At 35.1% G+C, this 144,179-nt stretch overlaps 5 protein-coding genes across 5 annotated transcripts in view; 2 read left to right on the top strand and 3 right to left on the bottom strand.

Annotated features, from left to right (window-relative positions):
* The window catches only part of LOC144447161 (von Willebrand factor A domain-containing protein 7-like), a 30,080-nt gene extending 17,295 nt beyond the window's left edge, over nt 1-12,785 (bottom strand). The window contains 4 exon segments of the mRNA XM_078137066.1: nt 521-590; nt 1,440-1,613; nt 11,553-11,678; nt 12,506-12,785. Coding sequence (XP_077993192.1) covers nt 521-590; nt 1,440-1,613; nt 11,553-11,678; nt 12,506-12,785 — 650 coding nt within the window.
* Nucleotides 12,786-17,267: 4,482 nt separating this feature from the next.
* LOC144447418 (FYVE and coiled-coil domain-containing protein 1-like) lies at nt 17,268-39,414 on the top strand. Its single transcript, XM_078137438.1, has 18 exons — nt 17,268-17,362; nt 18,922-19,102; nt 22,046-22,165; nt 22,930-23,042; nt 23,968-24,074; nt 24,260-24,403; nt 26,735-26,822; nt 27,601-30,450; nt 30,810-30,950; nt 31,647-31,718; nt 32,309-32,356; nt 33,233-33,351; nt 33,531-33,618; nt 34,292-34,416; nt 36,355-36,942; nt 37,801-37,957; nt 38,435-38,604; nt 39,284-39,414. The coding sequence occupies exons 2-18, from the start codon at nt 19,060-19,062 to the stop codon at nt 39,342-39,344; spliced, it is 5,034 nt and encodes a 1,677-aa protein (XP_077993564.1). The 5' UTR covers nt 17,268-17,362; nt 18,922-19,059; the 3' UTR covers nt 39,345-39,414.
* A 6,009-nt stretch (nt 39,415-45,423) lies between these two features.
* Nucleotides 45,424-60,606, bottom strand: LOC144447503 (translin-associated factor X-interacting protein 1-like). Its single transcript, XM_078137547.1, has 16 exons — nt 60,523-60,606; nt 59,431-59,557; nt 58,300-58,542; nt 57,646-57,780; nt 56,658-56,822; nt 55,941-56,122; nt 55,333-55,444; nt 54,904-54,965; nt 53,786-53,875; nt 53,216-53,369; nt 52,298-52,426; nt 51,619-51,789; nt 50,799-50,888; nt 50,062-50,217; nt 49,250-49,356; nt 45,424-45,828 (listed from the first exon to the last, which is right to left on the bottom strand). Exons 1-16 carry the CDS (start codon nt 60,561-60,563, stop codon nt 45,615-45,617), a joined length of 2,178 nt encoding a protein of 725 aa, XP_077993673.1. The 5' UTR covers nt 60,564-60,606; the 3' UTR covers nt 45,424-45,614.
* A 1,106-nt stretch (nt 60,607-61,712) lies between these two features.
* On the top strand, nt 61,713-75,242 carry LOC144447315 (leucine zipper transcription factor-like protein 1). Its single transcript, XM_078137271.1, has 8 exons — nt 61,713-61,792; nt 63,137-63,261; nt 65,878-66,072; nt 71,045-71,099; nt 72,135-72,272; nt 72,590-72,748; nt 74,098-74,202; nt 74,993-75,242. Exons 1-8 carry the CDS (start codon nt 61,790-61,792, stop codon nt 75,113-75,115), a joined length of 903 nt encoding a protein of 300 aa, XP_077993397.1. The 5' UTR covers nt 61,713-61,789; the 3' UTR covers nt 75,116-75,242.
* An 18,307-nt stretch (nt 75,243-93,549) lies between these two features.
* On the bottom strand, nt 93,550-120,042 carry LOC144447550 (protein-glutamine gamma-glutamyltransferase K-like). The gene is made up of 13 exons (XM_078137600.1): nt 119,912-120,042; nt 114,993-115,175; nt 103,943-104,206; nt 102,587-102,705; nt 101,689-101,793; nt 101,141-101,315; nt 100,481-100,619; nt 99,926-100,029; nt 99,097-99,351; nt 98,272-98,562; nt 96,689-96,849; nt 95,267-95,403; nt 93,550-93,736 (listed from the first exon to the last, which is right to left on the bottom strand). Exons 1-13 carry the CDS (start codon nt 119,970-119,972, stop codon nt 93,595-93,597), a joined length of 2,136 nt encoding a protein of 711 aa, XP_077993726.1. The 5' UTR covers nt 119,973-120,042; the 3' UTR covers nt 93,550-93,594.
* Nucleotides 120,043-144,179: the final 24,137 nt, after the last annotated feature.

The following is a 144,179-nucleotide window of genomic DNA, read 5'->3' on the forward strand; positions in this document are numbered from 1 at the left end:
TATATATATATATATATATATATATATATATATATATATAATTGTGTTCGGTAATTAGGCTATATCTTAATAAGAATGCATGCCAACAGTGTGTTACGAACAGAAACCTGTGCAGTTTAAATCTGGTCTTGGTTGTTTTCTGTCTCTCAAAAACTAGTCTCGTTGCGTCCCAAATCTTTTTATGTATGCCGAGCGGCTTAACCGCAAGAAGAGAGGGACTGGTCCCTCAATTTTCGCGGTTTCGCCGTTTCGCCTTACAAAACTAAGGGACGGTAGTCATGAGTCTGGCAGCGAGACTACTCAAAAACTGCCTTGAATATAAAATCGACAAACATTATTACACAAAATTGTACATGTCATGTAGTTACCGAGCAGTAAATCTGACTGACAACTACTACAAGTTGTAATGAATTGCACTGAAGATTGTGTCAACCAGGTAATGACGTTACAATTTCTGTCACAACAAACATGTCTATTTCTACTGCATACAGACGTGTAAATGTATGAAGGAATAGTTTACCTGTCATCACAATCTTTGCATGTGTCTTGGTCTGCCCTAGCAGTGGGTAAGATACCGACATCTGCCAACCCTGTGAATGATCATGACAAGCTTATACGTGAGACAGACCTGGGCATTCTATGACTCATAGAACATATGTACAACAAATCTTACATAAAATATACATAGTATGAGGGCGGATAAGGAATGTTTTTTCGACTTTACACTTTATAATCTACACACTGTGTACTGTACAACCCCCACCTACAACCATCCCCTTATCTATACCAATCAAGTATATACACAGTACATTGTAACAGCTACGAACAGTAACGTAAAAGGTTTCGTCCCACATAAATCGCTAATAAAATTTCTTAAATTTCTGCTTAGCCTAATAGACATTCAGTCTGAAATTAGTCTATTCAACACAAAGATATTGCCGATACCGTAAAGGGCCCCGACATTTTAACTGGAGGGGCAATGTTTTTCGGGGGGGGGGTCATTTTGAAAAAAAGCTACTTGAAGTGTGAAGGTCATTTTGGGAAACACTTTAGAAAACACTTTAGAAAACAACAAGATAAGTGTATTGGTCGTTTTGATTCCGTGAAATTACTCCTGAAAAACTGTAACTTTCCCATATTTATCAATCACATGTGGGAGGGATATAACCCTGCCCGTATCATATCCATATCTAATTACACACACGTCACTCTCTCTCCTAAATATTGGGTTTGAGTGGAACAAGGAAATGCTCTTCTAAAAGGATAAGACAGATAGCGAACAGAGGAAAACTTGTCTCTGAAAAATAATATGCATTTGATTACATATACTGGTATTAGAAAATCATGATTATTTCAGTAGTGCTACTACTGGAAAAGTCCCATCCCTGGGACCTCCTATTACTATTGCATTTTAATTATGAAACATGTATGAAACTCACCCAGGTCTTCATAGGCCACATCACCTTTCATTTCAACCCAGTTGGTGTTGCTGTAGAAATCCTGTAGAATATGTAAATATTGACCCACAAAAGTGCGTGCCATTTTGTAGTCGGGTTCAGTTTCTTGTAATAGCTGTATTGTGACTTGGCGTGTGTCTTGAAGGCGTTTATTCGCTGTTAACATGTGAAAAGAGGTGCAGTTAGACTAACATCATATTCCTTGTGGGGTACTAAACATTAAGAGATTACGCGTTATAACTCACGTGGTACCTATGCACACTTAGGGGTGGACCATTTGATATCGGGGGGGGGGGTGGAAGGTTGGTGAAGAGTCATTATTTTTTCCCACCTGCTTGCCTGTGAATTATTTTTTTTCTCCTTCGCCTATGCTGGCAACTTTTTTTCTTTCCTTCTTTGAGATATCTGGAATTTTTTATGCCTATGTTGAACACCTACTTTTGTTGCCACAATTTTCCGTTTGGTTTTCGCACAGGGTAATATAGAGAGTAAAAAGATGCTGTTCTATCACACACAGATTTTATTTAGTAAACTACATGCATGTATTTCAATAAATGTTTGATTTTCAATTAAATAAACATCATTGACAGTTTTTAAATAAACATCATTGACAGTTTTTATGCCATGACACACTGAAAATGCAAATCGGAAACTTAATTGGTGAGCTCAAACATTCAGACAGACCGGTCAGTTTCTCCAACCTGGGGTGGGATAGGAGGTGGTCAGTGGTTTTTTCCATTGGGCCGACAAAAAGTCACTGACCCCCTTGAATATTGAGTTTCATAGCATCTTAACAGTAAACTATAGAGGGGAGAGCTTTGAGACTGGGATATGTCCACCTCTTGTGTGAGTGTGTGGTGGTGGGGGTGGTCTCCCCTAGAAGCCCTGGAGGATTTTTACTCTTAAAGCCAATTTTTAGGCTATACACAGACACTTTCAGACAATAATTTCCAAGCTTTACAAGACAGCTCTAACATGTAAAACCCAACATTTTAAAAATAAAGTTTTTATAGTATCTTGACAGTAAGAGGTAGGGGGTAAGAGCTACTGGTATATGTTCACCTCTTATGGGGGTCCTAGGGGGTGTCCCCTAGAAGCTTTTGAAGTTTCTTACCAATTTTGGTGAATCTTATTGTTGGTTTAACGTATGAGTGGCCTAAGGGGTTTCCCCTGGCAGAACTGGAGTTTTTTTGTTTCTATTTACTAAGCAAATTTTAGGTTATTCATAGCCTCTGTGGTAATATTTCCAAGCTTTGAAAAGCTAAAGTAAATATAACTTTTTAAATATTAAGTTTTCCATGTTATAAAAGTGGACCTGTAACATTGGTATAGGGGCATTGATATTGCATGTATAGTAAAGTCACTGGTATGTTAGAGCACTTTAGGAGGTCATACCTAGTGTACAATAGAAACTTGAATTAGTGTCAATGCATGTTGTGTCCGAAATAGAAAGTATATTCATCCCTTCTGACAAATTCATACTGAAGAGACTAGAACAATTTAGATTAAGTTCTTTTTATAAACTATCTAATAGTATGAAAATTACATTACAATCGACGATTAGAAAAGTGGTTTACACCGGATCGTGAACAAGCTGGGGCACAGAGTGGTCGCGGGTGTATGGAACATATAATGACATTGAGACTATTGATAGACTATGCAAAATCTAAACGAACTAAAATCTTTATCACATTCGTGGATTTTTCTAAGGCCTATGATAAAGTCCCCCGGGCATCACTAATTCAACTTTTACGTGTCATGGGATGTGGCAGTCTTATGGTCACGGCTATTGCCACTCTGTATTATTATTATTATTATTTAAACTTTATTACAGACCCATGGTCCAGAGAAGGACAGAAAATATACCACACGACAGCAAAATTTTTACATAACAGACAAATACAAACAGAAAATATTACAAAAGATATTATTTAAAAAAAAAAAAGAAAAAAAAAAAAAAAAAAAAAAAAAGATCAATGTAAAATCCTCAACCAGTGGGCCTGAAGCCCACAGAACCGTACATCACAAGTAATAACACGAGTAATCAGAACATTTTGGCTGTCAAAAAGACGTAGCATAAACCTAAATGCCGCCTTTCTTCTCAAAACAGAGAGAGAATTAACTGAATTGAAGACAAACATGCTAGATGCACTGGCAGAACTTAGAAGTCCTATCAGTCTCCGGAACGCATTGTTGTGACAGACAATTATATTTTGCATACTACTTACATTGAAATCACACCATAAATGGTTTCCGTAAATGTTATTGCAAAACGCTGTGAGGAGACGCAGTTTCACCGATATAGTACATGCAGAAAACTTTCTCAATAAAAAGTTGGCTCTACCACAAAGTGCTCTACGCTGTTTCAAAATATCCCGATTGTCTTTCAGGTCATCAGTAAAAACATGTCCCAAGTAATTAAAACTTGATACGAATTCGAGAAGATTCCCACAAAGGTTGATTGGGGGAATGACAGACAGTTTTGTGGATGCCTTAAAGTGTACACATTTAGATTTTCTAGCATTATAGATGATATCATGATCATCAGCACATTGTTCACAGATATTAATAAGTTTTCTGAGGCCTTTGATAGATGGAGAGATGAGACACATATCGTCCGCATATGACAAGTTATTAATTGCAATTCCACCCACTTCACAACCAACCCTGGCACGAGACAGTGACCTGTTAAGTGAATCAACATAAACATTGAAAAGAAATGGGGATAAAATTCCCCCTTGTCGAACTCCATTAGTTACGTTGAAACACATGGAAAGAGAATTTGACCAACGAGTACAAAACTTTTGTATTACAAACCAATTTGAAAGTAGCCGAACAATATAGGTCGGCACTGATCTGTCAATCATTTTCTTTAAGAGAGTCCAGTGATTCACTCTATCGAACGCCTTTTCAGCGTCAAGGAAACATACGAAAACTGGGCTGCCATTCGACTTATAATACCTGATTGTCTCTTTAAGTAGAAATATACACATATCAGTGCCATGAGCTTTCTTAAAACCAAATTGATTGTCAGATGTATACAAGTTATGTTCGCATCTACAAAGTAAAACATATTCAAGAACCTTTGAAAACATGCTAGTTAGAGCAATGGGTCGGTAGTTGTTCTTGTTCGAGAGATCTGAAGTTTTATCTTTAACTATGGGAACAAGAATAACATTTGCAATTCTATCTGATACTTCACCGTGGACAAGCATGGCAGAAAAGCAAAGGGAAACATGAACTGCCAGTCTACTACTTGCATATTTGAGATGTTCGGCACTCAGGCCATCAGAGCCTGGAGACTTACCAGATGGAAGGTCATTGAAAAACTTACGAATTTCATCAGTATTTACATTTAACTCTTGTGAAAAAACACAATTTTCAAACGCATTCTCTACCTCAGACTTATGCTTCAAATTACTGACAGAATTCAACAGATATTTAAAATGACTGCCCCACATGTCCGCTATTTGTTGTTCACCAGTTGCATCGTTTATACTCGTTGCTAGGGGAACTCTTTTATTATTGATGTCAGCAACTGCGGCCCAAAATTGTCTATGATCATTTTGCAGCAGCGCACGAGCCATTCCGTCTGCACGATGTTGCGTTTCATCTTTCCGACATTGTCTCAGAGCATATTTAAATCGAGATTTACATTGACGCATATAATCAGCTACTGGTCCAAAACGAGGCTTTGAGTCGGCTTTCCATGCTACATATGCTTGTCTGGCATTCCTATGTGCTTCCTTGACAAAGTCGTTCCATCCGGGTATTGGATGGAAATGAGTGGCTTTCTTATTACCAAACGAGTTGTTACTAGCCCTTGATAAGGCATCACAAATTGAATCATAATACAAAGTAATTTGGTCTGTATGATTACTATTCTTACACTTACACTGCAGATCGAACACTCCCTATTTTGTTTCTTTTACGCGTATAGACCTTCACTGGACAATCACGTCTCAGACGCGCACACGGCTCAGTAAATTAAATTTAGCATAGTCAAAGAGTACAGTCATATTTACTACACTGCACACCGGAATACAAATATCAAACTTAGTGTATCATGTACATGATGTTCAGTACTATAACATATGGTATTATCAAAGCCATAGTTACATAATTTCAATATTTCATAGAGTCGTAAACATTCATATGCCTGGCGTACTAAAATACGCGGCCACCGAGTGAAAGACGGAAAACTTAACATTTTTCCTGAATGGGATAGAAATTCGAAAAAAGTAAAACGATAGAGTTTTAGGGCGACATAGTGAGACATGTCATCTCAAATATTGGTTGAAGTAACAGAAAAATAAAAAAGTTAAACCAAGGGGTTTTATGAGGTGACGAGTATCCACGGCGATGCCATGATTTTGCGTGATTTCCCATAGACCACAATGGCGTTTACTGAATTCAACAGGGTGCGAACTTCTCGTCGGTTCAATTTTTTCAAATTTCGACTTATGATTTTCAAATTTTGCATCCATTTTCGGAGTATAATAGGCTAAATTCGTATCGTTTTAGAATTTTGAATTAATACTCTATATTATTGTAATCTGCATTTGAGTATGATTTTATCGTCAAGTATTCTTAGCCGTTGACAAAACTAACGATATTTACGCCAACACGCATCTTTAAAGTAGGCTTGAAATTACGAAAATAGGTCAGTAAATGTTATAAAAAGTACGAATTACAAGGGCACTTCATCCTAAAATCAAAACTACCAAATGTTGGCTGATATATGTAAGATATAAGGTCCTAACACGACAAAATATCAAGGAGTGTAAATAATATGCAAACGAACTTTCCACTGTAACTCAACAGTGGACGTATCGATCGATATTCTTTTCACTGGAAATTGATACAATGTTACGACATGTTGGCTGGTCGTCTCTAAAAATGACGGCGCCAAAAATCCAAAATGCAGTGCAGATATAAATAAAGGACTACTGCGAGAAAGTTATCCAGTTTAGGCATCTCCTTGATTCATAAACATTAATACACTGGCACAATAATATACGGCCTGTCGACATACATGTATATCTCATGCGGCAAGTACGAACAAAATCGTTGTAAACCAGACGGTAATATACCGCCTTATGAATATTCATTAGATGCTTGTCAAATTTGACCCCGTTGTTGACCTTTCAGGCACAGTCGGCGCTTCGCGGAATATGAAACAAATGGGTACCGGCAGTGTTACATTCTTTACATGATATTGCATCTGTTGGTACAACAATGTTATTAAGGAGACGATCTGTTTCTATTGAATAAATGTTAATAAGATTGTGGTCTATTGATGACCAGTTGATCCCAGCACAGGTGGATTTACTATCATTATTTGTGTCTTTGAATTTCGTTAGTTGAAAATTGCATTCAAATGTTAGAGGCAGATGGTCTGAGGAGAAACAGTCGTCAATAATAGTCATAGAGTTAATTATTTTGTAAGCTGCTTCAGTGCTGAGGCAATGGTCCAGCCATGATGTATATCCATGAACATCACTGATAAAGGTGAAAGTTTGTGAACGTGAACCAAAGTAACGAACATCTGCGATGATGTAATTATTTTCATCACAGAAGGAGTCTAGCTCTTTACCAAAACGTTTACTTGGATCTGCATTCAGATCACCTGCTACAAATACAAAGGGAGTTTTTGCATCTCGAATAATGGAGTCAATTTTCCCCAGATATTCACAGAAGTTGTCGAAATGATCACCACAGTCGGTCGGTAGATAAACACAAAGTAGTAGGCATTTTCCTAGGTTTGTATCCAGCTCTATACCAATGACTCTCGGGTCATCGTATGTTTTAACCTTAACAGATGGAGACATTGTCTTTCGCCATAAAATAGCAGTTCCACCGTAAGGCCTACCGGAGATAAGATTCTCTTTACAGTCCATAGCCGAGACTCCAAAAGCTTGGAAATCTTCATGAATTGCAGAGAGTTTAGTCAATTCATCGTTATACAACCAGTGTTCTTGAAGTAGACATATATCGTTGGATTGGCATAGCTTTCTTACCTCAGACGCAGATGATTTAATAGAACGACAATTATATGTTATTATTCTTACCATTATGACTTAAAGATATGAACGACGACCTTGAAAATATTTACGAATCAACACTCCGCAAGGCCATTTTTCTGGACGAACGATTTCCTTATACGCAATACCTCTAGCTGTTACGCGAAATGATGCATAAGAGTTATATTTAGTATTAAGTGCTTCACAGTTGACATCGATATTGAACGTGGATTTCATGTAAGTGATGATTTGCTTTGAAGTAGTGTTTGGAGCTAATCTACTTATAAATATATCTACTTATAAATGTATGCAGATACAAGATTCATTTTAGGTCTAGCAACCATCGTTGCATGTATTGGGGTACGACAAGGCTCGCCTACGAGTTGCTTTCTATTTACATTATATGTAAATGACATAATTCGTGATTTGAAGGCCAAGTGCGGAAATGATGGGTACCTACAATGGCTTCACTCTCTCCTCCTTATGGATGATACTATACTTCTTTCCACTACTAGAGATATGTGCATCAGGAAGGCGACTATATTAGCTGAATTCTGCAATCGTTCAGGAATGGTTATAAATCAAGGAAAGACAATGTTTATGGTGATAAATGGATCGGATGCAGATAAGGTTGCCATGACAATCGGTGACCTGAAAATCCAAAATTGCGACTCGTATGTTTACCTGGGTGCCACTTTCACACAAGACGGAAAAGTTGCTACTGCTGTTGATGAACAATGTGAATCTAAGCAATGTCACCTGTGGAAATACATCGCCTTTGTGTTAAAGAACATTGATTTTCCATTGTGGATAAAGAAAAAGGTTCTTGAGGCCGCGTTGTTGTCAGCGATATTATACAGCTGTGAGACGTGGCTTTATAATGGATACCTCCTGGCAGAAAATATGTACATTACCGCGATCAAAGCTATGCTAGGTGTGCGTAAATCATCACCGAATTATATATGCTTACTTGAGATAGGACTACCTACATTGAAACAGCGTATTCGGTCAACGCAGAAAAAATTCATCAGTAAACTTGTACAGGAGCGTGCAACCGTTCCCGGTGACCCTTTTTATCACGTGTGGATGCTATGTAAATCAGCCAAAACTAAATCTTTCCTGTATCTAGATAAAGTCTGTAAAGAAAGTGATGGAGACCATATGATAGACATTAAATCACGTGTACAGTTAGAAGCTGGCTCAAAGTTTGTATCATACAGAACAGAGATTAATCCGGACTTGCTGATTCATAATGTATATACGGACCGTTTATCTACATTATCAGAACATCAACGAATTGACTTTACGCGACTTCGTACCTCTTCGCATAATCTTGCCATTGAGACCGGCCGATGGACTCGACCAATTACACCACGTGAAGCACGTAGTTGCAGTTGTGGCGAGGTACAAAGTGAGGCTCATGTAATACTAAATTGTCCACAATCAGATCATATAAGACAAGCCAACCCAGGTGTCAGCTTTGTTTCATTAAAAGACTTTTTCTGTAAAACAGATATTGTTACCATGGTCAAAATCTCATCAGACATTCTTAAAATCTACGACCATAGATAACCTCAAACTGCTTATTATAGCTTGTCCCCATCCATATATGAAAATGTCCATATACACTGTCGTAAATCCGAAGTGTTAAAATTTTCAGTGTTTTTTTGACTCCAGGTCTGAACTGTTACATGTAATATAATTATGTGCCATCTGCCTTTGGTTGACCCTCTGTACTTATCGACTTTTACTTTAGTGTGTTAAACTTATGTTATCGGTACCATTGCCTTGGGTTTTGTGTATCTACTGCTAAAAAGTACAGTGAATAAAATAACTAACTAACTATGTATGTATGTATGTATGTATGTATGTCTGTGTGTGTGTGTGTGTGTGTGTGTGTGTGTGTGTATGTATGTATGTATGTATGTATGATTTGATTGATTTGATTTGATTTATTACTCTAGGTCAATGCATCCATAAATGGATTTTCATGCATTGAATATAAAAATACAAAACATACGTTAAAATACAAAGACACATAATTTAAAAATATGGGAGAGTAACAAAATTTACAGGGCAGAGTACAAAGATAAAATAAAAGTTATAAAAAGTAAAACACGAGAGATGCTAGAATTATGAAGTTAAAAACGGTTTAAGACATTAAAAACTAAGTGTTTACTAAGTAGTCGTATTTGCGGAAATAAATGAGCGGTATTTGAAAGAACGACTGTGTGCCTTTGGAATGTGGTATTTGGTCCGAGTATTGTATTGGTGTATTGTTGAGTTTTTGGTGACAAGATCATATAAATAGAGTGGTACTTTTTTGCTTATACATTTACTGACAATATTTTTGAAGTGTTGATCGTGTCTTTCCTGAATAGTTGGCCAATTTAGAGAATTTCTGGCAAGTGTTACATGGTCTGATTTTTTAAGGCCACATTGAATTCGTACAGCAAAATTTATGATACCTTGAAGACTACTTTTCAAAGTGAGATTACAATTAGAAAAGACTGTGTCACAGTAGTCTAAAAGGGAGAAGACAGTAGCAGCTATTACATTCTTTCTGACTTTTTCCGGTATACAACGCCTAACACGTGCCAGTCTTGTTAGACGGAAACCACATGCCCTACGGAGATAAGACACATGGTTTGACCAACTGAGTTCAGGGTCCAGTTTCAAGCCTAAGCAGGTAGCAGACTTAGTAGCTTTGATAGTAATATCTTGAAAGGACAGAGAATTAATGTGATTTGGTATTTTCTTTAGTTGTTGACGTGTACCGAAGAACATATACTGATATTTAGAGATATTTGGTTTCAAAGCATTTGCATGGAACCATGTAGTTAAACGATTAATTTCGTATTTTAAGTCATTGTGAAGTACATCAATATCGGCAATGGTACTATTTTTCAGAATATTGATGTCATCTGCAAAACCATAAATTGGAGTGTTTGAGTGAAGCCAAGTAGGAAGGTCATTAATATATAGTGCAAATAATAAAGGTCCACAGACACTGCCTTGAGGTACTCCAGTTTTGACCTGAATACAATTTGAAGATATGTTGCCAACTTTTACACTTTGAGTTCTACCTGATAGGTAACTTCTGAACCACTGAACTGCAGATGGATGAAAGTTGTAACGTTGAAGTTTACTGAGAAAGGATAGTGTGATTGACTGAATCAAACGCCTTTGAAAGGTCTAACATAAGAAGAGATGAAATTTTCCTATTGAACATGTTATCAAGTATATCATCACACATACGCTGTAATAATGTAGCTGTCGAATGTTTTGGACGGAAACCAGAAAAAGTTGGATGGAGGATATTATTTGAATCTAAGTAACTAATAAGTTGATTGCAGACTAAACGTTCAAGAACTTTTGAGAGAGTGGGGAGTAGAGAAATAGGGCGGTAATTGGAAACATCTTGTTTATCACGCTTGCCCTTTTTATAAATTGGAATAATTGTAGCTTTTTTCCAATCAGTTGGTACAATACCCTGAGAAATAGACTTGTTAAATATACATGTCAATGAAGGAACAATAGCTGGAATTGACAGTTTGATTAACTTACAGTTAATATCATTCGGTGATGAAGACTTATTGGATGGCAATGCCGATAAGGCAGAGGTTACTTGTTGTTCTGTGACCTTAGAAAGTTGAAAACTAGTCTGTGGCATTTTGATGTGATCTAGTAAAGGTTCAACAGTGTTTATTTCTTCTTGAATGCGTGTACCTACATTGGTAAAGTACTGGTTGAAGTTATTGGCAAGAGGTAACGGGTCGTCGTGAGCTGGGAGAGTGGTGCAACGAGGATTTAATAGATCATTAATCCTTTTCCAGACTTTGCTAGCATTGTGTAGGTTTTCAGTAATGACGTCTTCATAGAATTGTGTCTTAGCAGTGGTGATGTCATGTTTGATTATATTGCGGAATTTGACAAATTCCATCATTACAAATTCCGTATGTATGTATGTATGTATGTATGTATGTATGTATGTATGTATGGCCTTTTCCGAATAGCTGTGGTTAGACTAGACTTACAAACATCCCAAAAGAAATCCTAAACTTTAATTTACCTTTTTTGAATTTTTCATTGTTAAAGTGGGGTTCTGGAGAATTGCCTTCATTGATGTCTATGTCTCTATTTCCAATTATAATTTCGTTGATGGCTTCCTCAAGACGGATGGCTGAAACTTGTCTTTCTGTGAGATAAAATACCGAGACATCTCTATTTTAGCGAAAACGTCAACATATTATCTGTTTGGAAAGATTATAGCATCATGTCTATTCATTAAATCAATGCATATGGTCTAAGAATCGACAGTAGTTGCCACAAAAGTGCTAAGAAAACTATGCATCGAACTTACACCTGCACTAGCTGCAACTGGGACAAATTTTTATTACCGAAGATATAATCACTAAAATTGTTCACTTGTAAAAAGACATACAGACATCGTATATGTTATTAGTTGTCAATGTTGTCCGACGGTAATGTTGTGGTAAGTTTAAATCTTGAGTGACAGCTCGTTTTTGGCTTTGTCTCCATGTTAAAACTGTACTAGTACCGTTCTTCGATCAGACAACCACGGGGGCACCATATTTCATGATCACTGACAATTACCACAAATTAGACTGTGTATATGTTAATCAATGGTCGACATTATCCACAAGCAGTACAGAAACCCCAAAATCAATATATTTGGTTTGATTTGTCATGTATGCAGCAGTTACAGTTACACAAATATGCTCACCCATAACTGATTTAGTATTGTTTATGGTGTACGCTATTTCGAATAATGTATTGTACCAAACAAAAATTTTGAAGAAAACCGTTGCAGTTGCAGCTAAGTACAGTTTTGTTAGATGGTTAGAAATGTGTTGTTTTTATGTTTTTTTTGCACAACTATTATTTCCTCATGACGATATCATAGGCCTTTTTGCTACAATGACATTGTGCTATAAAATACATCATGGACTGTATCAAGTTATCCGTCCGCCTAATTAGGCCCTAAGAGTTTTTCGTTCTTACCTCCATAATAGGCTTCAAATAGACTGGTGGACGTCAACGGATCGAGATTCTGCAAGTCGCCCGGTGATATCGTTGAGTTTCCTGGTCGGGGTTTATCTTCGAGAAACCTCGCTACCACCCTCAACAATGCTTTGTGAGTCAAGGTGCTGTGTGTAAAGTCATTCTCTGTAGCATTTCCCTCGGGTACGATGGAGTAAAATGCATTTAACTGAGCTGTTAGCAAAGACAGACTTACAAAGATTTCTATGAAAGACGAACGAAATAGGTCGGGCGATGCCATGCTCAGCATTCAACAAGCGTCACTTGAATTTGGAAGTAGGCCTCCCGTTCTGCAGGTCGGTCTTCGTTGGGAGTGTCGCAAATGGTATGGCGAATACCACAAACAAAAACAATTTATATGGTGAGCGTACATCAATCATCTGTTTCCTTGTTTAGTTATTTTCTCCGACGTTTATTCAGTTAATTCATTTATACTCCTTTTATGGTAATGTTTCAATGCCTGATTGCTATTTTTGGCAACATGATATCATACTCAATTTTCAACAAAACAATGTTGTAGGCGTTTGACAACTGAGGCTATATCAGTTGTCAAAGTAAAAAGTCACATAGCATATTATTTATTTGCCAAATAAATAATATGTTTGTTATGTAAATGCATGGATATACTAGTATGCATTTGCAAGCAAAAGCGTAGTTCCAGGGCGCAGTAAGGTAAGAACAAGCATGAAGGCTCTGTCTGAGTTAGCATCTAAGAAAAATAAGGAAAAGTCATCGAGGACTCTGATTTTCAGAGAGAAACATGCTACATACAAAACCATGTACCAACAACAAGCACATAGTAAAAGCATGATTTTGATTCGACAGTTTTGTACAAATAAACATGTCTTCTGTCAAATTAGTTAGCTTTTGGTAGTCGTGTCTTTGCTGACATGACGTACGTGCCACTGTCCACATATGCATGTACGTATCTCGGCATCTCTGTAAATTACTGTTGACATTCATTTCACTCAGAATAAAACGTCTTGAATTGTTCACGATAGTTTAAATAATGTTGATGTCGACAGACGTCATTGACAAACATATTTGTCACTAGACAAAAACTAGACTCGATTGGTATATCGCTACCACGTAGTAGTAGTCAAGTACGCTCGATTTCGGAGCAAGTCGCTGTACCCGAAGCGAAGGCTGGGGAGGAGTAAGCTTACACGTGGAAGCACATGTCGTGTGATTGTATGTTGGCGAGTCTATGCCGATTGTTTTTGGTAAATACAGATGGATTTCGTAAATAGGACAAGTTTAATGTTCATCATCAAAGAGCTTTAGCCGTTCATACTTTCAAGGGGTGTGGATAGAAAATCATTGAACGATCTTGAACACAAGAAATCGCGTACTTGTACAGTGCAAGGTCACCGGAAGTACCGTACTTTCCGTACATGTAGTTTTGACTTGCACTTGTGAATTTAGTTTGTAGTCAATTTACCTAATACTGTCAAAAACTGAGTAATGTGTCCCACATGATGAAATATTTTGCCATCCGTTAAAACAATGTTCGCGTTTTCAAATTTGTTTACGATCAAAGCAACCAAATATGAATCATTGAAATACAATGCGTAAACACATAACCTTTGGACTTAAAACACGATCCCTCAACTCCACAACTTTTAGCACAGTACCACCTCCAACACGATATTGTCAGCTATTAAAGTACATGTCATTAAATAAAAACAACAACACAACTATGCGATATTCACCCGTCATTACAAAGATATGGCCAGTTGCTCACAAGATTAATGATTGTTTATATATGTCGACTCAAGACATATTCAAACACAACAGTACTATGAAGCACTCTGTTACATTTATGCAACGTCCTGTCTCTGTCAAACTCAGTGCTAAAATTGTGATTATGTGTCATCTCTGCATTCCTGTAATGTCAAATGGAACAATTAGATAAACATACATATCGATCATGGTTGCCTTTTTTTATTTATCGTAGAAAATAATCACCCATGTTCGCGAGAAATTAAGTGACGTGTCAACGTGAATTTATAATTAATAGCGATCGTAATTAGGAATAACAAATTACTGTGTTTTAAATCTGGCATTAGCACATGGTGTACAATGATACATCTAAGGTTGTATACGACATTTTTTTCATGAATAGCTGCCAGTAAAGAAAGTGGAATCTTCATGTTCGATACATATACGTCAAGCGGCGTATTTGCAGCAGACCAATATTTCAATAGCAATTTCTTTGGCAATTTCGTTTGTTTGTCTGAAAATACATTAAATTCACTTCTAAAATTGACCACCAGACAAAAAGTTTTAATCATGCCTGTATCGGTTGACTGGAGAGAAATAAAGGCATTGACATACAGTAGTAGTTGAGTGTTAAACTATTCTTACTGCTTGTCACCATGAAGATTAATGAGGGTATAATTCAATTGTACTCCGGTTTTAAAATGGTTTAGAATTCATGAGTTCATAGTGACCATTAAATTCCCCAATTACCACGTCGTGTTTAAAAACTGCAATTTTAATAACAGGGCTTTGATAACACTATTCGTCTCTCTTATGAAACCACTTTTATTAGGGTGCCTTCAGTATTTACAGGGGGAGGGCCGGAAGAATCGGGGGGGGGTGTCACATTTTACAAACCTGTTCTTGGGGGAAGGGTCATCTTTTGCATTATAATATTTGGGGGAGGGTCACATTTTACAATCATTCAGTGCTAGTTGATAGCTGACTGAGTTTGCCTTCTGGACTACAGTCCCTATTTCTTTGTCCAACTTCACATCCTCAGCAAAGATGTTCCCTATAAGTATGTGAACTCTGTGGTTTGCTTGAGCAGCTGTCCGTTGATAGTAATATCCAGCTTTTCAGGAGTACGCCCTACTGACATGACCTCTGTATTCCCAGTGCTGATGTTCATTCCATAGTGTTCACAGTTGCTGTTCAGGCTGTCTGTATGTCTTTGTAGCTGTTCCTGTTTTCATTCAGGATGCTTTGGTCATCAGCAAATATCAGTTCGTTAGGGCCTAGCCTCTGTGTCTAAGTTGGCGTCTTTGGTAATTTTATCCATGTACACAATGAACAGTAGCAGTGACAGCACACAACCCTGTCTCACCCCAGATTTGACTTGGAACCAGTTGGAGAGTCCACTTGGGGTCCACACTGCACTTTGTCTGTTGATTTTGTCGAGGAGTTTCCCCTTCACACCCATACATTTCCAGTACCTCCCTCCCAGTGTTTGTTCCTGTCGACCCTTTCAAATGCTTTCTCTTGATCTACTAAGAAAAGATGAAGCTGTTTTTGGTACTCGCATGTTCTCTCACAGAGTTGTCAGAGGATGAAGACTGCATCTGTGCAACCTCTTCCCTTTCTGAGGCCAAACGTCGCTTCACTCAGCATAGTGGATCAACTATTGCTCTACTTGTGCACTGCTCCAGGATTTTGGCGATGGTCTTGCCAGTGTGACTGAGAAGGATGGGGTGCCGCAATCTTTCTTGCTCCCTTTTTTCATCCAGTTGGGCACCACAACCACTCTCTGCCAGTTGTCCGGGGCACATCTTTTCTCCCATGCTTTCAGGAATATGGTGGTGAGCCACTTGATGCCAGTCTTTCCACTTCTGGTGATGGCCTCTGTTGTGATTCCATCGGCTCCTGCAGCCATGTTCTTCTGGTTGGACTTTACTGCTCTCCTGAGTTCTTCCTCTAAGATATTGGGTTCTGTGTGCTCTGGGTACCTGGGGTTGAACTGGATATGCATGGTTATTGCTCTCACGTGCGGGGTTGAGTAACTCTCTGAAGTAGTCCTCTCAACTCTGCTTGACTTTTTGTCCTTGTAGAGAGGATTGTCGTCTCGGTTGTTTATCGCAGAAGTTGGGTTGAAGGGTTTGTCTCTGAGTCGAATGGCTCTGACACTCCTGTAGAACTCCCACAGTGATCGTTTGCAAAGTTCACTCAACTCCTCTCCATAGGTGAGATGAGCACTCAACATTTATTTTTACCAGTACTTTATATGCCAAAGTAGCAATATTATGTGTACCATCTCACCTTATCGCTCACACTGTCCGTTAATGCTGTTGTTAAAATATCTAGTCAAAATCATTTAATTTGTATGTATACATATATAATGGGAAGATTGATTAACGTTCAGTATATGCAATTGTCATGGGGGGAGAGTCATGTTTTACAAAATGGGTAAAAGGGGAGGGTCACTTTTTACAAATGGAGAATGGGGGAGGGTCATGTTTTACCTCACAGACCGTGTGTAATTTCCTCCCCCCCCCTTGCAAATACTGAAGGCTCCCTTACTAACCTCCCCATCTAGGAATAATACTAATTGTAGCGTTAGTTTCGATTCTGATTTGCTCTTGTTTATTTACTTTTGAGGTTTTTCCGTTCCGTGGTTTAAACGTAAATGTTTACTAGTTTGAGTGCAAACCACGGAGCGACAAGCATGGCGGTATCTCCCCCGAGTATCTCCTAAGGATCATCCCCTTTTACCTCCGTGCAACAAACTAAATCGAAGCTCAATTGCAAAACTTGATGAAAAAAACCAAAAAAAAACCCCGTTATATTTATTGCAGCGACTCCACATCAAACTTATTTGATTGACAATACATGTACTGATAATGAGCATTCGGCTCAACGTCATAAACCACATGCTGCTCTGGCTCGATCGCAAGCAGCTTGTCCCCAGCGCATTTGTGTCACGTGACAAAACATAGCCCTCAGCTGACCTTACATAGTCGCCATATTGAAACTTTGCTGATTATGTTTGTATCGTTGTAGCGGAAATTTGACGTATATTCATGTTTGCTCCCAAGAAAATGACTGTTTTGCAATAGTCAGGTAAGGATTTTGTGGCATATATATATAATATTGTAGTTCACATCTGTAAAACCTACGGTCGTAATCTGTAAATTGATAACTTGTGATGCATGATGCGGACGGAAAAATCATACATCCACATACGTACGTCAAAATGTGGACGTGTACACACAACGTTACGCTGTGTAATCAGCTACTTCGTGCATATCGTTGTCATTGCAGACATATGCAATTCAAAGATTGACCTCATGGTTATTATTGATATTGTCGGTTCAGGTTGTGGCCAAGGCCATGGCGTGTTGTGACAGAAGCTGGTGTGCCTTTCAACCCCCCCCCCCCCCCCGTTGAAACAACGCTTCATATGATGTGTGTAAACTTGTATTTGTAAGAACACGTTAACTGTAAACAAATGTAGAAATAGCAAACAATAATAAAGTATTCAATAACGATTCAATACTGACTCAATGCAACATACGGTAAATGAACTAGCTCTCTCCCCTTATACCTCAATGCCTGGACTCAGAAAATACTCCATATCTCCCCAAAGGTACATGTACTGATGGTGGGAGGTGTGTGTGTGTGTGTGGGGGGGGGGGGGGTGTTCTAGGCATAAACGTTAGAGAGATCTCCATCGTCTATGTGGGCTATATGTGGCGGAAGGTGATATGATCATGAAAATATGTGGTCTGGAGATTTTACAAGTTAGCAAATTGTTGTTCTTCGAGTCCCTCCATACCACGATTGTATTGATATTTTACAATTTTATACATCCGGAGACAATTAAATACAATATGATCTACCGGAAAGTGGTAGCTGCTGGGCATATAATGTTTATTGTGAATCAGGAAACACTCAGCTAAATAAATGTAGCCAAGCATAAAGTTAGTAAATTTATTAATAATATACACAAAAGTTTAGTTATTTAGTTTTAGACTGGCTATATATACAAATGTAGCCTAAATAACCTCCACTCTCTAAATTTAGACTGATTTGCCTGAAAGGTATTGGAAATCCTTGTGTTTTACTTTTAGTAGTTTTAATTAGATATATATTTATTTCATACATGTACAACATCAAAATCTTATTAAAAGGATAGTTGATTGAAGGAGGGAATTTTAGTCAGCTCTGCATTCAGGGTTACACTCTTGAAATGATATATATTTAATTTGTATACAATGTTCTAGACCTAACACACTGACTAACATCTTCAGACGAGGTCATTTGTCGTGACCCTTCTGTACAGAGAGAAGTTCCCCATACTTACACCCCCACCCACCCACTAATCCAATTCCAAGAAGGTTATAATGTACACATCATGTATATCATAATTCTGTGTTAGTTAATTTACAAGCCTTAAATCAGAAATAAAGTTTTGAATCGTGCAGTAATTATTATACATTATGTAGTAGTAATATTTTAGCTCTGGGAAATATGCATTCCGTTCACTCCGACATAGAGTTGATATGAAGAAGCATCGTAGTGAATGCTGTACATATATTCAGATCTAGTAATATTCAGTCAATCGTAATGTTGACTACTTATGATAATTTGTATTTTGTTCTGGTTTTTTTCTCTTCTAGACACAATGTCAAGTTAGTTATACATTGTAACCCAACACATTTATAAGAAGTAGGTTTGTTTGTTTGTTGCCTGTTTGTTCATTGCACACATAATGACTGCTGTAGTCGTTTGATGAAGAGTTACCAGAAAGTACCACCATGGCAAAAGCTCAATCTCCAAAGATTATTCAAGACATCAAAGGTATGTTAAGTTCTGGTTCACAGGCTTTATACAGGCTATCCCACACTCCCAAAGGGCTGAGATTAAATATCTCACACAAGTTTTGGGATTATGTAGTATGGAGAATTCATATTTATTTCGCTATCAAACATTTCCAAACTCTGGCTAATCTTTTGTGATACTGGTAGGGAAGTGGTCAATTCATAAGTATTGGGTGTCTGAAGCAAAGACACCATTGAACCATATGTTGGAACTTGAATTTAATTTCAGGTATAAAATAGAGAAAGAATTGAATGTTAATGAAAGAAGACTAGAGGTTTACGAAAACTTATAAATCTTTTGCAAACATTTTGAGGTATGTGTATTTTATGTAAGACATTGTATTGTTTTGTATAATCATTTTGCTGCTGTATAATCATAATAAAAGACAAAAAAAAAACATTTCCAAACTCTGGAAATAAAGTTAAAAATGAGTAAAACTGACTAAAGATATAAATATCATGTACAAAAATATTGGTTACGAACCTAAGTACAATACATGTACCTTAGAAGTGTTGATAGATTTTATCTTCTTGACACCATTAACAAAAAGTCTGTATTTGAAAGTATCCATAGTTGTTCTGTCCTTGAGAAAAAAAAAAACATTTAGTTTACTGTTGTCATGTTTATTGTAATCTTGCTACCAAAAAGATTTGATGTTAAGAATGTACGTGTAGCTATATATGACTTGTTCAAGATTCAATATATTTCACTTTTATGAACTGCAAATTTTGTACAACTTAGATTTGTTTTAAAAATTTTAAGTTGATCAACAGTTTCCTTCCCCTATATTTTTAGCCAAGAGTCATGTCTTGCAGTTGATTTTGGTTATTTTGTAGGCAATATTAATCCAAATCAAATGTAAGCCTTGACTCCAGGCTAGTACTATTTCTGTAGTTTCGTTTAACCCTAAATCCTGCCAAAACCACTATCTTTTAACATGACCTTCACCAGATATATATGTACGTCAAACTGACAACATAACAAATTCGACCTATATTGTCTCAAGCTACATTGTTAGTAGTCAGATATCAATTCAATTTATCAGTTGTTGTGGTGATAGCGTCAAGAATTTACTTGTTATCTCAACTGATGTGATACAAAGTCCAAGATACTTCCAAATCAGTTTTAGGATTATTGTTTTGCTTCAGACACCATTTCTTGTAAATAATTTATACCAGTATGTGTACATAATATTGTTTTTGCTTAGAGTATGAGAATGAAAGGTAATTAAAACTGCTGGAGTTCTTTAAGTTTTTTTTCATGATGTTCCCCACTATAATTACAGTACTTATAGGTATTGGTATCTATTCAACTCCCCCCACCTTACCCCACCCCTGTCACTTGGATTCACAAACCTCTGTAAATGCTAGTTCATGTAGTGAGCATGTCATATGCATTTCTCCAGCTCAGAGAGACTTGACTTTCTGGCCCAACTTGACTACATTGACACACGTTCTGGCAAACAACATCTTCAAGCCCAGATAGGCAAATCTCTGGGATGGCAGTAACCAAAATGTACCCAAAATGACATACAGAAATGACCTTAATGAGTACTTATTGTTCAGACAGTCCAAAAGGTCAAACAACATTTTGACAACATGTATAATGTTTGATATTTATATTGTAAATATTGTAGCCATTTAGTCTGCAGTGACTAACCTACACTGTACAATGTATATGACATGTAATGTCATCGTCACCTTACTGTCAAAGTTCTTTGACTTTTAGTCGAGTCGCAAACACTATTGAGTCAACGCAAATTTGGTTTTCACTTCCTTACCAGTCAAAGTGGCACAAACTGAGTTTAGAAATTTTTGTACTCTTGCCTTACTTACACAAAATACTAGTCTGTATGCCAGCATGGTCTCTAACTAAACAACGTGAGTGAAGGTAAATCGTAACGATACCATAGAGGAACTAGACTAACAAAACACTCACGTTGAACAATACTCTAAACTAGTCTAATGTAATATCAATGTCAATACATGCCTTCAGCCCCATTAAAATTTTCTGTTGGTATTGTTACAACAGTTGATGGCATAATAGGTTTTTGGCGACATTTTACATTCATGTGTACTATACATTATGTGATCAAGTCATTTCTATAGTATACCAGGACACTACGTTTGAGTTCTGCTAAAATAAAAGTGATAGTTTAGTATACTTTAGTAACTATACTACCAATCTCTGCATTTTAATATGCAATGAAAAGTACCCAAAATATTTGGCTTGTGTCAATTTGATTATTGTTTTTGATGTATATTCATATACATTTGTACAACACTTTTCAAGTTACCGTTCTCCGGCTGTTTGAACTTTGATACAACAACATAGAAAACAGTAAGAAACTGACAGTGTATCTGCTACACTAAAATAGCAAGATTGCAATTTCTTGCTACATTGTATCTATTATGAAATAAACCATTTAAATGTACTGCAACTACACACAGACATGCTGATGCCAATCTGTTGATGTCTGCATTTGATTTCTGCATGGTAATCCTGTTTTTTTCCCAAACAGTATTTACTTGTTTACAAATAAATATCACTTGGGAGAAAGAGGATTCTAATTGGTATGTCAGTTCACTTCATTTTAATAGACAAAATGTTGCAAGAAACTTTATTCATTCAATCTTGCTACATTTTTGTATCTTGAAGTGTAAGATGCAGTTTCTTATTGATTTCTGCTTGGTTGTATCAAACACAGATAGTGAACGGTAAATTGAAAAAGGCTGTAGATAACACCCTATCAATCTGTAGAAACTATGTAGAATGAGGAAATTTGTATTTCTCTTGTTTATTTTTGGCTGAGCTATGTGCACAACCAGGTAGTAGCAATCACTTGGGGCAGTTACTACACCAATACTAGCAGTTTGTGATTATTCATATTAAGTGGTAATTTTTTTTTCTTCCCAACAACAGATTGTATTCGAGATCTGAAACAAGATTTCAAAGATAACCAGATTCCTATTAATGATGACAGCACTACACTGCAAAGATTCTGTGCTAAGCTGGAATATCTACTCAAAACTGAAAGGAAGGGTGAGTAAACATAAAGTCTGTTTGTCCATTTTGTGGTCAGTAAAAGTTGCCAATCTCATCCAAGGAAAGTTGTTAACATTATTGCATACATGCATGCAAATTGAATGCAAATAAGAGTGCAATTTTTCTATGCACACAAAATGGCCTGATTGCACAGTATGAAAATTTGCCATTTCTGATAAACATAATGATAATAACAGAACTCCATGCCATGTGAATGCCAGTGTGGATATTCGGGGGTATTTGCACTCTTGCTTGTAGTGTTTTCTGCTGTCCTTTCACTCGCTATGCGCGTGAAAGTATAACCGAGAGAACACTGCAAATGATCATGCAAATACCCATAGTACACCACACTTGCACTCACTTGACATTGGTCTCTGTCATAATATTATCACTATTTCTTCTATGTGCACCCACACAATATTGCAACAGTCAAGTAATAATGGATAATATTATCTGTATCGTGAAAACATGTGACAGAATGACTTTCCTTCCAAATGATCGACCACTAAATGGTACTGTCTGAGGATGATGTGTGCCCATCACAAGCAGCTAACCTGAAAAATGAATGAGGAACAAGCAATCACATGTAATTAACTATACAGGAAGTGATGTGACATTATGAAATTATTCGTCAGATGCCAAAAATGCTTTATTTCCTGGAGTGGCACTTCCCTCATAAAGTCTCATTTCATATACATGTATTATCATGAGCTTTTCATGCTAAGTATCAAGTGCTGTCTGTATTTTTTTGCCCATTTCAGATAAAACCAGTTTACTTGGTGCCAAGAAAGATTATTGGAATTATTTTTATGAGTGTCTGTATAAAGTCAAAGGATTAAATGATGGCGTACGATTTGTAAAATCATTACCTGAGGTAGGTGTGCCCTGTGTGGTGTTATGGTTATTTTTGTGAAATCACTGCCTGAGGTAAATATACCCAGTGTGGAATTGTGGGAATTGTAAAATCATTACCTGAGGTAGGTTTACCCAATGTTGAATTGTGGGTATTTGTGAAATCACTGCCTGAGGTATGTATATGTTGTGTAATGTGTATTAGTGAAATCATTACCTGCGGTAGGTATATCCAGTATTGAATTATAGTTATTTTGAAGTCATTGCCAAGGGTCGGCATGGAGTTAGAAATTACATGCTGCTACCTGGATGTCACATTGTGACCTAGTTTATTAGTCTTATAGAGAAATGTGAACATTGTGCAAATATCTTTGCATTTCAACTCATAATATGCTAGATGTGAAGCTGATTTTTCTCACAGTTAGTGATCGCTGATAATGAAGCATGGCTGTAATTAATGAGTTTTTATTACCTAGATCACAGTTTATCAGTGTGGATATATTGTTTGCCAGGTTGACTACCCAACCTGTTGCACAGAGGCCAATATTACCAAATTTTCAATGTTTAGTTAGCAGGCTGTGAGGAGAGAATATCGAATATGTGCCAGGTTGACTATCCTACGTACTGTACGGAGGCCAAAGTTACTGAGTTTTCAATACTTCGTTAGCAGGCTGGGAGGAGAGATTATGTTCCAGGTTGACTATCCAACCTACTGTATATGTACAGAGGCTAAAATTACTGAGTTTTCAATACTTAGTTAGCAGGCTGTGAGGAGAGATTGTGTGCCAGGTTGACTATCCAACCTACTATGAATGCTAGTCGCTAATTATATCTTCAACAACAAAAATTGAATCATTATCCTTCAGATATCTGAGATATAAATTGAAAGTGATATATATTCTGTGATTAACATGCGGCATAATTTTTTGATATTTTTGCTTTTCCAGTTTAGAACATCACTTGGTAAAGGCAGAGCTTTGATAAGATACAGTCTTGTTCATCAAAGATTGGCAGATACACTTCAACAATGTGTAACAAATGGTAAAGTTACCAGGTGAGAACATTACTTAAAATTCAAATTAGAAGCTACCAGGTGAGAATAGCAATATATACTGAAATCATTAATATTAAGAATTGTAGATAAACTTCATCAATAATGTGTTAAAAATAGTAAAGTTAAAAATAGTAAAAATTGTCACACAATCTTAGGTCATTGATTTGTTTGTTATTTATCCACAGTGATTGGTACAAACCCATGTCCATACTTCTAAATCACAACCTTTCATCACTACTGATCAATGACCTGTATGACCTCAACGACATCCAGTTTGACCTTGCTCCAACAGGTTACGACCTAGACAATGCATGGCCAACGTTTGCAAGGTAAGACTAACAAATTGATTTTACTGATCACAAGTAATACATAAATATTGTACAGAAGCCAATTTTTACCCATTTTGAATTTTAAAAAGTTTTTTTTTTAAACGTATGCAGTAAATTGAAAGAGTGCTATACAAAAGTCAACTTGTACACATTTGAATAAAAAGAATTTTTTTTAAGTGACTTCTTTGTGTATTAAATTAATGTTTACATTTGGTCATGTCTTATGACACCATCAATTGTAGGAGTCAAAGGATTTAATAACATTTCATATATATATATATATATATATATATATATATATATATATATATATATATATATATATATATATATATATATATATATATATGAAATGTTATTAAATCCTATATATATATATATATATATATATATATATATATATATATATATATATATATATATATATATATATATATATATATGAAATGTTATTAAATCCTATATATATATATATATATATATAACTCGGTGAGTATCAATCTGCTAAGACAGTGCTCTATACCGCAGTGGCAGAGCGTAATAGTTTTGGTAGTACTGGAACTCTTTCTTGGGTGTAACTCGGAGTTTCACGCATATTGCGATCATCAGACACTCTGAGGCCTACTCTCTGGGTGTGCTGTATATATAGAGTGTAGACAATAGAAATACCATCACTATTGTCTGTGTCGGTGGGTAGGTGTTGTATGTGTGGAGGTGTTGGTTGTTATTGTGTGGGTTATTGGGTGCGGACAAGTAAGTGTTGGCGGGTTGATACATGTTGGGCTTTGATGTTCCGTTAGTTAACGGGTTTAGTTTAGGTGATAGATGCTCTATTTAAGTTGGACAAATAAAACTTATTCTCGTGTCGGCATTTGGATATCAACTCAGTTCTTTTGTTTAGTGTGGAGCTTTTGTCTGCTTTAATAATAGTTAGTTTTTCGGTTAAACACAGGTTGCATCGTTTTGTTTTATTGGTGTATGCTTGGGCTTTCTTGCTGATGGACCAGGATAAGGAAAAAGGCTCATTGTTTCTTTTCAGTTTCCAAATGTGTTTTGATAGTTCTGTGCTGTTTTCGTGTTTTTCATGTTTGAATGACTGTTTGTGGTTGGCGTATCTCTGTTTGAAGTTGTTCTCTGTTAGACCGATATATACTTTTGTTTGTTTTCCGTGGACGGTGGCTTGGTATACGATGTTTTCCGTTTGGCATTCGCCGTTCAGAGGGCAGGTGTCTTTCTGTCTGCAATTACAGGGTTTTTGGGTGGGTTTAGTTTCACTGTTGGAGATGGTGGCGTTATGCGCTTTGATTATGGTAGCCATGTTTGGCATGCAGCTATAACTGACTTTGACATTGTTTCTGTTGAATATTTTGTGTAACTATATATATATATATATATGAAATGTTATTAAATCCTATATATATATATATATATATATATATATATATATATATATATATATATATATATATATATATATATATATATATATATATATATATATATATATATATATATATATATATATGAAATGTTATTAAATCCTATATATATATATATATATATATATATATATATATATATATATATATATATATATATATATATATATATATATATATATGAAATGTTATTAAATCCTTTGACTCCTACAATCGTTGGTATGAAGACTTTAAGTTTATCAACATGATACTAACTGGGCACTGGCCTAGCAATACATGACTTTGTTTGAGTTCGATATATTTACAAGGTTGAAAACAAGAAGTGATAGACAACAACAATGAAAACAAACTGGGAGATTTGTGTGTCCTTTCTTTTCAAACTATTAGATACATTTGTATATACTTTGCAAGACCCATGATCACTGTCACATTTTTTACTCATTTATTCATTCATTCATTCATTCATTCGTTCAATCTTTCATTTATTTATTCATTCATTCACTCACTCAATCTTTCATTTATTTCTTTATATATTCATTCATTCAACCTTTCATTCATTCATTCATTCATTTATTCATTCATTCATTCACTCACTCATTTATTCAATCTTTATTTATTCACTCCTTCAATCATTCTTTCATTTATTTATGTATTTACTTATTTATTTATTTATTTATTTACACAGTGGATGAACACCTCTAAACATAGACCTCAAATATTAAATAACCATATAAAGTTTGTTATATAATACTTGCTATTTAATGTGGAGGGACATCATGAGATCTGTAGTCATCTATGGATTCCTTACAAAATGATATTCATCATCTTCAAACTTATTTGAACAAACTTTGGTTATGCCAGCATTTGATATGTAATAATTATTTATCTACAGGAAATCCTTTGGTGGTGCAGGGTATGGTTCATGGAGACCCCCTAGCAGATCATCTAGTATCAGCAGTCTAACTAGTCTTACATCACAGGTAAATATTTGACAATGGGTAGTCTAGAATCCAGTCACATTGCATAGTTTTTGAGTTTTAATATATGGTCTTTTGCTAGCAGTCGTTTACAGTAATATAGCTATGACCAGGAAAAAGTCACAAATTCTTATTGGGCTTTAACAGTTTCCGCTGTGAGACGACATCAGTTGCATCACCACATGAGGGTTGAGCTATACAATATAAACACAAAGGGATGAATTTCATAATTGACATACGTGTATCTAAGTGGGTTTTGACATCTACGGGATACTGTAATCAAATTTTAGGTGTGGATACGGCCATTACAGCAAAAGAGCTAGTGTTGTAGGAGAATGGTGAGAACAAAAGAGAATAAATATCACATATTTGTATGGACTTATGATGAAATAGTAGATATGTTGACATTGTTTAGATATTGACAAAGGTCAAGCCATGGAATAAGAGAAGCAGGAATAATGCAATTCCTGTATGATTTCCTGGAAATGAATCTTCATCTTCCTGACATTGTAAATACATTATTGCATGGAATCCAGCCATGTCTCTTACTTGACATGCCTGAAATTACCTTCACAAAGCAACTGTTTCTCCAATCCAGGTTTTATAAATCTATGATAAAATGACAATAATCATGGTTAAAAGGGGAACGTCGATCCAGGAAATAGACTGATATATTTTCATAACCTTTAGGTTCTAGATACTCATTTCATGATTTCTCTGAAGACTTTTATATCTCAATTGAAACAATTTAGATTTAGTGATATTTTTTCCATCTTTGCAGCCTAATGATTCTTTTGCACCTGGTAGTCCTCATTTTGGATTAAAACCATCCATAGATGAAGAAAAACACAGCGCACTGCAGATAGAACTTGATCAGAGTGAAATCACCATCCAACAACTACAACAAGAAACTGAACAACTTCAAACCGAAAAAGAAGAAATGAAAAAACTTGCCCTGGACACTGAAACAAGATTATCCGATGCAACGTCTCAGCTACAGAGAAAGATCCAAGATTTAGAATATCAGGTTTCCAAGGCAACTAAGGAACTGGAAGAGAAGAAACAACTTTGGGATGAAGAAAGGGGGAGTCTGAAGAATAGAGTGGAAGAATCTGAAGCCATGAATACAGATCTTTATACAAGAATCGATGCTTTACATACGCAGCATGAAAGTAGAGAGAAAGTTTTCGCTGATCTTGAAGAAGAGTTGAAACAGAAACTTCAAAATTCCGAAACAAGCAATGCCGAGTTAAAAATTGAAATTAAGGGGCTGGCAAAAGATTTGGAGTTGAAAGACACAGGTGAAAAGAGGAAAGACGAACAGTTAAAAGAACTTGAAATCAAATTACAGGCTGCTGAGGGAAAGCAAGTAGATTTGCTGTCCAAAATGGAAGGAATGGTCGACGAAAAAGACAACAAAGCGTCTGATCATTTTGACTCTGCGAACAAAGTACACGAACTTCTGAACAAAATGTCGGAAACTGAAAAGTATAATATTAAGCTGAAGGGACAAAATGATGAATTAAACAGACAGGTGCAAAGTTTGCAGAATGAACTAGAAGAGAATCAGAGGACGAGTAGAAATAAATTTGATGATATGCAGCAACAAGTTGAACAGAAAGAAGGTCTTTTGGAACAGACTGAGGAAGCGTGGAAAAATAAATTGACAGCGTCAGAAAAATTGCAGGACGATTTGAGGATCGAGAATCAAAGTCTGATTGAAAAGTTTGAAAACATTCAGGCTACTGTTAGGGTGAAAGACGAGGAGTTGTCAAATTTGGAACAAGTTTCGAGTAAACTTGAAGAAGAAAAGTTATCACAGCAATTGCAATTGCAGCAATCTTTAAACAAGGCTGAAGCAATGCAAGAAGAATTGAGGTCAAAATTAAGTAATATTTCCATAGAACACGAATCAAAAGAATCACAATATGCCTTAAACTGTGACAAATTGAGAACGAAAGTCACAGAACTGGAGGAAAGAAACAACGCATTGTCAAACACCTGTGAGGAGCTGAAACAGGAAGTGAGAGATTCCAAAATTGAAAAATCAGAATTGCAAATGAGGTATGATGACACGGATAGCAGTAATTCACAAATGAAAAGTGTTGTTGATGAACTTCAAGCAGATATCAATTCAAAGTGTAAAGAAAATGATGTCATCAAATCAGAACTTGAAGAAGTAAGGGACTTGGTGAATAGAATCCATGGTGATGATGCCGAGTGCAGTCTTCAGCAATTTTCTGACAAAGTGCATTCTGATAATAAGCCAATTCTTCAGAAACTGCTCAGTATCGTTGAGTCTAGACAGGACTTGCAGGCTAAGGTGCGAGTACTGGATGGTAGAATGATTGAAAAGGAGAATGAAATCACTGGCCTTGAGCAAATATGTGATGAGCATCAGCACGAGGTCCAAGACTCCAAAATCCAGTTGGCCGATTTGAAAACGTACATCAGTAAGTTGGAAAATGAGCAAGTTGCCTCGCAGTCAACCATCGAAAATAAAACAAAGGAGCTTGAGGAATTGCAAAGAAAGTGTCAGTGTCTTGAGAATAAGCACCTCGAGTATGAAAAGTCCTCAAAGGAATTAGAGGAAATTGTGGAAGCTAAAGACAACAAGATTACAGAGATGGCGAAAAATAATGAGGATTTAGAAACGTCTTTGAAAGAGGTCAGTGAGGAAAGAGATGAACTGAAGAAGGAAAATGATCAGCTGAAAGAAAACATGGCAAAACATGAGGAGGAGATGGCGGAAAAATTGATAGCTAAGGATGCCGAGTTAGTGGAACTGATGCTAAGGGAAGAAAAACTACAAAATGACCTCAAGAAAGAGACGGAAATGAAGGAAAAAGAGAAACAGGAATTAATCGATAAAGTGAAGGTCGCTGAACTAAATGCAGCACGGTTTCAAGAAGAAGCCAAGATGTCGTCAGAAGAGAAGTCGTCATTGGACGAAAAAATCAAAACTCTCGAAGAAACACTCGAACAGGAAAAGCTAAATGGTCAACATTTGCAAGGCACACTTGACGACTTCAGGAAAATTCACGAAGAAAACGCGTCACAGGAAGAAGTGTTTGAGGAAAGGAAGCAACAAATTAGCAAAGAATACGAGGACAAGGTCAATTTTTTGAAACAACAGTTTACGTCAATTGAAGACAGTTTACAAACGCAGGTGGTCGCGAAAGCTAACGAACTAGATGACTTGAAGGATCAGTTTGATTTACTGCTTAAAGAGAAGAATGAAGTCAAAGATAAAAATGACGAACTCAATGTCAAAATTTCAGAAATGGATGAACAGTGTGAGCAGATCATAACGGAGAGGACGGATCTGCAAGAGAAACTTGAACAGAGCTCCGCTGAAGCTGCAAATAAAATCACAGAGATCACAGAAGAAACGGACGAGTTAGTGAAAAATCTCAATTCTATCACGCTGGAGAGGGATGATTTGCAAAGACAAATCACTGCACTTCAGAAATCTGTCGGTGAAAATGACGAGATTTTGAAATCAAAGGATGAGAAGTTACAAACATTACAGGAAGAATTCAGGAATGTCAAAGCTACCATGGAAACGGAACTGTCTGCGTTAAGGTTTCAACTTAGTTCTGAAACGATGCAGTATCAACAACAAATAAACGTAAGTAACCCAACAAGGGAATCAACAATCTTTTATTTTTGCCAATAGAGTTAAAAACTGTAAAAGTAATCAGCAGCCATTTTGGATTCTAAAACAGTTCAATTTTAGTATGATTTAGATCTCTATGGTAAACATTTTCATGATAACTCCAATTTTAAATTCTTGAACAAAGTAAAAGCAAGAGTTTAAACAGTAACTGTTGTTTATTCCGAAGTGCTTTCCTACGTACAGTGACAAATCTGAATCTAAAACGGTAGACACTTACACAGATTTTCATACGAGAAAAGACTCCTGTAAATTTAGGAATCTACCCAGATGTTTTACGGTTCACAATATCTGACTTATTTTTCAACTTTCAGACCTATGCTGACCAGGCCATAGAAATGATATCTCTACGAGACAAGAATGCAGAGAATGAGCAACTGTTGGCCAGCCTTGGAGACGAGTTACATCAAACAACTAAAGCCTGGGAGCAAGAACGAAGTAAACTGAAGAGTGAAGTATGTATGAATACTAAAGTTATGTTTTGTCTGTAATGGATAGGGATGACTGTTGAAATATACAGCCTTTGTTAAGTGAAAGAGTGCCGTTCTGTATTTGGTACAACTTACTGAAAATTACAAGCATGGCTGGTTTGATGTAGAAAGATATATTTGGCAGATTTTTGCATGAGTATCCATAGGGATAGAACTAGGAACTTAGGTTGCAGTTAGGATTTACTTGGACAGGGGAGGGGATGGAGAAAATACTTTGAACACAATTGTATTTCCTAGCCCCCACCATCTGTCCAAATTTTAGAGACCCCCTTGTCAGCCAAGTGCCAAAATTTTGACCCCACCCCCCAGTAAATTCTGATGGCAGCTTTATTAAGTAGTGCAAATGATATTTTTGAGGATTTTATTGACTTAAGTGAAATCACAAGATGGGTAAAACTAGAAAGTTACAGTTGCTAATTTAGAAGCTTTAGGAAACAGCTGACTTGAAATCAATAAGTACATGAACTTTACAGGATGTAGAATAAAGGATTTGAAATGTTTGTGTAGGATATTTAGGATACTTAATAAATCTTGCACAGTTCATTTTTTTTTGATCATTATAATTATGTTATTCATCTTTGTATTTTATGATTAGTGATTCTTGTGCTCCAAAGATAATGGGCAAAATAAAACGTAAAAATTAATTTTTTTTTTTTGTAGCTTGAAAAGGTATCTGTCATACTATCAGCAAAGAAAGAGGAGTGCAAGTCCCTGCACGTGACTATTGACCAGGTAGGAAACAGTTTTATGTACCCTATCACACATTCTTCATAGCCCGTGTCTTGATTTGTCAGTGCATAGCTACATGGTATTGACTATTGTACATTGATACACACACATACATCCCCGAGGGATTGTTGGTCATCCTCAGTATAGTTTGTTTCCCAAGGACAGAGATTAATGAATGCAGAATTCTCTTTATCTGCAATTTTGCCTCATGCTAGAGGGTCAAATAGAACAAGAAGGTTGACTTATTCTCACGTGTGCCTATGGTAATTCATGTGAAGCACGTTGACGGACGTTATGGTAAATCAAATGCTAGTTATTTTTATGATACTCCTAGGCAGTAATGTACAGGTACCGAGAATTTGCCAATCTGCAAAATTCCAGTTTGTTATTGTGAAATACAGAATTGAGTCTGTATAGTTCCATTTGTTTGTATGTAATCACTAAGTTGTTTGAAATGTGTAGACTTGGTCTGTGTGTTGGTGAACAACTTCAAATACCATTGACCAAATCCTTTATATGCTAGCATTTTGTTTTTAAAAAACACTGGATTAATATCGAGTGATATTACAGATAAAATTCCTTTTCTGTTACAGTTAAATACAAGACTTGAAGATGAAAAATCAGCTGTTAAAAAAGAAAAAGTAAGTTTTTTAAATTGATATAACATAGAAATTACTATCAAATGTTTGATATTATGATATTATAGAAATGTGCATTTGTTTCTGTGTCTTTTAACATGTTCATGTATATGCATATGTCATTGAGCATGTGTCACTTTCTGTGTAGGTGTGTGTCTGTCTGTGTGTCTTAACACGAATGTACATGTATATGAGCATGTGTTAGGTTGTGTCTGTCTCTCTCTGTCTGTCTGTCTGTCTTGAGATGTGCGTGTATATTGGTACACTCAACTTCTGTGTCTGTCAGCCTCTGTCTCTTGACATGTGCATGTATACATTGATATGAGTATGTGTCAGTTTCTGTGTGTGTAAATGTGTGTGTATGTATGTGATGTATGTGTGTGTGCATGTCTGTCTGTCTGTCTGTCTATGAGTATATCTCAATTTCTGTCTCTGTCTCTGTCTGTTGACATGTACACATGCAAACAAGTATGTGTCAGTTTCTGTGTGTGTGTGTGTGTGTGTGTGTGTGTGTGTGTGTGTGTTTGTGTTTTGTGTGTCTGTAACAGATATGTATAATATTATTGATTTTTTTCTATAAATAAAGTTCATAACAAAATCAATTATCAAATGAGAAAATTTCAAGTGTAAGTCTATCAAGACCACTTAACACTGAGTTTCTATATATAAATAATTTCATGAACCATACAATTCTAACCCAAATATTTCGAAGAGAAAGTGCAACAGAACTTGACTTGTTTGACAGAACTGGAGACCCACCGATGAAGAGGAGCTCAGTCTCTTCGAAATATTTGGGTTAGAATTGTATGGTTCATGAAATTATCTATCAAGACCAAATAAACATTTGTTTAATTAATATGATGCTTTACTTGTCTACAGGTTGAATTATCCAAGATACAAAAACAACTGAATAAATTTGAAAAAGCGAAGGATGTAGAAATGAAACAAATCAACTCTGACAATGAGGAACTAAAAAAACGATTAATTAAACTTATCAGGTATGGACAACTACATTTATCTCACAACTAAATAATGATAGAGTTGTTGTTATTTACATAATGAAATGTCTAGCGACTCGTAGTGACAAAGGCCCTTAGATCACTCGTATTTTCCTTGGCTGAACGAAGAAAAACGTTGGGGAATTTCATCTTATTATCGATATTTTTCTTTTACACAGAGACAAGGATAACCTGTGGCAGAAGACAGACTGGTTGGCACATCAACAGAAGTTACAAGCAGCAGAGAGATGGCTAGATGACAAAGAGGTATGTACAGATTTTTGTCTTTTTTTTTGGGGGGGGGGGTATTTTTTGGAACCCTTAGTATTAGACTTTGTGAAATATCACATGCTGGTAGAATTGGATCCATGAATGTAAATATTGGTTTCAGATTATTTGTTTGCAGTAATCAGTTGATGCAAATGGTATTGTTCACATGTAAACTTAAGAACAATTTTGCTCATGTTTTCATGAAACAAAAAAAAAAAACTGGAAAGTCTCAACAAACCTCAAATCTAAAAGTTTCTTTGTCTAGATGCTAGACCCTCGAGCCTCCAATTCTTCTAACTTTCAAGTAACAACAGGTCACATGTCAACAAGCAGTACAAAAACAGGTTGAAATCGTGATCGCCATTGCATTGATTTTTGCATGGGGACCCAAAAAGTCAATTTGATTTATGTTATCGTGTATACAGCTACAACAATATGTTTTCCCACAGGGTATTCAATAGAGTTCACCGTGTACAATATTACAAGTAAGTTATTGTACCTAACAAAACATTTCAAAAAAAAAAATGTTCCAGTTACAGCTAATGCAGAGGGATGGATGTTTGATAAGTCCACATAGGACACTTTGATAAATAAATAACATAATACAATAAATTTTCAGATCAACCTACCAATGAAATATACAATGTCATATTCATATTTTTGATTCCAGGTGTCACACTGTATGCAATGCAATTCTGAGTTTTCTATAATACTACGCCGTCACCATTGCCGACTTTGTGGTAAAATCTTCTGTCATAGTTGCTCCAATAACTGGATTATGACAAAACATAGCAGGTAAGAGAATCATCCAGGTCATCTCAGGTCACTCCAGGTCATCCCAGGTCACGCCAGGTCATCCCACATCACCAGTGTTCATTGCTGTTCCATCATTCTGTGTTGATATTTCATGCCTCCTTGTTATTAGCATATTTCTATTTCATTCTTGAAACTGTTGTTAATTTCCTCTTGGTTGGTAAGTAGCATCACACAGCTCAGTAGGGAAGACACAACTGCAAAGTATTTTATTTAAAAGATTGAAGTTAAAACTTATTTTGTCAAATGGGAATAAGTCACTTCCCCTGACAGAAAGGCCTTGGGAGGGCCCTGTTTGAAATGTGTCACTTTTAGGAATATTTTCTTTGCTTGGCGTTTCTGAAGTTGTGATCAAATAGTGAACTAGGCATTAATTTGAATTCGTAAGGGTAAATAAATTTAGCAGAGTTCAAAGGCCATGGACTCAGTAATAACTATGCAGGTTTGTAGTTGTGCATATATAGTATTCAAGAAACACTCTTGCCAAAGCTGTCCCAATGTCCCCCCCCCCCCCCCCCCCCATAGTAAACTTGGGATTCCAGTGCAGCGCCCTCACAAGGTAGATGCAACCAGGTTTGGGCATTTTGTTAAAGTCACATGACTAATTGATGACATTTGTTTTTCACTTCCAACTTATTCACATTTGAACTTGACCACTATTCTAAATATAGAGTGGTTCATCCCAGGAAACAAAAGACACGTTCATTGAAGATAGGGCCAAACAGGTTTTCAGTTTTATTTTGTTTATTTTCTCCTATTTTATATACCTGCATGTTGGCTTTGATAAAGTCGATGATTTAAAAAAAGACAGTACAGGTGAAATGAAACTGAAGGGTTTAGAGCTATAAGAGTCAAATAACATTTTTCTTATTTATATTTTTTGATAACATTTGACCTTTTTCTGTTTTGTAAAATAACAAAATAATCATCAAATTGGAGATATGAAATAAGCTTTGGGCACTTTACACAACATGATATTTTTGTTAAATAAACTCTTATGGAACTAACCCTTCATTTATTGTTGGAGGAGATATTATGTGACTGTCCATGAAAAATGGTGTTTACATTAATGCATGTTTTAACATAAAAATGCACATTATGCCAGTTATGTTTCACACACACTAGGAGTTTCATTGACACCCACATACATGTGACATAACATGCATATGCTTGCAGTCCCATTCCAGATTTAAGGAAAAGTGTTACTTAAATGTGACATCAATATGCCCATACTCTGGTTTCTACCCACCCCACCATAGTCGTTTCCAAATCAGTGTCACAAGAGGGCGCCCCACATAAGGAAACATGAGGGCTCTAATCACATGACAGTACCTAAAACCATCAACAAAATTTAGCTAAGACCACGCCATGAAAGTTTACACTGGGTCAGAATGCAATCAACTTTTTGCCTCGAAACACTGGGGAAACTACTGCAGAACAGCACTCCTAGTGGCCAAACTATAAATTCTTTTGTCTTTCTGATAACCAGACTATGGCATGTTACAATATCACTATCCAAGTGTCACTGTCCAGCCTGCATGTTTTAACCCTTCCATTACAACAAGTTCCATCGTATATCCAACTTCATAGTGGGGAGTAATCTTTTATCAGCCGAGAATGAATCCTTTAGATATTTCTTTATTTCCACCTATATAAATTCACAAAGTACTTGGTAATATTGATAATTGCCTTTAGTTCTTGACCTTTGACCTTTGGTTCTTAAGCATTGTCCTCTCCTGAGAAGAATAGATGCATAATTGGATCCAACAGTACAAGCATGCTTCTGAATTGTAATCAGTAATACACTTAAATACACCATGTTTACACCAAAAGGAACACCATATATGGTAATGCTTCTATTATCGAGTCTACTAAGCCGACTGAAATATATTTTTTTTTTACATAAATTTTCAATTTCAGTAAGAAAGCTAGAGCCTGTTTAGTATGCTATGCTAAACATCAACACCAGTTAGAAGAAGGTGGTATGGACACATCAGTGGTCGATAATAGTGATGAAGACATCGATCCTGCACTCATCAAAGGTAGTCTACGGCATCGATTGAGTAGCAGTGAATCATCCACTGTGACCTCACCGGATGAAGAGAACGGTCGCAGCGACAGTAGGATTTCATTCGTGACTGCGTCTAGCGGAGTCTTGTCCCCGATGTCTGACGACCTTAAAGAATTTCCATCAGACCAAGGCATTAGTACAACTGAACGATTGTGTACGTCGGAGTCCAGTAACACCGAAAATGCAGACCAACCCGATTCTTCGTCATTACTGGAAGAGGGCAGGAAAGTGAACCCAGCTGCCAGTGTTGTCATGACAACAGGAGAAGACGGTGTTGGCTTGGAAACCACGGATGAGGCAGATACAAGCAAGGAGGAATTGGATACGACTAAAGATGAAGTGTTTGACATGATCGGTGATGAGGAAATTGCTATATCTAAAGAAGAAAGTGAGAAATGGAATACTCTAGGCAAGAGTATGGTTACCAATGAAGATAGGTAGGTATATATGCTATAAGCAGTTGTGTCTCTCAAAAGTTTTTATGACGATATAGTCAACACATAATTCCATAATTAAAGGTACATGGTCTCAAACTTGTGTATATTTTTTGTCATTTACGTTATAAGATAAAAAGTCGATATAGTTTGACTTACTTAAATATGCTTAAACATCAGTAGGTCACTGGCAGAACTCTTCCATTATATCCACAAATAATACTGTATTGCTGTATGAAATCTCCTCTCATATCATATGCCTTTTCAGTTATAGCACTTGACCTCCACTAAAATGATGCAAGGAACTTAGCAAGTTTTTATTTGAATCAAAAGAGTTATCAGACTATTAACTTATCTACCAACAAAAGCTCTCAATGTTCATTTTATTGTCATGCATCTTTACACATTATAATTAAAATGAGATTTTAGATTATGCCAAAAAAAAGAAAAGAATTGTTTTTGGTCAGCATGCACATCACTTAAATACCCTCGCATCGGTCTCTCTTTTTTTCATGTTTGTCGAGCCCATGCAGTCTGCTGACTTGACAGGAAACACCAAAATAATCCAACCTACTTCAGTGAAGACAACTGCAGAGCCAATCATGAACAAGCACACTTGCTCTAAAGTACTAAATAAAAAGAACAGTTACTGCCATAAATACATGTAGTAGCGGGTTTGTTGAGAATAAAAAAAAATTGCGTCACCACACCACTTTAGACAAAATGTCCTGACCAGAAACAATTCTTTTTTCTTTGGCCTTACAGTATAATAAAAATGAAATCCTGTATTTTTTAAGTCGATTTTGATTCACATTTTCACAATTTTTGAAAAAGAAATCCTGGATTGATTTTTTTTTTCAGTTTGACAAGTAGTCTGACTATGTCAGCAGAACAGTTAGAGAATCCATCTAATGATGACAATGAAGAGTGGATCAAGGCTGGTAAAAGTTATGCTGTACCTGTACTTGTAGAAAAACCTGGTATTGTGTTATGCTGGGAATTCACTACAGAACCTAAGGTTAGTTACTTACTCATTTGAGATCTTGCTGAAACTATTTAGGGTGTGATTTGTGTGAACCCCAGCCCAGCCCACCCCAAAACATACACATTCAACATACACACACAAACACACACTCAGATCCTGCTGCAATTGTACTGAGCTTGTGTGAACCCTGACATGGACACAGACTTCTGAATACATACATACATACATACATACATACATACATACATACATACATACATACATACATACATACATACATACATTCACACACTCACACACACATTTGCACACAGATAACAGATCATAAGATAATACAAATGATTTAGAACTGAACAGAGCAGAGGCAGGGCATAAGTTTCTCTCCATCAAGCAGACTCATTCAAACGTACACTGAAACAATTTCACACAAAAAGCTGCACAGCACACACTATAGTCTATTAATGTAAACATCATATTTTATCCTCTCATCTCTCCTTTTCTCTCATACAGAATATTGGGTTTAGTGTAGCCTACAAAGACAATGAAGAGATGAAACTAGAAGACAGTCAAGTACTGATACCACTCTGTAAATGTAACTCACACAGACAAGCTGTACAGGGAGAATTAATGGCTAAACAACCTGGAGTCTACACGCTTATCTTTGATAACTCATATTCAAGGTAAGTTACTGTAAAACTTAGGGTGTGATGAAGAGGTTGAATCAGGTCAGCTAGCTTAAATTTATAACATGGCATATTTGTTGCATGATAATTATATATCATTTGCTGTCTTTGATCTATTTACAAGTGACAAAATGGTCCTTCTCACTGCAAGGTGTGCTGAGAGGCTCAAGTTAATGACCGTCACATATGGTATATGATATGATTAACTTTCACAGACGTAAACAAATTGAGAAGAGTTTAGCATGAATCTACGTCAGAGTCACTGGCTATTGTTTTTGTATCAATTGCATGTCAGTTTGAGTGTGATAAGGAAAAGATTTTTTTGGCACCTTCAAAGACAGTTTTAATTGTCTACCACTGACAAATTATTGTATCTCTAGACAACTGTTACAAGGGTAGTCTGTAGGGTATGTTATGACAGGGTGCCCTCACACATCGTTCAACTCCTTTCATTAGATAGAGCAAGCTGATGAGGGCAGAGAGACACAGCACCATATCTTACAGTTTACTGCAAGGGTTGTAATATAGAAAAGAGTTCAATTCTGACCCAAGGGTTGTAATATAGAAAAGCGTTCAATTCTGACCCATGTCTCTGGAACAAGATTACACTGAGGAGAAGACTTCACAAACAACTCTGCTAGATTAACTTAGTATAATTCTATCGTATTCTTGACAGGTTTACTTCCAAGAAGGTGAAATACAAGTTACAAGTGAAACAACCAGAGGCTCTTGACTGAACACACTGCTGTCATGGTCAAGGTCAAGAACATTATTACTGAATTACGACATTGAACTCATAAAACAGATGACATTGTGGTTAAGTGATACCAGATTAATATTGTCTCAGAATTGGAATTTACCGGGTTAAACTTGAGATTGAATATTGGGTGTTGGAACTGAAGACTGAAAATACTGCTGTCATGGTCAAGAATTTCAAAGATGTTATTACTAAATTACGGCATTGAACTTGTGAAAAATTGATGACATAGTGGTTCAGCATTACTAGCTTGAGAGTGACTGTTGTATCAGAATTGGAATTTACCTGGTTTACACTTGAGATGGGAAATTGAGAATTAATAGTGCTGAAGACTATAAACACTGTGTGTCAAGGTCAAGATTATTTCATGAATTACAACATTGAACTTATATTTAACTTATGACATTGTGATTCAGAGTTTGATATCAGAATGACTTGCATCAGCGTCAGCATTCACCTTGGTACAATTGAGATTGAATATTGTAAGCGAAGCGGGAATTCTAACTGGTAGCTTGTCAATAATGTTGTGACATATTGCCTGCACAGTCTCTGCCAAAATTTTCCTGTCCTTTACCGTGGTCTTTAGATATTCAATAAATAAGGGTTACGTGAAATAGGGCATGTGTGTGTGTGTGTGTGTGTGTGTGTGTGTTTTCTGTCTGTAAGTGTGTCTGTCTGTCACTGATTTAGTATTAAAATAGTCAATTTGCTTGAATTAGGTTATTATTGATGAGGCATTAAATTCATACTTTAAAGATTGGTGCTAATGAGGCATCTAATATTTTAATTTAATTTGTATAGTTGAGAAAGTATTTTACTCAAAAAAAACAAATTATCACATAATTATGTTTTATTATTGAAAACTTACCAATGCATGTATATAAATACACAATTTATTTTGGTTTAGGTACATGTTATCAAATATTCACAACTTGCCTTAAATTTAGGGACAGTCATTCAACATTGAGATATGAAAGGAAATAGAAAACTCGTTTTACTTTTTTGAAGGACAACTTTACTTGTTATATATTCTATCTTTGAATGTTAATTAATGATTATGCCATAAAGGCCAAATTAAAAAAACTGTCTGGTTCTGAAAATGCCCAATTTCAAAATAGGGTTGGTATGTAGGTAGGATTTTTTTAAAAAAAATTTTTTTCTAACTCTTTTTGTTGGGGGTCTGGTTCATGTTATATTTTCGGTTGTTTTATCTAGAGCCCTTTCATATACTCTTCAAATTCAAAACTAGAATCAGTTATGCAAAAAAGGTAGATTTTGTTTTACTTTGCTACACAATGCTATTGGTTGTATTGTATTTTAATTTTGTTCTTTGTGACCTTTGACATGACCTATGACCTCATTTATGTTTTTATGGGTTATACCTACAGGGACATCTTTGTCGTTTGCTTTACAAATGGCATATTTTACACAAATTTTATTTCAGTTCATTGCATTTTTCATGTTTTCCTCAGACCATATTTGAATATCAATGCCAATGTTATGTGCAATTTTTTTTCTGAGTCATTACAGAATATAGTGCTTTACCTAAATTGGTAACTACAACTCATTTAATTTTTAAAGTTGAAGTTCAATTATTTTTTCTTCACTGTAGCATAGATGTCTTTCTTCAATGTCTATGTTTGTGTATGTTCATTTTCTAATACTGCATGGATGTGTGTAATTTATGTAAATTTGTTTTGTTTTCCTAACTAACTATAGAGCAAGGTTGACATAGCTAAAAGTTCTGTCACAAGAGGGCGCTATACACCATACATTTTGTAAATTAGAGTAGTTGGGTATACTACAAGATTTCAAAGTTTTGCTTCATTATCAATTTGATCATTGTGATGTGGAGAATTTATTTCCAAACTCCAGGCTTTCCGTTCATAGTAGTATTACATTTTGCCAATTTTATTTTAAAAAAGATAGTTGTTCTTGGAAAAGTCTTTGTGAACATATTATGCAATCAGGTGAGATTTTATTGTTGGGGGGATATTTCTATCTTCCTGTCACAAGAAGGTGCTACTCTGCTGCTGTTATTTGTGGAGGTTCATACTAAGTTACAGAACATGCATTAATTAATGTATTATTCTAAGTTATTAGGTTATGTAATTTAAAGATTTTTGTGGGTTGTTGATTTTTCATGAGGCAAGAACACATGAAAATAAAATAAAATTTGTAAAATTTGAAAGTTCAAAAGTTGAAACTTTCAACTGCGTGCAGTGTCACAATAGTTCAAATTTCAATGTTGATGTGAATTTTCCCTGTTATGTCATATTTGGTATCAAATAGGAGTCTTCCTTTCTAACAAAACATGAAAATGCCAAAAGTAACATTCTCCAACAGTTGTGAATTAATAGATTTTGATCATAGTGAATTATGATATAGAAATATTAGCTCTCAGTATATAACGTTTTCTTACAAATATAAGTAATAATAATCCATGGTATGTAAACACTCTTTTGTGTTCAGATTAGAAACTATCAGATATAAACATCCGTGATGATAATCTTGTTTTCAGCTGTGTGGAAAATCACCATGAGAGTCTATTGTACTACCTGTGTAAATTCAAGTGTTGCAATCATCCTGCCCAGATCAATTCTAAATTCAAGTGTTGCCATCATCCTGTCCAGATCAATTCTAAATTCAAGTGTTGCGATCATCCTGCCCAGGTCAATTCTAAATTCAAGTGTTGCAATCATCCTGCCCAGATCAATTCTAAATTCAAGTGTTGCGATTATCCTGCCCAGGTCAATTCTAAATTCAAGTGTTGCAATCATCCTGCCCAGATCAATTCTAAACAGTTTGTTAATTGAAAAGAATATGAGACAAAGTTAAAACTTCATAATGCCTTAACATACCGATAGTACATGTATGTACCTCAACAATACAAATTATCAAAGTGGCGTTATAGATGAGGATTGGGTACATGTTTGGGATTTTTAATTTATAAAACATTTTATCATTGTGCGCTACATGAAAAATCAATGTGAGACAACATATGTCAAGTCTGAGTTTGTAACTCAATACATTGCAAAAAATCTAAAAATAATGTGTAAAAAGTTTGTTAATGTACGTACAATAAAATTGTATAACACATTTATCAGTCTTTTGTAATTTATCGAGTAACAAACAAGGACTTGGTATATGTTGTTTCACTTTGATTTTTCAAGTAGGAAGCCATGATAAAATTGTTTTATAAATTGAAAATCAAAAGTAAATCCTACCCAATCCTCATCCATATGGCGACGTTAACATTTTCTGTAGTTTTGAGGAAAAACCTTGTACTTGTTATAGACAACATGAAATTTCAAGTAAGTCGCATTTGTCGAATTCCAGACATCATTACTCACCCAAAACTGTAAATCGTTTATTTAATATATCAAGTTGTCACTCAAAAGGTCTGACACCCCGATTGTTATGAACATTTTAGAATGTCCCATAGCTCTTGACGGTTGAGACATCAAAACCACTTACAAGGAATTGTAGAAAGCATGCTTGTGTGAGAGGTAATAATTTGAGAATTAGGAAAACAGTAAAATGAATTTGTTGCGTAAATGTAACTTAGAATTAAAATAGAGTCCTCATGTTGTAAATATGAATATATTTTATTGTCAAAGGAATTTTGTGTAATTTGATAGCTGTATGTAAGGTTGAAAGAAACTAATGGTCATGATATGGGATTTTTTTTTTCAACTTCAAATAATGTTTTAGGGTTTTATATTTACAAATATGAGGGCATCAGTTTTGTACTCAACAATAAATACTATATCGAAACTTGGAATTGTTTGTTTGTGCTTTTTATCTTTAAGTCGTGTATGTGAGGTATTATTGAGTTTGGTGTTCTAACATTATGTACCAGTTTTACGATTATTTGCTTGTATCAATGTGTCATTTGCACTGCAGTGCAATATCAGAAACACTAATTGCAAACCTATATTGTTGTCCACAAAATCGCATCAATGCATATTTGCATGTTTGACAGATTGTACTATTTTGGATAAACAGTCCTGTGATAATAACAACCAATGACGTGTTGGTACTCGGGGTATTAGATGGGAAGGCGGTGAACACTTGTAACAAAACAGAATGATGGAAATCGAAATAGAGGTAAATAAAGACATCTAGCCGATTGAGTGAAGTTGTAACTTTTTGCACTGCACTTTCACTCATGAAGTTATTTGTATGGCTGCAGAGAAAATCGTAAGCACTGATGCAAGTACCCGAGTACACCACACTGGTATTCACATGCCATTGGGTCCTGTTTTAGCATAATACCATTACTCTACCGTATCTCAGTTGTGATGTTCTCATTGCACAAATTATTGGCTCACACCTCACGTATTTTACAACTCAAATACTACTTCTAAAGCTTAATCTCTGCTAATACTAAAACCAATATGGACTCTGTAATACCTTAAGTACCAAATATTAAATTTCAACAATTTCAAGGGATAGATCAAACGCTGATGTATTATTTTTTTAATCTTGAATAATCAATAAGGTAAAGCAGCTGCATTCTGTGCACACAGTGACTACAATGATACTTCCTACAAAGGGAAGGATATCATTTATAATGTAGCTGAAAATTTAATATTGGCCATGTTCTAAAGTTTCCCTGATGTACATATTGCTTTTGTCAAGGTCGTCCTCTGTGAACAAACTCAACCTACATGTAATCATACAAAGGGATTTGATTTTTTGGGAAAAGCTTTCCGTGAATGAATATTTTCCCATATTATGTTTCCTAATTTAAATTATGTAAATCATAAATCATTAATATTTTACAAATCTTTCAAATTAACACTCTAATGCAAACCATCTGTCTACACCTGCAGCTTACCTTTACTTCAAAAACTCACATCTGTAATAATTCCAGCATTGTATAAAGTGACAGATACATAATGCATACATATATAAATATACATACATACATACATACATACATACATATATACATATATAAATAGTATACATACATAACTAACACACACATACATACATACATACACACACACACATACATACATGCATGCATACATACATACATACATATACACAACAAATACATTAACTTTTGCAAATAATACAAATCTTAAACGTGGCGCAAAAAGACTCAAAAGTGCAGGAAATACGGAGGATATACATGTTTTATTAATTCACTAATATTTACAAACTATTTATATCTACATTCGTCAATAACTTCCATTGTAATACAGAATTGTTTTAAAATGAACCAAGTCTGCAATTATTCATTAATTTTTATAAAATATACATCAATCAAAATTATACAAATATTAGCATCAACTGTCCTTATCAAAATGAGGAATACATACAATGACAAATTTACAATTTACAACATGAGATGGAATAGATTTTTAACACCTGTTTCAGGCCATTGTTTAAAATATGTAGTTAGGCCGAAAGAAAAAATTGTTTGGTTCCAATTACCCGACCCCACCTAGTTTTTCACTGCTGACCCTGAACTTTTTTTAAATGTATTTAAGAAAAAAAGAATAAAAATCACGAAAATTGTGAAGTCTCGCAAGAAGCAGTGGATGCAGAAACTGACATCAACTTAAAAAGACAATATAAACTGTTCTTCCAATCTGTAATGGCTGTACATCTGATGAGAAGAAACCAATAACACAGAGACCATATGGAAAACAACGGAAAACATAACTACCTGAACTTGACACTCACACATGCAAAATAAATTTTAAAAAAAAATTCTACCTACCCCATCTACTTTTAAAAGTGAGCGTAATTGGAACCACATATTATTTTTTTTTAGGCCTTAGGAGTACATGTAGAAGGGTTTATGTACAAGGGAAAATAACAACTTACGCACCGCTGTTACGCGGTGTTGTGTCTTCTATTAGAATGTTATGAATATAGTCATTAGACAAAGCAGGTGTCATGTATTTGGGGGGAATACACCCCTTCCTGACCATCCCCCCACAGCCATGCAAGCGTGGCCACTGTGTCGACCTTTCCATTTTTTTCCTTATCTTTAAGTTATTCAATCTTCAAAAAACCTAGAGGGAACACTGCACAGTATTGTACATGTATGTTCAAATTAAGTGTAAAGTACAAATTGATAGAAAATAAGAGAGTCAGAGACATTACATTTGGGTATATTAAACTTGAACAATGTTTCATCAAAAGACACCATACTTCATTTGAATGCACATTGATGTTATCAAAGTCAAGTTGATGCACAGTCATCATAATGCAAGTAACTTATGGTTTAATTAACTCCCACCAAGTCAGGTTGTCCAGCTCGTTGTATGGAACTATTTCGTAATCTTTCCAGGATAATATTAACCTCCGTGGGCTCCGCCTGATCAAGTTTGTCTTTGTCAACATTGAATGCACACCCCAATAAACTCAGCAATGGGTTCTTCTCTATCAGAGGATCTATAATACTGACAGCTATACGAAGTTCTTGCATCTTGATTTCCCTGTAACCAAATTTTAAAAAACTTTGTTGGTAAAAATCGTACAAAAAACCTGTATAACTTAAAAGAGAATTAAGCAGGTACTAATATATTTTGCTTTTCATTTTCACACAAATTCTGTTATTACCATCAACCATGCTTATCATATCCATTACAGTGCTTCCAATCAAAGTATGAATGATGAAGTACTGCAACATATTGATACATTACTGAACTTGTCCTGATGCATTGATGTAGATTTAGCTAGAGTTGTCACAACATTGTCTACTCAGCAACAAAGTTGAATAACAGTTTACTTTGATAATGTCGCAAAATGGGAGTGCAATATTCATTGTTGCAAATAAATCCAGTCTATCGGTAGATATTATCATGGCTAGATGTACAGAGTGATATATTATTAGACAACAAACCTTGGTAACTGTAAGAGGCGCCAAATTTGAATTTTTTTATAATTGAAGTTATCAGTAATGACACGCACAATTGCAACACATCTTTGATCTGACCCTACTAAATTCTGTGCAACGACACAGATCCATTTCAGTAATGTATCAAGTTACAGTAGTTTGTCTCTCATACTTTGATTGGAAGCACTGTAACAAGAATCTGGCACTCGTATCCATAGAAGAAAACAAAGCATCAACACAAAACATGTTTTGACAAACATTTGAGAAATAGATGTACTATGTAGATTTCTGAATGGTGTCAATTTCAGATCATTGTGTACATTTCTCTTTGTTTAACTCCATTGAGTTATCAGATGTATTATCGGTATTCAAGATGGTAAACTATTTTGAGACTATTGTTCAAAGATTACAAGCGCCTAGTTTTGTTTCCCAGAATGCCTCATTCCAGTGTACAGTATGCCCTCTTCTAAGCCAGATTTTCAAATTTTTATAAATCTGCTTTAGAGAAGTTGCACAATGCAGAATTCGGTGAAAATAACTTTTCTAGGCCCCTAAGTATACCAAAATAGCTGAGATAAAATTAGTCTCCTTTGTTCACCATCTTGAAAACCAATCTGACAAATAACATACATCAAATTTTTGAGTAAAACAGAAGAGAAAAACCTTGACAATTTGTTCAGTGATAATAAGATTTGTTTGCAGTGTGTGCTGTGCTACCAATCACTCCCCCTCTTGCCATCCGTGCACAGATGAATAATTTGAATTAACACCACATAATTTGCATAAGATTTGTCTTGCATATCTCTTTGGTGATCTTACACAGAAATGTATCGTTTGACGTTTTGTTCATAGTATATCAGCTGAAGCAATTTGACTTTGACAATTGTTAGAATCGATAGAAATCACAGGGTGATTTCAGTCCACTTCAAGATTTACTTCAAGTAGATTTTATATTAGGATACATAATAACTTTTACTGTATTGTTATTCCAGACTTCAACAACAGAAAAAAAAACCAAAAGTTGATTATATGTAAATAACCATCTTTTTGCAAAACACATGTTTTTATGGAATCCATAAATCTATGAATTGTATGCCTTACGATAAACAGACTGATGACGAATTTAGTAAGAGTTTGTCATTGGAAAATGGTGTAAGGTGTCAGAGGCCTGGTAGGAAGAAATGTTACATGAGTCTCCGTATGTAGAACGGAAACCAGTATGTGTTTGTAAGTGTCTTGTGGTAGAAACTATACAAGAAATGCGTTGCCATTTGATGAGTACACATAATCTAAGAGAACCATATTCAAATAACCATAATCAACAAAATCAGTAATAAGTGTCTGTGATCTGCCAGGTGTTGTTCATGTTTGATCTGACTGTATGGGCAAATTTTTCATGCCAGGATTCACTTTCAATTAATTTCATGTTCGCTGTAGTATAAAGTTGGTTATGCCAACCCTTTGGACTTTGTGCTACAAGTATAACAGTGGCAAGCTAAGCATGATATGTACACTGTAGGTGTAGGCGACTGTTATGTGTACATAAACAAAGATACAAAAGTTGCATCAATAATAATTGTTGATAGTAGAAAGCACCTTATCTAATTTGTAACGGAAGCGATTGCAGTTTCTTTGTTTACGCAGACATAAAATTTTGTCTATGTCTACAGAGCAAATGTCACACTTATCTTGGCCAGCACTGTAACTGAACAGATGTTGTTGATCATTCATCTGGCTGATTCTGCTCATTCAAATGTGGCTTTCTTTATAAACTTATCATAAAATAGCAACGAATTTCTTGCAGTCACTGTATAAGCATCAGTGGATAGCAAACAAGTGTAAGTCTATATGACATGCATTACTGATAACAAACAAACAAACAAACAAACAAACACACATGCAAACAGTAAACCACGGTGAGATCTGACATGATGTGATTGATTGATAATTAAGAGCCGTATGCATGCACACCACAATACCAAAGTATTTCACCTGACTACTGCTTTAAACAGCTCTTTTACTGTGAAGTCCTGAAATCCAAACGTCAACAATCATGTACATGTACAGACATTATTGACAACACATAAATACAGTATATTGTATTGTACACAATATTAGTGTACTCTACAACAGTTGACAGAAATAGACTTAATATACAATACAAATATACTTCATACACTCTAGATACTGGTACACTAGTCACAGTAAATAATACACTACAGTATATAATATGATAGATAATTTAAGTATATAATAAAATATATTATACCATGCATAGGCCAAAAATATTGACCATATACTCTGGTCATTCTACGTCATGACTACGTGCACAATGTCATGACCATGCATGTCTACGTCACTGGTTCATGCTGTCTTCAAAATATGAATCTAAAAGTTCAAAATTGTCATTATTTCCTCCTGATTTTTCTTTGATATTACTGGCGCTGGTATAATAATGTTATTCTCCAATATTTTTCCTCATTCAGCTAGAAAATACTTGTGACCTAAGGGTTGTCACTATGAGTCTAGCGACTCATGTGAATAAACATGTTTTACTCCAAAGATGACCTACCATGGCATCACATGCCCCTATTTGATGTCTTGAAGGAAAATCAACCATTCTGTAATTTCAAATTGGTTTGGACAAAAAAAATACAAGAGACATGCAACCAATGGCATAACAATGACATGCAAGTCGCATCATTCATAGGCAACCCATAACACCAAAGTAAAGTATTTTCTGTATGTACCACAATTGTTTATAGCATCCATATCAAGTATACTGTTTCATTTGCTAATTGACCACATTAGAAAGGCCACATGCTAGGCTTGTAAATAAACCAATTGAAACAGTATACTTTAACACTTGATATGAATGCTATAAACGAGACAGTGTAACAGATACAGAAAGTGCTTTACTTCAGTGTTACTCATTGTAAATGGTATTTGTACCATGCCTGTATGGTCACACAACATCAAAGTATAACGCTAACAGATGTAATATTGATAATATTACTCACTCTTTGCCTCCAAGTTCCTTCTCAATATCATCGATATATTGAAGCCTTTCTTCTTTATCCTGTTCCCTTATCTTGTTGATAAACGGTCCACTTCTACCTTCATCGTCCTAATAACACAAATAACACATTGCCATTAACTTTACTCTTAATTTACATATTCTTACTACTGTGTGGCAACATGTGCAATCATAATGTTACAAATAATTTACTAACTTTACTATAAAAACAGGGAGAGTTTGCCAGAAGACTGTACACAACATATATATTTACAAAAATGTAATAATCACCTTCGATCATTTAGCCAGTTGAGATTGTTGTTTTAAATGCTTTGACTTTTATTGCTGACTACAGCAGGATTGTGACTGAAGAGTTTTGTTTACGTTCATTCAGAAAATTGTTAGACTCCCCTCAATAACAATCATACTGTGTTCAGCAATAAAAGTGTTGTTACATGTATCTATCAAGTAAAACAACACCCTTAATTTGCCAAAGGGTCAACTTTGTTCAGTAACCTTGTCCTGACCTGCGTATATCATATGGGCAGCACACTGCAACCAAGGCTGACCTTCTACCCCTGCCCCCCCCCCCCCCCATACTTCAACATCCTTGTCCTGCCCCCCCCCCCCCCCCCCCCCCCCCCCCCCCCCCCCGTCCACCCCATATTTCATTGTCCTTTAAACCTACTACAACTTTAGCTATCATATTACTAGAGTTCAAAGTTCAAAGAGGCAGGTGTAAATTACTTATTCATCATGCTCAATGTACATGTATTTCATTATTGCACAAGATACATATACATATATTGTGATTACCTCAGTAAAGAGATCCTGGTAGTTAATTGTCTCACTACCCTCTTCAAGTTTCAACTCTTCTGTTGCTGTAGTCACCAAACCTGCCACAGTTTCTTCCGATTTCAGGTGGAAAAATTCTGTTAATACTTTTTCAAAATCAGCTTTGCTGAGTGTGCCCTGCAAATAAAATGAATTAAGTTGTTATTGTACAAGGAAGATAATACTAGATCATAGATGTGTGTGAAAACGATAATTTATGTGAAATTAAGTATTTCTACACATAATGTTCATGTTCTAGACATGATAATATAACATAACATAACATGACATAACATACTACACTGACATGACATGACATACCATACCATAAACATAACATAGCATGACATAACACAACATGACACAACATAACAGTATAACATAACACAACACAACATACCATACCATAGCATAACATAACATGACATAACATGACACAACATACATGACATAACACAACACAACACAAGATATGACAGGACAAGACATGACATTCCACAAACATAACAACAAAACATAACATATAATGCACCTTGGCCTAGTGTACCTTGTAATGCTGGATAACATAACATGACATGATACATGACATCATGTACAAAATGTATATGAAATAACATTCAAATTGAAGTACAAAAGAAGTTTGTACTAGTAGGATGAAGTAACAAGAAAATTGATTGGGTAAAGTAACAAAGAAGTTGACTGGCTAGAATAATAGATACCTGATTGCCAGCTTCAGCATCGGCCTTGGTTAAAGCTTGGATCAGTTTAGCCAGGGTTTGCATTTGACTATGATAGATTTCCTCATCAATCTGTCAATACAAAGATATTATCAGTTAGGATGTACATACATATATACACAGACTTTGTCAGTTAGGATGCACATTGTATTACATACAGTAGTCTGGGAAAACAAGGTGGAAATTGAGAAATAGTATTCAATGGTTCTGAGTTCATAGTCACTTTTTACTCACAGAGTCAAAAAATTTCTTGGAATCAAATCCCAAATAGCCCATTGTAGTACACCCCCAACAATGCTGATGAGATGATGGTGAAAATTTGTGATTCACATCCAAGAAATGTTTTGACTGTGAGTAGAAATTTTCATTTGTAGTTGTTAAAGTCATTTCAGTAAACTGGTTCAGAAGGTTGGAACTACACATAATTAGAATAATCTTGCCAATGTTAACCAACGGTTAGATTGCCAAAATTTGAGAGCATCTTGTAAAAATGATCAGTGTATTTAGACTGCACATTTGCAACACTCATAGTATGTATGAGGCATTGTTTTGGTCACAGCGAAAATAGGGTACGCGGGAAACCGCCCAACCCCAACTTTGGGGTTTGGGGGGCTTGAAACTGCCCAGGGCGCTTACCCGAGGAATTACGGTAATTTAGAAAAGGTACTAGATATTCTTGTACATTGCCCATGGGCAAAACAAACATCACCTGCACATCAAGTAACCCAGATATTCCTATCTCAAACAATTGCATGTTTGCATTGTGTATATCAAGCCGTGTAATTCTTGTTGTATTTCTTACCTGTCCTGTTAGAATACCATGGAACAGTCCTATCCTGTCATCACTCTCAAATCGTTGTACAGCATCTAGTAGATTATAACCCCACTCTATCACCATCTCTTCCATTCCAAATCGCCGTAACAGATAATCGTACAGGAAGTCTTGCATCTTGCTTCTCTTGCCTTCATTTTTCTACAAAAGTAAATGAACAATACTGAGTTGAGAAACCAATTAAGGTATTAAACCACCCTAAATTACAATTACAGAATATAGTATTTCACTTTTCAATGAGCATTTTACATTTACTACTCAATAAACCATACATAATGCGACAACACTTGTTCAAGAACAGATCATTTTTTTCATGACGGAAGTTACTCAATTGGAGGGGGGGGGGTGGAATCCAATAAAAAGAAGATAGAGAGGAGGAAAAGGAATGGCAAAGAAACATGAAGCAACATATTTGTTGTATTTTACTCTTTTTTTTTTAAAGCAACCGACCGACCCATAGTTGCTATGAAAAACTAATGAGAAACAAAAAAAAAGTAGGGTCACCCTTACTTGGAAAGAGTTGATTTAATATAAGATTTACAATTTGGCCTTGAACTTCTCACACAGTCAGAAATATTTCCACCAAACAGGCTACAAGCTGTTTGACATTTAGGTAAGGTTTGTTACATTTTCCATAGTTTTTACTTACCTCTGAATCGTATGTAATTTTTTCCCTCCATACATCTTTGATTAATAATGCCACATCTCGTTTACCTAGTTTCCTGTTTTTCACTTTACCTTCGAACCTAAGATACTTGGGAACATCTTCACCCAAGCCCTAGATAACAAACATATAAATGTCCTTAAAATATGTGTTCATCAGGTTGGTAAAACATGGTAATGATACATTCTTGTATCCCTACCAACGGTTCTTATTACTTATGATGAGTAACTTTTCACCTATTCACGTCGACAGGCTTTGTCAATCTGTCCGTTTGTTTGTCTGTCATCACCAATACTTGAACAGGTGAAAGGTTTCATTGTAAGTAATAAGATCCCTTGGTCATGGTACAACAACATATTATTACAAAGGGTTGGATAGAATTTACGAAATAGAGTTCTTCAACTTTTTCCTACAAGTTATGGTCAATAAAAGTAATAACGCTTTCGACTTCCAACACACTGTTCTCAAAACACTTCGCAATCATAGCCCTGATGTAAACCAACAATAATGGCACAACGTTTCTAATAAAAGGGAACTTCACACCAGAAAAAAAGGTATTTTCATAAAGTCTGGCTTCTAGAGAGTCATGACTGCACATCCTAGACTTTAAGATAGCAAGATCAAAATTTATTGCTACATTTAGTCTGAATGAAATAAACCATTTAAACGTACTGCAATTAGATACAGACATATGGGTGCCAATGTTTTGCTGTTTGCATGGTGGCATGTCAGTTTAGTTCATTTAGACAAAATGTAGCAAGAAACTGTATTTTCATTCACTCTTGCTATCTTAAAGTATAGCATGTGCACATTTCTTATTGGTTCCTGCATGACTGTATACTATTAAACAGTGAGTGAACAGTAAACTACAATATGCTGTAAGTAGATTCAAATGGTACTTACACGTCCTTCAAATAAGTCACTTCCACTCAAATCACCCCCTACAATCTCTGCCAGTAATACATCTACCAATTCATCACTTGTTTTACCATTAGAAAGTTCTTTCCATCTATCATCACCACCTTCCAAGTGCTGAGCACATTTCTCCCAGAATGGTCTGTCGATTCAAACAGAACATAAGTAAGTAAAGCTCTTGCAAACAACATTGCACCTTTCAAACAGTTAATAATCAATTTTATCATTTTATACCATAATTTCAAACTCCATGAAATCTTCAATTTTTTTAATTTGATTCAAATTCTGTGCCAAGTATTGAAATTAAAATTAAAATTAAAATTTGTCAAAAACATGTTTTACTCCTCCAAAACCATTTCTAAGATACAAAATTGATAATCAATTGTACCACTGGTAGGTCTTGCTAAGTGTAGGAACAAAAACATTTATCATGATTTTGTGACTTTTACCGAGGTATTGCTTGAAATATATTGACCACACAGTCAGTAAATAGATAACATTTGCTGTGTCTATCACTATTTGAAGAGTGGGTGAAAAACTAGAAAGTGTATTATTTACCTGGGTGTGGCAGATCGTTTCAGTTGTTCCAACTCTTGGTAAAATTCATCTCTTTGCGATAAAACTTGCTTGTGTACCTCTAGTAGTGTGCTGTGAATAAAAGTATGTATAACAATCTGTGTAAGATAATGCACTGTACATTGAGACAAAGTTCAAGAGACAACATGTCAAAATTACATTTTGGTATATGTAAAGATGATACTTCTGAAGTCCAAGAGTACTTGTAATTGAATCAATGAAATGTACACAGTACAGTGTTGACTGGACCCTAGTACTGTAATCACAGTGTGTCAGATATCATGAAATGTACACAGTACAGTGTTGACTGGACCCTAGTACTGTAATCACAGTGTGTCAGATACATGTATCATGAAATGTACACAGTACTGTGTTGACTGGACCCTAGTTCTGTAATCACAGTGTGTCAGATATCATGAAATGTACACAGTAGTGTTGACTGGACCCTAGTAATCACAGTGTGTCAGATATCATGAAATGTACACAGTACAGTGTTGACTGGACCCTAGTTCTGTAATCACAGTGTGTCAGATATCATGAAATGTACACAGTAGTGTTGACTGGACCCTAGTTCTGTAATCACAGTGTGTCAGATATCATGAAATGTACACAGTACAGCGTTGACTGGACCCTAGTACTGTAATCAGTGTGTGTCAGATATCATGAAATGTACACAGTAGTGTTGACTGGACCCTAGTTCTGTAATCAGTGTGTCAGATATCATGAAATGTACACAGTAGTGTTGACCGGACCCTAGTACTGTAATCAGTGTGTGTCAGATATCATGAAATGTACACAGTAGTGTTGACTGGACCCTAGTTCTGTAATCACAGTGTGTCAGATATCATGAAATGTACACAGTAGTGTTGACTGGACCCTAGTACTGTAATCAGTGTGTCAGATATCATGAAATGTACACAGTACTGTGTTCACTGGACCCCAGTAATCACAGTGTGTCTGATATCATGAAATGTACACAATTGAAGTCTCCACTGGACCCCAGTAATCAAAGTGTGCCTGACATCATGAAACGTACACAATTGAGTAATCAAAGTTTGTCTGATATCATGAAACGTACACAATTACAAAAGTTTACTTACTCATGTTCTGTCATCAACTGTCTGTGGTCACCTTGCATTGTCTCCATCTCTTCTTGGAAAGTCTGTTGATGGATAATAATAATATTAGATTATTTTAGGGACTGTTGTTATCAGGGTATTGGGAGGTAGTTTGGTGGTGATTGTGGGGGTGGTGGTAGTGTGTGTTTTTGTATATTTTTCTGCATATATGTTTCTGTCTGTAATATGTATTTGTATTTGTTTAAGTTTATGTATATCATATATATGAGACACTTCTATTTTTTTATGGGATGACTAGTTTTTTTCATTTGTAAAAATAAATATGTATATACAGGTATGTCCATGTCTACATATATTCCTATGTATACATGCCAGTTTTAATTGTCCACTACCGATAAAATACCAATCTACATGTAATCACATACACTTTATAATAATCATATCTCTTACCTGATAATTTTTCTCTAAAGACTCAAAATCTCGTCTAGGTACCACATCACCATAGTTAGCAATCATTTCATTGAGTCTTAGAGTGGCAGCTGACAAATCTTCACGTGCTTTCCTAAATAAATTACAGTACAGAAGTTGGTTAATAATCACACTTTAAGGCTCAGCATATTTTCAAGAGTAAATTGAAGATACATCTGTTCAAACAATCATTCAGTTTGGATTGTTAACTTTCATTGCTACTGAACAGTATAGTATGATTTTTGGTTTCAGAAGCTTTAGGAATTCTTTTTGATTGATTGATTGGTTGATTGATTGATTAATTCATTGGTTGGTTGGTTGACTGATGACTGACTGACTGACTGACTGACTAATTGATTGATTGATTGATTGATTGATTGATTGGATTGACTGACTGACTGACTGACTGACAGACAGACAGACAGAGACAAACAAACAGACTGACTGACTGAATGATTCACCGGCCGACCAACCAACCAACCAACTCATTGAAAGACCGACTGACTGACTGACTGATTGACTAACTGATAAATTGATTGATTGATTGATTAATTGATAGAGAGTGAGACTCTGCTCTAAGTAAGACCTACTTGAGTGCTATCTTAAGGAGTACTGGATCTTCCTTTTCTTCTTCACCTTCTTGCATACCACTTTGTGATTTTTGGTAATCTTCTTGTTGATATCTCAAGTCATTGATGTCAGCTACCAATAGTTTCCTAGCATCACATTCATCACGGTATTTATGGTACTCTGATTCCACCTCACCTTGTAACTACATAAACAACAACAAAAACAATAACAATACTAATACCAATGACGACAGCAATAACAACAAAAGTAAACAAACTTATACATTAAAATGGCCATATGGATGAGGATTGGCTATTTATTTGGGATTTTTAATTTCTTTTCATCATGCCTTCCTACTTGTTAAATCAATGTGAAACAACATTTACCAAGTCTGTATTTGTAACTCAATACAGTACAAAAAGCTAAAAAGTGCGGTTTCACATTGATTTTTCAAAGTAGGAAGCCATGATGATAAAATTGTTTTTTAAATTAAAAATCCAAAATAAATACCCAATCCTCATCCGTATGACCACTTGAAGGAGATCTCAGTATTTTTGTTTCCACAAAAATCAAAATAAAACTTTGCTCATACAAAGAGCATATGACTAAAAATGAAATCATGAAAAGCAAAAGAGGGTCTCCAAATCTCTTTAAATATTAGAAACTGTTGTTTAACGACACATCATGCACCTATATTCAAATTGAGAAAACACATTCTTTTTTTCAAATTTGACTACCTGTTCTATCTGTTCTTTGAGAGATAACTGCTCATCTTTCATTGTGTCGATTCTTTCAAGAAGACGTCTATTTTCTCTTTTCAAGTCGGCCATCTCTCCTCTTTCTTCATTACGTAATGCCATTATTTTCTGATCACACTGTTCAGATACAGTCACTAGCATTGACTAGGAATGGAACAAAAGAATGCCCTGTAAGTTAACTATCTGACAGTTACATGGTTAACATAAAGAATACATAAGCAACCACACAGTCAGTGTGCCCTGTAATGACAGCCAAATTTTGTTGTTGTGAGTCAAAATGAGAAAAACTGGGAATCTCTTGTGAGTCACCACATAGTAAGAGTTAGGGGAATACCAAATCTTGGTGGGCCACTAGAAATTCTGTGCATCAGTGGCGCATCAAATTGGCTTAGAGGGCACACTGCACACAGTAGAATGTGAGTTATCACTAGTTGCAATAGTACTTTACCTCATGCTAGGGGGTCAAATTGAACAAGGCGTTCACTTATGCAAACTACAGTTACTGTAATACATGTGAAGTGCATTATGGGGCAGAAGTCATGTGTCAACCAAACAATTGAATGATTGTTATTTCTGTGATGTGTCTAGGTCACTAAAATTCTACAACCCATAACACTGAAGTAAAGCATTTCCTGTATGTACCACAACCATTTACAAATGTATAGCATCCATATCGAGCGTAAAAGTATAATGTTTCATTTGCTAATTGACCACATTAGAAAGGCTGGGCTTATAAATAAACTAATTGAAATAGTTTTCTTTTACACTTAATATGAATGCTATAAATGAGTGTAGCACATAGAGAAAGTGCTTTACTTGAGTGTTACTCATTGTATTTTACATAACTAGAATTGATATACTTGTAAAATGTCCACACCAATGATTGGTTGTTATGTATTATATTTTTAGATGACAAATGAACTATCTGTGTTACATATCAAGCAAACACAAAAAATGAAATACTTACTCTGAGAGGTTCTAGTTGTCTGATTTGTTCTCTTTGATATGCTAACATCATTTCATATTCTGTCTTGATAGATGAAAGCAGTGGTTTGTATGTTTTGAAGTCTTCAATCAGGTACTCAAATACTTCCCTGTAAGCCTGTCAGTGTCAACAAAACATAGCAAGTTTTAGTTAATTTTATTGAGTGTGCTTCCACAAGTTCCAGTGAGACAGCAATAGAGAGAGGAAGAGTACTCCATCTCTTACATTCACATTGCTTGATTTGTCTAGTGCACTGTTTGTTAACATGTATGTACCAGTGATTAGTTGCATCAGTGCACAAACACATACTACTGCACTCCTGTGCAACATCAAAAAATGACTGCATACGTCTATTCAAGAGAGAAAGAGAGAGAGACAGACACAGAGAGAGAGAGAGAGAGAGAGAGAGAGAGAGAGAGAGAGAGAGAGAGAGAGAGAGAGAGAGAGAGAGAGAGAGAGAGAGAGAGAGAGAGAGAGAGAGAGAGAGAGAGAGAGGGGGGGGGACACATACAGACGCACATAAATACACACATAATGACATATTGATAGACAGAGGCAAACATAACCTCGCATTGACAGAAAGTAAAATGTTTGTACAGGCAGATAATTCCTGCATGACTCAGTAATCATTCTTACCTGTAACCGTAATTCACTTGGTCCAAATTCAATACTATCTAGTGCACGTAACTCTTTTTGAAGGAAGGCTTCTAGTTGTTCTAAGAACTTTGGTTTAGCTTTGCTGACTTGGTGGATATCATCGTTGACTGGTACTAACTGTCTCTCCTGAGATCTAGGTCTTTGTGAATTGTTGCTGACGGCTTGGTTGGAGGCATGTGCTGGCCATGTGTCTAAGGCTCCTGATTTGGTATCAACATATGCCTGTCATTCAAAATAAAGTGATAAATTGACTCTCTCTTTACTCATTTTAAATATCAAATCGGGCTAGCACTCTGGATTTTAAAGTTTGCACAAAATTGGGGATAAACTTTTATTGTGATTAGAGTTCAATCATATTCATTAGGGAATGCACTGTTTATCATACATGTATTTGCGTTGAGCACAAACTGGGCTAGGAAAAGACTCAGATATGATACCATGATGAATGTACTTGAAGCAAAGTTTTGCCACAACAGTTCTAGTCTAGTTACTATACAATGTACATGTACATGTAGTTGTTCTCTATGATCACTTTCCAATATATAGTCAAATAGACAAATTCTATCAAAAATATAGCTAAATCTCATGCTGGGGAAGGGATGAACAGAACTTGTCAGTAGTAGTCCATCACATACTAACACTGACAGGCAGTTGTAATACTTCTGAGTTACATCTAAACTTGAAACACTCACTAGTGTATCCAAATGTTATTACTTTAAATATTCCTAAGTTGACTATTGCTAAAAGGTGCAGTCAGTCAGAGGATTAAGAAGTGTGGTAAAATACATGGCTGGTAGTGCTATAAGTTTGTATACAAGTGATGTGCCAAAAATGACAGCATTATTCTGGACCTCTAAAATCTCTGTGTCTCCATATAGTCACCTTGCTAACATGGAACTGATTTTTTATTTGGCTCGCTTACAGTTGGACTGTAGCAGTTAAAATCAAAATTCTTCTGATCCGGGATCTAGAAAAAGTTATTACCACTCCATCCAGGATCTTTGATTTTATCTCATCATTGTTCTATTTCACTTTTTATGCCAAATATCAGAATTAAATTAACGCATCTCATTTCCATTATCAACATCATATTATATTACTGATAATTACCTTTAGGATATGCGGTTGTGGTAAATTGTATTTTTGTCTTTCTGATGAGATCTGGTAACTGGGTCCATTCAGACCATGGTATTGTTCTACGTTACGTGCTGATATCCCTGCACCCTGGGTAGGATTACTGAAAACAAAGCAAAATTTGAGTAAATCAAAATGTATGATTATAATATGTAGTTATGCCAATTTATGGGCATTATTCATTATCACACAATATTGCTGCATCATTCCATTGATTACATCAATAGATGGCTCATGACTGTGTATTATGCAAAATATGATTATGAAATTATGAGTGCAGGCATCTGGTCATCTTGACCTCTGACCATTTCAATTGTTGGCAATTAATGGGTCCTGTCATCATTACAGGAAGTGTGAGTACTTTGTCAACTATGGTTTGATCATTCCCACAAACTAAAAAAAGTATACCCCGGTATGCAGTTTAAAAGCCACTTTGAAACCAAACTTTCAATTACGCCTGCCTACAACTGAGTGCCAATGTACAGAATACAGTATGTCAAACACTGGTCAAACCAGTCAAGTTTATCTATTAGTGTTATGGCTTTAAATTCATAACATTTAATCAAAAGTTGGAAATACTACATTTTCGTATCTCCCCCTGATCCTGACACTGATGCATACAGCAACACTATCTAACCCTATCCTCTCATCCTTGAAATCAGACTCACACTGTACACTGAAGTGTAAAACAAGAAATCATAATCCAACTGAACTTCCAAGTTGGAGGAATTATTATAAAAATTAAAATACAAAATATACCACTTTTAGTTTTATTCAGATCAGATCACAAGAGGAAGTCTTCCCCAGGAATTATAAATATCAGAAGTTGATTCGAATAGTTGCACTAGTGCTGATCGAGCAAGTAAAACACTTTCTGTGTATTAAAGCATGATTAAAGTGTCGCTACACTGCTATGAGTACCTGAGTGACCAGAGCATAATAATAGTTCACTCGACAGAGATGCTTTTTTTGCCTAGCGCGACACTTTGTTGTTGTTATCGTTTGCTTAGTACATTGAAAGCACGCTATCGCATCATCAGCGTTTTCATACTGAATATCAACACTCACCTTCCAATCGGTGGAAGCTTTGCAACTGCTCTTGCTGACATGTTGAATATCAATAATCCAGATATTGTGGAAAAACCACAACACGATCAACCATGCAGCTAAGAAAATGGCGCAGTGTCGCCTAGCAACTAAAGACAATACGCCCTCATCGGTTGGGCGAAAAACTTAACCGCCCTCTCTGGCAAAGTCGTGAGTAAGTTATAATGTTGATTATTTTAATTTTGGCAGTGCCCCGACTTTTGGATTCAGAGTTTATCTCGGTTTCATGAAATTCTAATGATAACGGATGAAAATCAATTACTATCGGGAATTTGAGAACTTATTAATTTTATAAAAACGGAATTCAAACCTAAAAAAAAAACTTGAATGACTTCATAGACATAGAAAATAAATATGTTAATTTAATGATAATGGATTTGATAAAAAGCATAGTTAACTGTCTATGCTATCAAATCAGTGTGATACTTCCAAAGGCTTTATTTACACGATCCCGCGGAAATGGTTCGTCCTGCCCGTTTCCACAATAAAAAAAAGAAAGTAGATCGAAGCCCGCCCCCTTGCGGTAGGAATACTTTTTGAGACGGTAGTTGTACATTTGTACACAAACAATCCATCCAACACCTAAAATGTATTTTTCCCGTGTATTCAATTTGTCATTTTTATTATACTTTTTACTCATCATCGTTTATGATGTGTGTATTTTGAAAGTTTATAAATTCTGGTCAAAATTATTGATTTATTTGTAACTAAATCGACTGAAACTTGAAAACATTTTGGCAGTAAACTACTGTGTCTGCAGAGCTACAACTTGTGACACTATCACTGTACAGACAATCGGCGTGGTCACTCGGCAACTGTAAGCGCGCATACTTTCAGTACCACAGGCACTTGTTTGCCGAGATATGTATTAATATATGTTTCTATCAGAATACAAATTACAATAAAATATCCAATTTTATATGAAAGGAGTAAAATAACACGGGTTTCTGGGATCGCGTAGTCCATGCACCGCGAAAGCTTGTATAACTCGTGTTATTTGCTAAACACGTTAATGTTATCGATATTTTATTGTATTCTGATAGACACATTCTGATCAATATTAAGTGCCTGTGTTTGCGGCCCGACGAATTCAACCTTTCACCTTTCGCATCCGGGTATTTTCGATATCGGCGCATGCCTACTATGATCAAAATAGCTAGTGAGATCGCGGAAGGAAAGTGATTCTGTTGGGCTTCACTGAGTGAAATAGACTGTATTACGGATAGAAATGGTAAGTCTAACCATACTGGAGTGGGGTGTATAATTAGTAGAAAAGAATCTGAAGTGAATGATCATAATCTTTACATTGCAACGTCTTAGGCCATGTCTATGTTTGAAATGTCAGCTTGCTATGCACAGTGTCATCAGTGACAGAGACGCCACCAGAACATGAAACACATTCAATCTCCAAGGCCTGTGATCGTCTGCACACGGACTTGACAACATTTATTTGTGTATGTGAGCAGAATTTAAAGTCAGACAGAGGTACGAGCGAAGGCTACTCCTTGTCTTAAAGAATTTTTGACACCGGCGCATGCTGTGGTTTATTTTGTCTCTCCCTGTACGTCGTCAATGTAAAATGAATGGTTGTAACTTGTCTATGAAAACATGTGACACATCATGATCAAAGCAATGTCATCATGCATTCATGTTCTTTTCACTTCATGTGATAATTCGTGACATTGGAATTTCTTTTCAGTCCTTCACACATGCATAAAACTATATTTGTTTGCAGTCAGCTTGTCTTGTGACATTAATTGTTTGATTTGGAATGCCCTTGGCAAATCTTCCCCACATAGCATCCCTCAAGCTGTTTCCATGGAAACCGAAACATTGGGGTTAGATAGGAGTCATTGTCATGGAAACACATGGAGATCCCATCTTTACAGTACTGGGAATAAAAGACAGATATAAAATCTATAATATGCTGTAAACTGTCAATAATGGTTATATATTTTAATGATTGATATTTTTCTTTTAAAATATTTTTTCTCATAGTTAAGGTATTTTAATTTTTTAGTGTCTCAAACACACTTGAAATGAATATGAAATATAAACTGTTGAATGGATTGTGAGTAAAATCACATGTATTAAGAATGTTTTCGTCCATTTCCTGACAGATCATATTCCGTACTACGTTATCTTCATACTGTACCATCTACTAGATCTAATCAATCTTGTTACCGTCAAGGCGTTAATTGTGGTTCAACCCAATGGTGGGTGAAATACGAACGGCGCATGTCAGTAGTAATCCATCACAAACTGACAGGCTGTCGACATCGTTCTCATGTTTCTAGGACTGATATGATATCTGCAAATGTCCCACCAGGTCTCCACCTCCAGTCTGTTTAAATTAAAATCGTGAGGGGACGCAACGGCATCGTCATGTTCATATGAACGCTTGCCGGGGGGGGGGGGGGGGGGGGGGGGCACAGAATTCTGTGCGAGAGGAATGGGATAATGCCTAGACGGTATATAGTATGAAGATAATGTAATATGGAATATGGTCCATCAGGAATTAGACTAATATTAATATTTTGTTTTTTGGGGGATTTCTCTTTCCTTCTATTTGTAGGCAAATCTAGGACTGAATGAACACCATCATCAAACAGTGTTAAATTACATGAGATTTTCCCGATACAAACGGGGACAGAACATACGAGTTGTAGATGGATGTTTTGAAGATCTCAAAGATAGCAGGTTAGTAATGTGTTATCACATCAAATATGAAATTAAACATCGATTGGAAAAAAAATCTATATTTGATTAATGAAATGCTATATAGCATACTGTCGAGAAAGAGTTTGAGGCAAAATAATCACAATTTTGTGTTTCTGATAACCCAACTGATGCAAAGTTAAGCCATCGACCCTAAACATATTTTTAAAATCATTTTTAAAAAAAGAATAGAAATTCTTTGTCTTCTTGACCTTCATGCATGTCTGTTTTCTTTCCCCAGTAATACATATTTCATCAAGCTATCACAGAAGGGGTATTCTTACCAATGTTTTATTTCGTTTTGGGTTGAAGCAATATTTTTCAAAAAAAATTAAAAAAATTACAAAGATGAATAAAATAAAAACATGACCTACCTATGGTACCCTATTCTCTGAGGCTATGTTATGGGAAATACACAATTGTTGGGTTTTTTTCACCTCGGCCTTGTAGATCCATAATAAGAAGAGGTTGCACATGCAAGCAAATACATTTGTTGGCTCAAAATCATGAGGGATACAGAGTTGGAAGTTTACTTATTAAGGGGTGCACCACCCGATTTAGATTTTAAATATCCACAAAAGATGCTAAATGTATAGTGGTCCATATGTTAGTAGCTATCAATGTTTGATTCAGTTTTCTCCAGAATTTTGTCTACATGTGTCCATTTTTATCTGTGAAAATTGCCAAAATTTGTCAACAAAAATTTCCTGCAGTTAGTTTTCTCCTCAATGTTCCATACTTATTTCAAACTACAGCTCCTGTCATGCTTTGAAAGTAAAAACTTTAAAGAGTTGTCCTCAAGGACTAGTGAATTTGGTTGGGGCCAAAATTAAAAAATCAGTTGTCATTTGACTGGAAGCCATGAACTGCTAAATTCAAACCCAGGAATATAACTGTGATCGGTACCAAATGATGCTTTCAAACAAATTCCTAGTTGTCCAAGTATGGAAATTTGTAAGGTCTATTGACATAACAAGGCTTGTATTTATTAGCACTGTTTACACATACTTTCCATAACAATACTGCCTATGTCTTGAAAGCACTTGATACACAGTCTACCGATGCCCAACCCACAAACAACATACGTTATAGTCATCATACCATACAGGAGCCATTTAGAACAAAAAAAAATTGCTATATATACTCTGATCGTGATTACAACATATGTCTATGTCACTGATTCTGCTGTGTTCGAAATATGAGTCAAAACGTTCAAAATTGATATTACTGGCACTGGTATAATTATGTTATTCTCCAATGTTTTTCTTCAATCTGCTGGAAAATACTCCTGACCGAAGGGTTATCAACTCTAGTGACAAAAAACCCCTGAGGTCACTCATATTTTTCTTGACTGAATGAAGAAAAATATTGGGAATAACATTAATTATCTTTTTTACCCAGCATGTGGAGCAGATTCAACTGAGCATCACTTTCATTATCCCTTGAAAATTAGCTCAATTTGAAACATTGTCAAGTTCATGGATTCTAAAAGCTTTGTACTGCAATGGGATTCATATTTGTTGTTACATTTACTACACACGTCATTCAATATTCATACAAATTAAACATTGTCAAACAAATTCCTTGCCTGAAAACACATGATACAGAAATTATTAGTAGGAAATGAATACACAACTGGTTAAAGACAGTTGACAGGGTTTCGCATGAAGTACATGCTTCATTGTGGACTTCAAAGAATGAATAAACAGCTGTACTTTTATAACAGTACCACAATACTACAACACCAAATACTACAACAAAGGCCTATAATCTATATAGTCTGCAAGATACAGACATTCATGCCATGCTCAGTCAGCACTCATCGTCTGTACTATTCAAGGGTTAAGAAGCCTTATAGGGCTGAACAACACGACAAAGTATCTTACAGTCTAAAGCCTATACTGTTATGTTCAGTGAGGCTCAGAACGTTGTGTTGTACTATTACAACTGTATAACTTTATTTACATAATGTTGACATATATACATATCATGAAAATGATGTCATTGTCTTAAATTAATGATCAAATGTATTATTCATTAAATGTTAAAGTATAAATCATATCATTAAATATACAACTGTTCAAACGTACATTTATAGCAGATGATGAATACAGATAAGTGCAAATGATACCATTTGGATTCAGAGTAAACTTGTGAAGTATAAGCCTCGAATCCAGTCATGTGACGATTTTCCCCTACAATGCCTGGCATTTTGCTCATGATCTATTGCTTTAACTATACACCCAGAAACAGGCACAAATTCTTACTGCGTATTAACGCCTTCCTGCAGTGAGATATTAGGTCAATAGTGTCACCATGTGGTTAAAAGCAACTTGGTGGGTTGAGCTGTACCTTGTAAACATGATTAACATAATATATTCATTGTCGCTGCAGGAAATCGTAATCTATTTTTAGGTTTGAATATATGATAATTAAATTACAGGAAAATGCCAGGCTTGCGGTAGAGGAAAAGTGAAATTCTCACACGACTGGATTCGGGGCTAGTGAAGTAAAAAACTTCATATCAAACGAGCCTCAGTTTCGGTAAGAAATTTGAAGTACCTGTTGATTATTGATTTTTTGTAATTTTTCGTACAGACTGACAGAAGACACTTTCACTGTAGATGAGGTCAGTGAAATGTTAGACGGTTTGGAAGCTGTTGTCAGAGGTGAGGTCGAGTTGGAACTCATCAACACATCACATACAAATGTACTTCTCCTACGACAGCTATTCCAACAGGCTGAAAAATGGCATCTCAAACTACAAGCTGATATATCAGAATTAGAAAATAGGTAAGTGTAGTACATTTAGTAATGGTACTTGAAGAGGCACAAGCTGAGTTTTTAAGCTTTTTACTCAAGTGGAAAAAGTTGATAAAACCACATTCCAGTATAATTGTCTTCTGGCATTGTTAGTACAGTTGATTGCATATTATGGATTTCCCTGAACATTTTTATTATACATATGATAAACTGCATCATCGGATCATTCACAAGTTATATCAAAATATCAGGTTTGAGTTCAGTCAATTGAAAGTGGTCGCTAAGTGTGCTTCAGTAATTAAAACAGTGCAAGTACCTTCTAGATATGCAGCGAAAATTACTCCCAAATAGGCCTTTTTTTTACGAATTTCAGAACATATTCATTTTGAAACTTGATCTTACCAGTTTCAACATCTAAGTCACCAGGGCTCTAAATTTAGCAAAGCACATAAAGTCAATGGAAAATATAGTGTTCATGTTTCGAAAATATATTAATAGTAAATGTATACAATAATTAATATAGTAAAATATAGTTACTTTGGAATTGTGAATTTGAAATGAATACCTATCATTTCATCATCAAGGTTCATAGTACGAGTAGACAAAATGAAATATTACATTCAATTTTAATTTATTGTGCTAAAGTGAAAATAATGCAATATCTATTATCTATAGTAGATTTTGGTATTGTCATCATAAATAATAATGTCACATGGTTTCAACTCAAATTGTAACAACTGGTATACATTTTGTACATGTATAAAAATTACATTTTTGGTATTTCTCGCTATTTTTAAATTCAGTTGGCAAATCACAGACACACATACAAATGTACAATACACAGAGATGCATGTAAATTTACACACATACATGAATGCATGTACACACACACACATGGAGGGGGGAGGGAGAGACAGAGAGAGACAGAGACAGACAGAGACAGACAGGCAGACAGACAGACAGAGAGACAGAGAGAGAGAGAGAGAGGGGGGACACACACGCAATTCTCTGAAGAAGAAAAAAAGTGTACATCAGTTTAGTAGAAAGATTTTGATCTTTCCTATGAATACGATATTCATGTAAAAATGATAGAAGCCATATTATTTGAAATCTACATAAAACCATACCTAGTTCATACAGTAGGAAATTCTAAAATGACTTTTTTCTTGAAGACTAAGACTGTTCTTGAAGTAATTCATGTAGGATTATCAAGTTGAGTTGACAATTCCCTTGATGAGATACCTCTCTTTCCATTATAAAATAACAGTCGAGTGATTTTTCAAATTTACTAGTAGAGTTTCATGCGAATAGAATAATTCATACAAAATGAATTGAAAATTGAATACTTTGGGATTCTTTTATCGTAACAGTAATTGAATTTCCTAGGTTCCTTATATCATTTCGTATTCTTTAATCAGTTTTGGAGTTTGTTGAGTGACTCGTCACATTGTAGTATGCACTGATGTAAGATGCTGGAAAGATAATCTCTGTCAACAATGCGTCTCTGATATTACTTTCTGGAGTCATTTCGTCATCTTTTCTTATAATGTAATTACCGAGGAAAATAGGAATGATAGAAAGAGATTTGTCAGTACATTCAGATAATGTTTTCACTAGAACACAATTATAGTATTTTGTAGCCAAATATAGTTGAATAATGGAGAAAGTAATCTTCTATGGCCTTGATGTAGGTTTTATGGACAGAGATTGTACAGAGAATGGGCTCAGCCTAGATGGATGTTTTATCAAATATCCCTTGAAATGCTAAAATACATTTGAAATAGATACGATCAAACCAGAAAGACTATAGAGTTTCAATTAGGCAACACATTTTTTTTTTAAATCTCACACAGCATTTTTTGCTAAGAATTACATAAACAATATACCGTGGTACTTGCACTAACAGCGTGCAAGCAGACGAAATGTTATGTTTTATCTCAGTGTGAACACAAATAAACATTTTTGTGTTTGAATCTTCCTTGTTTCATCTGACTATGATGTTGATTTGTGTTCACAGTGAGAATAAAATGTATCATATTATATGTTTGCATGCTATCAGTGCCTGTTGCTTTATGTGGTTTGTAACAAAAACCTTGTGGATGACATGGAAAACATTGAAATGCCTAATTGAACTTCATAGTCACTCTGACTTGATAGTAATTTGCATAGTTTTGGTAATAATGTTGAACTTGATATTAAGAACTAATTTCATTTTTGTTAAACCTGTAATCAAATCCAAGTCTGGACCATCAAGTGGATTATTTATTGTATTACAATGCTCTTTTTTAAGCTTTTGGAGGCAAAGTGTGCTGAGTGGCATTATAATTTATATGGAAAATTATTGCAAAGGTGGAGTTAATGATTTTTCCATAGCAATATATAAGGACATCGTTATTATGGTATCTCATCGCACTAACCCAAATTTTTGAAATTTAGAAAAATATGAGATTATTAAAAAAAGTGTTGGTTTTTGAATCATAAAATGATTATATGTGTGCATTTTCATGATTAAAATTGAAGAATCTGATTTTTTTTTCAGCTGAAACACTACACCTTAACTTTCATGATATGTGATATGAAATAACCTAATTGAACAAATCTAAATCTCACCTACCCTAGGTTCATCCATGTATGTGTGTGCATAAACCACTTATCACACATTCTAGTATCAAGTAACAAAAAATGAGGTCATAATATACAAATGTATGAATAAATGCATGGTTTTACAATACATTAGTTTTTTGTTCTTTCTCAGATTTCTCTATTATTCTTTATCGTATTCTTAGTACAATTTGCCAACCAATTTTGTTAATGGAAAGATGTAGTTTGAAAATCAAGCTGAGTGAAATTTTTTAAAGACCAAATCCATTTTATGATTTGTCTACTTTCTGTAGTCTGTCTAGGAATTTTCTTTTGGGTTGAAAAGTTCAGTACAGTCAACTTATAGCTACATTTTAATTATTTATAATCAATAAGATATATAGCTTAATTCAGGTCAATACATCCATTTAGTTTAGTATTTAAAAATTAAAGGTTTTAAATCAATGAACCTCTACTATTACCAGTCGTATATCAAAAAAGAGTTGAGTCCTCGTTGTGTCCTTGTTATAAAAGACAAAAGTAAATGCTGTTGGTTAAAATGATAACAAACAAGTTTTCTTTGGGTTTATTAGGTTGAGAGAGGGGGGGGGGGAATAATTTGTCTTCTCGGGATGTTGGAGCTATTCCAAATCAACAAACAGTTGCTATCATTCTGCACCTAGTAACTTTCACGCTGGCGAGTGTGTGTGTTGTGGGTACATGGTGTATAGTGTGTTCAATTTATTTTATATATATACAGGTTGTTTGGTTCTGTTTGGTTCCTCTAATTTCAATGCTGATAATAGCCTTTAAACTGCTGATGAGCCGTATCTCGAAATATCTGTTATTACTTGTTTAGGTACTGACTAGCATAGCGGGTTCTATCTATTCAATGTACTGGTTGTTTGGTTCTGTTTGGTTCCTCTAATTCCAATGCTGATATAGCCTTTACACTGATAATGAGCCGTAGCTCAAAATGTCTGTTATTACTTGTTTTTCAAGGACTGAAGTAATACATATTACGTCCTGTACTGGTTTTCTTGTGGGTCACCATGTACATGTAGGTTAGGGAACACTGCGTTACAAGAAATTGCTGTGCGACAGTGCACAACAAATTGGCATTGAGAACACACTGTTCAGGTGGATGTCAATGTTGTCTTTATTACAGTGGTGGAATTCTTCTCTGAGAAATTACAGTAAATTAATGATGGCATAGTATTCATTAATTATTAATAATGCCAGTAAACAAAATATATTAATGAGTTTGTATGTAATAGTTCAGGGACAATTGAGAGCTGGTAATTACTGAAGGCTGTCAAAGTATAAAAATACATAATTCATAATTGTGTTATCAAATATAAATGTCTTACAGTTTTTTTGGAGAAGCTTGCCCAGGCTGTCAAACCATCTATTAAGAATAGTGAGCCTGATCACAAAGTTTCATGTTGAGATAAACACAAAAAAGATAACACACAAACATCCCATACAAAATTTTTATTTATATTTAGTTAATGATATAAACAGTAACTGCATGAAAGAAACAGTTTAATTAGCTGTAACAGATTCATTGTTACTGTGTCTTTACCAGGACTTTTGTGTTTAATTTTACCTTAGTAGGGACAGCATTGTTTTGTGTGTGTTGCTTATTCCTTCTTGTTCGTGTTTTAGTTCTTTTGAGTATGTTTATGAAATTGAAAAAAAAATGACATAATTTTTTTTTAAAAACTCAAAGAATTGAAATGAGCAAAATAAGTTAAACAGCACATATCAGATACATTATAAATTCATTATTCGTAATCCTGAAAAGGTTGTCATAATATTGATATATTAATGTTTTCAGTATAACTAGAATTTCATATGCTTAAAATGAAATTGAACAATTTCTGTTAGAAAATTTTGTCTTCCCCATAGACAAAATTATTATGGTAAAAAAAAATATTCAAAGGGCCAGGATGAATAATAAATTGTAAAAAATATTATTTTGATGGCTATCATGTTGATCTAGTCATCGGACATCCAATATGCCAACGTAACTTTTTGTAAGAACATTATGATGCAAGCTCATCTGTGTATGTTACTGTATCAACATGGAAGTTTTAAACTTTTGAGACATTACACAAACAATTGATATTTAGTGAAAGCAAAACCTGAAGCTTTCGTCCACACCCGTGGACTTGTTCATTAGTCTGATGTTCTTTTGTCACATGATTCCAGTAATAAATCATGTGACCAGCCCAGAACATCAGACTGGTAATCAAGTCCACAGGTGTGGACGAAAGCTTTAGTTTTCATTTCACTAAATATCAATTGTGTGTAGTGTCTTCAAAGTTTATGTCTATGTTGAGGACATTTTGTGTACTGTAGTTCATTTTGTTATCAATAATTGACAATTTGTTCACGTCTGTTTTTGTTTCTTTTACAGAGAATTAATAGAATTAATCCAAGATATTGAAGAAAGAGAGTTTTCTGGCAAACCTGTGAGTATTTGTATAACTACTCTCATGTTCGTAAAAAGTTTGGTTCTCCATTTTCCAAAACAAAAAATTAGTAGCCATTTTGAATGACTATATTTGAGACGTTGGCAGTTTTGTGAAATGATGGATGATTTTGATATGAATATGTCATACATGTGTATGTGTTTGACTGAGAAGTCTTCTATCAAGAAAAAAAATGGAAATAAATAAATAAATAAATGAATAAAATAAATTGTTAGAAAACTGCTATGTGATTGGCCCATTCATACAAGTCAGTTAATGATGTAGAATCACAGCAATGATAAAATACAGATTATTCATAATAATTTAATATAATTTTTGTTAGTACAGAATTTTTTCAACTAGCACAACAAATGATTCAAATTAGCATATATGCATATTAATGATTGTGCATAACTTTCTGTGGTCTATGTGGTCGAAACAACCCATATATAGAGAATATAATATTGTTCATGGTTCCAAGAATCAATCGACATACTGAATGATTAAATCATTGCATGATCAAGGTCCATAGTAGATGAGTCAAGATGTTGAATTCGTTTCCAGTTTATCAAATCCAAAGTAACTATCTTGTACTGTCTAACACTATTACCCTGGTACATGTAGTTGAGTCTTCGGTTTTTTTAAGATAAGACACAAACTAAAACTATTGTCGCAACATGGATACAACAGTGATAAGCTATTGAATAGATGTTGGATTAATTATAGTCTCAGTAGGGAGGTGTCTCTGAAAACTAGTTTATTTAGAGTTTCATAAACTTGTAGGGCTGTTTTGGGACTTCCAATGCTTACACTATGTTGATCACAGTGCGATTAAAATTGCACCACAGGGGAACTGCTATCATCCATTTGTGTAATCTACCACATTGAAAAACAATAGATTTAGTTTGTGTCTATCTTAGTAAACTGGAGGCAGGATTGTACCAGTGTCATATCTTGACTATATAGCATTGTGATCATACCAGTGATATATAATGAGTGTGTTTAATAATATGTCTGTTTTGTTTCACTTTGCAGTCAGGAAAACCTAATTTTGACATGAAGAAGTTGTCACCACTGGAATCTGGTGGAGCTGAGTTACTACAACAAGAAATTGAAAGACTTAATGAAGAAAATGAGAAATTGAGAGATAGACTCCGATCTGTAGAAGCTAGAGTGAGTGATGAAAGCTATCTTATAACTTCATGGTGTGAGCTTTTCACCCAAACAGGCAGGAATAACCATTCAAATATCTTTTGTATAATATAGATCTCTTTTGCCCCAAGTGTTTTTTAGTAAGCAAAATTTTTTTAAAATGTATGTTTTTGTTAACATGACTTGAGAAAATAGCGTATTTGTATTTGTTATATTTTGCAATAGCATAAAATATCACATTATGGATACGTTGCCTTTTATAATTAAATAAATAAATAAATAAATAAAATAAATGAAATATACATAGTATATATTACCTGTTCTGTGAATAATTTCAGGCTACTGGCGCCTTACATGACAAATCTAGACTTGAATCTGATCTTCAAAGAACACAAGATGAGCTGAGAGATGCACATGGAAGACCTATTGGTGATAGAAGTGGAGAATTTGCTGACTTGGAAGGCAAAATGTCAAGAGTCAAGATGGAAATGGAAAAGGTAAGGAGATATACATGATGTTATAATATGTCTGCTATGATATGCATGATTTTATTAGCAATATATAGGATATGATAGGAAACGATACAATATGATATGGTACGATACAATATGGTACGACACACAATATGATACGATACATGATACGACAATACAATACAATACAGTATATGATACAATACGATACGATACACAAAATGATACGATACATGGTATGACGATATGATGCAATACAATCTGATATGCAATATGATACAATGTGATACAATACAGTATGATGCGATATGATACAATACAATACGATACACAATATAATATGATACAAAGATACGATACAATACAATATGATACAATACAATGCGGAATGATATGATACATGATATGGTATGACTGTGATGCAATAGTATACAATGTGATGTGATACGAATTGATACATTATATATGATACGATATGATATATTATTATGCAATATATTTTGCCATATATGATAGACCTTCAGCCTGTAATGTGCCAAGTTAAACTATATTGTACTGCTCTGTCCTGCCTGACCATTATTTTTGCAGCCTATATGCAAATTTCATCTCTTGGGTATATATTTACAAGTAGATCCCCTCTCAAGTGTCATCAATCCCCAAAATATATACAATATGATATATAATAAGTCATGTCGTAGAACATGTATTTGGCTGGATATCCTGGATATCAGATCGTGCTCAACCAAATATAACAGTGTAAGATTCAACAGATAGTATGTACAGTAACAATTCATTGTCATTATATTTCATAACCCAAACAGTAGGTTGGTACAAATATACTAATACTCGTCATCATCAGGTCGAGCTATTTTTATGTTGCATGTTTCCTGGTACAATGTAGGTCGCGTCAATTTATACCAGAATCTCTTTTTCCAAAGTGTCAACAAATGTTGCAGCAGGACGCCCTTTTGATCTTTTTCCTAGCTGTGGTTCCCAGAGCAGAACTTGGTGGCTAGCTTCTCGTTCTCTTCTCCTGCAATGACCTCTGAATCCGAGGTGCTTCTGTTGTAGGGTTTGAGACACCCTTAGGCCCCGGGAGGGAGCCATACATACTAATAAATGCATACTAATTGACAGTAAAGACCTCTTTCATTTGAAATAATTTAAAATTTCTTACAACATATTAAAATTTGACAGCCTGTCGAGTCCACCCCTGACAATGCTGATAAGATATCATTATAGAATATGTGAGATTCATATTCCTAAACATTTTGATAATTTGTGAGTTGAATAGGAATATAATGCTGAATCCAGAGTCCAGAAAAATATATTCTGAAGTTTACTACTTTTTCCCCTTAATTTTCGAACTTTAGAACTTACAAAGTAGTGCAAGTGCTCAAGATAAGTTGTCAGGTGATCTGACAGACACAAAACATAGGCTGCTGGAAATACAAGAACAACTAGAAATGGCAGAAAGGGTGAGTAAACTTGCTTTGATGAAGATGTTGTTATTGTTGTTGTTGTTGTTGTTGTTGTTGTTGTCGTTGTTATGAAACACAGTAGAAAGTCTTCATAGCTGATGTAATTATTCCTATTCTGGTAACCCATCAATGTCAAAAGAATTGCCACAAGAGGGTGCCCTCACCTGAGGAAATAAAGTAAATCACATGGCAGTATGGAGGAGTTTAAATGTAGTGGAAATAACTCATTCTGTTTGTGAAAATTATGTGATCTTTAGCAAAGTTATAAGAATGCTTTGACTGGTTGAAAATGTAACTAACTTTGCTGTGAAACACTTGGAAATGATAATTTAAAAAAAAAAAAATTAAAGCTATAGTGCTCAACAATCATGGCCTGCCATACAGATAACACCCCTAATCCAAATTTCAAGGGAACAAAAGTTTGAAGTGACAGAAAGCTATCATTTGTCACATGTGACAAACATATATGGAGCACTTTTAAAGTCTTGTTATAGTAATGACCAACCCTGGTCTACATTTTGTCACTTCATTGCAGTAAGGTCATATCTGCCTATACTGTATACAGTTGCATAGCAGATACGACCTTTACTGCACTAACGACGATTTCCTGTTGAAACTCTAGTTAGAGTAGCACCCCTAGTGGCAAAACTGCACAATCTTTTGTCTTTCTTATAACTGACACATCATGAATTACATCACTAATTGTTTGTGTACAGTTAATAAGATAAGATATGAATATCAATGAATTCATGAATATTCATATGTGTTATTTATATCAACCAAATAGGAGTTGGAGAAGAAGTTTAGTCAAACAGGAGCCTACAAGAACATGAAGAAAATGTTGGAGAAAAAGAATGAACAAATAAAGGACTTGAGAAGACGACTACGTAAATATGAACCAGATGATTAGAGAGAAAAAATATGCTGCAGATATATGAATTTCCCTAAAATGTAATGTAACCATTTGTACAGTTCCAATGTAGTCAGTCTGAGAGGACACTGAGGTAAAATTTCTTTTTGAAACAGTGAACTTTTACCATGGGGGGGGGGGGGGGGGGGGGGGGTAAAATGAAACCTCTTGACTCTTGAAGAGTAAATTTTTATTGCAGTGTTTTTGCTAAGGTTGGGGAACCTTGGTAACAGAAAGTGGAATATGGTAAAAAATTAGCATAGTTTCCCATACATTATACCATAATTTGGTTGGAGAACCCCCGGTAAAATGACTTGGGAACTCAGGTAGACTTTACCTGCTTACCGCCCTTAACAAAAATACTGTGTTGTATTGAAAACAATCTACAGAAAACATGGTGTTGTATAGGCACACTATGTATTTTTGAAACTGACATCAAGTCCATTACTGCTTCAGTCAGGAATTTTACTTTCATTGTTATGACTATAGTCACTCATTCTTGCTGTAAGGCTAAAATCTACACTAAGTGTAGTCACAAATACTTACAGAAATGACATTGTAGGCAGCTGAAAAAAGGGCATGTGAAATTGCTTCTTTGGTAATATTCCCATTATCAGATGTGTCATGTATGTAACACTTGCTTATGACTTGGAGTTAGACGGATTTCGGTTCTATGCTGTACATTTTTTTATGTCATGACTACATGTACATTTAGATTTTATGAAAGTCTTGCCGTACACTATGCAATGAGTTCAGCCACTGATAATTTGAAGCACCGCATCAGAAAGCAACATAATTTAGCTAGTGTAGAAGATAGTGGCGTGTACATCAACGGAATTTAGTGTTTTTGCAAAGGCTTGGGAACCCCAGTAAGATATAGTGATGAAATCAGGTAAAATTTGTGTAGATGTAATTTTTAAATACTGGTGGGGGGGGACCCCAGTAATAGCGTAATAGTGATTGCAGAGTCCAATGAATGGGCCTTTCAGATAACCCCAGTTAAAGCCTTGGAAATTCTACCTACATGTAGATACCAGAAGTCTAAAAAAAACAAAAAAACAAAAATACAGGTAGTACCCGCTGACACAAACGTAATCCTCTCCTAATCTTGAATAATAATAGTCAATGAGTTGGCCTCTATCAGATATGTACTTTCTTTTAGTATACATAGGTAACTGGTCAAACACTGATGTCAAAGTACATCATTTCATTGCTTGTAAGCATAATTACAATCTCTGCCTCTTTGTACAAGGTTTTCAGTTTTCTCCATCTTCATATTCTGTGATAGACTGTAAGGTACATCGTGTCATTCCATCCTCACCAGTCTGCTCTAACTCTGAAAGGGTTTGACCGATGTGTGAGGGCGCCCTGTCATGACGTACTTTGCAGTCTAATTCTGTGATAGTGTATAAATGATATATTATTATAGATCTACATGTAATCTTGAAGCATTCCTGAATTTATGCTTGAAGTCTCTGCAAAAGTGAATTCCCACCAGAAATACTTGTGAGAGACACCTTCGTTTCAGATATTTTTTTCGCAGTGATTTTGCAGATTTGTTAAGCTGTAAAGAATATACCTGCGTAAAAAACCTTTATGAGTACAAAAGTGTAGTTAATGCTCAGTAAAGGTCACAGTTCAGCTTGAACTTTCAGACAGAAACACCAGAGTACAGGCGCCAAAGTAATTTTTTGGAAACCAGCTGAGCCAAATTGTATATATATACACGATCATGCAGAGCAGTCTCTATTTTGATTTTAGACCAAGCATATTAAAAACTTCTAACATGAGAATGAAATTCAGATTTAGTATGTAACAATATTATGAACTTTAAAAAAAAATACAAATTAGCATGTCCATGTATTTATGTATACATAGACTGTTTATTTCAGCAGCATATTGTGAAGTGTATGATATTGATCAGTTGTAGAGCAAATTACAGGGTATTAAGAATTTATTTTGTCGATTCTGAGTTTTACTTGAGATTTAGTTTTAATATTTCTATGGTAACTGAAATGTACAAAGTAGAGTAAAAAACAATTATAGATGATATTCTACCATCAATAGCAAAAGTGCAGTCAGAATTATAAGTTAAGAGTAGTCGTATAAAAGTGATGTAAGAATACATTAAACTTTGATGCCCCCCCCCCCCCCCCCCCCCAAGTTTATGCATGGGCTTAATACGTAACAGTAAATACCACCATAGTCACTGGTTTTGTCTGTAATTTATGATGTATGAGGGCGCCCTCACACCAGCACTTATGTTGTATGTCCATGGAAGTGTGATTAAATCAACACATGATGGAAACACTATGTTCGATTAATATAGTGTATTTGTTTACATTATGAAAGAACTATGGTAAACAAGAAATATTTTTTTATAAATAAATGTTCTTGTCTGCAGTCAAGTTAACATGGTAATTCTTTTTGAAAAGATGTTCCTCTTTCTACACAGGGGGTATTTGTTCACACACAAAATAGAAGTCAAAATTAGGAATATTCTTTTAAAAAGACATTAGGTGTTGTAAAGTTGTAGTTAGTGATTTCCACTTGTATAAAGATGAAAATATAAGATTTAGAAATACAGATCATAACAGATTAAGTGTGAAATATGAAATATGAAAAATGGAAGTACCATAGTTGTATACTTTATGTGTTTGTGTTAGGTGCTAAAGTATCCTGGAATTATTAGTTTCATATTTGTAAATTTACAATGTATGTTTTTTAATAGTCTTGAAAATTTCACTTTTTTGTGAAAAAATTATTCAGTAACATTGTAGCCTGTTTACCGCGCTGTCAAGATACATCGGTAGCTGGTTGTACCTCCTAACCCTTCACACCTCTCGAGGGCTAACGAAGTATCTCGACAGCACCGTAACTGATTCTGTATTTTGAGTTATATCTCCTACTTACGTGAAATGAGCAAAATATGATCACCATGTTATTTCATTTCAAATTTTGCTCCCGTCCACCAAAACTGAATCGGAATACAATTAATGCAGTATGTATACTAAAATGAAGATGTAGTGGTCAGCAATCTAAAACTAAATTCTGATTTATTGCAGGGAAGTTATTTTGAGTGCGTGTAGAAAAGTGATTATACAGCAGTTATTTGTAAATTTTGGTAATTCACTTTTTTTCGAAATATTTGTAAGAAAGAAAACCTGTAAGGTTTTAGAGTAGCTACTTAAGTTATATTATTAATGTCTCACTGAGTACTTGTAGTGACTTATTTCACTTTCCAGAGTTTTGTGTAGAGATGCCACGAAAGACGACGCTATTGTATGAATGTCCACAGTTCAGTGTAGATTTTACCAAACCAGATACAACTACATGTAGTACCGTTATTCATATTTGTTGAATAGAGATTACTGTGATCAGATCACCAATTTATCAGCAGCAGACAACTAAAACTGAGTTTTGAAGGTGGTGGAAACTCGTTCTCCTTATTACAATATTAAAATTCCCTTACACAATGACCACAATAAATATTAGGGTATTCTGCAATCTGTATGTAAGCTGTGTCTTTTCACGTACAGCACCGCACCTCTGGAACACTTTCGCCACTGGGAATACGTCAAAAGCCCACAGCTTGTTCTTTTAGGAAGAACCTCAAAACATAACTTTTCAGCAGAGCTTTCAACATGTATACGTAATTGTACAGCACCTCTGAACTTTACTTAGTAGTGGATACTGGCACTTTACAAATGACTTGATTGATTGATTGATTGATTGATTGATTGATTGATTGACTGACTGATTGACTGACTGACTGACTGATTGATTGATTGATTGATTGATTGATTGATTGATTGATTGATTGATTGATTGATTGATTGATTGATTGATAAAAGTTGTTCAAGTCACCTGTTACAACTAGTTAACATTACAGACTAGAATATCATGTGTTCAGTTGTGCATTTAGTGTAGTTTGTTTCCTGCTGTTTGCAGTCACCATGTTTGTGAGCAAATTTATGTATGTTTGAGAGTGTTATAAGGAGATGACTTTCGGTACCTTCAAAGTCAGTTTTACTTGTCCATCACTGATGAAATGATGATCACAAATATGTTGCAATATATAATATGTTTGATCACAGTCATTTCTTTTCAATAGCTATAATGGTTTTACACGATTTTACTGTAATTGTAAAAATCCAGTCTTGGCAAATAATTGTGAAATAATCTCCACAAACATGATAATCCAGATTATGTCAACAAAAAGACACAGAAGTACAAATTTGAGTGTGAATTACTAGTATTGAAGATTTGCTAAAAGTGAGAGAGATTAAAGAAGGTGCAGCAAAAAATGAATGTTTTTAGTTTCATCATTTTACTGTAAAATATTTAGGAAGTCCCTATCATGCCATCAACAATGCCTACAGACGACGTGTACCCATCATGTCATCAACTGAGCTAACAATACCAGAACCTGACATGTACCCATCATGCCATCAAAACAATGCCAGAAGACGACTTGTACCGGTAATGTCATCTAAGGCATCCATTGACATTAACATTATACAAGCTAGGTAGTTATTCTTGTATGGAATTTTTCTTCCTAAACGATCCAAGTAAAATTGTCACTCTCAACTTGTACCACTTTCAATTCACGCATGACATCAATTATGAAAGTTTGAAAAATTAGAACCAGAAACATTCATTTTTGCAATGTCACTACTTTAATTCTGTTGTCTCTATATTTAAAAAAACATTCACCTGTTTTCATCTCATATATGTAAGCATAAATACCAAAGCATAATATTATTAAAATATGGGAAACGATATATTACATAATTAATAATTTAATGAGAAATAATTTACAAGTAAATGTTGTAATTGTGGTTGTCATAGTAATCAAACATTGTGATTCTCAGCTAATAGAAATTAAGCTATGATGCCTTGAAAGATCATTCTTTGATTTCAGTAATAATCTACCTAGATATTTGTAAAGCCGTCCTGTCATATGTACTGGTATTTTTCTTTATAGTTTCTGTAATAAAGAAATTTTCAATATGTTTCAGTCTATGATTCTAACTGTAAAGTGTGTGTGTGTATGTGTGTGTGTGCATTTGTGTCTGTCTGTCTGTCGCTCTGTCTATGTGTGTGTCTATGTATAAATTATGTATGTATGTATGTGTGTGTGTGTGTGCCTAAGTTTGTGTTCATGCATGTGTGTGTGTGTGTGTGCACGTGTATGCAATGAAATCCTGAAAGCCTAAAGTTTGTTTTTCATTGACAAAGAAAAAAAACCTAACAACTGGAGATAGACAGCAGTAGTTATGTAGAATAGCAAACTATAAATTGTATTTTTATAAGAAGTTTGAAATATCCCATCCTAGAGGATATGCGAATGTCTAAAGTATTTCATGAAGACACAGACAAATATATAAACATGACGTAAACTACAAAATCTTCTGAAGATTTGTTAAATTATCAAAGTTTAAAATAATCTTGGATGCGTCACTATTTTTACGGAAAGTTTCGGAGAATCCCGACAGGCGGGATGGTGCGCCACCTAGCGGTTGAAGGCGAATGTAAATTTTACTTTTATCGTATACATCATCACAAGTCAAATGTAGGCCATTGTGTTGTCCCGCATGTGGTGCAGACTTCTCTTGTTAAAAAAATATATTATCAAAATATTAGCGCACCCGTGTGGTCAGAGTTGACCTGAACGCCTACAGCTTCTGTTGAAAAACAGGTATGTATACAGAGGCGAATTTGAGAGAGAGACTCGCGTTTGAGAGCTCGCCAGAGTCTAGCAAGATCTTGCAATTTGCACTTTGCGATATCGTTGTGCAAATAGCAAGAGTTCTGTATTTCGGAAACTCACATGTAGTAAAAGTCATTTTTTTACTTATATTGTGACGTACTGTCGTGCAGCGCAGACAAGTGCAGTAGTTAATATCACGGCTTGTTTTTAATCTAAGTTATGTGATTGATTGATTGATTGATTGATTGATTGATTGATTACATCAAAAGGTATCGAACGTACGTACGGCAGTGCACAGTGACAAAGTGAGGAGGGACAGTATGATGGGAACCGAGTCCTGATCCCGCCTTCCTTGATCCTCTGAAAGCAGGACTATTAACAGTGGGGGATGGTCCTAGATTTTCAGGAAGCAAACATTGTCAGTATAATTTATAAACAACACGTTCCCGGACTTCTCTCAAGTCTTCAGTCTATGATAATCATTTACTCGCTCACAAACGATTACAATTACATAAAGCGCAAATGCTACCGGAAACTACATCACTAAAGTATATCGTCGCAAAACTATGCTGAGGTTCTAAATTCCCAGACCCCCACAAGTGTCGGTATACCCAGACTCTTGCTGAGCCCTCAACGGCAAGAGTCAGGGTAACCGAGACTTTAATAGTAAGACCCCCCCCCCCCCTCTCAAAAACAAACTAAAGGGTAATACTCATGTAACAGTAAGCCAAGGACACTGTGACATCATTACTGACTCCAGTCATTTTAAAACATAGAGAAATGTATTTTATTAAATCCATCCCCGGTTTTCTTCTCAAGGTAAAGTTGACTTTGCAAGAGGAGATTGGAAACTCAAGTGACACAGATGGCTATTGGGATACTGCCACCAGAACTTCTTGAAGAAATCTTACAGTATGTTGACGGAGTGTCCTTGGTACAAGCTCAGGCAGTATGCAAACTATGGAACCAAGTTATCCGGAACCTTAACCGGAACAGAGACGTCTGGAAGATGAAATGCTTAGAGGAAATATCAAAGGGGGTTTTGATTGAAATAACTGGTATACAAGATTATGTCAAATTGTGTGAACGGAAATCCTCAAAGACGAAATTACCAGAAGACAAGAAGTATGTGAAAGGCACAGGACCAAATCTTTTTATAGGGAATACTGGTACACGCAAGGTTCCTGTAGACAGTCATTTTTGGAAGGAGGTGTATGCTGAATGGTACAGGGGTCGGTTTATTGGAACATGGGCATTGTTTGAAGTTGGAACAGCAGAACGGAGGAACACACACATTACTTTCACATGTGTCAAAATCTCAGGTATGTGTCAACTTATTAAAACCGAATTAAAATTGAAAATGCCATATTCTGCTTTCAATCACTCGCTGTACAGTCATTTTTGAAAGGGGATTCACTTGAAGGCATCCCAAACTTGGGACGGGGGGGGGGGGGGGGGGGGGGGGGGGGGGTGTTAAACTTTTCATCATGTAACCAAATACATAATATGGCAAGTACAAGCATTAGCATTCTATGATCAATATTTTCACACTAATATTTCTTAGGGTTTTGTCACTATATTCATCTTCAACTCCAAAGTCAGCCAGATTGATAATATTTAGTTATTGTCTTTGATCAGGTCTGGCTTCACTGGAAGTGATGATGGTGAAGTCAAACAGGGTGATAATAGATTTTAATTATTCACTTTTAAATCAGGTCAGTTTATCTTCACTGGAAGTGATGATGGTGAAGTCAAACAGGGTGATAATATTTAGTTATTGACTTTTGATCAGGTCTATCCTCACTGGTAGTGATGATGGTGAAGTCAAACAGGGTGATAATATTTAGTTATTGACTTTGATCAGGTCTATCTTCACTGGTAGTGATGATGGTAAAGTCAAACAGGGTGATAATAGATTTTAATTATTTACTTTTAAATCAGGTCATGTTATCTTCACTGGAAGTGATGATGGTGAAATCAAACAGGGTAATAATATTTAATTATTGACTTTTAAATCAGGTCTATCTTCACTGGTAGTGATGATGGTGAAGTCAAACAGGGTGATAATAGAATTTAATTATTCACTTTTAAATCAGGTCAGTTTATCTTCACTGGAAGTGATGATGGTGAAGTCAAACAGTGGAAATTACTCGATGGACACTTTATAAGAAGTCTGTGTGGTCATGTAAGGCCAGTCACTGATATTGTACTCCGTAAGTCAGGTATGTATACATAAAATATCTCAAGTATACAAGGGTGTAGGTAGTGTATTTTAGTAGAAGGGACAAATCTACAAAGACAACAGAAATAATCTCTCCCAGTCCATATAAACATCATAGAACTCGGGAGAAAAAAAGATGTATTTTAGGTTGTCACACAGTCCGTACCAATTAAAAGATTAGATGTCTCAATCAATTTTCTGCCAAAAAATTGTATTTTTGGAGAAACAAAATTAAACCAGTTATTGAAAAAGTGAATGTTCATGGACTCTGGCTTTATAATTTGAAATAAATTTGTAATACTCAGTCAAAAATAAGTAAAAATTATCAAACCCTTTCACCAACTTATTGTTAGCATTATCAGTGGTATACATCCACTTGTTGTAGCAGACCTCTGGTAATAACATGACATCAATGAAAATTTGACATTATTCACTACAGAATTTTACTTTTAAATAATAGATAATACTAAATGATTGTTTTTGCTAAGGTTAGGGAACCCCGGTACCAGAAAGTGGGAATAATTTGTAAAGCTGGCATAGTTTCCAATACATTGTACCATCATTTTGGTGGGGACTCCTGGTAATATGACAAGGGAACTCATGTAGATTTTACCTGATTACTGCCCATATTAAAAACATTGTAAATGATTACAAAAACAGATTGAATCTTCTAATAGTTTTGAATCTCAGTTGACTTTTTCAAGAAATTTGAGTCAAGTTCTAGGAATGTTTAAGAATTTATTGACCATCATACATTTTGTGGTCCTTTTCATCTGTCTTAGCTTCGTACTATAGAAGACACACAGCTGCATTACCCTACCACCATGATCTCCTCATTTCTGTGTCACAGTCTAGAAATATTTATATTATTTATGACCTGGATGGTAGGAATACCAGTGCTGAGGTTTACCAGACATTTCATACAGGTAGTCTTACGTGTATCAGGTAGGTAAAAAATAGAGGAAAAGAAACCGGTCATGTTACCAGTTAGTTTAGTTTAGTTTACCAGTATTTCAGTAAAATAACAAGATCGACAGTACAGATACACAAATAAAAACTGGTACAAATTGTTGAATTAGTTGCATAACCCACAAAGTCAAAGACTTTTTTCCAGTGGGGTCCATTTTCATTTAAGAAGAGTCGTGAAGGTCAAATAGTTAGAATAGTTTAGTTGGAATCTTCAAGTTGCCAGTTTGAACTTCACTACTGCCCATTTTTTCAGAGTGGAGATCTGAAGTCCGTTGGCAAGATTCGAACCATGATCTTTATACCCGAGTCAACTCAGCTGTATAAACAGGAAAATCGTACAGTTAAATGTGAATGCCTTAATCATATGGGTTTACAGAGGCTGCAAAAAATTGTATCTCTTCAGGGAGTTGAGGCACTATAAAAGAGCTGTTGTGTTGGTATAGGTCTGTGCCGTGGGTAATAAATATAATTTAAGTTATTTGCATAATCTTCCAATAATGACGACATTGCTTTTGATAGCATATCAAACCACATCTTGTAATTACCAATGATGTCATTCATTGGTTGTGTATTTTATGTTTTACAGCATGTTTGAGAACACATTTGTGATTGGCTCAGATGACAGGAAGTTGTCTGTTTGGAAGTTGTGTCCTCCAGTAGATATTATGCCTGAAGTTGTATACCAGGGAATGTTGGCAGGTCATGAGACTCGTGTTAAGAGTGTATCAATTTGGAAGGACACAGTAAGTGTAGTTAATCATGAAGCCTTCTGAAATACACAAAATCATATTATGGGTTTTGTAGTGTTGTCCACAGATAATGTGGTGATTGTCTTTCTAATGAAATGTCACCAATGTGCTAATGAAATGTCACCAATGTGCTAAACTCTGTAGCTGGCTGCCTGGTCTACCAGGCAAGCAATCTTGCCACATAGCCTGCACAGTGCTTTCTGCTCCAGGAATTTTTTTGCTGCAAAAGAGTCCTCAGGGTTATAGACATTTATTAATACCCTCATAGCCAGGCAATAAGTGTCACATCACATTCTCAGGCACATACACATATTATTCCATAGTCAACACAAATCACCAGTAGGGCTACCTCCACTACATGAATAATGCCCTAGGGAAAGTAGAATATGAATAGTGCCTGCTTTATGCAAATTGAGGTTACTATGGGTCACTAGTCCATACTATATGACACAATCTAAACCCATCACTAAAGACTGTATGGAAATGATCCATTATAAATTAATCTAATTTACCCCATGTAACTTGTCCAGAAAAACTCATTGCAGTGTGGTGCAAAATAAAATTATAGTGAAATAGTTTGATCTGAAAGTGCAACCAACGACAATGTCAATTTCAGTCACCAATATTATAAAAGGGATCCTTCAGAAGGAAGTAAAGAGCTTGTGTAAAAGTTATGATAATCACATACTAGTAATTATTAACATATTCTGAAAATAAATGTTGAAAATGTCTTCTGTATGTATATTTCACAATTCTGACATTTTTTATGTAGATTATCTCTGGCAGTGATGACCGTACAGTGAGAATCTGGAATGCAAAGACATCCAAGTGTTTGTTTGTAATTCAACACTCCAATTGGCTGAGTGATGTCATTATAAGAGATAATATTGCATTTAGTCTTACAGGTAAGAGACATTTGACAAAGAAAACTGACAACAAATCCATGATATCTCTCATAAATGAGCTAGTGCACAAGTATGTGTGTCCTCTGAAAAAAATTAACATTTAGGTGTGACAGAGCTATGGAATATGGTAGTCCAAAACACAAGAATAATCCTATGTAATCCTTATGGCTCCACTGATAAAAGTGATAGTAATGTGAGAAACTAGGATTGAAACCCAGGCCTTTAAATGAAACATCATGTGCACCTGCAGTTACATTTTTTATGAAATGCATATTTCCACTATAATTGTGAATACTTATGTCCAATGTTTTAGCACTGATTCAAAATTAAAGTGGCCATATGGATGAGAATTGGGTATTTATTTTGGGTTTTTAATTTATAAAACAATTTTATCATGACCTCCTATTTAAAAAATCAATGTGAAAGAACATAGGCCAAGTCTGTGTTTGAAACTCAATACAATGCAAAAAGCTATAAAAAAAAAATTGTATAAAATATTTGTTTATTGTATGTACACTAACACACATTTTACGCATTTGTTAATCTTTTGCAATTTCTTGAGTTATAAACGAGGAATTTCCACATTGATTTTTCATGGAAGCCACGATAAAATTGTGTTATAAATTAAAAATCCCAAAATAATCCTCATCCATATGGCTGATGTAATACCAGAGAAGTACAACTGTTTGAAGTTTGATGTGAATGCAACTCTAATTCTGATGTGTTGATTTTGTGTCAGGTGATACGAAGACCCATATGTATGAAATAGACATAGAGAATGATCACTACAAGAAACTTGGCAGCGTTGATCTTGGAATATCTACTAACAATGTTCTAGCATTGAGAGGTAACATCCTGGCTGTTGGTAACAATGCAGGACAGGTGTTCCTCTACCATGTAGATTTCAAACACCATGAAGACCAGTACGGACCAAAGCTGACACACAGAAAGAAGACTCATGCTACAGGGGATGACGAATTCTGTGATTCTTTTCATCGTGCTGTTGCCATGCCAACAGTATCCTTGAACCGTTTTCAAGATCCGCAAGAGAAGGATTTCCATGGACATAAAAAGGTAGTGTCTATTTTGAATTCCAATGAGCAGAAGTGTCAAGGCAGTGACGGTGGAAAGTCGCAATGTGGAAGTTTGGAACTTGGTAAACCATTGTACGTTGTGAATACTAAAGCTGATATCATCACATCGATTGATATTGATGATGACGGAGATGGACCAATTGTTACCGTGACAACAAACAAACACATTGTACAAATCTACCAGTGGTGTTCACCAGAATAGCAGCAGCCCTATCTTTTAACTCATCAGGCAATGTTTCAGAATTTATCTCAGGACATTTATGATTGTTTTCATGTTTTATTAGATATTATAGCCTGGGTTTAACATTTTATTTGGACAATGGAGACAAACTTTGAGAGAGTTGTACTTGTGGGTATTCGATGCAACAATGTGTATCTCATGACATCAATGGCAAGTTTTTGTTTTCTGTCAGGCTGTCTGATGTCATCAACTTCAGAACTTTCAGAACTTTGACACAAAGACATGTAAAGTTGTATGTAAAGTTCATACATACATGTAAAGTTCCGTTTTAGGATTCATTTAAGGACGTGAAGTTCTGTTAAAATGTGATTTTCTTTAAAGAACGTGAAGTTCTGATTGGGTTCATTTAAGGATGGGAAGTTCTGTCAGAGAGTTCATCTAAGGACATATTCAAGCTCTGTTTAGAGTTCATCTAAGGACATGTGTTCGTGAAGCTCTGTGTTTAGTACATCTAAGGACTATGTGAAGCTCTGTGTTTAGTTCGTTTAAGGACATGAAATACTGTTGTAGAGTTCATCTAAGGAGACATGAAGCTATGATTTAGAGTTCATGTAAGGACACATGAATTTCAATTTTAGAGTTCATGTAAGGACATGAGAAGCTGTGTTGTAGAGTTCATCTAAGGACATGAGAAGCTTTGTTTTAGAGTTCATCTAAGGACACATGAATTTCTGTTTTAGAGTTCATGTAAGGACATGAGAAGCTGTGTTGTAGAGTTCATCTAGGGACATGAGAAGCTTTGTTTTAGAGTTCATCTAAGGACACACAAATTCTGCTTTAGTGTTCATCTAAGGACACGAGAAGCTGTGTTTTAGAGTTCATTTAAAGTTTATATGGTTTAGCTGTTTCAATGGTTTTGCTTTAAATTTGCTATGAAGTATCGCCTTGACTGTTATCAAGACAGTACTCCATTGTACTTATTGTATGCAATATCAGTGACTAGAGTTTATACAATCATGGGAAAAAAACAGGGAACTGCTTGAGTGATATCACAGCAGTAATTAACCCTTTTAAAATTACAAAATTGACATTTATTATTTGTACTTAATATATAGTTTTTTTTATACAATGGTTTGTAGTTGCATTTATTATAATATAGTTTTACCTGTTATCATAGACTATATCATATACATTTAAAGTATTCTTTATACAACTGAAATATAAATCATTTATTTTCTTTCATGGTCAGCCTACCTAATAAAGCATGTCTAATATATTTAACTAAAATCCATCTTGTATGTTTATATATATATATGTAGGACCTGAATTTAACTTTCAGGGTTGATAGTCAGATTAAGCCAAGTGAATTGCTGCAGGTACAGTTTTGATTTTCGTTGGTCTTACATGCAGCTACCAACTTACATATCTGGTAGTTTATATATGATATGATGTGTGTGTGTGTGTGTGTGTGTGTGTGTGTGTGTGTGTGTGTGTGTATGTATGTATGTATGTATATACATGCGTACGTATGTGCGTATGTATGTATGTATGTATGTATGTAATATGTAATACATTGATAACACTGTAAGCTAACTTCAATTGTGAGCTTGTTTATTAGTCCCCGCAGACGAAGTCCGGAACGGGGACTTATGGATTGGGTTCCGTCTGTCCGTGCGTGCGTGCGTGCGTGCGTCCGTGCGTCCATCCGTCCGTCCGCAGCCGTTTCTTGGAGATGCCTGGGCCGATTTTTTTCAAACTTGGTACAGGGGCAACATGCTATGGCATACATATGCACGTCAATTTGTTTTATGATACGATCCAATATGGCCGCCTAGGAACCATTTTGTTTGCGAATTTTCCCTGTCTAAAGCCATAACTCAGACATGCTTTAACAGATCTCATTCAAAGTTGGTATTAGGACAGTGTTCTATGACATACATGTGCATATTCATTGCTGTCATGATACGATCCAATATGGCCGCCTAGCAGCCATTTTGTTTGTGAATTTTCATGTCCAAAGCCATAACTCAGACATGCTTGAACAGATCTCATTCAAAGTTGGTATTAGGACAGTGTTCTATGACATACATGTGCATATCCATTTTCGTCTTGATACGATCCAATATGGCTGCCTGGCAGCCATTTTGTTTGTGAATTTTCCATGTCCAAAGCCATAACTCAGACTCCATTTTCATCGTGATATGATCCCCCATACCCAACCAATCCTTTATTGTTGGAGGCATATTCCATGTCCAACAAGCACACACAACATATCTAAGTCTGTTTGTTTTAGGTTCACAAATGTTGTTGTTTGATCAGAGTAGTGATAATTCCTTAAAACCCAATTATAGCGGGGACTATGTCATTCTCAATGACTTGTTTTAAGTTATATTATGTGCCTTTGACGAACTGCAAAATTCAAATCCTCATACACATTTACAATTCTCTCTGATTTGTACTCTCACACATAAGTTTTTTCAAATCTCACCATGTACAGGGAAATTTGTGAAAACATTTTTTGTCATTTTTGAATCGTACTTTCATCACTGATGAGTTTCTGAATACCCATTTTCATTGGTTCTGCAAATATCAGCTATTTTTTGTAGGAGATAGAAAATTTATAAATTTTTCAACAGACTATTTTTGAAACACATGCAAACTATTTGCAAAGAAACTAAGGAAAATATCTGAACCTATTATAACTTTACCAAAAGATATTGATTTCTGTGAATAGGCATAAGAAAAGAAATTTACATGTTAAAACTCTCTGACGAACCAAGTTGGTGATTACTTGATGTTGAAAAAGCAATGTTTTCAAGCACGTTTCATTTAGTTGTTGGAACTTTTTTTAATCCAAAATTTGCAACTTTATATTTGATTCTTAATCAGAGTTTTTGTTACACATTATTCAAATGTAATTGTTATGCTTCAAATGTTAAGACATATTGCTTATCACGGAAGTTATAAAATAAGGAACATCCAAGCTTACAAATCAGAGAGAATTGTGAATAAAATATTGTACACTATGCTATATTAGCCTTACCCAGAGCATCCTCCATATATCGTCACATATACATTTCACACTGACAATAAGTGAGACAGTATAAGCAATTCAAATGGGATAAAGTTTTATTGATTGCATTCAGAAAGTCACTGAGGTACTGTACCATTGCTTCCCACAATGAAAACATCATACAGCTGGTATAAATTCAACTCAAATGACTGGTAGCTAGATCTTGCAAAAAACTAAAATAAAAGAGTTTCATGGCAGCTGCTTAACATGTACTTGGCTAGCTCTCAGTTTTCTGACACTACCTCATGGACTACATGTATATAGAATGTAACCAATCTTTTGGCACAATAGTACACCCTGAATATATAAAAATATACAAAATATAGTAAATTTCGATTTATTTTAGTTTTGTACACAAGACTTATGCTCATATAATACAGAATTGTGTATGTGTATGTATGTGTGTGTGTGTATGTGTGTATGTATGTAATTGTATGTATGTATGTATGTATGTATGTATGTATGTATGTGTGTGTGTGTGTATGTATGTATGTATGTATGTATGTATGTATGTATATATGTATGTATGTAATTGTATGTATGTGTGTGTATGTATGTATGCATGTATGTATGTATGTATGTATGTAATTGTATGTATGTGTGTATGTATGTATGTATGTATGTATGTATGTGTGTATGTATGTATGTATGTATGCATGCGTGTATTATGCATGTATGTATGCATGTACATAATGTATGTACCGTCGGTATGTATGTATGTATGTATGTATGTTTGTACGTACGTACGTACGTACGTACGTATGTACGTATGTACGTACACATGCACACACACATACACATGTACGTACATACATACGTACGTACGTACGTACGTACGTACGTACATACATATATATATATATTATACATATATTATACATATATATTATACATATATTATACATATATATTATACATATATTATACATATATATTATACATATATATTACGTATGTACGTACATGTGTATGTGTGTATGTGTGTATATATGTAATATATATGTATGTATGTATATATTTTTGTTAAAGGCCATTGTATCATGGTATGCTTACATCTATCATTCATAATATCCGCTACATTTTCTAAATTTGATCAAAAACATTCCTGTTAAATACAAAACAGTAACTACATTAATATATTACATGTAAAGTTCAACTTAGGCCTAAAAAAAATTGTTTGGTTCCAGTTACCCAACCCCCACCTAATTTTTCACTGCCGACCCTAAACTTTTTTTGTATGCATTCAAGACAAAAATAATAAAATCACGAAAATTGTGAAGTCTCGTAAGAAATAGTGGACTGACATCAATTTTAAAAAACAACATAAAACTGTTCTTCCAATCTGTAATGGCTGTACATCTGATGAGAAGAAGGCAATAAGACAGAGACCATATGGAAAACAGAAAACATAACTACCTGAACTAGACACTCACATATGAAAGAAAAAATATATAAAAATGAATAAAATAAAAAAGCTACCTACCCTAAAAAATCTACCCACCCCACCTATTCTAAAATTGAGTGAAATCGGAACCACACAATTTTTTTGTTAGGCCTTATCCAAAATTATTCTCACAATGATTGCCATCAAATATGATTCTAAAGAGACTTGTAAATTAAGACAATATTGAAAGCTCAATGGTATGAAAAATGGAAAGTTTGAATGTGTAAAATCGCTTTCTGATTCACATTCTAAACTGTTATTAATCAAAGCAATGTCCTCAAAAACTCTAGCCTACCTGTAGACTTTAAAGTACGAGAACTACTATGCTATTTGCTATCCTAACTGATATTCTGATTTTGAATTTCACTGTCCTTTTCTCGCCTACAATCATAGCTGTGTTTTGCTGGTCTAGAAGCCACACTCCACCACACACATAACATGTGCAAGGCACTGAATAGAATATGATATAAGTAATGAGTGAAGTTGAAGGGTCACATTTCCATGACGATGCCTAATTATGGATTCATCATGTGACCTGATGGCACAATTTAACTATATGACGTTTTATACAGGAATACCATTTGAGACCAGCAAACAGTGCTATGAGCGTAGACGAGAAAAGAAAAATGAAATTCAAAATTAAAATGTCAGGATAGCAAATAGTGTACATGTAGTTGCGCTTGTAGTCTTTCAAGTCTGCAGGTAGGCTACAAAAACTCACAAACAACACAAAATATTATTCAGCATTTGGAAAAAATTGATTTACAATAATGTTTTGGCCAGTACATGGAAGCACAGACTTAAAGTGACACAAGCGAAGATTATAAACTTTTAATTCTGAAAATATTTCAGTGATACTTGGATTACATAAATATATGCTATTATAATGTTGATTGTCAATGCATACATTCTATGACATTACAATTTGTGTTCTGGCATTCTTAGAACTGTTGATTGCATGGTAGGGAGTTCTTGTACATTTGTTGGTACAGAAAATAAATGACGTCATCGGATATTTTATGGGTTATATCTTAATACCTGGTTTGAGTTCAGTTAATTGCAAGTGATGGCTAAGTATGTTTCAGCAAGTAGAATACTGCAAGAACATTTTAAATAAACATCAACAGTTACGCCTCACTACGTATAATCTCAGCTTGTACCCCTTTAAGAATAACTTCAAAATTGGCAAGAATTTGTGTGAGGCAAATTACCTCACTGCTAAACTTTGCTACAAAATGATAGGTCTGGGTGCATAGCAACGGTGCCATTAAAATAGTGGTGAGAGAATCAACACCGTAGCAACACATCCAGAGCTAATAAAATGATTGCCACTAACAAGAAAATGCTTTAAAGTCTGACAGACTAAGATATATTACTTTATCAGAATATTTACACAAAAGTTCGATCATCAAAATTATATAATACTTCAAAGAACTGCATTTTAGCAGTGTTTACATTTTATTTTAAGACGGCTAACTGTCTTTGAAATTTTAATATTAAGCTATGACCCAGAAGGTTTTTTTTATAGCAAGATTACATTCAATTGTTAGTCATTACTCATCAAAATTCAAGTCATACACCATATTCCAGTTGTCAGAAAGACAAAAGATTATATAGTTCAGCCACTAGGGGTGCTGTTTTTTTTACCACAAGGCCGTGATAATCAAGTATCGTACGCCTCCCATGAACGAAAACATTTGCAGTGTTTCACAGCATATATTGCATTTTCATTACAAGTATCCAACCAACTTCGCTAGCTTCACAGCATTTTCAAGAATTCACAGCTGTTACAGCCAGCTTTATGCACTATGTGATTTTAGCCCTCACTCTTTCACCTGCAGGGCGCCCTCTTGTGACTCTTTTTCAAAAGTGACTGCAAGGTGGCGTAACTAGAATATGGTGTATTATAAACTCTTTAGTATTAAAACACAACACACAAAAACAGTCACTCTATAAATTAGAAAATTAATCATACCAAGAAATTTAAAACAAAAGTTACAATTTACTACTGGCTATCAAAACATTAAATGTAAAATAGTAGTAAATGTGGATAAAACTCTATTGATCATAGATTTGGAAGTCTGATTAGGGACGGAGCCTGATTTTTTTATTATTTGTGTTTTACAGTTCTTATTTTTCAACTTCGATGTCCAATGATCCCGTAACTTGAGTAAGTTGGTCCGAATCAAATGATATCACGATGACTTTTTTACCAGCTTTCCGTGGCGTCAGTTCAACCTCTGTCTTGAGTTCACCAAGACCGGGAACAGTACTAAAACAGAAGTACATGAAAAATCACCTCTTTCAATCAGAATATCTAAGTTTCTAACCAGGAACAGTACTAAAACAGAAGAACATGAAAAATCACCTCTTTCAATCAGAATATCTAAGTTTCTAACCAGGAACAGTACTAAAACAGAAGAACATGAAAAATCACCTCTTTCAATCAGAATATCTAAGTTTCTAACCAGGAACAGTACTAAAACAGAAGAACATGAAAAATCACCTCTTTCAATCAGAATATCTAAGTTTATAACCAGGAACAGTACTAAAACAGAAGAACAAGAAAAATCACCTCTTTCAATCAGAATATCTAAGTTTATAACCAGGAAAAGTACTAAAAACAGAATAACAAGAAAAATCACCTCTTTCAATCTGAATATCTAAGTTTATAACCAGGAAAAGTACTAAAAACAGAATAACAAGAAAAATCACCTCTTTCAATCTGAATATCTAAGTTTATAACCAGGAATAGTACTAAAAACAGAATAACAAGAAAAATCACCTCTTTCAATCTGAATATCTAAGTTTATAACCAGGAATAGTACTAAAACAGAATAACAAGAAAAATCACCTCTTTCAATCTGAATATCTAAGTTTATAACCAGGAACAGTACTAAAATAGAATAACATGAAAAATCACCTCTTTCAATCTGAATATCTAAGTTTATAACCAGGAATAGTACTAAAACAGAATAACAAGAAAAATCACCTCTTTCAATCTGAATATCTATTAGTATATAACCAGGAACAGTACTAAAATAGAATAACATGAAAAATCACCTCTTTCAATCTGAATATCTAAGCTTATTATAACCAGGAATAGTACTAAAACAGAATAACATGAAAAATCACCTCTTTCAATCAGAATATCTATTAGTATATAACCAGGAACAGTACTAAAATAGAATAACATGAAAAATCACCTCTTTCAATCAGAATATCTATTAGTATATAACCAGGAACAGTACTAGAACAGAATAACATGAAAAATCACCTCTTTCAATCAGAATATCTTAAGTTTCTAATTAAACCAGGAACAGTACTAAAACAGAATAACATAAAAAATCACCTCTTTCAATCAGAATATCTTAAGTTTCTAACCAGGAACAGTACTAAAACAGAAGTACATGAAAAATCACCTCTTTCAATCAGAATATCTAAGTTTATAACCAGGAACAGTACTAAAATAGAATAACATGAAAAATCACCTCTTTCAATCAGAATATCTATTAGTATATAACCAGGAACAGTACTAGAACAGAATAACATGAAAAATCACCTCTTTCAATCAGAATATCTAAGCTTATAACCAGGAACAGTACTAAAACAGAATAACATGAAAAATCACCTTTCAATCAGAATATCTAAGTGTAAATCTTGTATTTAGAGACTACAACAGGGAATATATATAAATCCCATATTTTTTTTGTTTACCAACATCAAACTTAATGCATGTGGTGTAACATGGAATACCTCCTATCCTTTTTACTTTACAAGGCTATGATAAGGCTAGACTTACCGTTGTTTGATGACTTTAGGCCTTTGCAAACCAGGTCCTTCCACATCAAGTGTACATGACGTTAATGCATGTGGCAAAGGATTCTTGAGATAAACTTTCACTTTGAATGCTTTCCCAACTTTTATTTCACCTTTTGTCTACAAAAAAAACCAAATTAATATATGATTATTATTACAGCTATTCCATAGCCCTCAGACTTACTCAGCCTTCATTTTAAAGTTGCACAAGCTGTAACTGGAATGGTTTTTTGAAACTGTTTCGTTAGATATAATGATTTATTTGTAATATTATACACCCTGAACAGTATTGAATTACCAGAGGAGAAATACATTTGTGTAGCTTTACACATAATATGGTACAATAAATCCAATCAAATTGATTTTTGGGTCCTCGCCCCAAAATCAGCGACCTAATTCAATCACGATTTCAACCTGTTATTGTACTACTTGTGGATGAAATCGACCTCTAATCAACATGTACAGTGTCTAATTATTGGTATTTTAACAATTTTCAGTGAATATATTGTTGTTTGTCTGACCAAAAAAAAAATACTCAGTTCTGCTAAGTGCACCTTTAACTTGTGGGTTAGCTATCCCATAATCCTTGGTGTTAGCTCTTTAGAGCCAAGAATTGGTCTTCCAATCTTGAGGGCAATGGCTTTCAACATATAAGAGTTGTCGATGGATTATTTAGCCATCCAGTGACTTAATGGTGAGTATTGTTTTCTTAAATTTCCATATGAGGCTATTTTGAATGAAAACTCAGAAGACTAAGTTGGAGTTCCGATTTTTCAAAATAAATTTACTCTTCGTCACAAGTTGTGGATGTCTGTAGTTTAATCAGTACTTGGTATGTCAAATTTAGATTTTTAAGTGTCAGCTAACTAGTACATAGTGTTCATAACATTATTTGTCAAATGGGTTGGTCTTTGCTTATGCTTTAAGTCTGTGGCATGTCCCCTGGAAAGTTGCCCACTATGGGACGAACGCACAATATCGCACAAATCAATAAGCAAACGTTGTTCGTTAATCATTGTCCCCTTAAGCGAACGTTCATAAATGACATTGACATGATTATAAATGACATAAACCATGATGAAAATTGTAACAGTCACACCACTACGATCGATGCAATGACGGTAAACACATTAAAATACTACTGGAAACCCAGCACTGTATATCATATTAGAAGTAAATTTTAATCAACTTCTCACTCAGTAGTAAATACAGAACCTATTAATATCATTGAAGGCATGAAAGAAATTTGGTTAGAAGTGTGAAAATGAAGTTCAGCAATTGCTGCCAGACTCCCCTCCCCCCAAACAAATGAAATTCGTTTATTGAGCTTGTGTGACATTGTGCGATCATCCCTAACATCAAATTTGTCATCTCAGTTGTCGGCATAGAAGTTTTATATACTTACTTCAAGTGTGAGGTCTGGTGTATCAACCCTGAAGTCATCCTGGTCAGACCACATTTGGTCTGTCTCTCTCACTTTACCCATTGCATAGATTTTCATAGAGGTTTGGTCAACTAGTTTGTGCAAGTAGTCTTCACGAGTTACGCGCATCTTTACGTCCAACTCTACCAAACATAAATAACCATGGCAACATCAGAAGTATGAATGGATTAAGTTTGAACATGCAGTGATGCAAGTAGGGGTATTTTTGATGAAAGATAAAAGTTGGAACTGTGGTTTTTCGATCTTATGGGTTTTGTATAACTAAATAAATCATACATTCATACATTCAGTCAGTCAGTCAGTCAGTCAGTCAGTCAGTCAGTCAGTCAAAATGAAAGAAAATAACATCATTGACACAAATTATTTGTGTCAAAAATAAACCATAAAGTCCCATCAAACTCATTTCAGCCTTCAGTACGCTTCAGTTGTCAATGCTATCAACTCGTATACGATTTTGAATTATGGAATAGCACCTCAGTAACTTCTTCAATTTTTAAATCTTGTAAATTAAACAAACCCTAATGCATATACATGTATTCAGCCATTTTGAGGATTTCCTGCAAGGTTTTATGGGAAAACCTATTTTGATGATGTCACAAATATCCTACTCTCTTTATCTTGACAAATGCAAAGGTCAAGACCGAGTTGCCTATAGGCCTTTCCAAAATTTGCCATGGTGGCGCTCTACTTCCTGTCTGTGTGTACTTCGGAGGTATATTTAAACAATGATGTACGCCCTCCCAGCCCATAATGGACGAAAGCAAACTTTGAACGACATAATGGGCGAGGCGACAGCCGAGCCCATTATGGAGTGCAAAGTTTGCTTGAGTCCATTATGGACTGGGAGGGCGTACATTATTGTTATTATTTTATAGTTTTGCCAATTCCAGTGAATTTGTAGACCGAGAAACGCAAAACAACGTATAATATACACAGCGGCAGTGACAGCGCTGAACATCGTCTGCCATGTTCAGCCCGGAAGCTGAATACTAATCATAGCAACACACGTACGTACACGTACACACACATATACACATCAATGAACTGCTGTGAACACAAATTTGTTTCATTTTAATTTCAATCTTTTAAAAAAAATTCATATGGTGTTTACACCATAATTTCCCTGTTCTTAAATACCCACACCTCTATTGCCTTACGGACATAAGCTTGTATTGTTATGCTCGTTCCGGGGCCGCGATGCCCATAACGGAGTACGTGTACATTATCAGTAATAATGTACAGCGATGACATCACAAAATTCACTGGAATTGGTAAATGCTATAATATAATACATAGTATAGGTTACTCGGTTAATCGTAAGCACGGCTGCTTTCCTCGATGTCTGGACAATAAGAAAAACGTCCCTGATTTACACTTCTACAGAATACAAGGAACAAAGCTCTTAAGAAACGGTACTACGAGGGGATGATGCCCCCAATTTGAGTGAGGGCACTGTATTCTCAATTTCTTGTTTGCAGGCTGGAAAGGCATATTGATACAAACATTAAATGAGCATCTATAGTTTATTTTATTTCATTACTTACGTTCATTTCCTTCAATAACGAGGTCGATATGATCAGCTTTACAGCGACTATTACGTATTGGAACGCCCGTATAATGGCACACATGACTTGAAACAAAGATATCCAGCGTTCTAGTTTCAGAACTTTTATTGGATATGAAAACCTTCACATCAAATTGATCGCCAATCGTAACTTCGTCTCCTGTGTCTATCCACATTTCTACATCATCGGGTTTTATATCTCGGTTGTACGTGTCGGGCCTGGTGCCGTGCTCTACAGCGCAGCGTACAGCCATTCTCTCTTCCTCTGAGCCTGCAAAAATACAGTTTGCAATTTTTGTAAGTGTCAGCGTATAGGGTATTTGGTGCAAATGAGTACAAAAATGCTTTGGATCTTCAACAGCTTACACAATGATCAACTGAATTTTTCAAAAACTTTGATTCATAGGGTGTTGTATGGACTCAAATTGGTCAAAATTTGACGGTACCAACCAGGTTCTATCAGGATTGAAACAGTACACCCTAACTAGCCATGGCTTTCTCATTTGGAAATGACAGAGAAATTCCAACTTAAAGTTTGTGTTTTTCATAATTATGTATTTGACCAATCACAGTCTATGGCAGAATACCATTCAAGACCATCTGGAAATAGAAGTCAGATTGCAGTGTGCAGTGGAAAATGTTACGTTTGTGTTTGGAACAAAAGTTTGATTCGAGACTGTTTATTGACTTTATAAATTACATCTTTCGTACTTTACATTGTTTCTTTCCTCGCAGCAGCATTGAACCTTTCAAGTGATCTACCAGTGGACCGGTTTATCTCTACTCTTCATGTAGTTGTACTTACCGTTTGGATGTTTGTATTGGTGAGTGATATCTTCCCTGTCGTTACTCATTATAGATTTGGTACTAATCTTCATCCCAACAGCCGATTTCTTGATAGTCACCGGCGTCATATCGTCAATATAGCCATCTTTTACTTTGCATACCCACTCAATTCTGTCAGCGTTGACTTCAGAAAAGACAAACCCAGTGTCATAACCCACGTATACATGGCCTTGTTTTACAGCAGCTAGGGGAGCAGGGCCAGTCCAGAAAAGGCCTATTATGCAAAAATTAAAAAAAATCACGGTAAAATAAAAACAATCAAAATTGATGTAAAATCATAATTATGATAACATTAGCATTTACATGGTGATATATTAATTCCCACACTGTGCTCAAAGCAGTGCTTTACAGTTAATATCCTTGGCACGGACCTATAATGGCACAGTCACCCTTGCCTACTTCTCCAACTCCCTGGGGAATGTACAATGCATTGCAGCATACAGTATTGATTCAAATTCACAATATATTTCACACAGTTTCAGTAGTGTGAGTAGTTCCAAAACATCACATGTCCAAATTTTGTGAATTTTTAATCCATTGAAGCCTTAATAGTAAGCACACAGGATTAAACCATTTACAAAGCACCTCTTACACTGCATAAACAACCTAAAACCAGGTCTGACTCATCAATTATAAAATTGGGTTGACTGTGACAAATCATGGTTTAATTCATCTTGCCCATCGACTTAATTTGGTTAATTAATTAAGGGAAAATGAAACACTTTGAACATATGTTATTCCACAGTATACATGTATGTCAAATCAAGTTATACACATGTGCATGGTACCTTCACTTCTCTCTTGTGGGGTTGCATCCACAGCCTGCCAGCCACCATAACCACTAGGTAAGTCTGGTCTAGCCATCCAACAGTCATTCCACACATGGTAATTCCTACAATGAAATATTACATTTTCACAAATTATGATAGTTACGGAGAACAAAGGGTGCTCATTATAGTTGGCTGGTCCAGACAATTGTCTAGTTTTTCACTGCTGACCATAAACTTTTTTTATGTATTCAAGAAAAAAAAAATAGAATTGCGAATATTTGTGAAGTCTGCAAGAAATAGTGGATGTGGAAACAGACATCAAATTAAAAAGAGACAATATAAAACTGTTCTTCCAATCTGTAATGGCTGTACATCTGATGAGAAGAAACCAATAACACAGAGACCATATATAGAAAACAACGGAAAAAAATAACTACCTGAACTAGACACTCACATATGGAAAAGAATTAGATATAAAAAATAAAATAAAAAATCTACAGATTCGAACTTAAAATTGAGCAAAATCGGAACCACATAATTTTTTTTAGGCCTGCGTATAAATTATTTTCTTACCAGACAGAGTCTGAATTCAGGGGATCTATTTCAAAACCATCTTGATCTTTGTGGTGGTCAATTGTCAAACTACCATCAGTATCGTGAGCTGATTTATAGTTTGTTACACTTCTAGTAGGTATACCAAGACATCGCAGAACTACAAACAAAATATCAAAAAATATTATATTATTGTTTATAATATACCTAGTGATAATGCTGTGCCATGATTCGCTAGAATCAGTCACGTGATAGGAAAATAGAATGACTATTTCACTAGGGAAATAGTTCCATCAACTATTGCATGGTCACGTGACCACCGTGCGTTCACAGCAGGTCAAAATGGCAGCTTCTGACGATGTCGTCAGCCACCGCGAGTTCACAGCATGAGGTATATCATAAAACACATATTGCCTGGCCTATATTCAGGCTATTAAGCACCAGTTTATTACACCCTCGTGACTGTGAGTTACCAGAATCACATGCACATCCTTCGGCCTCGGGAAATAGCATGTGATTCTGGTAACTCACAGTCCCCCAGGTGTAATAAATGGGTGCTATAGCCCTCATGGCCAGGCAATATGTGTTCAATAATGTCATGACAATATTCAATCCTGTTATACTTAAAGGTCCATGTCTCAATCCCAGATTCTCATATAACTGTAATTATCTTATGCTTACCTGTGGTCAGTACGCCAGAAAAAACCCAACACTGTCCAAATTGGACTGGTTGTTTAGTTCGATTGTATTGTTCTAGGATGGCAACACTTCCTGTCCATTTGGTTGGCTTAGTACCACTAGCATAATTTCCAGACCAGTTACCAACCAGTACACCACCATCATCAGGTGCATTAGTCTGCAGATCAAGACATTGTTGTTTTTATAAAATGAAAAATATAATCACCTTGAAAAAAGACAATTAAAAGGGAAATACCAGTGCAAGAAATGATCACAGCCCCAGGTGTTATCATCATCAAGTTTGAGTTCTGGAAAGTAAATCAGCTAATTAGTAAACATTATTGCTGAGAACCCCAGGGTTGAAACTTGTTTCTCATCCATTGTTCAGTGGAGGTTCTTGTCATGGACATGCATTAGTTGTCTTATGGGATTCGGCAGAACACGATCAAATACTGCAAAGTAACATTCAGCCCATGAATAACATCAACTTTCAGAACAGCTAGCACTAACTAAATGCTTTAGATTGTTTTGGGATTACATTATATACTTACAATGGCAGACATTGCTCTTGTCACATATACTGGGTTATTTCGTGCATGCAGATTCATACCATTCTCTAACAGATACATCACAGCTGGAAACACCTCTTCATCATACTACAAAAAAAAATATACATCGTTATGGAAATGATTTCGGGACCATAATAGTGTATGCAATGGACTGTCACTGGTCACATGCAATAGAATGATCTCAAATTTTTCTTTCTTAAACATTTAGCAATTTTTGCTGATTTCAAATCAATGTTTTAATTTCTAAAATTGCCAATAATTCAAACTATACATTAATGAAGCATTTATGCCAATGTCTTATATCATTGACTGAGAGATCTGCCATTGGGGGCGCTCAACAATTCCTCGACTGAATGGGGAACTGTGTGCTTGCTGTTCTGGAACAAATTGTTGTTGCCTCCAACCATATCACTCCTTTCGGTTTATTGATAGTTACACCTTGCATTGTTTGCACCCACACTGAAAATGGTGTGTGTGATCAAAGTCAGATAAGACTAGCTCCCAGACATGTGTGAATTTAATATTTGGCCCCACAAATAGGAGCTATTATGTAACATGTGTCAGCAAGTTACAATGTATGTCAGACATCTGTTAGCAAGAGTAGACAGGATTCTTCTGTTTTCATTTCCAAGCACAATCCTACAGTATGTACAGTGTGTACAGTCACAAGGGAAGGTATAGGACAATGTCTTTTGCAGTCTATAATGATATCATGAAACATTGAATTAACAAATTGATGGAAACAAAACTCCTTGTGAATCATAGCTTAGAAAACATAACAGCATAACTATGCATAATTTATTTTATTTCATGACAAAAATATTTACTATATTGAACAAAAATTAAGTTGGACACTCAGTTGGAAACTTGAATATATTACCTGTCCAAAAATCCATCTTCTTTTTCTAGGTTGTTTGTAGTTGCCATACCATATAAAGCCCGTATCATTTAGTACGTATTCCTCTTTTTCTAATGCGCCTTCTATGTAGACTGTGTCATCTGACAAAAATTAAAATTGAAACATGACTTTGTACGTTTGTTGAGAAAAATTGCAATCGAAACCGATTTTGTATGTTTGTTGACAGACATTGTTCCATCTGTTTGGTAACTTCTGTAAATGTTGTCATTATAACATGCGTGACAGGTTTGGTCTGTACCATATACCAAATTGAATACTTTCTGGCGTAAAACTTGAGAACATAAATTGTTTCTGAATGGCTTTTGCTAATTCCAAGTACGAGAAGAAAATTCCCTGTCCTGAAGTACCGGTAGTTTACACTGAACGATTCATCGTTTCTCACACTCCTGTTACTGTAAATTTCTGATGTACATGAATGTTTCAGTCTAGGAGTATACTGAATTCAGCTTGATGATAATTAATCAGGTGTTGTATAAACTTTGCATAGTTTTTCACAATAACAATGCTATAAAATTTCTATTGTGCAGTACAGCAACAATTTGGCTGGGTAGGTAACTTTCTCAAGTTAAAGTCCCAGGTAGTCTGCAACTGTTTTATCCTACTGATGGTAAATTTAAATTAGATTTAAAATGCATCTTAAGGATAATTTGTTTGAAATCAAAGGAGCTCAAATAATCACCTAAGATTTTGCCATATGAAAACTTGACCCCACCACAATTTAGAGTTCACCATCTTGTTTTTCATCAAGCAATCTTTTACTTCCCATATTGAGTAACATTGTATATGTCGGCCATTTTGGATTCAACTTGAATATCATTTTGAACGTTATTTCAAAAATTTGCATGGTGACCCCAACTTTTTTTGCTTGATTTTAAGCTGAGAATAGGTTGGTGTTCTCTTGAACATTAAAGTAACGACAAAAGTTAGGTGTGTGTACTACTTTAAAATGGTCATATAAACTAGGATTTGTATTTATTTTTGATTTTTTCATTTGTAAAATAATTTTATTATTTCTGAATTCCTACTCAAATTATCAATATGAAACAACATATGCAAGTCCTTGTTTGTACCTCAATAAATTACAAAACATTAACAAAATGTGTAAAATGTGTGTTGTTGTACGTACAACAAGAAACCTTTTACATATATTTTAGTTTTTTGCAATATATTGAGTTACAAACACAGACTTGGTCAATGTTGTTTCATATTGATTTTTCAAGTAGGAATTCAGCCATGATGATAAAATTGTTTTATAACTTAAAAATCAAAATAAATACTCAATCCTCATCCCTGTGGCTGCTTTAATAACACACTTACCTTTACACCATGCATTAAAGAGTACAAAGATCGGTTCCTTCATGTCGTGACGAAACTTGACGGCGTCTTCATCCTTGCCAGTCACAATCTCCATACCGAACAAGTATCGGCCGACGTAGGCAATGACAGGCAAGAAGATACTGAGTGTCACTGTACTGCCTTCTTTGCTAAGGATCTTGGCACCCCAGTCGTAGGACGAGAACTCACCATCAACAAACGGTACTTTGACCAGCGTTCCTTTACTAATCCTGTGTGGTGGTTCACCTAATGGAAGACAAAAATTATTACATGAATTAGTACTATTGTGAAGTTTCTTGCAGAGTTATATACCGGTACTGCCCACTTCATTATAGTATTCACTCATTTTCAGGGTTTGATACATTACACAGAAATCAAATAGCATGTTACATTTTAAGATAGCAAGATTGAATGAATGCAGTTTCTTGCCACATTTTGTCTTGCTACTATTGATATACTACATTGTAGTAAAATGGGCAAGCATAGTAGTGGTTTGAATGTCATGTACAGTGCCCTCATTAGGTAGGAAATTTGCATTCATAAACATTGATCATGTATAGTTATAGTGCAAACCATTCATGAATATTCATGTTCTTCTCATAAATCCATGTCTGCTAATATGCACGCCTGATAACTCCCACGAGACAATATGTGTCCATGACAAGGACAGGAACCACTGAACAATGAATGAGGGACAAGCTTCATGTGATTCAGTGTTTCTTGGCAACAACGCGTTTTAGAATGTTAGTGATTTAAAATCATTTCAATCAATTGTTGACGCTCTAGATTTAAAAGTTAATGAAAATGTTTTGTGCAGTGGCATATTCCCCTCTAAGCAGCATATCTATTATCATATACCAATTTTACAACAAAAATCATAAAACCTGAAACAAAATGTGACCTGGCTTGACAAACATCTCACTAACTTTTGCTACAGTTTTTTGCTTGGCCTGACTAAATATCTCTTTGATGTTGAATTATCGTCTCATCTGAGACTTGCGAGCTCGTAGCTCTGCCAGTACTTGGTCAGTTTTGGGCCAATTACTTACATGCTCATCTGGCTCGACAAAAATCTAATTAATATTTCCACCATTCTTTCAAACCAGAGCTTGTTATTTCTTCCACGACACTGCGAAATAACAAGACGGCATGTTTTGGACGGTGCCATTAAAGAGGCTGTGGTTTGCGATGTTGTATTTCCACATGTTATTATGGTCTGACACAACAAGAACTGAATTACTATTGATACATTTTAGTCAACTGACTCTCTCAAAAATATCAAAGAACCATAGGTTTTAATACATGGGACGTATAAATTTGGCGATGATCTCCTAAGATAATGGTAATGTAACAATATTGGTAAAGAAGTCTGTCATACCACTGAGACGATTGATGAAACGCTGTTGGTAAGATTTTTGTCTAGCCAGCTATATGATAAAATGTAGCAATGTTAATGAAATTTGTGTCAAACCAGGCAATGCTATTTGTTTGCGGGTTTACAATTTTCATTGTATTTAATGTCTCATCAAATTGATGCACTTAAATGAACAACACACAAATGCCCTGCAGCATTTTTCATTTGTTTTAAAACATCCTTGATGCATTTATGACAGTTTCCGTTTAATTCCCTTTAAAACTAAAACCAATGACTTAAAATTAATGAATTAAAATCAAGCATTTTTCAGCCTTGAAAATAAACAACTTCTATTTATACAAAGTCATGTAATTCTAAACAGTGATATGTTTTAAAAATGGCTGATTTTTTGTTTTAAAAACTTACATTTCTTCAAAGTGTAACATATGAGTCGCTATTTTAATTAGATCCATCTTTTAATTTTTTTAGTGTGGATGGAAAAGGAATTTGATGCGGATTAAAGTGATCTGGATCAGTTTGATTCGGATCAGATATGGACAGGGCTATATTCACACAATAAAAAGAGGCCATTAGACTGTCAAAATGTTCCAAAGTAGGAGTCATCCTCGGAAAAAGAGAGGAAAACACGGATAGTTCAAACAATTGTCATTGAAGTACATCAATTTAGATGCGATAGGAAGGATGGCTGCTCACTTTGATACCGTAAAATCATAGCAATTCGATATCAGCATGTACACTTCACTGATAAGATAGCCAAGACTATTACTGATAAAAAAAAAATCGGCTGACTTTTACCATTTGACTTGTAATGTCTGAGCTGAAAGGCTTCAATCCAATTTAGACTATTGAACGATTACCAGCCAGTCAGACATCCATTTGCTTTAGAGCTCTTGTCTATTTTTATCACACCTTTTTACTGTCTGATCAGTTTGTCTGACAAACTACCACAATTAGCAGGTGCTATGAAGCTGTTCTGTCCATATGGCTACTTTAACACACTGTCGTGTCAGTCTAGAAACCAGAAACACTTGCGATGTGTCTGTCTTGGTCCCTCAAAATGATCTTATCTGTATTATAAGTACCACCCAATTGTCTACACTTTCTGTACATATTACACTAAAAAAAATCAAATGTGGTTTGAACAAAGATTGAGAATTACAATTACAGGGGATAACCACCGTAGTAGATACAACACAGCTAATCCAGCCTTTGGTTTACTTAAGATAGATGCAAACTAAATATACTATATGTTCTACAATGTGGTGTATTACACAAGTGGGTGATAGCAGTTCCTCCTCTGTTCTGTGATTCTATAATCACCCTGTGATCAACATAGTTTAAACATTGGAAGTCCCAAAACAACACTGCAACTTTATGGAACCCTAAATAAACTAGTTTTCAGAGATCATTTCATAGTTATACACCACTTTAATACATATGCCCACTAAAATACTGAGAATTGTGGTGTTGAAACTTGTTCCTCATTCATTGTTCAGTGGAGATACATACCAATGGATACACTGCCATGTTCAATGGAACTCAGGAGTCAGAAGACATCTAATGCATATTGCAGATTATATTTTAATATGATTGTTTTATTCAGAAGTTAAGCACTTTGGGTCATGAATATTTATATTCTGCTAATTTGCATATGCATGCCTGCTGACTGACATGAGGCAATGTCATCAGATGACTCCAAATTCTCCACAAACTTTACAAAACTTTCCTGTGGTCACATATTTGCCTACAGGTGTTATATAATCATCAAACATATTCTTCTAAGAATAATATATTATGGAATAGGTGATGAGAAGTTAATTTTAATTTTTTTACTTTTAAATTGAAAGTGCAATGACCAAAATATTCAGAGGTACATCGGGAGGGTGTGCCTTGCAATGTAAGCATTGTATTTGAGTAATTATGCGTGTTATCATGATCAAGCAAAGTAATCATTAACGATAGAGATCAAAATTTTTACAAGCGACGACAAAACACATTTTTCCTGTGTGAACCATATAGCATCGCTCAAAGCAAACCTCAACTTGGTGGGTCTGAGAATTTGTGATGGGTGAAAGTTTATATGCACCATCATAATGCACTGTGTTCATCAACAAACAAATGTACTTCATCCAGATGTGCATTGGACCAATGGCGTTGGAGCAACTCTGATCTCCCTCCAACGTCTATGATTGGACGACCACAGAAAGTCAACTGAAATTCTTATTTTGAAAAGAAGTCGATATTTGTTGATCTTAATATTTTTAGTGACTTTTAAATTTGTTATTGTATTAGGCTAGAACATATGCAAATTACAAATTCTTTGAGGGATAATTAGATGTAAAAAAATATTCCCAATATTTTTCTTCTTCAGCCAAGGAAAATACAAGTGACCTATGGGGGGCTTTGTCACTATGAGTCCCTAGACGAGTAGTGACAACCCTTAGGTCAAGAGTTTTTTTCCAGCTGAAAGAAGAAAACTATTGGGGAATAATATAATTATACTAGTGCCAGTAGTATCAAAGAAAAATCAGTGAAAGTCATGCAATGGCGTAGATGTCCGTGTTGTCAAGACATAAATTGTTAATTGTTGTGACGTAGAACAACCAGAGTATATATTCCATATTGTTTGTTTAACTTAATGGCTCATTAGTATGGTATGATATAACATTCAGGTTCTCTGATGGTGATGTAAACTTTTCTCACTTGTGGTTATATACATTAGTGAATAAATGTTCGACCCCCACAGGACTTGAACAAATCTTGTATTAATAGTACTAGGTGGGTGTTTGATGACAGGCGTTGATTGAAATGTCAAAGAGGTGTACAGATTGTCAAGAAAGGTATTTTTAAGGTTTCACTACGGTAACACAAACATTAATTGCAAACTGATACCAACAAAGTGTTTGGTTTGATCTTGTTAACAATGTGGGGGAGGAAATGTTTGCATTAAAAACAATACATGCAGTATTTGTTAGGATCGAGATTTATGTTCGTCTAGTTCCATGACAGATAGTATACTCTTTTACCATATAGTCACACCAGTGACTCGATCAAGGTGTTAATTGTGGTTCAACCACATAGTGAGCGAAGTGTAACGGCACATGTCAGTTTATAATCTATCACAATTTGACAGTCTGTTGTCATTGTTCTCATGTTTCTAGGACCTATAGGACTGATGTGATATGCAAATGTCCAACCAGAACACCACCTCCAGTCTGTTTAAACTAAAATCATGTGGGGACACGATGATGTCATCATGTTTATATGAACACTGTTGGGGGGAGCACAGAATGTGCAAAAGTCATTGCCGGCTTGACTAGACAGTTAAAGTGTATACTGTCCATCATGGAACGACTAGATTTACGTATGAAATGATCACTGAAGCAGGGGGATGGACGGATGGACGCTGACAAATATGCACACACACACTGATCAGATGGATCGACAGACAGATGGATCTCAATATAGTATGTGTATAAAGCTTCCTTGGGCTTTGCCCATGGGGGGGGGGGGGGGGGGGTGTTAATATCTGACTGATATGCAAGCTAAATCAGGGAAGGTATAATACTGATTGGGAACAATTATTAGCTAGTTTACTTAGTTTTTTTGTTACTTTTTCATTTCCTTTCCAGCTTTTAACTGACTGATATAAAAGCCAAGAGAATCTATGAAAAGCTAGTGAAAAGCCAATATTTGGAGAAATTGCAATTTCTAAATAACAGATACACACTGTCTGGAAGGAAATATGTTAAAATCTGGCTTCGGCTATGTAGTCTTTGACGCTGTAAATGGTAAGGACTTGAATGAGGAATCCTATAGTGGTCGCTTTTCATTTGGATACTGGTTACTATGGCAACCATTTCATGTAAAGACATAAATTATATCATTATAAATACCGTCTCTGAGAATGTCTTGCCCTGTCTAAGTATGAAGATTAACACAGTGAAATCAGTGATAATTCTCAGATTTCACATCCAAAGCCATAACTGCCAGTTTCTGCTTACTGATGTTCATAGCAAGTGCAAAATAAGACCGTTCATTTCCTTCAATGATTGTAAACCTACAAATATTCACTAAAGACTCACTTTCATTTTATTTCATTGGAAAACAAAGATGGAAAAATATAGTGACTAAAATATGCCTTCTTGTACATGAACTGTGACAAGGCAGCTGATCTAGTAATTAGTAAAAAAATCAGTCTTTGAGAACTAGCTGAAGACTGTAAAATTGCAAAAATTATGTATGAAATGGTCACTGAAGCAGGTAGATGGACAGATGGATGCTGACACATAATGCACGCATGCGAAAATATCTAGGGTTACAATTTATATATGCATAGAGGACATGTAATGCAGCAGCACCCACCCACCCTTTGAAATATAAGTACCGTACTTCCTGCCCACCATCGCAGTTCTATGTTACAGAAATATTTCGTGATCATGCACATGATTCTCAGGAATTAACATTGCACAGTATATATACTATCCATACGATTTTTTTTTCTCACTGTAATTGAAGGATACAATTTAGTGTGGCTGTGTTCTATCTGTTGCATGAGATCATTACAAAGGGTATTGATGTAGAGTCTGTATACAGAAAGCTGACAGGTGTTAAAGATACGCTGTGTGAAAAGATACAACTAATACACACATTATAATCCACACAAAACCTCACAACTAGAGCCGAGATGTTGCCATGGTAACACATTGAGTTGTACTTACTTTAAGCAGACCATAAATCTGATGGTTCCTATTCAAGCATTTTATTTGACGATAAACTAAGTTAAACGGCAGTCAAGGGGGCTGATCTCTAATACAATGATGATCACAACAACAATTCACTAAAGAAAATAATTGATTTGAAAGTGGCATAATGATACTCTCATTATCTTTCAATTACGTTTTGTTCAAAATTATATCATTTTGATTGTGGAGAGGATACTTGGGTAAATAAAGCAACAATGCATGGTTAAGATATATTGTACGTAGCCTGTACACTAATTATCAAGTTATTGGGTTACAGGCTAGGCACTGTTATGTCGGCTTTTTGTATGGTAATTTATAGGGTAGATTTTTTCATTTTGTATGGAACATTTTGTAGAGTAGATTTTTGATTTTGTAAAGTACATTTTAGGGTGCATTTTGTACAGTACATTTTGTACGGTACATGATATGATATGATATGATATGATATGATATGATATGATAAAATCATAATGATATTCAACTACACAATGTTGTTTATAAATAGCTGATCTAGTTTCCAGACAAAAATAAAACCAAACTTTTCGTAGAATTATATTCACAAAGAAATCAATAGTTTCAAAGTATTAGTATATAACAAATAACTAAATTGATAAATCAATCTCGGCTTCAATACAATTATGTTTTGCAAATCAATAACATTTTATCAGATTCTGACTTCATTTTCAAAGTATTGTAGAGACTTTGTTTTGGTCGAAGATGGAATTCCAGTCATTAATACATACAGGTGGTTCAAATCCATCTAATATCGATGTTAATATTATAAACAAATTCTTTATCATCTGACTTAGTAGTATCTTACTTAATATAGGTTTATTAGTGTGTAATATTTCGTGGTAATTCTCAAGAAATATACAGAAACTGGCCAGGAAGACAGTTCTGAAGAAATATATAGTAATGTCCTGAAGACAGTAACAAAGAAATATACAGTAATGTCATGACAACAGTAACAAAGAAATACATGTATACAGTAATGTCATGACGACAGTAACAAAGAAATATACAGTAATGTCATGACAACAGTAACAAAGAAATATACAGTAATGTCATGACAACAGTAACAAAGAAATATACAGTAATGTCATGTCGACAGCTTTGAAGAAATATACAGTAATGTCATGACAACAGTAACAAAGAAATATACAGTAATGTCATGACAACAGTAACAAAGAAATATACAGTAATGTCATGACAACAGTAACAAAGAAATATACAGTAATGTCATGACAACAGTAACAAAGAAATACAGTAATGTCATGACAACAATAACAAAGAAATATACAGTAATGTCATGAAGGCAGTAACAAAGAAATATACTGTAATGCCATGACAACAGTAACAAAGAAATATACAGTAATGTCATGACAACAGTAACAAAGAAGTAACAGTAATGTCATGACAACAGTAACAAAGAAATATACAGTAATGTCATGACAACAGTAACAAAGAAATATACAGTAATGTCATGACAACAGTAACAAAGAAATATACAGTAATGTCATGACAACAATAACAAAGAAATACACAGTAATGTCATGAAGACAGTTCTGAAGAAATAAACAGTAACTCAGGAAAATAGTTACAAAGAAATATAGAGTAAATAACATCAGGTAGACAGTTTTGAAGTCTAAATATATAATAACTCAGAAAGACACATGCATTTGTGGAGAAATATACTGTTCAAGTCAGTAACAGACAGTTACAAAGAACAATTACAGTAAAGTCATTATGATAGTTCTGAAGAAATATACACCAGTCTTTAATTTTTTTACCATAAAGTAGCAATTATTGATGTGGCCTCACATACAGTATAAATTCCACACAGTGTGATGTTGAGGACTGGTGTACTATGATCAAATTCTTAGATATCTGAACATATCTCTGATTATATCTTGACTAGAACGTGTTGTTTCCATGGTGATATCAATGCAGGGAATCGTTGAGATTGCCATGTCTGATAAACATTACAAAAGACTCAGAAATTACAAAAGTCTTCTTTTTTTTTTCTCTCTACCTATGTTCATGTGAGGCCTAAAAAATTTTGTTTGATTTTTAGTTTTTCACACCAACCCCCAAACTTTTTTTTTTACGTATTTGAGAAAACAATAATAAAATCGCGAAACATCGTGAAGTCTCGCAAGAAATAGTGGATGCAGAAACTGGCATCAACTTAAAAAGACAATATAAAACTGTTCTTCCAATCTGTAATGGCTGTACATCTGATGAGAAGAAACCAATAACACAGAGACCATATGGAAAACAACGGAAAACATAACTACCTGAACTAGTCAGCTCACATATGAAAAAAATATATATTAATACAAAATATTTAATAAAAAAGCTACCTACCCCACCTATTCTAAAATTGAGTGCAATTGGAACCACACAATTTTTTTCTTCTTAAGCCGGATTATAAATTTAAGAGAGAGAGAGAGAGAGAGAGAGAGAGAGAGAGAGAGAGAGAGAGAGAGAGAGAGAGAGAGAGAGAGAGAGAGAGAGAGAGAGAGAGAGAGAGAGAGAGAGAGAGAGAGAGAGAGAGAGAGAGAGAGGGGGGGGGGGAGAGAGGGAGAGGGAGAGAGAGAGAGAGGGAGAGAGAGAGAGAGGGAGACTTTGAAAATACGGAAATGTGTCTTTCTGTCTTTCTTTTTGTGTTTGTCTGTTTGTCTGAATATGAATGCATTTAAATTGTTGCATGGATGTGTCTCAGTACACCAACTTTAGAGAGGAAATTATGTTCAATTTGAATTTAACAACAATATTTTCAGAAAAGAAGGCAATATTTACAGAGTAAAATCTAATATTGTAATATATTGAAAATGTCTATGTACTAAATGAGATCCACTATCTCTTATCAGTACAGAGCTGTCATTGATCCAAACTTACATGGAAGTGACGTGCAGGCCATACTCAGGGAATTACTTTACTAAATGTATTGTTGACTGCTTGTATTGTTACTGTATTGTATAATGCAGTTACAATAGCAGTAGTTGACATTAACTCATTTTGATCGGACAGAATTCTCAGTACCTGCAATATCATTTTACGTTATGTTAGAGGGTCAAAATTCAAAATTCAATATTCTTACATGCACCTTAATGCTCAATGCATGTGGTTAGCACGTGGAGCGGAAGTGATGGTGTTGACCAAGAAATCAAATGTTCATTATTTTTATGATACACCTATAGGAGTACATGATATTCTATTTCGGGTACTGGGAATTTAGTGAGCAAAGCCTGTAGCATATGACTATGTCATTTCTTCATATTAAGAATGGGATGCCCGCTCAGTGAAATTGATGAAACCAATGTAGTTTATCTCATTTAATATCCCAGTTTTTGTAAAACATAATGAATTCACCAGATAATCATGAGCTATTAAGACTCGATCTATTAAATGCTGGCAGCTTTTTAGTCTTTGTATTACACAATTCATATTTTATGTTGTATGTATCATTGTAAATTACGGGGAAATTACTTTTAATCACACTAATTACTAAATTGATTTAATACCCAATGGGGTCGCCAATATCTCAAATGAGAAACCAATTGATTCATTTTATTATAATTATGCGTTATTATTAAAATTGAAACAATGTTTATGTCATTTTCCAATTATATAGTCAACAAGATCTATAGCAGTGCAAGGTAGAAAACTGATGATTCTGGATCCTGGTGGTGGCAGATGTCCCAGACGAAGCGGGTACACATGCTTGTTAGAAATTTCATGGAATAGGGGTGTTTTTTGTCAGCCATCTGGGTATGTAGAATCGTAAAAAAAAGGGGGTACTTGCTACGGTAAACAATTTATAGTATTCAAACATTAGGGCAAACAGTGTACATGCATACATGCAGTGTTAGTGTATGGATTAGGTGTCCTAGAAGGTAAAACCTCACGGATTTTGGAAATAAGGGGGTGTTTTTTGCAGTGATTTTCTCCCAGATTCACTAAAAAGGGGGGTGTTTTTCATTGAAATATTCTGGGAAAGGGTACATTTGAAATTTAGCCAACAAGTATGGGTATACCACCCATCCAGGGACTGTTGCCACCGAGGTTCTGTATTCTGTTCATGACAAATTAATGAAGTCATTGTTTTTTTAACAACACACATAATGCCCTTATGTTACTATGTTAGAGTGACATTGAAATAATACGCATTTCATGGCTGTAAGTCAATAATTCTCCATGTGAGACTATGCAATCATTATCATTTATTTTTTATAATTTAGGTCATCAGTTTCAAACGTACACAGTCAAGACAGTGTTCATTGGACCCCTCCCGTCAATCATCACCCACCACTATTCATGATGAAATGTACACAACATACATGTACATGTTGTAGTGTTTACTAAACCCAAGTTGTAACCACAGCATATCTGATAATATTGTGTACAGCAATGCAGTGTTCATTGGACTCCAGCAATCACCATATATCTGATGTCATGAAATGTACACATTACGCAGTACGTGTTTACTAAACTCTTGTAATGACAGCGTATCTGATACAACATTGTGTACAATGCAGCGTTCACTGGACTCCAGCAATCATCACAATGTCATGAAATGTACACAACGTCGCAGTGTTTGTTAAACTCTTGTAATCACAGCATGTCTGAATGTGATAATTTGTGTACAGCAATGCACTTGTTCACTGGACTCCAGCAATCACCATGTTGTATATCTGATGTCATGAAATGTACAAAATGCTGTTTACTAAACCCATATGATTATATTATGTGAAATGCATTTGTTCACTGACTCCAGTAATCATCATATATCTGATATATACCAATATATTATACACAACACATTATTTCCTGGACCCCAGTAATCAGCGTGTCAGAAATGAAACTTGTCAAAAACAGAATACTAATTTAAAAAATAAACATAACTTACCCATTTTCATTTCCAGTGTAATTTTATCATTGTCTTCATTGTACGGCCTATCAAATGTTACAGTAATATCAAAACTCTGTCCTCTTCTAACAATTAAATTATTTAGTTCATACTCATCTGTGTGGTGTGCTCGTCTGTTCACCTCCAATTGGATATCGAGAGTTGTCACTTTCAATTGTTTATCTGTGAAAGGAAAAATGAATCAATCAATCAATCAATCAATCAATCAGTCCATCAAACAAGCAATCAGTCAGTCAGTTAGTTAGTTAGTTAGTTAGTCAATCATATAGAGATAATATGAACAATTTTTCATGTAGACACCAAAAGTAATGTATCCACCAAAACTCAAGTCAGTCAGGCAGGTGGTTTTTGACCTTGAGTCATGCACACACACACAGACACACAGACACACACACACACACACATTTTGTGACACCTATAGCCCTGTTGAACTACTTAAATAAGAGTTCAGTTGTGATAACTTTATTGATGGGTATCAATTTTAAATATTTCTAAATGCTAATTTATAATGATATGGGTTTGATTCCTGTCTGAAATGGGTAGGTAATTAATTGGTATAGTGATATAGTAGTACACCCCATCACTTTTCTAGGTGAATAGTGAGTACCATTACCCATATGTGGGTTCGGACGTTCAGTTGTGTGGTTTTTTTTTTGTCCTTCTCAAAACAGTTCTTGAATGTAAAAGTTCAGAAACGAATCTATCAACTAAATTATAAACTTTAATATAGCAAAAATACCGCCAATGGCGTTGTAGCACAACTGTAGAGTTTTTAAAAATGTTTAGCCATTTGCTAGTACATGCTAACAATAGGTGTTCATTTGTTGAATGACTATCCAGTTGCCTATCCAACCATGTTGCTACATCTTTACGATATATGCTGGCTGTTGCTATGGGCGTGGTCATGTTGTTAGATATATTTGCATACATTTTTGTATGTTTTTGTTCACTTGTGTATGAATTCCTGATATTATCTTTGCAATATACGTGATCATTTGGATGTTGCTATGGGCATAGTCTTGTTGCTAGGCATATTTACATACATTTGTTGAATGTTTATGCAATTGTCTATTAATCCCCGTTGTTATCTTTGCAATATATGTGATCATTTGGTTGTTGCTATGGGCGTGGTCTTGTGCTATGGGCATGGTCTTGTTGCTAGGCAAATTTACATACATTTTTTGAATGTTTATTCAATTGTCTATTAATCCCTGTTGTTATCTTTGTCAAATACACGACCGTTTGGCTGTTGCTATGGGCGTGGTCATGGTTGCTAGGGTATTTGCATACATTTTTTGAATGTTTACTCACTTGCCTACCAGATGATATTGTTATTTGACCAAAATATACTGACATTTGGTTGTTGCTAAGGGCATGGTCATGGTTGCTAGGGCCAATTTTGTCAAAATGTTTTAAAGAAAATCTGCAGAATAACACTTTCAGAAACATCTCACCAAGTTTCAGACTTATTGACCAAGTACTTTTTGAGATATACGTTTTCGATCAAAAATGAACATTTTCACACCTAATTTGCATATCACTCATTGAATCATTGTATACATAATATTTCTTCGTCCATACATCCCTAGATGCATTCCCATTAAATTTCAGCCCAATCTGCTCAGTAGTTTGGAATTACAGATTTTTAACCAAAAAGATACATTTTTAGCCCTAATTTGCATATTACTTATGGAATCATCATGTCATGAACAAATCTTACTTTACACCCCCTGCAGAATGTTCCCACCAAATTTCGCACCAATCTGCACAGTAGTTTCTGAGTTTAAGTTTTTTGACCAAGCGATGCCTATAGCACTACTGAACCTCAGTTCAGTAGTGCTAATAAATTGATTAGCAATACACAAAAATTATTGATAAGCAAAACAACACTTTTAGTTTTTGTGTATCCTAGTATGTCCATAGCACATTGGTTTCCCTGGTAATATTTTAGATTATGAAAGAAATGTGTAACACTTTCCCTTGCCACACTTATACAATCTACTTCTGTTATATGACTACACCAGCGCACTTGACACTACTCTAGCTTCCGAAGTCTTGATTTACTAAGAAAGACTCAAAGGAAATTTATATTGACACAACAGAAGCACTATCACCCACTTGTGTATTTAAATCAAACCCATCGAAAAACGATAATTTAGTTCGTGTCTATATTTGACTAATTTAAACCATTGAGGCCTTGAGTGTCCAATTAGTACTTGGAGATGCCAGGTACACATTATACCCCCCCCCCCCCCCCCCATCAAGTTCACACTTCCATCGTTACGTGATCTTCCATTGCACTATTAGTTTTACACTATTAATTGTCATGTTTCAAGTTATACAATTCTACAAATCATAGGTCATCATTTTTCTAGGGTAATATTATAAAACAGCGAATATCCAGCAATATACTTTAAATTATTATAATAGTAATTATCAGAGGCCTTTTTCTCTTTCAACCAGTTTTACAATATTGAAACAGTTTAAAGAGATGAAAAAAATGTTAACTGAAAATAAATCAAAAATAAATTAAATGATATAATTATTGAGGATCGGGCAAGTAAAAAAATATACTTTGATTAATGAGACTGAAATTTGGTGAGATGTTTCTAGAAGCCTTATTCTGCAAATTTTCTTTTGGCCCTAGCAACCATGACCATGCCCTTAGCAACAACCAAATGGCAGTATATTTTGGTCAAATAACATCATCTGGTAGGCAAGTGAGTAAACATTCAAAAAAAATTTATGCAAATATCCCTAACAACCATGACCATGCACGCCCATAGCAATAGCCAACGGTTGTGTATTTCACAAAGATAACAACAGGAATTAATAGAAAAGTGAATTTACATTCAAAAAATGTATGTAGATTTGCCTAGCAACAAGACCACGCCCATAGCAACAGCCAAATGATCACGTATATTCCAAAGATCACATCAGGGATTAATGGACTAATGAATAAACATTCAAAAAATGTATGGAAATATACCTAGCAACAAGACCACACCCATAGCAACAGCCAAATGATCGCATATATCGCAAAGATAACAACAGGGTTGGATAGGCCACTGCCAGTGGATAATCATTCAGCAAATGAACACCTTTACCATGGATCAACATGTGGATAAACAGTTTTAAAAACTGTACAGTTGTGCTACAATGCAAAATTGGCGCTATTTTTTATTGGATTGAATTAACCACGTCTGTATGTTTAAAAGAATGGTGTTGTTTAGCTTGACTGTACCGATTACAACGCATGTTTTCCCTGCGTACTCTTATTTTAATTGTTTGGCTACAGTTATATCTGCACTATAGCTGTAACTGGAACATTTCTTGAAACTAGATATTATAACTTTCTCATACACCATGAACAGTACTGAATCAACTACCAGTAAATTTATGTAGTGCTATGTACACATACCGTAGTAATGGTCCAAGCAAATTGATTTTTGGGTCCACGTCCCAACTGAATGACAATATCAGTCAAGTTATTACTCCTTAAGATTAAATTTGTTTCAAGGGCCTTCAACAGAAGGCGTGATATATTGTATGTACAGACCTAAAGTATTATGTTACATTGCGAAAGTTTTTGGATGTAGTCTGCTTTTTTCTTTCAACAGTGTTACCTGACTGTATATATTGTACACTGACTGTAGTGACTTGTAAGCCCATTGTAAATTCCTTGTTCTGACTTGTATTGTTACTATTATGTTACATGATTACATGTCACTCTAATAAACATACTACTACTACTACTACTACTAATATCAAGTAAACCACTAATTGACATATACAGTTACATTTGTATTGGTATTTTAACAATTTTCAGTGAATATATATCGTTGGTTATCTGAATGCTTGTAAGCATGTCTGAGCAATCAAACACCTAATATGTGTACACTTAATGAACTAGCTTAAGACTCTCTAAGTATAACTGCTTTTTTTCTGTTTTTTTGCTTTCTGAAAGTGTATACTATTGCTGTCTCCCTGTGTTGAATACTCCATGCAAGGCTTAACAATGATAACAATGGTTGTAACTGATTACATCATAGTTGCAAAGTCAATACTAAATTTTTCTGTTCTTTTGCTTTCTGAAAGTGTAAAATATTAATTGCTGTCTCCTAAGCTAGGGTAGACATGGTCATACTAATTACATCATAAAGATTTCTGAAAAATTTACTATAATTGCTGTTTCCCTGTGTTGAATACTGCAAGTAAACATTAACAATTAAAACAATGCCATGGTAATAACTATAATGACATCATATTTTTTACTTAAACTTATGACTTTTTTTTCTGTTATTTGGTTTTCTAAAAGTGTACACAATAGTTGCTGTCTCCCTGTGTTGGAACACTGCAAACATGGGCTGACAATAATAACAATGGTGGTAATGAATTACACCATACCTTTGTTGTGTTGAGCTTTTTGAAAGTGTCAATGATGCACTGAGCTCTGGTAGTCAATAATAACAAAGGTGGTTATATTACTTTGTTCTGCTGACCTTTTTAAAAGTGTGAATGATGCACTGAGCTCTGGTAGTCAGTAATAACACTGACGGTAATGACGTACACTGTACTTTGTTCTGCTGACATTTTTGAAAGTGTGAATGGTGGACCACAGACAAGCTATAAGTACTTGTCCTTGGATGCACTGGGCTAATTGAATTATGTACACCATGCTTTGTTCTGTTGAGCTTTTTGAAAATGTCAATGGTGCAAGCTCTGGTAGCCAATAATAATAATGGTTGTGTAATTGCATCTTACTTCTTTAACTTTCCAAAACTTCACAATATTGCAGTCTCCTTGTGTTGAACACGACAAACTGGGGTTGACAATAACAACAATTGTATTGATTTTTAGCAACAGTAGATTGGCCTTGATGTATAATTGAACCTTACCTGATGGTGGTGGTGTTGGTGGTTTGTCTACGTACTCCCGACTGAGATCTGTTTTATTCATACGTCTGCCTGGATCATCATTCAGTCTCTTCGCCACAGCATTGCGTCCACCAGCTGTAGAAGTGGCTGCGGGTTTGTTTTCCTTGGGTTTATAACTACTAGCACTTGCTCCACACCCCATGTTTCACACAGTGTGTCTATGTTCACATGTACTGATGAATGACACGCGTGTCTCCGTAGTCGACTGAAATTTACAATGGAGTCAAAATAGTACCTGTAACCACCACAATGAGTAAATTAGGTATCCAACAAACACAGAACTTGATAATACTAATTCAGAAATTAGGTGAAGCGAGAGAGTATGTTGATAACAGATTAATTTCCAGGATAAAATACCGATAGTTTTGTATGAATACACTGTGCCCTGCAGACTCACTTCGCCGGCATTCATTCACATTCAATCAGTCTTGTATTCACTGCTTCTTTGATAAACACGGAGATCTGCATATTGGGACAAAACATCAATGTCCTATGTGACCTCACAGAAAGTGAGGTCACCATATTGTATGTGACTGCTGGTAAGTCCCACCCAGCCAATAATAACTACCCTACTTTAAATGTACACAATGACAGGACAGTGATCTCATGTTGTTATGGCAACAAGCCCAAACAGTCAACAGAGATGACCCTGTGACCCCATTCTACTTGTTCTTGCCCTGACAGTGCTTCCACTTTTATCATAATGTGATTTATTACCCTATGATTACCATTGGCAGTTTAACAGTCAGTCTATTCTTAAATATCCCATTTAACAGGTGTTATTGCTGGTCCCATTTATTTTCAAAGCTTGTCTCTTAGTTTCAGTCATTTAATAATTATAATAATTCCCATGAAAAAAATAACAACAACAACAATAACAAGTGAAAGTAAAAACAAACATCCTACAAATCTTAAAATATCCTTAAAAAAATCACCCGGAACTGATTTCCTAACTCTATCTTTATGTGATTATAATTGCTAATCTCAATTTCCTACAGATGTGATTAATGAAATGTCACCATGGTTAGCATATTATGTCCTCAATTGTTACTGTTATGCTTGCGATGATATACATGATTTGATTGGCTCACAAGCTACCATACAATGTATACAGTAAACCTAGATATTTTCACTACCCCGGTACTACAAAATTTTGCGATTTTACAGTCTTCTACTAGTTCTCAAAATTAATTTTTACTAATGTACAAAAAAGCATTTTAGTCATTAGTTATTTTAGTGTTTTTTTTTAGTTTTTGTGAAAGTAATTCTTCAACGATTCTTAAAGTAATTCTTCAATCCAAAATGTTGCCTCCTAAGGGAAATATATTTTGTCTAAACTTTCATCTTTTAAAAACTTGCAATGGTTTTTGGTCTAATTAGGTCTTAAATGGGGCCTGGGGTTTCCAGCACTGGCCACACAGTGACACCCCTACCTACCAGAGATGGCCACTGGTACTATAACCAGACATAGACAGTGGGATGGAAAAGGACTTTCCCCTCCACCATCTACTAGATGATTCTATCAATAAACAAAGTTATAAGGTCCTGGCTCATGTGGTGTGTATATGCTTTTACCGGCACTTAACATTGTATGTCTTTGCATGAAACTTGTCTTATTCCTGCTTACTATCAATAAGCAAATGCACCAGTATTGTTTTGCAGGTTGTAGTTATTCAGTTCGTAAAATATTTCAGGTACCTTTCTATATGTAGCAAAAATCCCCCCCCCCCAAAAAAAAAAAGAAAGAAAGAAAGAAATAATTAAATAAATAAATTAAAAAAAAAAATAAAAAAATAAAAAAATAAAATTTAAAAAAAAATAAAAAAAATAAAAAAATGTATAAACTCCTATGCCCCTTTAACATTGTAATTGGCATGCTTAGATATACAAAAAGTTAATAATAATAATACTGAGGAATAAAGCACTGTTGTCATGGTAACCAATAAGTTATTGATATTTTTAGTGCTGTTGAGATTTTGTGTGTACAAAGCCATGATTAGATAGCTTCTAAATGTTTGCATGACAAATGTAATTCATGCAGTGACATATTTTCTAATAAGTATAGCAATTTAGAATTCAGTAATGTGTAGTATTACATTTTTTTCTGAATACAAGAACATATGTACCACACTCCTCTCTCTTCTTTACAAACTACAACCTACAACCCTGCAAGGACCTAAATAGGCCCTGTACATCAATGTATGTATACATCACCCTGTTTATATTATGTATACACCGTAGTATACCCCAGTTTATCTCATCAACAAATATAGTTTGACAAGGAAAAAAGCTGACTGATCGAGACTCATCAAACCCTTGAAGACCCTTGCAAACGCTGGACAGATGCACTATTATATCAACCCTACTACAATCAGCTAGCTGACATCCACGGACACTATCACAAACATATATGGTGACAATTAACAGTGAAGGCCAAGCAAGTTCGTCGACATCACCATGAGCCACCATCACAGGTTCATTAAGTCTATAATTATACAGTGTTGCAGGTACTATAAAGATCAACAAAATTGATGACAAGATACAAGGTCACAAAATACAAACTGTGAAACCCTCTAGTTCCAGTAGTGACACTGACTTCTATGTTGACTTAGTTTTAAATAGACCTCATTATCCAGTTTGAAAACATTTGAAAATAAACATTCCTCTCATAGGATATTCTCATGGTTAATTAGGAAGCCTTCATCACTGACATATGTTCAATACAAGCTGGGTGGACATAATATGCAGTCTAAGGCTGCATTCACATGACAACCATTTAATAAAAATAGCGCCAATGGCATTGTAGCACAACTGTACAGTTTTTTAAAATGTTTATCCAGATGCTGATCCATGCTAGGTATAGGTGTTCATTTGCTGAATGATTTTCCAGTTGCCTATCCACCCGTTGTTATCTTTGCGATATATGCGATCAGTTAGCTGTTGCTATGGGCGTGGTCATGATGTAGCTAGACATATTTGCATACATTTGTTGAATGTTTGTTCATTTGTCTCTGAATCCCTGATGTTATCTTTGTGATCATATGGCTGTTGCTATGGGCGTGGTCTTGTTGCTAGGTATATTTGCATACATTTTTTTTGAATATTTGTTTGCCTATTAATCCCTGTTATCTTTGTGAAATACCCCATCATTTGGCTGTTTCTATGGGCGTGCTCATGGTTGCTAGGGAAATTTTCATACATTTTTTAAATGTTTGCACACTTGCCTACCTATTTGGTTGTTGCTAAGTGCATGGGTATGGTTGCTAGGGCCAGTTCAAAATGTTTTGAACAAAATCTGCAGAATAAGTCTTCTAGAAATAATCTCACCAAATGTCAGACTCATTGACCAAGTATTTTTTGAGATATTGGGTTTTGGCCAAAATTCACATTTTTACACCTAATTTGCATATTGCATTATATGCTTATCAATATTTCTGCATCTGTACATCCCAAATGAATCCCCATTAGATTTCAGCCCAATCTGCTCAGTAGTTTTGGAATTAAAGACTATTTTAACCAAAAAAGACATTGTTAGCAATAATTTACACATTACTGATGAAATCATCATGTCATGAACAAATCTTAATGTATACACCCCTGAGCACATTCCCACCAAATCTCAGACTGATCGGCCCAGTAGTTTTTAAGTTTATGTTTTTCACCAAAAATGACATTTGTTGATCAAATACTCACCTGTTATGCAATCATTTTGCTTTGAACAATTTCCCAACTAGACACCAAAAATAATGTCCCCACCAAATACCAAGGCAATCAGTCTGGCATTTTTGGGGTTTAAGTTGTCCACACACACATGCACACGCACACACGCACACACACACACACACACACACACACACACACACGCGCGCGCGCACGCACGCACACACACACACACACACACACACACACACACACACACACACACACACACACACATAGACAGACAGACACCACTCCATGCCTACATTTTGTATAGCACTGCTGCTGAACCTTACCAGTTAAGTTGTACTAAAAATGCTAATATGTAATTTTTATTTTAAATTAAATGTAGTTTCATGTGTTTACACAACTTCATAGGCCAAAGAGCATTTTTGACCAGTTCCATGGAAACATCCGTCATGGAACTATTCAAAAACGATACTGTTGTGCATGTGCAAACATCAATGGGCTCATATATGTGGGTTGTCAAATTGTTACATTTTCGGTCGTTTACATGACGTAGGTTTAGAATATTTCCATTTTTACCTGTTTACACAGACCCCATTTTGGAATGAATATGGATTGTTTTGATCCACTTTGGACAGCATTTTCAAATGATTGTGTTTCATGCAATAAAAGTGTTGTGGTTTCATCTGAAAATGCCAGTGTGTCAACTGGGCCTAAAAATACATAGTTTGACTTTTTGTGTTTAGTAGTTTCTAAATTAAATCATGGAAACCAATCCACTCAAGTATTTTAAAAAGTAAGTGTTTTTGGCCAAAAAATCTATTTTTTAACAAAATTTTTTGGCGAAATTATTCGTTTTGAATGCCTTTAATTCTTGGTACTTGCAGTAGCATTTTACCTCATGCTAGAGGGTTCAAGTAGAACAAGAAGGTTGACTTATTTTCATGCATGCTAGTATTGCATGTCAAGCACATGGAGTAGAAGTAAGTGTTGTTGACCAAGAAATTGAATGTTCGCTATTTTTAGGATGTGCCTACGCAGTATACTAATTGAGGTAACAAGAATTAGTTGGACAGCCACATCCTACATAACACCCATATCATGCTGTAAACAGCTTTTGTTTTGCACTGTCACCGTGTTACTCAACACAGTGGATAAAACGTACACAAGAGATTCATTAAAACTTTTGCTTGTAAACAACTAAGCGTGAGATACCAATTTGTGCAAATATCATGTTTCAAATATGACTTCTCATGTCATTGCAGCCACACCCTGAGGAGCAGTCTAGTTCCATGACGGACAGTATACACACTTTTACCATCTAGTCAAGGTCCCAACGACCACACATAATTCTGTGCTCCCTCCCACAGGGTTCATATAAACATGATGACGTCCTCGCATCCCCACGTGATCTTAGTTTAAACAAACTGGAGGAGGAGTTGGACATTTGCATAATCATTATTACATGCTAAATTCCCATCCTTATGCCAAAATGGATTTGGAATGACTAGATTTGGTAATTATTAAAGAGTAAAGTTTTGCAAATCCCTGTATTATTTTCCAAACTACCTTCACAGTGGTTGTATGGGGTTGTTCTGAGTGGGTATGTATTGTATAAGCTCTTTAGGCCAGGTATACAATGATAATCTTGGTTACCCAGCTTCTGAGCAGCTGGGCGTGCTGCCTATGAGATCTCCCCAAATGAGAGGCTGGGGTAACAAAACTCCAACTCACTCGTGTAGGAAGTACCAATAAGAGTAGTGCATGCTGGGGAATACTTCACGTCCAACATTGTACGCTAAACGATTTAGGTACTTTCATGACAAATTATCACTTTTCAAAGCATCATACATCTAAACTACAACAAACAGGCCTTGTAAGCCTATTTTTTATGACTTGGAAGAAATGTACTGTGTGACCCTGGCATGGGGTAGTTGAAACATGGTTTCCCGGGAGGCTCTCGTTTGAGGTGGTCTCATAGCCAGAACCCCCAGCAGCGAGAGTCTGGGTAACCAAGACTAATACAAATGAAAGTAGTGTTTTTATAATAATAAAGAACACACATTGACTGATTGTATTCTTGCAACAACATCACAAGTCCATTTCCCTTGGGCCTGTGGGTCAATCACCCTAGCTAACACACATGCAGTTTATCAAGGGCAGTAGTAGTGGTTGTTGTTGAGGTGACAAACAGTCCCTCAAGGAAACAGACGTATGATGGTGCCCCTGCAATCAGTCAACAAGTGTACACAATGTATAATAAATGAAGGATTGGCGCCAGTTCAGTATAATTATGATTTGTACAATGTACTTACATTGATCTGTACTATGCATTCACAACTTTTTAAATTAAACATGTAACGTCCAGCCTGGCTTAAATTCACACTGAAGTCAACTGTACAGCTACACCAGTTGAGTGACTATGAAGAATAATAAAAAACATAATTATTTGTTATAATTCAAGAAGAATATTACTTGCTTTATTTGCATAGTTTATTTGTTATAACTCAAGAAACAATATTACTTGCTTTATTTGCATAGTTTATTTGTTATAACTCAAGAAACAATACTACTTGTTTTATTTGCATAGTTTATTTGTTATAACTCAAGAAACAATATTACTTGTTTTATTTGCATAGTTTATTTGTTATAACTCAAGAAACAATACTACTTGTTTTATTTGCATACTTTATTTGTTAAAACTCAAGAAACAATACTACTTGTTTTATTTGCATAGTTTATTTGTTATAACTCAAGAAAAAATACTACTTGCTTTATTTGCATAGTTTATTTGTTATAACTCAAGAAACAATACTACTTGCTTTACTTGCATAGTTTCCTGGACCTCCTGTATGGAGTCACACTTTTGTATTGCCAATCTGACGTTAGGATGATCACCATGGTAGCTAGCTAAGTACACATCTAGGGTAACATGAACATAACAATTATTGTGAAAATCCTAATAAAAATAAATTAAGTATTTCTAAAGATAACTACACTGTCAAATGAAAAGTTCATTTTTAATCACCAATGTAAAGTTGCTGTTTTCCTATATATTTTCTGAGGTTTTCAACATGCATGTAAAGGGTGGAATATCTATACTTTGCACTGACTTACTCGTACTACCAGGTACATGAAGTTATGCCTGTGGGTGTACATCCTCTTGGAAATCCATGTAAGGAGAAATTGGTGTCACTAATCTCCATGGAAGACTGGAGGGACAACCTGGTAAGTGTTTTCTCCACACAGCCTGTGATCTCAGTAATTCAAACTCGGTAATTTTCATGGATTCCATGCATGGAACCTGATTGGTAGAGTTTTAAGTAACATAACTATATGGTGTCTACCGGTATATTATGTTGATTAATTCAATCAATCAATCAAAAGAATTTGTAGACGTAATGACACGCTATGGTGCTGAACAGGAACAACAGTAAATCAATCTAACAAGTTAGAGAAAGCTCTTGCAAACAGAGGTATCTTGATCGATGCCCTTCTTGAATTTATCGACAGTTGAAGAAGAACGAAGTTCAAGTGGTATACTGTTCCGTAAGACTCAGGTGCTGCTCACGAGAACGCATGCTCACGTATTACTTTGTATTACAGCGGGGTACATGAAGTAGACTTTTGTTATTTGAGTGAAGTGAACGAGTTGTGGGTTTACTGTTAATCAAGTCAGTGATGTAAGCAGGAGTAATGTTATTGAGTGCCTTGTAGGTGATCAGTAGTACTTTTCACATGATATCTATGTCTTGTTGATTGTGTCAAATTACCAAGATCTGACTTTAATAATTGGCCATATACAGCAATGTTAAACGTTTGCATACATGTAAATAACCTTGCCTGTCAACATGATATATGCTAATGTTATGCCGATTTTTCTTCACAGGTTACAGAAAATGAGGCATGGCCAGACGAAAAACAATGAGTTTGAATTACTTGAGAATACTTAATTGCCAGGTTGACATCCTGTTACAGAGGATATGATGTCAGCTTTCATTTAACAATATCTTCATCAGAGATAGAATACTCTCAGCACTCCCCTGTAAGACATTGATGATCTTCCAAATGTATAGCAATGGCTGCACAGTCTTGTTGTTTCTTTAACTGGCTTTGCGACTTCACAACTGTCAAACCATTTCATGTTCTGTATACTGTCACACACAGCAGTTAGAGTTAAAATATAAAGTGTGTATATTGTACATGTATGCACATATACATACAAACATGTTGCAGTTGTACAGTTGAAGTACACATAGTAATTGTACAGTGTTAAAATATGAAGTGTGTACATTCCCAGTGACACATAGCAGTTGTAGTGTGCAATGCATACTCTCACACATAGCAGTTGTACAGTTCAAATATGAAGTGTGCACTCTTAACCATAGAAGTTGTACAGTTAACATATGAAGTGTGCAAACTCTCACACATAGAAATTGTACAGTTAAAACATGAAGGGTCTATATACTCTCACATATAGCAGTTGTACAGTTAAAATGTAAAGCATGCACTCTCACACATTGCAGTTGTACAGTTAAAATATGAAGTGTATATTCTCACACATAGCAATTGTACAGATCATATTCTCCCACATACATGTAGCAGTTGTACAGATCATACTCTCACAGATGCAGTTGTACGGATCATACTCAAACACATAGCAGTTGTACAGATCATACTCTCACAGATGCAGTTGTACAGATCATACTCTCACACATAGCAGTTGTACAGATCATATTCTCACACATAGCAGTTGTACAGATCATACTCAAACACATAGCAGTTGTACAGATCATACTCTCACACATAGCAGTTGTACAGACCATATTCTCACACACAGCAGTTGTACAGATCATATTCTCACACACAGCAGTTGTACAGATCATATTCTCACACATAGCAGTTGTACGGATCATACTCAAACACATAGCAGTTGTACAGATCATACTCTCACACATAGCAGTTGTACAGACCATATTCTCACACACAGCAGTTGTACAGATCATATTCTCACACATAGCAGTTGTACAGACCATATTCTCACACACAGCAGTTGTACAGATCACACTCTCACACATAGCAGTTGTGCATGCGATCATACTCTCACAGATGCAGTTGTACAGATCATACTCAAACACATAGCAGTTGTACAGATGAAACTCTCACACAGCAGTTGTACAGATCAAACTCACACATAGCAGTTGTACAGATCATACTCTCACACAGTAATTGTACAGATCATACTCTCACAGATGCAGTTGTACAGATGAAACTCTAACACATAGCAGTTGTACAGATCAAACTCTCACACAGCAGTTGTAGTGCTAAAATATGAAGGGTGTATACGCTCACATACATAACATTCACACATAATATAACCACACAAACACCAATCATCACTGACAACTACAAGTTTATTTGACATTTTAAACAATGGAAATATGGGAAAACATTTAACAAAATATACATTTTGAAAAATTTTCTCAAAAGAGAAATATCATACTTTCTTCAAATGTTTTTGTCTGAAAGAAATAAAAAAAAACAATTCCTTTGGTATACAAAGGTGTATCTGGTAAAAGTGAGGATAATTATCTCAGCTGCAGTAAACACTTACAAACTTTCATTCATCTTGAGTAAATATCTTTAAAATATGTGACCTGATCAAAATCACATGTACACATAATATGTCATGTGATCAAATAGAGACCATCCCTTTACATCACCACCAACCACTCCATTGCATTATTAAAGTCACATGACTGATTTCAACACCTGTCACGTGATCAAAGTGAAACTCTCCTTAAATTACATCACCAACAACCACCTGTGCCCATTAAAAACTTCCATCAAAGTCACATGACTGATCAAAATCACATGACATCACATCAATGCTGTGTCATCAACCCTGGCAGCCTTACCCAATAAAAAACGTGCATTAAATTCACTCAATCATGTCATGTGATCAACCCTTGCCCAATAAAAACTTGCGGTCAAAAGACCGATCAAAATCACACGGCAACTTATCAGTGGCATGTGATTACCATGTCGCATGACTATCTTTACCCAATGAAAATTCTTATCCAAGTCACATGACTGATCAAAGTGTCAAATTTCAGGCACTGTATTTCAATATGGAATGCAAATAAACATGTTTTATAAAACAAAAACAATTTGGTTTCAGCTCTTTGTCTTTAAATCTGTAACAAACGTAACTCTTTCAAAAAGACGTCAAGATACATTTCAAAATTTGAAATTTCATCTGCTCTTCCCTCTTTCAATATTTGGGTTTCATGCATGTTTTACCCATACAAATTTTAATCAAACAACATCATAATATGCCTGTCGTTCAAACAAACCAGTTTGTTTATGATCGTGGTTGTTCTTCGTTCACTTTTTCAACAAAAATGACAACATAATAAGTTTTTTCTCTCTCAGAATAACATTGGAAATATCATTTCAGATGATGTAGATGACTGACAAAAAACTGCTTCGAAAAGATTTCCCTTCGATTTCAAAACCAAAAGAGAACTATTGTGATCTTTTCCCCTCGTCTTGGAAAAGATTAAATTTTCACTTCAAATATACAGTAATGGAGGTATCACACAAATAATGTAACAGATAATGTAACAAAGAACTCAAAATAATGTAACGAATAACTCAAAACTTTCTTAGACAGGATGAGCTTAATAATGGAGTAATTCAACCCCTAAGAGAGATCCTAATTTCAGCCAAGGTCATTCCGTGAGGTAACATGTTCCTATTAAAACTGATAGCTTCACTTCGCATAATTTGAATCAAATTGTACCATATCATATTTAATATCATGCTTATCATATCGCACTGTATCGTTTTTTTATTCACCTCATATCATATTTTGTTTTATCATATACTTAGTATCACTTCAAATGTCGTAGATGGAGACTGCACACATCAACCCTGTGCAGTAATTTCCAACATCACAATCAGGCACACTTTTACCCAAATATGGCAACAGGTGTGTTCGCTGATATCCATTCACTCAGTGATCTGGCATTGATTTTTTTTCTCAATATCTTTATGTATTCATGCATATGATAATGTTTCACTATCTGTGGTTATGTGATTCAAATACAGTTTTCTTGACAGTTTGATGTTACTAGGAAATATATATACATATTATATGATAAAACCTTTACGGCCCAGATACGAGTTTTGCACACTTTAGTTGTACGACTTCTAAAGCTGTGCACTTTCATTGTACAATCTAGGTCTGCAACATCTATATCACAAAAAATTAATATCACACAATATATAGTTCAGATCAAAACAAACCAAACCATATATCATATGTACATTAATCTAGTCACATCACATCAGATAAAACCAAACACATTTGACCACTGTCAAAACTCTTGTTCAAGTCCACGTCTCCCTCAAGTTGTCAAATTTAAACAGAACATCAGCTGCAACTGGTTGTGTATTAATGAAAAATAACAATATATATGTACCATTAAAACATTTTCTTCAGTATCAATCAATCAATCAATAAAGAATTCAATACAGTTTCGAAGAAAAGAAAAACAATGAAACCATTAAAATTTATGATATTTCATTCTGCCATGATAATATACATCCCAGAAACTGGATACATGAAACCTGAGTCCAAAGACTAAACAAATACTAAACTCTAGGAAATTGAATTAGAATTAACATATGAATAAATAAATGAATATTCAAGATATGAAAAGATTCGTAGAGATTTCACAATTTCTTCAAGATTATTTTTTTCAGGTACATTTGTAAAAAGAATGTAAAATGTGGACGATATTAACAGCATGGTTAAATTTAGCAAATCGTGAATATTTCACTAAATATTCAAATCTATGCAAGAGCAATTTTCAAATCTTAGACAAAATCAGCTTTAAAAAAATAACGTACAACTGATGTTAAAGTTTGGAAAAATACAAACATAGCATTCTGCAGGTTTTTATGTTTTCGTTCTGAGGGACATTTTACAAGTTGAAAAACACACTGTTTATGAAATGATTTCATCTGTTGATCATATTCTGTTGAGTTTTCTGTTGAGACGAGACAATACGCCTACACAGAGTTAGACAGAAAACACAAACGCCTGTTTCTGATAATATGGCTTCAGAAAATAGGGTAGGTACAAATGTAGGTTGGAATTTTTTCTTCTACTTTTTGTTGTTGAGAAATTGCTTCGACTCGAAGACAACATATCCGTTGACCACAATATTTCTGAGATAGTTTGATGAGGTGTGAAAGAAGTAAATGAAGACAATTACGTGTGAAGTAGATGAACACAATATACAGATGGTATTGTATACATTCATCTAGTCCGAAAAGACTTGGTTTCTCTGGAACATTATTTTTATTCTAAAAATTACTAAAGATACTTTGGCCAAAAAATTTACACGGAAATACAAATTTTACCTTTCTGAATGTAAAAAATAAATGTTTTGCGTCGGCGGCTTAAAGTACAAAATGTAAAGTCGGTCGGGTTATTGGAAACACAATTTTTTTTCATTTGCCAATGGCTTTATCAGTGAAGTATCACTGGAAAGTGGAACCACCTGCACCTGTCTGTCCAGACTTAGTCATATCAGGTTTCTTTGATTCCAAGGCTTTTGAGGGCAGACTAAAATCTCATGTCTGGTGATTTAGAGGAAATGCTTTTATCACTAAGATTATTTTATATTTATTTACTATTATTAGTACTTTTGAGCTACACGTGTTGTCAGAAAACTACCTGGTTGTCACGGCCACACCAAGGATTTGGGAACAAATTAAAATCTCATATGTTAGTAATTAGAGGCTTATAGCTCAGATAGTTTCACTATTACTTAACACAAATGTTCCAAATCAAGTGTAATTTTTTTTTTTAATTTTTACTTTGAGGTATTCCTGCGGTATCACAAAACTACCTGGTTGTCACAGCCACACCAAGGATTTGGGAACAAATTAAAATCTTACATGTTGGTGATTAAAGGAAATGCTTATAGCTCAGATAGTTTCACTATTACTTAACACAAATGTTCCAAATCAAGTGTAATTTTTTTTTTTACTTTGAGGTATTCTTGCGATATCACAAAACTACCTGGTTGTCACGGCCAAACCAAGGATTTGGGAACAAATTTAAATCTCACATGTTGGTGATTAGAGGAAATGCTTATAGCTCAAGATAATTTCACTATTACTTGTACTTGATGTAAATGTTCCAAATCAAGCTTCATTTTGTTTCATTTTGTTCCTTTGAGGTATCCTTTGCGTATCACAAAACTACCTGGTTGTCACAGCCAAACCAAGAATTTGGAAAGACTAACATCTCACATGCTTATGATCAGAGAAAAGGCTAAGTTCTAAGTCAGCTCTGAAAGCTTGCCACTTAGATCCTTTCAATTTTTTATACTTAAATGTAAGTTCAATTGGGTTGTCAGTGGCCAAGCGGTTAAACCACTTGCCTTGTATCACTGCAGTCACGATTTGATTAAATCTACCACACTGGAAGTAAGTCGTTCATTTTCACTCTACCGAACAGTGCAGGTTTTCCCAGGTACTCCGGTTTCCTCCTGCATTAACACTGAACCCATGAAGGATGGCCCTAACTGGAGTTCTTGGGAGACAAGTATTTATACTTAAAAAACTATCCAGTGTAAATAAAGATTATTATAAATCACCCATTACAAGGTACTTGCCATGATGTTAATAGAATTCAAAGCAAAATTGATGATATGTTTGACATTTCTCATATATACAATCTAAGATTACAGATAAATTATGCATTCTTTCTTTAAAACATAACAACAACTTATATGTAGCGCAACGAGTACCGATACGGGTTCATACACAAAATGTCAGCCTTCCAAAAATCTTTATTTCCAAGGACGAGTGAACTTTCTGTTTTACTATTATTTCTCTATTTAGGACGAAGACTTTTTAAGTAAGTAAAATCAATATCAAAATATTTGTCGCCGAGTAAATTCAAAATATCATATGACATCTAAATATCGACTAGAAATGCTGTCATCTTTATATGCATGTAGAATTAGATATAAATATTTCAACATACATGGGTAGATTATCTTACATTGAGATTCCCAAATATCTTTTTTCATTCGTGCGTGGAAAATATGAGTGATGTAACGACCCATGTATTCGTTTCATGTAAAAATCACAGATCTGGTTGCTCTTCATCATAACAATGCATGTCTACATCATTGATTGTGGTGATTACACATTCTTATACATGTAAGTAGAGTACAGGAGTTATCTAAAATACGACTGACGTAACATTCTAGTTGTACGAGTTTCAAGCAGAAATTAGTCGTTTTCTATCATACCACATGTCTACAACATTGACTGCGGTTATAACACATTCTTATACATGTGGGTAGAGTCATCATCTAAAATATGGGTGACATAACATCACCTGTATGCGTTTAAAGCAGAAATTAGTCGTTTTTCGTCATAACAACATGTCTACATTGTTAAGTTAATAACTATCGGTATGGTGATAACACATTCTTATACATGTGGGCAGAATACAGGAACCGTCTAAAATACGAGTGACGTCACGTCCGCTATGCGTTTTAAGCAGAAATTGGTTGTTTTTTGTCATAACAACACATGTCTACATCGTTGACTGTGGTGATAACAAATTCTCATTTTCTACGGTTTTCATTGCAGTGATACATCATTATTTCCACATGTTCATTTGAATATTAAATCAAACAGCCTGATGTTTGAAACCACTCCACACTGCAACCAATCAACTTACGGGCATATTTTCAAAATCGCAACACTATAACAAGCTGTGAGCTACATGTACAAGAGCTATCACAGTCATAGATCAGTGCCATAGACCAGCTCCCTTTATTGTTGCATCTGATAGTGTTTTAGTTGAAAGTGATCTCAGTACAAATACATCAAACTGATCAAATTCTAACTTGTTTTGTGTTGGAAATGAACACCTTGGGGAGACTGGCTACCTTTATTTTTGCAACTGATATAATGTTTTAGTTGAAAGTGGTCTCAGTATGAACACATCAAACTGACCAATGCTAACGGGGGGTTTTTTGTGTGTGTTTAATTGCACACCTTGGGAGGTGATTGATACATCTTGGGATTTCATTACCATATTGTGTCTCAACAATACTCATTAAGACAAAATGTCAAAGATGGATACACATGTATATGATTTGACAGTTACATTGTAGTATGGAGCACAAATTACAATTTCTGGTACAACACATAGCAGTGTCACCCTATCTCCCACTCCAAACCCATCCTCCACTCCATCCCACCCCCAGCCCAATAATCTGGAGAATAATGCAAGATTTCTGAGAACATTATAAACATACAAAATTACCTATTAGTAAGTGCATTCTCAATACACTGTGATATAGATTTAAACTGAATACATGACATCTAATCTTAAATGGAGGATATCTCTACATGTATATCTAATTGAAAGAAACTAAATACACAACCAAGAATTTCATTACTGAAATACATGAGTTTTTACGACAGGGCTCAAAATTAACTTTTTTCTATGGTAGTCCTAGTGGGCTACCACTTTCACAAATTGGTAGCCCAAGGCTGGTGACCAGTAGTCCGATATGCCTGAACTGAAAACAGAGTTCCTGTATTGGAAATATGTTTGTTATTAAAATACCTTAAGTCTGTAAATCTTCCATCCTTTAAATCATTGCATATTCAATAGTACATTGTAGCCTGAGTGGGCTACCAGCTGCAAATTATGGTAACCCCATGACAAGAATTGGTAGTCTGTGGACATGGGACGACTGTTACTTTCGAGTCCTGTACTACATGTTGAAAAGTCAGTTGTTTTCATTGCATTTTTATGAGTGTATATAACTGACACATAAATGAAGGGTAACATTTCGAGTGGAATTTCAATCTTGAGGAAGAAAACAAGATATTTATTTAAGTAGAAATCACTATCATGAATCCCAATTTCAAGCCAAGCATTCCCTCATTATGTACACTGAATAATCCCAACACTGAGAAAATTGATTACTTGCATTCTCACACAGTAAAAGTAGGTCATGATTGTACACAAAGGAAGTAAACTCGTTACACATCTATTAAATTTGAATGCTGTATTTACTCAGGTACGTTTGCATTAATAATCTATTATTTCTTACAATTACTTACAGTTCTTTAATCAAAACCAAGGCTGTGTATACTTTCGACTAGTTCATTTCAAAGACTGTCAATGTAATGATATGTTTTGGATATCTGATTATAATGGATTTTTAACGTATTGTGTGATAATCATTTTAAAAATCAATCGAAATTGTCAATTTTTTCCTAATATTATAGGTACCTTCATCATATATATTAGAATTTCCATTTCTATTTTAGTGTCAACTGGTTATATACTTGTTTTGTACATATACGTCATACTATTCCAAAACTTCATATTTTTCTATGTTCGGCCAAGGAAAATACAAGTGACCTAAGGGGCCTTGTCACTATGAGTCACCGGACAAGTAGTGGCAAACTCTTATGTCACAAGTATTTTCTGGTTGAATAACGAAAATATTAGGAACATAATTATTCCTCCTCAAGCATAATTTATGCAAAATTGGGGAAAATACTGGCAATTTGGAACGTTTTGACGCATGCTGAGAACCGCAGAAACAGTGATGTAGACATGGTTTGTCTCGACATAGAACAATCAGTGTATATAAACCATATTTTCTGTTCAAATAAAATTGGCTTGGGCATGGTGTATAATCAGCATTATTCCCCAATATTTTTCTTCACTCAGCCAAGAAAATACTAATGAAATAAGAAGGTACATGTCACTACTTCTTTTTTTCAATCAGAGTGACATAACCCCTTAAGGTCATGAGTAATTTCTGGCTTGATGAAAACAAATATCAAATGAATAACAGAATTATACATGTGCAAGCTTAAACTCATGAAATAATTGGAAATTAACGGCAATATTGAACGCTTTCTGACTCATATATTGAGCACCATGGGATCAGTGATGTCGATATGTGTTGTCGTGAGCACGACCAATGATGTACACGCATGCTGTCATGACACAGAACAACCACGAAGCGGGACTGTTATACAATCCCATATTTTCTGTTCAAACATATATTATACTTTGGTGTCTGCATTATAAAGCAGTTTTGAATACCTCACCATAATTCAATGGTCTATGTTAGAATTGGAAATGAATGAAAGCTTTGTTCGTAAATGAAACCCCTCCATTAGACTTTATCGTTTTGCAATCGATCTGCACTGTAACTAATTGAGGGATCTAAATCCTAAATTGATTCAACGAAATTTAAGTTCTATATTACAAGATATATATACTATATACATACATATCTGGGAATCTTACACTACAGCACGTATTTGAAGTAATAGCAATGATCAAACACAGCTGTTTTTAACCTGGCAAATAACAAGAAATGTTACTTAAGTACTATGAACATATGTTAGATACATTTCAGTGATTTAATCTCCTCAAAATCATCATTCTATTTGTGTGAGCTCATCCTGTGACTAAAAACCAGTGTTGGTGCGAGTTATAAACCAGGTCATATTTGAATTTTTTTTAAACGTAACCAAACACTAACTGGGGTAGTATACGATACTACTGGGTTATATCATTGTTAAGAGCAGAACTGCCTTAGAGTATTAGACAAAAAGCAATGTTTCACACTCGGTGGTTACTGAATCATTAATATTGATAATGAGCTAAAAAATATGTAACATGACTTTGTGATGTTACATCCGATATGTCAAAAACATTAAAATACTAGTACCATAACAAAGTCATTCACGGTTTGCTACCTGTATTTGAAAATCAAATTAAAGTCAACAAAACAGTTAATTATATTCTCTTTTAAGTTGACAGGGACTACTCTGCTATCCATCACAAGGTTTGTATGTGTACAGTTTTCAATCATTTATGATCTCTTGGCATATGTTGCTATGATAATTTTGAAAATTGTTTTAATTTTCCAACACGTATTACTGTAGCTATGCATCAGTAAGTACATACATGTGTGCCAAAGTAGAACTTAATGGCTTAAATGTATTTGTGAAATCTGATTTTTGAGTCATGATCTATTTGCCATGGTATAGGTTTTTAAGTTACAGTGTAATGGCTAATAATGGGGAAGAAAACACACACATAGCTGGTATGTGTATAAAAAGTAATGTGGTTGAACACATGTAGATGTACTAAGTATGCAAATATATATGGATCGTGAGTATGGAAGTAGTCTGTCTCTATATTTTTCAATCTGCTCCGATACGCCTAATATGGTATTTGTCTTCTGTACAATACAACTCCACATACAGGTGTTTTTCAACTGGTCTAGGGATGACACAGACTGAGGTGCCCTCTAAATATCAAATGCCAGATTTGATGCATCATTGATACACAGCAATTTCTTGTGGTACACTAAAATTTGGTTTTCACCAACACAATCCATTACTATTACTATATATGTGGTGACTCACAAGAAAACACATTATTTGTCAAACATCGCTACTCGGGTCATTGTGGTGACTCAAAGGAAAAAAAAACACTATTAATCTAACTCACAACAGAAACTGTTGCTTATCATTCAGAGAGCACAGTGTAGAATACTGTAACAGAGGGCCTTCTCCATGTATCAACAACTGGATGGGTTAAAGCCATCACTAGTCCTATATTAATACGAGGTTAGCCCTACAATAATCCCAGGCAAGCCCTATGTTAACATAAGACTGACACCGGTCCACACTAGAAAAATCAGGGAGGGATTCTTGAGCTATATTATAGTGTAAGCCTCATTTGTATCAATGTGTACATACACGTACACAAGACTGGACGTGCATTCAATCATGGTTCTCCCTATGTCCCCCCCCCCCCCACCTCCACCCCCACCCCAGTTGTGGATCCTATCCAATCCTTTCTTGATATGAAAATTCCTTAGCTATGCAAAGTTACACTTAATCATAATTTCTTGAGGGATAAGATTGGCAATATGAGCATAATAAAATAATTCTGATTACCATAAGTTACTTCGTTATGCAGATGTATTCCTTTTGTTATGTAAATATGCAATCATAAACCGTTTCTTTGTTGTGTAGATAATATAGCCATTTGTTATGTAAATGATTCACTACTTGCTCACCATTTTTAGGAGGACTAACGTTTGCAAAGTGGGGGTAATGCTCAATCTGATTAAAATCTGATGTAGGAATACAGTTGATTGCTTTGTTTACCACCATTTCCTCAAGGTATATTGTTTTTGATGATGTTGTCCAAGGACTGAGTGCCTTTTTCCCCCACATCTGACTCTAGCTTGCTCCAGGAATAACAAAATCGAAAACAAGCGCCAATATACAGAGGAAACAGACTCTGAGGTAAATAAATGAATTGCTCCATATTCCTACATCTGATTTTAATCAGTTTTGGAGTAATACCATAATTCTGGTAACAGGAAGTGTCAGATTAAATATATAATAAGATACGTGTAAAAAAAATAACGTGACAGAAGAAACTTGACAGAAGAGTTCACTGTTGGAAAAAGTCCTTGTCTCTCTACATCTATACCTTATATCCCTGCAAATCACAAAAAAAACACAACGCATATCTCCAACTCTTGACATCTACATCTGAATTTTTATACAAATATAAATTATACAATATTATTCTCAATGAAAAGAACACAACAAAGGAAGATTAAAAACACAAATGTGTACAACATGCAAGTACATTGTAAAAACTAATTTTTTTTTTTGGCAGATTAGCCAGGAACGTTAACTGACTTACACACATTGATTTTAATGAAAACTTAGAAAAAATAATTTTGAAAGTCGCTGAAAGGTGTTGGCATGAACAAAATGTTCTGAAATATACAAAAAATATGAATTATTTTCTCATAAAATAAAATGCTTATGATATGACTTGTAACCAATAGGGAACTTGCAAACCCACCATGTTGAATGTTGCATCATGGGAAATGTGATCATAATTACTCATCAATTGTTTGTAATCACAAATAATCAATTCATAGTGGGAGGTTTATTTTATCGGTAGCTCCAGATTACGTATTATGATAACCACAGATAATCCCATAGTCCTTTGCATCTGAGCATGCTCAGTCTGGCTTGCAAGTTTCCTATTCAGGGAGCAGTTCTGGCACAACTGATTCATACAATCCTTAAAATGATAAAACAATATGAAGCAAATACATGATAAATGATGAAATGCATTAGCCTGAATTCAAAATAACAGATCTTGTTTGAGTTTGAAATGTTTGAGATGGTTCGAGAAGATAAAATGTTCCACTTCTATGGCCATTTTATTGAAATGGCGAAAATTCCTGGCGATATTTATTCAAATGAGATACAGGACAGATAGTCGAAGTAGCATGGCAGTAAGTACCGGTAGTTGAAAGCTATGAAATTTGAGAAAAAAAATCATGACAGAGTGGCTTTGGTTGGATTTTCTTGATTAAAACTTACACTATAGATATATGTAGATGTCAAATAAACCTATAGAAAAAATAGCCTTGCATCACAAAATCTAAAATTCTGAGACAATGAAATGGAACAATTTTTTTTCTAAAAAGGGAAATCGTGATGAGCTACATTTTGACCACAATTGATGCAAATACAGGGCTGATTGAAGCAATAACATCAAGACCCATGTCATAAATCTAAGACCAATGTTTCCTCTCAAACAAATTCAAACTTAGCCTTGGTTATTTTGGTGGAAGGGAAATTCCAGTAATGATCAGAGGACTCAAGCAGAATTTACCTACTTTTGCCCTTATACAAAAAGCAAGTTGTATATAGAGTGAGGTCACATTCAGGTACATGTAGCACCCCCCCCCCCCCCCATCAGATAGCATGACTACAGTGAAAACAAGTTTACTCACTCGACATCTATATTTTCCATTACATTCTATATTCTTTCGACAATCTTCAGAGAACATTTTTCTTACATTTACAATGGAAATCATAAACCCTGAAACAACACGTCGTCTGGCTCAACAAAAATCTTATTAACAAAGCTACATTCTATCGGCTGGCTAGACAAAAATCTTACCAACAGCGTGGCAAACATCTTTACCGATATTGTTATACTTTCTTTGCGTGAGCTACCATTATCTTAGGAGATCAATGCCAAATTCATATGTCCCTGCCTGGTAAACGTAAGGTCTGGTGCGTTCTTTGATATTTTTGAGAGTCAATTGACTAAAATGTACCAATTGTAGTTCAGTTCTTGTTGTGCCAGACGATAACAGGTGGAAATATTAACTAGATTGTTGTTGAGCCAGACAAGAACATTTACAACATCAAAGAGATATTTTGTCTGGCCAGACAAAAACTGTTGCAATGTTAGTGAGATTTCTGTCGAACCAGGCGATGTTTTGATTCAGGGTTTGTGATTTCCGTTGTAGAAAGACTGGCTGATGGTATCATTATTTTCTGGTGTTTTAGAAGTGTTGTGGGGAATGGGGGGGGGGGGGGGGGGGGGGGGACTGTTTTTGGCAAACTTAAATACCTGGATGTCCCCCAGTCAAGAACAACCACGACTAAGACTGACACAAAACTCAATTTTATCATGCTCTTAGAAGCAAATGATCAGTTTATGCACGGCAGTGCTCAAGTCTTTAACCACACAGACCAAGTCCTTCTAAACAGCAACCATTTGTGTAACTTTTTTCATTTCCAAGCAAAGCAAACATACACTGATACACAGTAGTGCCTCTCGTTTCAGTACATCATTTGCTGATCTTAAGGGTTATCATTGAAAAACACAATGCCCAGAAGACAGCCCGCTTCCCAGCAACTTAAAATTGCTTTCCATGATTTGCCATTTGCTTAATTGGAAGTGGGCGAATCTTTTGTGTTTTTCCCCTCCCACCTTTTTTTTTTGAGTCAACCTATTCAAGAAAAAATGGCATTTCATGTGCCTGGGATTCATTTTCCTGTAATGTAATTGCTTGGCTGTACTTTTCTATAACTCTTCAACAGCTATTGTTACGTTTGGTGTGATCAGAACCAACAGTAGCTGATCGAGGTGACAACTACTTCTGAAGTGCTTTCTGTGCAGAGGTTTGTATCAATACAAGGTGTTACATTGCTATGGTAATGGCTGATCACTCAAACTGTTACATGCACAGACACCTTTGACTTTTCCATGTCATTACAATCAGAAAGGTGTAAATGTAAGAACTGAAGTGGTTTCTCTCGCCACGCTACATCATGTGAAATTTTGACAGATCAACAAAATGTACGATGTTACACAATACCTCATCTTTTACTCTGACTTATAAATTGTACTTACAGACATACTCAACAATAGCAATCTACATGTACATCTCTGATCACAGACAAAGCAATATTATACATCACAGTTAATTTTGTCAAAAAAGCAAACTTATACATTTGATACACGTATATACACAGAACACTTATCTTTGGTATGTATCTTTCATTACTTGCAATCATAATGAGATATGCAGTAAATTTTGTTTTTAATTATGTCAGACATTTCTGTCACATTGCATATACATGTAAACAGTTCATCTACTTTTTTTCTTCAAGATTCCCAAACCATATCAAGCAGCTATGCCCTCGTCAACTCATGTATATAGTCATTCCTGAAGGCTTAATTCAAAAGGAACCGTGGAATGTGCAACACTGCTTCTCATTGGACAGAATATAACTGGGGTATCATTATGTTCTATCAAAGATTGTGATTGGCTATTACTTGGTGTTGACATTTTCTTATCATTGTTTGGGAAGACTGTAACCCACTCAATCACTTGACAACTTAATGAGATATAACGTACATGTTTTCTGTAAAAAATATTTTAAGTAATTTAGTACCAAAATGGGCTCAGGGTCTTTTTAGTCAAATGGTAGAGTTTCTCCAACTCGACTAAACTCAGCCCAATCAAAATGCCAAATAATCATGGCAAAGACTAGAGAATGTAAACAGAAACAATTTGTGTAAATTCTCGTATTAGATGATAACGAGCCGAATCTACAATAGTGATTTTCTTCACCCTAAGTTTCAGAATGGAAAGTTAAAGATAATTTTGACTACAGGTCATCACAGGATATTATCACAAAAGCCCTTGATTAATTAAAGGCACATTTATGGGTGTCGGGATAACAATTTAGAAACAAAATTCTGTAATTTTTTTTCTGCTTTCAAGAAATAATGGTGATCGTTCCTTAATCCTGTGTTCCAAGAAAAGCATGTATTTCAGAATGTCATTAAAGATTAATTCCATTTTGCTTCAACAAACTGTCCTATGTCTAACTCCCCCAGTCTCTGTACAAATTAAACAGTACACAGTAGGTGGCAATTACATGTTTGATGTTATTTCCCAGTATTTCACAAAATTTCAAAAGAACAGAATAAGCTGGTAAACATAATAACCTGCTTACAGCAATAAGTACGGCAAAAAATGTTCATTTCAGATCTTTGTAAATGTCAAACTGATCGTTGCCATTAATATGAATCAATGAATGCGATAATGGAATTCTGACTATGAATCCATCAACAAAAATCCCCAAAAATATGAAGTAAAGATTATCAATAAAAATAAAAACATAAAAACGACTTGATTATATTGAAAGGTGTACACTGTATAGGGTTATAAACATCGGTTGTTCTTCTTTCGAAGACTTATTCATCTACAAGTGTTGTAGGGAAAGAAATTTTACTTGCAAATGTATCAACTTTTAAATCATAAAACTTTCATCTCCGTCCTTCTCAGAATTCTGACAATTCTTAGAACTCTGTTAACTGGGAATCAATCCCATAAGTCGGATTTAGCGACCAAATCCAGAGTATGTCACACATTCAGTATTTATGAATGATTTCTCAATGCATCAAATCACAGAAAAGGTTTGTACTTTCTGTAGCTGATTTCTAAGATGTCTTTTTGATTTCTGATGTAATCGTTTCAGTTCATCAAACTGTACTTTACATGTGTAAAACACAAAATGTGTATGTTAGTACATGTACTAATCACATAGTTTGCATTCATTGGATTGGCCTACCTGACATTGTATATACAACAATCTCTGTTCTTTCCATATCCGTTCATCTTCACTGGTCGACATGACGACATCACTGGAAGTCTTGACAGACAAGTCCAGCATCATTAGACCTTAGATTTCATCTTTCAAATACTTTTAATTTTCTTCATCCTGCGCCTTCACATTCACTTTGCATTTTCTCAGCTGCATCAGGTGATGCTCGGTCAGGTGATCCAGCATCATGGCTGTCATCTTTTGTTCCCATGTTTGGATGCATGGCTTGTTTATGTTCCGCGAGTTCGGTTGCAGTTTTGAATCTTCTCTTCTTACACAGGTCACATTTATACGCCTTCCATCCTGTCAACGAGAAATAATCAAAGCTGCCATCTGCATTGTAGCTGGTTTTGATGATGGATTCATCAAATTTGGGATCTTTCTTTCGAGAGATCTCACCTCGCTCCAATGCAGCCAATCTTGATGAGAAGGTCTTGCGGACTTTATGCCCCATGTATCC

This window comes from Glandiceps talaboti, chromosome 16 (genome assembly GCF_964340395.1).
Source record: "Glandiceps talaboti chromosome 16, keGlaTala1.1, whole genome shotgun sequence".
In the NCBI taxonomy this organism is placed as follows: Eukaryota; Metazoa; Hemichordata; class Enteropneusta; family Spengelidae; genus Glandiceps; species Glandiceps talaboti.

What these genes read in the sequence shown, in the direction of transcription:
- LOC144447418 (XM_078137438.1), top strand. Translation starts at nt 19,060, where the DNA reads ATGGCAAAAGCTCAATCTCCAAAGATTATTCAAGACATCAAAG. An exon ending in GATTATTCAAGACATCAAAG is followed by an intron (nt 19,103 to 22,045) that starts GTATGTTAAGTT and finishes TCCCAACAACAG; the next exon opens with ATTGTATTCGAGATCTGAAA. An exon ending in CGATTAATTAAACTTATCAG is followed by an intron (nt 33,352 to 33,530) that starts GTATGGACAACT and finishes TCTTTTACACAG; the next exon opens with AGACAAGGATAACCTGTGGC.
- LOC144447503 (XM_078137547.1), bottom strand. Translation starts at nt 60,563, where the DNA reads ATGTCAGCAAGAGCAGTTGCAAAGCTTCCACCGATTGGAAG. An exon ending in CTCCTTAAGATAGCACTCAA is followed by an intron (nt 55,445 to 55,940) that starts GTAGGTCTTACT and finishes TAATTTATTTAG; the next exon opens with GAAAGCACGTGAAGATTTGT. An exon ending in ACCAGGATCTCTTTACTGAG is followed by an intron (nt 49,357 to 50,061) that starts GTAATCACAATA and finishes TTGTGTTATTAG; the next exon opens with GACGATGAAGGTAGAAGTGG.
- LOC144447315 (XM_078137271.1), top strand. An exon ending in ATATCAGAATTAGAAAATAG is followed by an intron (nt 66,073 to 71,044) that starts GTAAGTGTAGTA and finishes TTTCTTTTACAG; the next exon opens with AGAATTAATAGAATTAATCC. An exon ending in TCCGATCTGTAGAAGCTAGA is followed by an intron (nt 72,273 to 72,589) that starts GTGAGTGATGAA and finishes GAATAATTTCAG; the next exon opens with GCTACTGGCGCCTTACATGA.
- LOC144447550 (XM_078137600.1), bottom strand. Translation starts at nt 119,972, where the DNA reads ATGAATAAAACAGATCTCAGTCGGGAGTACGTAGACAAACCACCAACA. An exon ending in GAAGATGGATTTTTGGACAG is followed by an intron (nt 101,794 to 102,586) that starts GTAATATATTCA and finishes TTTTTTTTGTAG; the next exon opens with TATGATGAAGAGGTGTTTCC. An exon ending in TTCTGGCGTACTGACCACAG is followed by an intron (nt 100,620 to 101,140) that starts GTAAGCATAAGA and finishes TTTTGTTTGTAG; the next exon opens with TTCTGCGATGTCTTGGTATA.